We start from the raw sequence: 144,179 nt of genomic DNA on the forward strand, positions 1-144,179 counted from the left end.
GACAGAGAGAGACACAGACAGGGAGACACAGAGAGAGGAGAGAGACAGAGACACATACAGACACAGACACACACACACACACACGGAGGAGAGACAGACACACAGACAGAGAGAGACAGAGAGAGGGAGGACTGGGGACTGGGCATCCCCAGTGACATACCTCCTCCAACAAGATCATGCCTTCTCCAACAAGGCTACATCTCCTAATCCTTCCAATACTATTCTAACTGGAAATCAAACATTTAAATATATGAAGTTATAGGGACTATCATCATCCAAATCACCATACAGATTCCATGCAATTCCAACCAAAATCCTAATGATATCCTTCATATAAACAGGGGGAAATATTCTAAAATTCATATGGAACTACAATAGTCAAAGAAATTCTGAACAAGAAGAGCAATGTTGGAGGGATTGCCTTATCATATTTTTAAGATATATATATATATATATATATATATATATATATATATATATATATACAGAGCTATAGTATTAAAACCAGCATGGTACTAGTACAAAAATAGACATGTAGATTAATGGAAAAAAATAGAAACCCCAAACATGAATGCACATAATTATAGCCACCTGATATTTGACAAAAGGTGCCAAAAACACACACTGGGAAAACTGGATAGCCACATACAGAAGACTGAAATTAGACACATCATAGCACCCTGCACAAATGGATACCAAGTGGACCCAAGACCTAATTGTGAGACCAGCAATGCTGAATCTGCTCAAAGAAATCATAGACAGTATCTATAAGAGATAGGTGTAGGAAAGGATTTTCTGAATAGGACCCCATTCACTCTGGAACTAAAGCCAACAACCAACAAATGAAACACGTAGAACTAAAACGCCTCTGTGTAGCAAAGGAAATGGCTTCTTTAGAAAAAATCATGTGGCCAAGCACTGTTTCCCTTCAAGAATACGAAAGTTACCAGAGTAACCGGGTTGAGAGCAACTGACAGGGAAGGAGAGAAGGTGGCTTGCAGCCAGTTTCAGGAACTTGGCAAAGGGCTGAACTGAGGCTGCATGGAGGCTGTCTGCAAAAGTCAATCTGTTCTTGCCAGCAAAGGACAGATCCAGTGGAATTGTCAGTTAGCGCATCATGACTTAGCTCTTAGTTTGCTTATGCTCGGATTGCAACAAGAATGTTGTTTCCTCCCTTCCAAATGCAGGGTAGAGGACAGGGCAGGTAACGTGCCAAACGAAACCAGATTGTAGAGGCCAGTCTAACATAGCAGCTAAGGAACCATAAAGGGGCTCAAACTTCATAAGTCATAAATGTGCATAAACTCAAATGCATATCATGGTAGCTGAAGCCCAGCTTAAATGGGATCATTTTTGTTTCAATAGCATTTGATTATTCTTGTGATGTTATTATGATGATCATAACTACTGCAATTTGCTATTGTGCAGAAATGGTTTGTCCAAAGAGAGGCTGTTCAAAATCAAGAATAACAGAGATGATTTGCTGTGAGCATCCATGTGGAAGGTCAGGAAGCTTAGTGTGTTTGGGAAGGCCTGGCCTCTTCCCACCAGGAGGAGTCATATTGTAGGAGAATTATCCTTTAGCCCTCACTTTGCTGTTAAAGAGCAGTAGAACCTTGGGCAGGGTGTTCCCACTGGCCTCTTGTATGGAGCTCTGCAGACACGCTCTTCCACCAGCCAACACTGGCAGACTTTCAGCGTGTGTTCTCTGTGGAGAACGCTCTGCTCCCTCCCCCCAGAGTCTGTGTGGTCAGTTGTCTTCCTCCAAGTTCCTCGGACAGATCCACTTTGGTGGTTATCTCTCTGGGGTCTGCAGGTAGAGAGAATGGTGCAAGTTACTCCAGAAGAAATAAGAGCAGTGTGAAAGCAGAATAATACTACACAGAAAATAGGACGGTCATTGCAGGTGACACATGGTGTCGATGCTGCCTGATACCAGGCTTCACATGTTACTGGTGGAAGGGTCCCAGGTTCTTTTGTTCCTGGACAAAGAATAGCTCGGAGGCAGTTTATTAAGGGAGTATATTTCAACAGATGGGGAAGTAGGTTGAGCAAAGAGAATGTTTATGAACTCAATAGTCCCCTGTACAGAGTTGGGGCTTCTATGTGACATAACACAAGCTTTTACAGTCATTTGAATAATGTTGGTTTTTTTTGGCACATTTGCATAGAACAGGCCTTTCTGAGCATGCTCTGTTACATGCAGTTTTGTGTATAATTTCATGCATCACTTGACGCTAATGTCATTAGCATTTTGAGTCGCTAGCCGGGGGGTGCAACACCTTCATGTTATAATGAGCCATAAGTCACTCTCAGCTGTTCTGGAGTGTCGGCGAGCTGTGCGAGCAGCACCGGCCTGTTTAAGTCCACCTCAGCTGCCTTAACTGATTTTGTAAGTCTTCGGGTGAGCCTTTCACGTCTCATTCCACCTTCTATTCCTGCCTCAGGGTTAGGGTTACTTGCTTAATTGCTGCCCCCCCCCCCCCGCCCCCATAAGGCCTTGAATGGTTTAAGCACAGGTGGTTCAGGTTCCTAGGCTGGTTAGGGTTACTTGCTTAATTGCTGCCCCCCCCCCCGCCCCCATAAGGCCTTGAATGGTTTAAGCACAGGTGGTTCAGCTTTCTAGGCTCAGCGTAACGATGGCACTTGGAATAGTAAATACTGGCTGGCTGGCTTTTCCTAGTCTCAGAAGTAACACCATGGAGCTGTTGCAGAAAGAGGAGATGAAATGACAAATTGTGGAATACATGGTGGTGAGCTTACACATATAAAATTCATAATTCTGACCTAACAATTCATAATTCATAAAGATGACAGAGACAATGAGGGTAAGGAATCGCAAAAGACGCTTTTCACACACGAAGCTTGTATCTTTCCAACCATGTCTCTGAGGTTCTAAATCTCCTGTCTGCTTCTGGGGAAAAACCCATCTTATCTGAGTGAAAAAGGAGCAGTTGTTGCCATTTAAAAGACAGACCACGGAAACGGGCTCCAAAAAAAGCCAGTTCGTGCCATCGGGATGAGTAGTGGTTCCACTGCCAGTGGCCCTATGAACCGCCCAAGCCCCCCAGCTGCCTCCCACATTTAGGGCTCCTGGTCCAGTCTTATGCGGGGAAGCAAGAAGGTGGGGGAAGTGGGAGGGGCTTGAGGGAGAGACAGACACAGAAGACAGAGCGAGGCTTTGAAATCAAATCTGCCTTTCAAATCTTTTCCCTTTCATGTGTAAGCATTGGTCATTTTACACTCATATTTTAGACCACAGATGAGCACGGAGAAGTGTTAGAGGTCCTTTGTAGAAGGCCCAGGACCTTCTTCTACGTGGTGCTACGTGGAAGCCCCAGGAAGACCAGGGGACAGACGTCTGTTCATGAGGGTGTCCAGGAGAGGACACTGCCTAGCAAAAACACGCTGTGCAGTCTTGGCCCCTGCTGGTCACCATGATTATTCAGCAGGCAGGGACTTAGCCTCCATCCTGCCCTTCACCCTGACAGAGTAGGGAGGCAAGATTGTGAACAGCTCTGAAGAAACAGGGTCTTGGGACACACAGACATGAGCAGCTCATCCCTTCGGTGTAGGGAATCTCAGAGCTAGATGTTCTGACTCAGAGGGCATGCTTTTTAAATAAAGTTGAAACTGGTTCTTCCCACTTCCCCACCTGACTTGTCATATAGGCTTAACCCCCTTTCTTTGTCCTGAAGTGGCTTGACGAGAACCGAAGTTCTATGGGATTCTTTAGAAATAAAGTGTCTTTCCTTGTTACACCCTGCTTCTCAACATCTCTGATAAATTTAAGTGTAAAATATCCAGGGAAAAATCGGTCCTTTCCAGTGTGGTATAACCTCTTGATAAGAAGTTAGCAGAAAAAGAAAAAAAAAAAAACCTGCAGGGAGAATATTTATTCTATATTTCCTTTTTGATCATAGTAATTGGTTTTATAATTGCTAGACCTGTGTTGACACCCATGAACAACTACCTGCCATTGAGAAGCAAGCCTGGGTTTTAGCAGTTTAATGAATGTTGACAAGTGCTAGGCTTCTGTGGCAACAATGCGACATAGCACCTCCGGTGATGCAGTGTGCAATTTCCTAGCTTTCCCTATACAATCCTAACAAATTCAATGAAGGCTGCCTCCTCAAAAGGTGCCAAGAAGCACGCCTCACTGGTTGCAGCCATTGGGAAAAGATACCCGTTCTGCTGGTGAGGAAATTATTCAGGCCTTCAAGTCAGAATACTGTCTTGGTCCCATGTGAGTGAAGGGGAGGACTTCCCATCCTCCCTAACTTCACAGCCACAAGTACCTGAGGCCTGTTTGAAGGGCCTTCACGGTCACAAGGATCTTTCACAAATTGCTTGCGGCACTTGCATGTTCCTAACTGCAAATTGCAGGCCGAACACGGGTTTACCAATACATTGTCTTTGAAAGAAATTTTTCTTTTATTTCTTTATGAGTTATAAGTATAGATTATAATATAGTTACAACATTTCTACCTTCCTTTTCTTCCCCTCAAACCTTTCCATTCACCCCCTCCTTCTCCTCTGTCCGTATAAAGCTACTTGCGTTTGGTGTTGGATAACCAGTTGGCGTGGTCCTTCCTGAAGAAGGGCATTCCCCTCACTTCCAGCATTCCTTAGTTGTGTGTAGTTCTTTGTGTGGGACTGAGGTCTTGCGGGCTTCCCCATTCACTTTGGCGGCGTGTCTATTGGTGTCTTCCTTGTTCAGCTCATGTTTAGGCAATCATGTTGGTGAGACTTTACGGGTGTAACACACTGTCTTTGGGAGGACAACTACCACACAAGACACGGGAATTAATCTGAAGGTCAGGATGGTTATGGGGATGCATGCCTGTTATTCCAGCACTAAGAAGTCTGAGGCAGGAGGATTGTGACAAGTTGGATGCTAGCCTGGCCTACACTATAAGAACTTGTGTCTAAAAAGAAAATAAATGGAAAATCAGAGGGTGAAAAGAGATGATTGCCCTGGAAGCTGACCCTTCATTTATGTGTTTTCTTTTGGAATAAATTCAACTCATATATTTGTTATGAAATGCAGCCATCTTGAAAGTACAGCTTGTAGTTTCATAAACATAGGCACCCTTGCAGCTTCCAGCATGAGAAGGCTGTAGATTGCTTTGAACATCCTCCGGAAGGCTTACAAGGGGCTCTGACCTGCATTCCCTCACCCCCAGCTCCAAGCACTGCTTTGTGTCTCTGTGGGTTAGCTTTCACAGTTCAGGAATTATAAGTGGATGAATAATGTAGTATAACAGTTACTTTCTCACCGCAGTGGCTAACTACCCAACAAGAGCAACTCATGAAGGAAGGTTTGTTCTGGCTCATCATTTGAGGGAGGGTACAGTGCGTCATGGTTGGAAGGCAGGACAGCAGGTGCATGGGTGGCTGGCGCGTCACACAGCACTAGGAAGCAGAGAGAGATGGGTGGTGGTGCTCAGCTTCTTATTTCCTATTCAGCCCAGAATCCAGCCTGTAGGATGGTGCTCCCCACATTCAGGTGGGTCTTCCCTCCTTAGTTAATCCTTGTCTGGACAGACACAGACACATGTGATTTGTACTCTTTTGTTCTGGCTTTGTGTACTTAGCACATGTGTTTTAATTAAGTTTTTGTTTTGTCTTGCTGAAAGCCTGACTTCCAACAGGAGGACAAGAGCCCCAAGAGAAGGCACAAGAATCAGAGACCTACTCATTCACATACTCCATGTCCATCGAGTTGTGTGCCTGTTGTCTCAGCAATGGGTCTTGCTGTCAGTTTGTCTAGAGCAACCACCTACTGTCTTGGCAACAGCCTGGGTTGTTTGGTGATTTCATGGGACCCCTTTGGCTCACTGAAAGTGACTCAGTTCTGGTACTGAAAGCTTCATTTGATGACAAGAGATGGCCAGTTGGTACTCTGTCTTCCCCATGATTAGGAGACTTCATTAGGATTGCCTTTCTGTCTTTAAAGAAGTTTCTACTGCACTAGGTTTCCACACCACCCCTCAAATGCTCCCTAATTCCAGCTGTCTCTCTCCACCATCACCCCTCAATCTCTTTATTCTACTTTCTATCCCACTAACAATTCGCTCGGGCTCCATGTTGATCCACAGCCTCATTAACACACGATATTTTGTCTTTTAAAATCTTATTTATTTTGATGTATGAAGTGATATCTCAGTTTGATTTTACTTTGCATCTTCCTAGTCACTAATATTCTTGACACATCTTTTCATGTGATTTTTGATTATGTTCAGTTTATCCCCAAATACTTGATGGGAATAATTTAAGGGAAGAAAGAGTTATTTTTACTCATTGTTTCAAAGGACTCAGTCGATGGACTTTTGTCCACATGTGCTTCAACAGGACTTCATTCCATAGGAATGTTGGTAGCAGAGAGTGCTTAAATGATGGACCGGAAGGAGGGAGAGAGATGTGAGGGGATATTGGGGACTAGGTATACTCTTTAACGTCACGCCCCATTGACCTACCTCCATCTAGGCTCTACCTTTAACAGCCTTTCCTGAACTAGCAGCACCAACAAGTGACAGAGCAACCCGCTCCTCTGGAGGTCATTTCCTATCAACAGTAGCACTGGGCATCCACCACATCTGTGAAATGCCTTCACAAAGATGCAATCACTTTGAACAGTCTGTCTTATCATTTCTGTTCTTTCTCTAAGTGTTAGGTACATGTTCTTTGTCAGATGTGTGCAGTGTATAGATTTCTTCTACAATATCTCCAGGGTCTGAAGTGTGTCAAGCATTTGAGTTTTCTGTTGTTGATAACCTTAGCTCTAGGTGTTTTAAATTTGAGTTAACTCTGATTTCCCCTTTTTACTTCATGACTCATACGTTTGTGTCTTTGATAAGGGCTCACTGTCTCATACAGCCACAATCCATTTCACTGGTTTTCTTTCTGTGAAAAGTCTTAACCTTACCATGGAAGTCTCTGATCTATTTCATGTTAATTTTTATATTTTACTTTTAATTAAAAGTTCATTTTCAACATGAGACATACTCTCTTAACAGATATCAAGTGCATAGTTGAATGTTGTTGACTATAAATCCAATGTTGTACAGTCAATCTCTAAAATGTATTTACCTTGCTTAGTGAAATTTCAACCCCCTTGATTAGTAACTCCATTTTGCCTTTCCAACATCTCTAGGCAATTGTAATTCTGTGCCTTGGTTAAAAAAATTGAGTCTTTTAGGCACTTCATATAAATGCAATCATGCAAAATTTATCTTCTGTGGTTGGATTATCTCACTTAGCACAGTGTTTTCTGGGTTTATCTCTGCTGTTGTACACCGTAGAAATTGTTTTTAATTTGGAATAATCATATTTGCAAATATGTATACATTTTTCTTAATTTTATTTATTATGGGGGAAGGGAACTTACTTATTTTTTTTAATATATTCTTAACTGGAAACTTAGAAATTTGAGTTTTGTACCTTTATTATTTTTTAAGTGAATGTGTGACTTTAAAGTTATAATATTTCCTACAGATACAAGAAAGTTCATGCATGTTACGAGATTTCTCATTCAGTTCCGCAGCCCCTTTACCCCAAATGAACACACAAAGACTTATATTAATTATGAAACTGTTGGCTGATGACTAGGGCTTCTTATTGGCTAGCTTTGTCTTAATTATTAACCCATTTCTATTAATTTAAGTATTTCCATATGGTCTCATCTTACAGGAGAATGCTGGCGGCCTACCCTCCAGGTCTCACATGTCTGTTTCTGCCTACCTTTCCCAGAATTTTTCTCATCTCCTGGTCCCGCCTCTCTTTCTGCCTCATTGGCCGAACATGTTTTATTCATTAACCAATAAGAGACACACATACACAGAAGGACAACTTCCATCATGTGTGTGCATTCTTGTATGTGTGTGTAGTTATCTGGGACTGAATCTAGGATCCCACATATGCTGGGCAATCATTTTACCACTGAACTACATCTCTAGTACAGCAGTGTACACATTTTGATAAAGCTGTATTTTTATCTTCATCCAGCTTAACATATTCTTAATAAAATTAAGTGATAAACTCTAAATAACCTATTATTTGTCAAAAATAGGTTATTTAGAGTTTATCACTTCATTTTAAGTTATTTGGAGAGTTTCAAAACATCTGTTATTAATTTCCAGCTTAATTCCATTGTGGCTAGAGAATATACTTGCTTTGATTTCAAGTTTTCAAAATATACTGATGCCTGTTTTATGCCTAATATCCAGACTGCCGTGGTGAATGGTATGTGCAAAACTGAATTATTGTGCATTCTGAAGTTTTGGAAGAAATGTTCTAGCAAGACCTATTAGGCCACGTTGGTTATAGAATAAGATAGGTAGTATCAGCTGTGGCCATTCCACGGTGCCGGAAGTAAAATGGCCTTCATGCATGTGCCAGTGCACGCTGTAGTCAAATGAGACTGAAACAGGTCCCAGTGCCAGCTTGAGTCAAGTTTCACTGATCTGTGTTAGAGATTGCTCCTCACTCAATGCTTTCAGTTGCTTTTCTTGATGAAAAGAATGGCTTCTGTAGAGCAACCTTTCCTTTCCTTTCCTTCTTTCCTTTCCTTTCCTTTCCTTTCCTTTCCTTTCCTTTCCTTTCCTTTCCTTTCCTTTCCTTTCCTTTCTTTCTGGTCAGTAAAAGAAAGTAGAAGAAACATGTAAATTACTTATCTCTTGCCTGATCTCACTTAGAACGGATACATTTGAAATGACCAGAGAAAAGTTTACAACTTCTACATATGTAACGAGTACGGTTTTTCCGCCTGCCGCCGCTGGTCTTGTCCTGCTGCTGCGCCAGCCCCAAATAATACACAGAGACTCTGTATTTGATATTATACTGTTGGCCAGGTACTAGTTTCTTATTGGCTAGCTTTGTCTTAAATATTAACCCATTTCTGCTGATCTATGTATTTTCACATGGCCTTCTCTTACCGGGAAGGCGGCTGCCGTCCAGATCTCTCCAGACTCTCCATCTTGACTCCTCCTCCCTACTTCCTCTTTCCTCCTTGTCTCCTAGTCCCTCCTATCTTCCTTTCCTATTGGCCAACAGTGCTTTATTATTAACCAGTATGAGAAACATATATACATAATGGCATCTCCCATCATACATAGTGTTATTTTTGCTGACAGAAAACTTAATTGTACTCATGGCTAAAATCTGTGGCTGCTTTCTTTGAGCCTGCCCACATGGAATTTGGAAACAGAGGGGGACTTCCCCAGTGTCAGTGGTTCTCAGCAGTTACAGGCCTACAGTGGTAAGGACTCGAGAGCTAGACAGACAGAAAAACAGACCCAAGGCTTAGCCCCTGAGTCCTGAAAACTAGAAACTTACAGTTCCAAGCTCTGAAGATTGGAGATGTACAACTCTGCATGCACAGGTGCAGCTCTGGATGTGCAGGTGCAGCTCTGGATGCCAGGTGAGGAGGGGGAGAGAAGACGAAGACCAGACAGGGAATAGGGGGAGGGGAGAGACCTAATATAGTAGAGGCTTCCTACAACATGTAGATATATGAAGGCAATCTAAATGAAATTGCCAAGTAATGGGGAGGCAGAGCCCCATGTACGTATCTCTTGCCTCCTAATGAAGCTTCCAGTACTGAGATCAGGTTACATCTAATTGAATTGTTGGCCAAAGAGGTCCCATGGGAATACCCAAACAACCCACATGTTTGCCAGGACTCTAGGTTGCTCTCCACAAACTGACAAAATGGCAGGATGCGTGTAAGGAGTATGGTTTTTCCTCCCGCTGCCAGTCTTGTCCCACCGCCGCGCCAGCCCCAAATAACGCACACTGAGACTCTGTATTTGATATAATCTGTTGGCCCATTACTAGTTTCTTATCAGCTAGCTCTGTGTTAATTATTAACCCATTTCTATGTATTTCCACGTGGTCTTACCGAGAGCGGAGGAATGGCAGTTCTGTTCTCTCCAGGCTCTCCATCTTGACTCCTCCTTACTACTTCCTATTTCCTCCTTGTCTCCTAGTCCCTCCTATCTTCCTTTCCTATTGGCCAACAGTGCTTTATTTATTAACCAGTATGAGAAACATATACAGGATGACATCTCCCCTCAGATGCGATTGCTGAAGATAACACCTACACACCTCATTGAACGTGGAAGGCGAGCTGGTGCTTACACAGAGCTTTCACACCCATTTGCTAGCCTCTGCAGTACAGGAAGACACTCTGGATGCTGCCAAAAGACACACATAAACCAACCCAGCCCCAAACCCTTTGATGGTCCATAGTATCCCGCCTGCTAAATACTCTGGTGCAAGGTGACACAAAGTTGGGGTGAGAGTAACCAATCAATGTGTGATCTGACTTAAGGCCTACTCCACAACGTGGAACTCATGGTTGGCACTGCTTGGATGACAAAGAATCTGACACTAGATAGCCCAGGGACCTGTGGTTAAAGACAAATACTGTTCCATAGAAAAGAAGCAATAGCATGGTGAATAGCAGCCACACTAGACTAACAATCGAAGCCAGACAGAGCCTGTGCTGGCCTTCACAGACTGGGTGTACGACAGTACAGTTACACGTGACCTGCTAATCATACTACTGATCAGTGAGGAAATGGCTAGACAGATAAGGCCAGGCACAAGACACTGCCCAAATCACGACTTGCCTACGTATTCCAGAACAGTAGGTGATGGATGAGTAAGTCCCAGTTTCAATCCCAGTGTCTCTACACACTGAGGTAGGCTTACAACCTCTTGCTCTCTGGTTCTAGAGCTGTCGGTACTGGAGTTTGGGAGACAGTGTTCTCAGATGATAGGAAATTGTAAGAGTGGGTTGGAGCAGGAAGGGAGGAAGGAAAAAGGAGACCGTGTCTAGTGCTGGCTCACCCCCATAAGAAGTGAAATCACTTACGCATTAGGCTGTAAATGTGCTTGCCTGTAATGTGTTCCGAAAACAGCTTTATAAGATCATCCTTTAAGTCTCTGTTAAGCTTTGTTTCTATGTAAAACTTATTCTGAAAAAAAAAAAGTTTTATATATCAACAAGGGAAAGTAATCACTGCAATGAGTAGGAGACTAATTACAGTTTCAGGGAATAATGTATAAGTGTATTAAAAAACAATAATAAAAAACCCCAGCAAACAGCAAAACATGGTTTTGGGGGCCTGGGCAGTCAATGGGGCCTCTGCCAGTGGAACCGGTATTTATTCCTAGTGCTCGAATGGGCTTTGGATGCCCATTCCCATGGAGGGATGCTCTCTCAGCCTAGATACTCTGGGGGAGGGCCTAGGTCCTGCCCCAAATGATGTGACAGACTTTGATGATCCCCCATGGGAGGCCTCCCCCTCCCTGAGGAGTGAATGAGGGATGGGATGGGGGGATTGGTGGGGGAAATGGGAGGAGGGAGGGAGAGGGAACTGGGATTGGTATGTAAAATAAGATTGTTTTTAATTTAAATGAAAACGAATTAAAAAATGTAGCCATAAAATGACTCCAAGTGACATCCTGCTGTGCTCACACATCAATCACTTGCTGAGCCACCATCAGAGAAACTTCCTCCTGCAGCAGATGAGAACATACATAGAGACCTCAGCCAGACATTACGCAGAGTGAGGGACCTTGAGACATTCAGGTCTAAATGGGTGTCTCCATCAAATCCCTCCCACCAGGGCTCATGGAACTCTGCAGAAAAGGAGGCAGAGAGAATGTAAGAACCAGGGAATGGTGGACCCTTAAGTCAGCAGGTTTGATAGACATGTGAACTCACAGACCATGGCAGCATGCACAGGGCCTGCATGTGTCTGTTCCAGGTGGGGTCCTAGGGCTGGAAGCAGAGGGAACACATGCCCTAACCCCTTCCTCAGAAACTATCTCCAATTGATAACTATTTGCAAATGAAAATTTAGTTTTTTTCCTAGGAAGTCTTTACTGGAACTACTCTTAAGGATTAGCTACATGCCTAGCACTAGATGTCCAACAGAAAATGACCTCAATGTCATCAGTGCAGAGCCTCATCTCCTATGTTCCTGCTGCCTGGGGGTCCAGCCCCCAGCAGTGCAGGGCTCAAAGAGACTCCAGAGTTGGCAGTGTGTACTAAGACATTTTTATCTCTCTTGATAACTTCCCTCTTTACTCTTCTGTATTCTCCATTTTCTATTATTATCGCTATCCAGAAATGTTCCTTTTGTCTCTTTTGATGTTTTCCTTCTAACTCTCTCACTCCTGATGTTTTCCGTCTACTTTTAACTCTCTCTACTTCTATCTCTATTCTGCTCTATTCTGTCCCTTACAGCTTATATTCCCCTGAAAAAATCTTTCAGGCAATATAAAAATTACAATGTGGTTACATTCTGTTTTTCAGGTGAATGAGTACAAGTAAAAAAAAAAAAAAAAAAAAAAAACACAGCATGTTTTCCATAACCCTTTACACGATTGAGCATTTTAAGTATTGCAGGTGAAAAACAAATTATCTCAAGAACCCACATACATTCATACTCAAGCAACTTGTTATAGATTATTAGCTGTGATGCAAGCAAGACAGTCTTCTCAGTCAGGTCTGACAGGCTGGGTTTTGCAAGGAAAGGGGCAATTACTTTATTATTTATCTTGAAAGGTAATCTTATAAGGAATCTTAAAGGAATCACAAACTCAAACTTTTATATATTAAAACAAAAACAAAACAAAACAGCTCTACCTTAAACCTTTAGGGCACATACTCACTCATCAATAGTTTTTATATCAAAAGATTAAGAGCAGAAATGGGTATAAAGAATTAATCATCACCTTTGGTTATCAACAAGTCCTAGTAAGGAAAGTGCATTACCTAGTAGCGATTGGGTTGTTTTGTTCTTGTTCTCTGACATTACAGAGTTCCTCACTCAGCTGTGAGCCTTTCTAAAACTTTAGATTGTCTTCTTGGGTTCTTTACTTCAAAGCTATTTGACAAAAACATCTTAGTCTAACCATAAGTTATTTTATGTTTTTTTCCTTTATTTTCCTTTTTCTTATTTTACATATTGATTCCAGTTCCCTCTCCCATCCTCCCCCACCTCCAGTCCCATCCTCTCCCCAGGGAGGGTGAGGCCTTCCAGGAGGGACCATCAAAATCTGTCAAGTCATTTGGAGTGGGGACTAGGCCCTCCCTCATGTTTCTAGGCTAAGGGAGCATTCCTCCATGGGAACGTGCTCCCAAAGTCCTTTCGTGCACCAGGGATACATCCTGGTTCCACTGTCAGAAGTCCCATAGACTGCCCAGGCCTTCTAACTGAGACCGGTGTTCAGGGGGTCTGGGTCAGTCCAATTCTGCTTTCCCAGCTATCAGTCTGGGGGTCCATGAGCTCCCCTTGTTCAGATCAGCTGTCTCTGTGGGTTTCTCGAGCCTGGTCTTGACCCCTTTGCTCATCACTTCTCCCTCTCTGCAACTGGATTCCTGGAGTTTGGCTCAGTGTTTAGCTGTGGGTGTCTGCTTCTGTTTCCATCAGCTACTGGATGAAGGCTCTAGGATGGCACATAAGGTAGTTATCAATCTCATTATCAGGGAAGTGCATTTAAGGTAACCTCTCCTTATTACTCAGATTGTTAGTTGGGGTCATCCTTGTAGGTCTCTGGACATTTTTCTAGAGTCAGTTTTCTCTTAAAACGTATAATGGCTCCCTTTATTATGGTGTCTCTTTTCTTGCTCTCCTCTGTTCCTCCCCTGGCTCAATCTTCCTGCTCCCTCATGTTCTCCTCTCCCCTCCTCTTCTCCACTTTCTCTTAACTCCCTCTGCACTCACTGCCTCCCCCCTCCCAATATGCTCAGGAGATCTCGGCCCTTTCCCCTTCTGTGGGGGACCTTGTATGAATCTCTTAGGTTCCTCCTTGTATCCTAGCTCCTCTGGCAGTGTGAATTATATGCTGGTGATCCTCTACTCTATGTCTAAAATTCATACATGAGTGAGAACATACCATGTTCCTGTTTTTGTGACTGGGTTACCTCACTCAGAATGGTTTCTTCTAGTTCCATCCATCTGCCTGCAAATTTCAAGAATCTATTGTTTTTTTTTTTTCCCGATGAGTAGTACTCCATTGTGTAAATGTACCACATTTTCTTTATCCATTCTTCAGTTGAGGGGCATCTAGGTTGCTTCCAGGTTCTTGCTATTACAAATAATGCTGCTATGAACATAGTTGAACAGATGTCTTTGTTGCATGGATGTGGATCATTTGGGTATATGCCTAAGAGGGGGATTTCCATGTCCTGTGGTAGACTGATTCCCATTTTCCTAAGGAACTGCCATACTGATCTCCAAAATGGCTGTGCAAGTTTGCACTCCCACCAGCAGTGGAGGAGTGTTCCCCTTTCTCCACATCCTCTCCAGCAAAAACTGTCATTGGTATTTCTAATTTTAGCCATTCTGACAGGAGTAAGATGGTATCTCAGAGTTAACCATAAGTTATTTTAAAGGCTTTGTTTCAGCTACGATGCACTGTGAAACCTGTGAACACATCTCCCAACATTGAGGTTAAAGACTTTATACTAGCTGGGCTACTGGGGACTCAATTGTCTGTCTTCCTTCCTTCCTTCTCTTTTTCTTTCTTTACTTTTCCTCTCTCTCTCTCTCTCTCTTTCTTCCTTTCTTCTTTCTTTTTTTTTTTTGAGTGAAGTTTATTTAGGAGGCAAGTGAGGGGGAAGGGAAAAGAAAAGAGACAGAGACACTGGGAACAGAAGAGAAGAGAGAGGAAAGCAAAGAGAGAGAGGAGCCAGAAAGAGCAAGGATCAAAGGGCAAAAGAGCCAGTTGTTTTTCTTAATCATGATCTTGAGCCACGGTCTATACGGCTCCTCAATGGAAACCCATGTGTTCCAGCTGTGAGTGCTTTATTTGTTATCATAAAAACTCTATTTACACTAACATTATTCTTATCAGCTTAAGGAGAAATCATCTTCACAGTAATCCACAGGTAGAGATGCCCAGTAGAATGGGGTGTTTGCATGAGATAAACACACTGCATTACTCCCCACACCCATTCCCACCGTGCCAGATGCCAGGGAAAGATGGCAGCAGCAAACATCTAAAGGAACAACAGGAGCAAAGGACACTCTGAGGTCTGTGGTCTTGCGATTTTTCCTCCTAGTGGGCTGACGCCGACACCTTCAACTTCAGGTGTCACCTGCTGCTCTTCTGACACGGCCACCGGCCATGGACTGTGTGGGAACTTTTCTCCCCCCCCACCCTTGACTTTAATTTTATCTCATTTTTGCTTTTATTATTATTTTTTTTACTTATGTCTCTGTGTTTTAATATGTATATATCCCCACTCTCTCCTACAGGTCCTTTGCACATTCACCCTGGCTTCCAATTGAGGGTTTTTATGGGATTCTGTTTGCTTTCTAATGAGAGACACAAAGGGGGTCGATGTGAATGGGAAGGGGTGGAGGCGGAACTTGGTGGAGCAGAGGGAAAAGAAATACACCAGGATTTATCATGCAAAACAAAAAGCTGTTTTCAAAAAAGAAAAACATTATGAACGAGTTAGGTTCTCAAGAGAAATAGTACCAACAGCACATTCTCACACACATATTCACACACAGGCACCTGAATTGATGCCTGTGGTGACAGATGTTGCATCCATTGATCTGCCATCTGCAAGCTAGAAAATCAGGGAAGCTGGCTGCGTAGTCTGTGTAAATTTGGAGGTATGACAATATATGGTGTTGCTCATGTTAAGTCCTGGAATCCAAAAACCTGAAAAACAGTAGATCTGATCTTCAAGAGTAGAGGATGGTTGCTCTGGATGCACAGGTGCAGCTCTGGATGCATAGGTGCAGCTCTGCATGTGCATGTGCATGTGCAGCTCTGGACACACAGGTACAGCTCTGGATGTGCAGATGCAGCTTTGGATGCACAGGTGCAGCTCTGGATGCACAGGTCAGGGGCTTTACTGCCCTGGGTTTGACTATCACCAGCCCAGCACTTAGCAACCAGTGGTTCACAGCTTGTGCAGCAGCTGGAACTAGTAGCAGTTCTAACTGCCAGTGTTCTGAAATCTCAAGCACTCAGTGTTCAGACCACTGGTTCCGATGGAGCCCAGTGTTCCTGTCTCTGCGTCAGGCACTTCAGCTTCTTAGAACTTAGGTCACCAACACCTGGCAACCACCTCTGTCACAGCTTGGGTCACCTCTCCTTTATGTTACCAGCCCAGTCTGCTTTTCCAGTGCTTCAGGAGGCAAGAAAAGATTGTTGGGATGGACAGCACGATACCAGAAGCATCATGGGAGGGCATGTCCCTGTTGATTTGACAACGAGCTGAGTCTATGGCCATACCACTCCTGAATGGACACATTCTCACCTGAAAATGAGCTGCATGCCCTGTGTAGCATGCATGTGGAATGCAAAAAAGGATTTCATTTTCAATGATAATGTCAAACTCCTAATTCCACTGAACATAGAGGAATTAGTGCATGAAGGACAATCACACATGGTTTCTTGGAGAGTTAATGGGGAGTTGAACCCTCTCATTCTAGTGAGAATAATATATGTTCCATATACATTGTATATGTGCATATATATGTAACAAATTTATTTAGGTGAAACAAAAATGAAAGTGAATTCTATACAAATTTTAAAAATTGCTTTGAGACAGGGTTTCTCTGTGTGGCTTTGGAGCCTGTCCTGGAACTAGCTCTTCTAGACCAGGCTGGTTTCAAACTCACAGAGATCCACCTGCCTCTGCCTCCAGAGTGCTGGGATTAAAGGCGTGCACCACCACTTTCTGGCTTAGAATTTTTTAAATTGTAAGGTTAAAAGTTGATGTTACAAGAGATGTCTCTGTGTCTTGGTATGTGTATATATGTGTATATTGAATATATATGTTTCATACTCTCTGTGAAAGAGTAGGACATACTTCAAAATACTAATCCTTAATACTACTTGAAACTGATTTTTAAAATTTCCTTTCTCCCAGGGGGTTATTAACACCAAAACAACAACAAAAGATGATGTTTCTTTGAGAGGGCTATGGAGTGGGAGGTGATAGAGGGAGTTTGGGCAGGTATTGGTGAAGTGATATGATCAATATACATTTTATAAATCTATAAAACTTTCAAAGAATATAAAATATGAAGAAATGAAAATTGTCTTTCTTTTATGTGTAATTCTAATTTTCTCTAATATCTATTCTTTTAGTAGTCAAACAATAAAACACAGATTCATAAGATAATGGATGATAAATTAACAGAGACATAAATTGTTGGCACTTGAAAATACTTGATGACTCACTGGGCCATACTGTGACACACTGCAGATTTCCTCTTAGAGACCGAAGTCAGTAAACAAGAGACATCTGCTGGGCCATGTAAATAAAAATTTACAGATCAATCCAAGAAGAGTCTGCCAAAGAAATTGGACCATCAGTCCTAGGATCTTCCCATCTAATTATTACAAAAACGAGACTCTGTTATTACTCATCACAGAGCAGCATATGGAGAAAGAGGAGATGCAGCAGATAAATCAAAACGGGTTCTATTCCAAGTGGTAGAACTTTTACTTTCTGAACATCACTGTCATGTAGTTGCTTTGTTTAAGAAATGATAGCCAGAAATTTATTTGGCTTAATTCCTTGAGGCATCTTTTTTTTTATTAAGTTAAATTATTTATGAGATAACAGAATGTGACAGAAGATAATTCCTGTTTGTTTCCAAACATACCAGAATTAAAACAAAAACAAAACAACCCCCCCAAAAAAAACCCTGAGAAAAAAATGCAAGAAACACACACACACACACACACACACACACACACACACACACACACACACACATACCCGCACTCAGGTGCACACACATGTACACACACATGCAATTACGTATACACAGGCACCCAGAAAAACACAAGATCAAAAGACACAAGATGAGAAAACAAAGCAATATGAGATAAAAAGTCTAAAACAACACTGTTGAGTTAATGTTGTGCTGGCCATCTACTGCTGGGACCTAAGTGTAGTTAATATTCCCAATGAGACAACATTGGAGAAGACTAAGTTTTCCTTTGCCAACTGCAGATAGCTTCTTGGTTAGGGGTGGGAGCCCACGTCCACTTCCCCCTCTCAGTGCTGGGACCCCATCTGGCTTGAATATGTGTGTGCCCTGTGTGTGCTGCCACGGTCTCTGTGGGTTCAAATGTGTGTCAGTCTCATTGTGTCTGGAACACTGTTTTCTTGGTGACTTACAATCTTTCTGTCCTCTTGTCCCCATAGCTCCTGAGCCCCGAGAGCAGGGCTTTGGTGAAGACATCTCATTTAGAACTAAAATCTCTCACTCTCTGCACATTATCCAGGTATGGGTCTCTGTCTCATTTCCTGTCTACTGCAGGAGGAAACTTCTCTGATAGTGTCTGAGCAAGACACGCACCTATGTGCACAGCCGAGCGCTGTTAGGAGTCATTTTATTGCTATGTTTCTTTAGCAGAACAACGGTATTTGGTTTTCTCCTAGGCACGTGATCTATTCAGTCTTAAGTTCCTGGACACCTGAGCAGTGCCAGACACGGGTTGTATTTTGTGGAGTGGGCCTTAAATCCAATCATATAATGGTCGATTATTTCCATAACATTTGTGTCACTATTGCATCAACACAGCTTGTGGGCAGGATTAGTAGCTGGGTTGATGGTTATCTCTGTCTGGGAACATGCTGAGTAACTTCAACTACAATACTTCTTTAAAATCTATTCTGATAATTCTCATCTGATTTTAAAAAAAAAGATAGTGTCACCAGGTCTTTGAAGGATTTTTTTTTTATTGTCAAGTGTATTTGGGCAACACTGAATTAACAGAGTTTGAACATGTTTCTTTCTTGTTGTGTTTCTAGAACCATGAATGAGTGATAGTATTCTAACTGACAGAGGATTTACTGTGACACATTTCCTAAAGCATGTGGCTTTGGAGAGACTGCCCCCACCCCACGTGTGTGCACACATGTGTCTAAAATATGTTAGTATATTCATATCTTCTGAATTGTGAGAAAAGAAAGAAATACATATTTACACATAAAGTGTCCTAAGTTTGAGGTTTTGAAAGTTAATTAGGATTTTAAAACAAAACATTGCTTTTGGGCCACATAAACCATGCTTGCAAATAGATTTAGCCCACAGGCTGATGATGGCAAATCCCGAGTCCAAAGTTGAATCTTTAGCATTCTGGACGTCTATTGACCATGCAGTGCACTGTCTTATCCATTGTATTCGAAAACACCAAGCATAAACTTATATCATCATGTATATAATGATAACTATTAATTCACAGAGTAACAATCATCAGAATAGTAGTAAATGCTAAGGGACTTAACAGAAGCTTTTCCACATGGAAACATGCATTAACAAAACTTTATGGTGAAGAAAATGAGGATGCCAAGATCGTTTTTGGATGCTCACACTCAGACTTGTTGAGTCAGTCAAGTGCGTGTAGGTAGGAGAGGCAGATGGAAATCTGACTTGACTGCAAGACTATGGTTTGCTGCGAATCCAAGGCTCTTCTTTTCTGTCTTCAATTGGGATGGGAAATGTACAATAGATATCCAACAGATGCTTTTGCACCTGTGCTACTGCATGCAAGCTCTTGGAGAATGGGAACAACACCTTCTACTTACTCCTATCTTATAATTTCTTCCACATGTAAAGGCCATAGAAATAGAGCATAGTAAATAAATAGTTGAACGTCTGACATTTATTGACAGATTTATCGACAAAGAAGAGTTCGTAACTCTGAGCCCATGGTTGTTTCTCAAAAATCACTAACAGATTATTAATACATTACTGAAGAAGAATGGAGTGGTGCAAATGTTACTCAGACTTCAAGTTAAGAAATATGACCTTGCTATACATCTTTCAACCTTTTCCAATCCATTGTAGATGCTAAGCTATCCAGTCCATGAACTGTGTATATTGGAGTAGGAATTCAATGAACTCTTCCCTAGTATTTAAAAATCCGTAACTCTGATTGATTTGTGTTGCTGTGGAAATCAAGCTAGTTGAAACTAGACTTATGATCTGATTTTGCCTCTGGCAGTGTATTAGTTATTAAAATTACTGTTGCAAGTAATAGAAAAACTATTGTTTCAGTTATCCCAAGCCAAAAGGAATATAGTGGCTTTTAGAAGTCAAAGCAACTGTTAGAGTTAGCACCACAGGTATCTAAGAGCATCGTCAGAGTTTATCATCCTCCCTTCTTTAAAAGTCCTAGGTGACTGTACTGGGAAGCCAGAAGGCAAACCTACTGTTAAAACACATGAATAGAAGCTGTATGATTGCTTCAGAGGACAGGATTTCAGCACAGTCTGGGCTATCTAAGGAAGGTAGTTAAACAAGTCAGGGACACAAGCCCTCTATGGCCTCTCCTTCAGTTCCTGCCTCCAGGTCCCTGCCTTGAGTTCCTGCCTTGGCGTCCTTCAATGATGGGTTGTAAGTTATAAGATGAAATAAGCCTTTTCCTCCCCAAGGTGCTTTTGGTGGTGTTTATCACAGCGATAGACAGTAACCCAAACATTCTCTGTTTGGCACACCAGAAATTATAACTTTGGAAACTTGTCTGAAACACGGTCTATTAAAACTTTCATCTCACTTCAGGACCCAAAGATGAACTTGATGGCTCCTTACATGGTCACGTTTAGTGGAAATGGCTCCCATTTCCTCATTTCCACTAAAACTCTGGATAGACAGATAGGCAGATGCCCAAGTGAAAAGTGAAAAAAAGTGAGGAGATTATCTTAAAAATGAATCCTATGCTGACTTTTGGTCTCCTGACTCCATGAGTATTGGTCATTGTTTATGCAGGAATGGGGAAGAGAGACCCTGCCAAAGAGGACTGTGGGAAAATACCTTTTAATCACAAACGAGGCTGGTGTGGTCTGTTATGGGATATGCTAGTCATTCTCGTCTCAGGAACAGCGGTTTCAGACCCTAAGGTTTGCCTTTCTCAAGATTAAAGAATGGGCTGGAGGGATAGCTCAGCCGTTAAAGGCTAGGCTCACAACGGAGGTTAAAGAACACGTAAGTGCCATGGAGTATAGTGGCCTGAGGACACTTCTGGCTCACTTAGAAATTTGGGTCTGCATATTAAGTAAGAACAGAAACCAGTGTGTGCCCAAATCTAACATAATTAGGTGCTGACACCTACTTGGAAATTATCTGGCAATATGTATGTGATAAAGGTTCTTGTCATGAAGATAGTAAAATTGGCACAGTCATAATGGCTAAATGAGAGTACTTCAAGTTAATGAAAATTGATAAAATAATATGCCTAAATGAAAGTATAGTACTTACCAGCATTGACTGAAAACTCAGGGTCCGCTCTGCCTGTCTTGGATGCATCCCAAGGTGAATGCCTTGACTGAGGCCTTTCTACACCCTTTTCTCTCATGGATAAAGGCCTTTATAACTCGCTTCTAGTCAAAAGAACCTGGCAAAAATTAAAGGGCTTCTTTTGAAACAGGGTCTTGCTACAGAGCCAGGCCGGCCTCAAGTTGCTATTCCTTCTTCCTCAGCCTCCTGAGTGCTGGGAGTATACCACTGTGCCTATCTTAGGATGATGGAATTTTTGAACATGTAACTAACATGCCAAATATAAATGATTTTGAGCTAATCAAAAGGGATCTTGAGGCTATGTTGGTAGAGTGCTTGTCTAGCATCCATGGAACCCTGGTTTTAGTCCCCAGGACTACAAAATGGGGTCAGTGGCACATGCCTATAATTTAACACTCAGGAGGTGGGGTAGGAGGATCAGAGATCGAAGACTCATAGATTCCATACGGAGTTAGAGGAAACAATAGACTAGAGTTTTGTGGGTGGGCAGGGAGCAGGTGGGATGGGAACAGGAGGGATCGGGTGGGAGAGGGAGGGAAGGCAAGAGATGACTGGAATTGGGAGGCATTTGATGTGTGATGTGGAAACCTAGTGTAGTACAAACTTCCTGGAACCTATGAGGGTGGACCCTAGCGAGGACTCCGAGTAATGGAGGATACAGAGCCTGAAGCAGTCACCTTCTGTAACCAGGACAGGCTTCTAGTAGTGGGACTGGAATACCAACTGAAGCACAAAATCGTCAGCCTACAATCTGTCCTGTCTACAAGATGTGCTAGGACAATGGTGGCTTAGCGTTTGCTGGAATGGCGGACCAGTGGCTGGTCTAACTTAAGGCCCACATCACAAGAGGGAGCCCATGAAGGCTGAATGGCCCAGAGACCTAGGGTAGAACCAAGTCCAACTGGTCAAATATATATTCTGCTATGCACATATTGGTGCCTAGCACAACTGTCATCAGAGAGTTCCAAGCTTTCAGAGTCAATGGTTATTTCTTCAGCAGCTGATAGGAACAGAAACAGAGACCCATAGCCAGACACCCGGTGGAACCAAGGAACCCCACAAGGATTTTAGGAGTCAGAGGTGTTGGTGAAACCATGAGAGCATGGATAACAGAATCAACGAAACAGGACACACAGAGGCTCACAGAGACTGAAGCAGCAGTCATAGATCCTGTATGGATCTGAGCGAGGCCCTCTAATCCGTTCTGTAGTTGTTTAGTCTGGTGTTTTTGTGGGACTCCTAACAGTGGGAGCGGGAATGTTTCTGTCTCTTTTGCCTGCTCTTAGGACCCTTTTCCTCCCTGTCCAGCCTTGATATGAACATTTTGCTACATAGCCCTGGCTGTCCTGGGACTAGCTCCGTAGACCAGGCTGGCCTCAAACTCACAGAGCCTCAGCCTCCTGAGTGCTGGGGTTAAAGGTGTGTAACCCCATTGTCTGGCAATTTTCTATTATATTGACAGGAATCTCTTTTTTTCTGTGGTCATAGAACCAAGGACCAAGGACCAAATCTTTATGGTTCTTTGTTAGACATTGCTTTCAGTTGCCAGAAACTTTCTAGGTCCCAAAGGCCACTCAGTTCTCAGGTGTTACCTTTGGATTCTTGCCATGTGGATTTTTAACAACATGGCGGCTTTTTACTTCACTGAGACCAGGTGAGTTTTATAAGATGGACTTGTCTAGGATGTAACCTAATCCTGGGAAGGATGTCGTATCTGTCACTTGTGATGAATTCTATTGGTTGGAAGCAAATACCAGGTACTTCCAAACCTCAAGGTGTCACCAACAGCTGGCTGAGGTTTTTCATGTGGGTAGAGATCACTGGTAGGAAAAGGGGTGGGGTCCTTGGTGTTGTGTTCTAGAGGCTCAAGGGCTGGGCTCCCAAGCCCACGGATTTTAGCTCTGAGTCCTGAGGACTAGAGGGTTATGGTTCCAAGCTTTCAGAGTCAATGGTTATTTCTGCAGATATCTAAGAGTAGAATTATTGCCCTGAGTGGAGAGAGCAGGCCTCCAGCTCCTGCATGTGAGGAACCCTGTGCTTTCAACCCCTGGCTGCTCTCTGAAGTTCTTATGGTGACAAGTGCTCCAAGCGCTGCAGTCCCAGCTACCGCCTTTGCTCTCAATTGGGTTCCTAGCTCTCTGCACTTCCCGCCCTTAGTGTTCAGTTGCCATGTCACTGTCACAGCTCCGTGTCTCAGCTCTTGGTGACTTTCTGCACCTTCTCACTTGCCCTCTTGCTGCCACTGTTGAGCCTCCAAGACCCAGGATCTTGGGTGATTTTGTATGACGAGTAAACTCTTTCCACCCTAAGACCATAAGTTGGCCACAAGTGGGTGTGGCATGTTTTGGTGGCCCTTCCACCAATCACAGCCTTGTATATTCTCGATTTTCAGTTCTTCTGTTCACGTGCTCTGTATAAAGGTCAACACTAGCCTTGCACGGGGCAGTCTACTTTGTGTCAATTATAAACTTTGTGCTGAGTCATAGGGGAGGTGTTGAGATCTGTTATTATAGCAGATGAGCTCTCCCTCCCTCCCTGTCTCCCTCCCTCCCTCCCCCACTGTGTGTGTGTGTGTGTGTGTGTGTGTGTGTGTGAGAGAGAGAGAGAGAGAGAGAGAGAGAGAGAGAGAGAGAGAGAGAGAGAGAGAGAGATGGGTGGATGTTTTGTCTTGGACCAGCTTCAGAAAGGGTCATTGGAAAGTCATGGCTGAAGTAAAGCTTTCTGACACTGATATAGACTGGAATATGGTTGACTGGAGGCAGGATTCATGAAGTAGAAATTAATGATATCTGTAGCAGTCTTGATTGTAATCTATCAGTGGTTGGAGTATAGTTTCCTCTAGGTGTTTGTGAAATGTTCAGGTGGGATACCATGATGACATTCAGACTAGTTGAACACATGGGTTCTTAGTTGAGAGAAAACTCTTAAGTACATGGGCACAAGGTAAGGGTCTGGTAGCTGTCAATTAAAGGGCCAAGCCAGGTTTCCCATATAGTTTAGTTTATTCAAAGAAAAGTAAACACTAAAGGATGTTCGTAATAATATTACCATCCTTAACATTATTTAGCAGTGCTCAACTCCCAATAGCGTTAGGGAAGGTTGGGTCCTTCTACTTATCTCAAATGAGTGGTGGTAGGTCTTGTTATGCCTTTTTATTGAGGCCTTCTGTATGAAGTTATTGGTTCTATGATATTCCCAGTTGAATTTTATACTCCTCATCACACCTAAGGTCATTTTCCTTTAGTTTTTGATGGTCCTTGGGACTGGCCATGAGAACTTGTCATCTGCAGGATGCAGAGGGCTCCCATTCAAGCTGCTTCTAGAATCTGATGTGTCCTCTTTGTGTCAGATAAAAGAAAAAGTGAGATAATGATGCTCCAAGGCATTGCCTTCTGCAAGTCCAGGGAAGTGCTGTAGGTCTTTGAGGCAGGCATGGAGGCCAGAGGAAGAGTGAGCTGCAGAAAGATCAGGAAGAACGGACCAAGGTTTTGGGTGATCAGGCAAGTGGTTAATTCCTTCAACCCGGGGACATAAAGTCCAAATTAATTTTCTTGATTGCTTCCCTGTGAATGAAAAATACTTGGAAGTAGACATGAAGCTCTTTTATCTGGGCTGATTAAAGTACTGTTTTTATTATTCCACTGTCTCGTCTTGAGTGTGTGGTATTTTTTCCCTGACATTTTACAGATTCATTCAGCATACAAAACTTAGAAGCCCCAAGGAGGAAAGGCTGTTAGAAATGAGGAATCCAGTGGTTTGGATACAGATCTTGGGTTGTATCCTAGCCTGCTACCTGACCAACAGTGTGCCACTGAGAACATTCTCCTCCTGTCTTAGGGCTTTGGAATCTCTGTAAAATGCACTTAACCATGCCCCAAGTGAAAAGCAAAAACTGGATAATTGTGAAAGAGCTTACAAATTCAAGTGCTCCATGAATGATGTGCAACTGGTGGGGTTTCCATTGACATTTAGAGTAAAGTCAAGCATATGTCCCATTGACAGTGCCAATACAGACCACCACAGCATATTCCATAGTCCCTGCAGCACTTGGTGGTAAAGACAGGGTTTGCTCCATGTGACAGTGCTTATACATTATGAATTTTGACTCTGATGAGATTTCTACAACACTCTGCAAGGCTGTCCATAAAACTATGTAATACATAGAGTAAGAAAAATTGACAATAAATTTATAATATGGAACCAGGTGGTGTTTGGGGGCTAAACCTTTAGTTGCTGTTGGATTAAATTATATGTGATAATTGTGGGAATATATGTATAAAACTGAATTATTTTAATCATCGAATGTTGATAAAGTTTTGCTCCTTGTTTCCAGAGAATCTCCCTTTGATTCTTGGATGAAGAACATGCCTAGAGTAGAAGGTGAAAGATGGACACTAATGTTTTCATCAGACCAGGCTACTTTCTAAAATTTCTTTTTGAGAGAGGGTCTCACTATGTAGCCCTTGCTGGTCGGAGACTTGCTATGTCAATCAGGCTGACCTCGAACTCAGCCTGACATTAAAGTGTGACATTAAAGAGTGCTGACATTAAAGGCATGTGCTATCATGCCTGGCCCAGGATATTTCTTGGCAGCTGAAGGAGATATGCTTTACTATCCCTTTCCCTTGGATCTACTTTTTGATGGATTTGGACACAAAAAAGCAATGACTTTCTGAGTGATTTCATCACAAGTTAAAGAATTCAGTTTGAGAGAAGACTGAGATGAGGAGATGGATAAAAAGATCATAGAATCAAAAAAAGTAACCAAGGATCATTTTCCTCATTCTAACATGTCTGAGTTTGGGGCTTTCCAGCCAGTACATCCTTGGTGACTTGTCCAGCTGATTTTTAAATAACTTGAAAGATTGTCCTACCTTATTTCTCTTGAGAATTCATTCTTCCGTGTAATGGAGTTGCCTTGTAGGATGTTCTCCTTGAGATAATAATATTATAGTGTATAATTTCTTCATACATTTTCATTTTATTCAATTTTCCTTCCATAAAGGAATCAATAAAAAAATGAAAGAAAATAGAGAAGGGAAAAATAGGTGATGGACAACGGAGAAGCAATTTCTGGCTGGTGGGAGGAGGTGGCAGGGACAGGCAGCCCCAGGGTATGCGTCTTGGTTACTTTTCAACTGTTGTGAGGAGACGCCATGACCGAGAAGAGTTATTAAGAAAAAGTATTTAATTTGGATGTTCATGGTTTCAGAGGGTATAGAGTTCATGACCATCACGGCAGTGAGCCTGGCAGTACACAGACAGGCGTGACACTGGAGTATAGGGAAAGTTTACATCTGACCCGCAAGCAGGAGGCACACACCTGCGAGGGTGTACCGGTCATGCCCACACCTTTCCCCATGCCCCGATGGGAGTGGTCAGTGCAACAGGTGCAGGCAGGGTGGACATCTCACTACACCCCAAGGCCAATTGTTTAATACTCCTGCTCTGATTTGCTATCAATTCTGCAATGAAGTTAGAATTGTCCATATGAGCCACAAGACTGTTCCTTGCTTGACTGTATCCAAGTCTGGTCAGTCTTGCTTGCAGTATGGTCACAGTAACCACGAGTGTGTCCTTACATGTGTTATCCTTCCTATGCCATGGGACCTCTATAGCCCACAGGCTACCAGCCTGTCATTCTTTTCCATCTCTAAGCATCTGTCACCTCTGACACCATTGTTTAATTACTTAATTTTCAGAAGAAGCCTCTATGGTGACTTCAGCCTACAGTTTAGGTCAAGACCTTGCCAGAAGCTTCACAGGGCTTTGTTTCCAGGGCAAACCTAGTGATTCTCATAATCACACTGTAACGGTTTCCAGTCCATTGACTGTAAATCCCACCAAGAAAGCAAAGTCTACTGTGCTCAATCATGTATCCTATGGCCTTGTGGTGTTGCCGTGTGTTCAATGGAGACTCAGCCTTTCTTGCAGAAAAAGTACCTGTGTAGTTGCATGCTGTGGAACAGGCCAGTTCATAGGAGGGGTGATCCTTCCGTGATCAGCCCTGCGATGCTGTTCCAATCACTTAGAACGACTAACAGCTACTGTTTACAGCGAGCACAGGAAGCCTCTCCTCCTAGACAACTGGTTTCTTTTAACCTAAAGTCATCAAAACAACATGTTAAAGGGCTCACAAGTGTCTTCTGGTGGCTTCTGGGTTGTTTGTAGACACATGATCAGAGGCACAAGTCTCTCTGTGCCAGTTAAAGCATGCTTATAAAGTAATTGCCAATCTCCTGGGTTTTTAAAGTGCTTTCCCTAATTTCTTAAGGAAATGTACAAGAGTGTTTTCCATCTTATTTAAGTTGTCAGGTAAACTTATCTTTTTTCCTTTTAGTTTCTTCATAGCAGCCAGTACACTGTTAAATAGTGCTTACAATAATACTTAAGGATAACAACCGTAGGATGTCTTGGGAAAATTCAGGTGCTCTTCGAGAACCCTTTAATTTTCCTTAGATAGTGACAGACTTACTGGGATAGTTAAGTGTTAAGTTAAACATGGGTAGGAAGAATGAAGAGCTTCATTGTGATTCTCTAGATAAAACACAAACCAATTATCCAGATGCGGAATCACACAAAGCCACCAGTAAAAAGAAATGGTGAGTGGAAACTCACTGTTTACAGTCTCCAAGGCAGACGCACACACTAGTCTTTCTGGCAGAAAGTGGACGGTTCCAGTGCTTTGTTGGGGAAAGAGATCTTGAAGATGTGGAGCAAGGAGTGTGAATGGTGTAGAAGGCCTCGAGAACAAGGTAGGGACTTGGGGAGTGATGGGAGATGTCATTCTGTATATGTTTCTCATACGGGTTAATGAATAAAGCACTGTTGGCCAATAGGAAAGGAAGATAGGTGGGACTAGGAGATGAGGAGGAAATAGGAAGGAGGGGTCAACATGGAGAGTCTGGAGAGAACAGAATCACCAGCCACCTCTCGCTGGTAAGACCACGTGGAAATACATAGAAATGGGTTAATAATTAACACAGAGCTAGCCGATAAGAAACTAGTAACGGGCCAACAGAATTATATCATATACAGAGTCTCTGTGTGTTATTTGGGGCTGGCGCGGTGGCGGGACAAAACTCGGTGGTGGGCAGAAAAAACCTTATTCCTTACAGGGGAGTCTCTGCGCAGGACTGTGATGCTATCCACCATTGTTGTGTCCTGCAGCTGTGCTGGCACTGGGAATGCAAGGATGTCACACAGGAACCTTAGCTCATTTCTAACATTTTAAATAATCTCTGATGGGAAGATCAAGAAACACAATGTGACTAGTAATGGCTAGGGGTATGCCGGCCCAAACCGAACTGACAAGATTAAGATAAGATAGTGGGGAGCTCATGGACCCCAGTCTGACAGCTGGGAAACCAGCATAGGACTGACCCAAACACCCTGAACGTGGGTGTCAGTTAGGAGGACTGGGCAGTCTACAGGGCCTCTAGTAATGGATCAGTATTTATCCCTAGTGTACGAACGAGCTTTGGGAGCCCATTCCACATAGAGAGATACTCTGTCAGCCTAGACACATGGGGGAGGGCCTGGGCCCTGCCCCAAATGATATGACAGACTTTGAAGACTCCCCATGGAAGACCTCACCCTCCCTGGGGAGCAGAAAGGGGATAGGATGGGGTTTGGGGTGCAGGGGAGGACAGGAGGGCATGGGAACTGGGATTGACATGTAAAACAAGCTTGTTTCAAATTTAAATAAAAATATTATCAGAGAGAGAGGAGGGCAGTATAAGACAACCAGGCGAAATAGGAGAGCGGGTACCTTGTGTTTGTCCCATTTCCTGCCACCCAGAGAGCTGGACTCGACTCTCTGCTGTCTCTGCTGGTTCGTGTACCCAGTGTTGAGCTTTGATGTTTCTGCAGGCCAGTATCATGATATGATGATGGCTTTGCTGTCAGATGAAGGAGTTCGTCGCCCATCTCCTGCCACTACGTTGACCACCTCTATGCATGGTACAGTGATGGCTGATGACAAGTCTTACTTCTGACAGTGATCATGCCATGCCTTTAGGTCATGTGTGCAGATTGGGATTACCCTACATAGTTCCTCAGGTTAACATTTCATCCCAGTATCGACTTCCCAAAACGAACAACACTGTATCTTGGTTATTGTTACAACCCTTAGGAACTATAATCTTCCTCTTTTGGAATCAAACTATAATTGTGGAATTGTCTTTACTTTTCATGCTTCCCTTCATGTTAAAAAACGATATACTTCCTTGAACACACACATTCCACTGGTGCAGAAGGTCAAGTGTCTTAGTCTGTCGTGTGTTTTTGTAACCACTGGATATCTATTTCTTGCAGTTCTGTGGGTTGAAAATTCCAGCACAAAGGAGCCATTGCCTGGCGAAGGCCTTTCCATTGTGTCATTCCATTCCTGAAAGGGGAGACTGTGGCAGGGACTGGTGGAGAGGGGGACGGAGACGAACACACTTTTAAACAAATCCTCTACTGTGACAGCAGCAGCAATCCTTTCACAAGAACTCTGCTTTCCTGACATATTCACCTCTTAAAGGGAGGTAAACATCCTGGATTTATCCGGCTGTGTTGAGGATTATGTTTCTAGCACATGGTGTTGTGAGGTAAGAGACACACATTCAAACCATAGCATAATGAGACTGATGACTACCTTAACTACCATCGTAGGCCTTCATCCAGTAGCGGATGGAAGCAGCAGCAGGGATCCAGGAGCCGAACTCGTGGAATCCAGTTGTAGAGAGGGAGGAGTGATGAGCAAAGGGGTCAAGACCATGCTGGGGAAACCCACAGAGACAGCTGGGGGAGCTCATAGACTCCAGATTGACAGCTGGGGAACCTGCATAAGACTGAACCAGGCCCCCTGAACATAGGTGTTAGATGGGCTTAGGAAATCTATGGAGCCTCTGGCAGTGGAACCAGTATGTATCCCTAGTGCACAAATGGATTTTGGGAGCCCATTCCCCATGGAGGGATACTCTCTCAGCCTAGACACATGGGGGAGGGCCTAGGTCCTGCCATAAATGATGTGACTGACTTTGATGATCCCCCATGGGAGGCCTCACCCTCCCTGAGGAGTGGATGGGGGGTGGGATGTGGAGATGGTGGGGGGAATGGGGAGGATGGGAGGGAGAGGGAACTGGGATTGGTATGTAAAAATAAGATTGCTTTTAATTTAAGTAAAAAATTAATAAAAATTAAATGAAAAAACATAGCATCCATTTTCATTTCCTGTTGTGTGCACTAATTAGCTTCCAACTGGGTCTTCCAGTAGGCAGTGTCTCATGGGTGGTCAAGGATGGGACCAGACTCTAGGGAAATTACTTTTAAAACTTTAGTTAAAATGTTAATTACATCATTTCCCCACTCATCTCCTCCTCCTACCCTCCCTACCCCGTTTGCCCCTCCTACATTTGGTTCCTCTGCTTTAGCTATGGTCACAATTACATATAAACGAATTAATATATAAACACAACCTGTCTGGCCAGTGTTTCCTGTAAGTATATTTCTAATGCTGGACTGGACAACCAAGGATTACTGATTTTTTTTAAAAGGTTTTTCTTCATTCTATTTTTTATTAATTTATTTTTTACATTCCAAATCCCAGTTCCCTCTCCTTCCTCTCCTCTTACTTCCCCCACTCCCTTCCTCCTCCATCTGCTCCACGGAGAGGAGGCCCCCACCCCTGGGAAGTCTACATCCGTCCCATCATCTTGTTGAGGCAGGACCAAGGCACCTCTCCACCCCACCCTTGTGTCTAGCCTGGGCAAGGTATCTCTCCATATAGAGTGGGCTCCACTAAGTCAGTCTGTGCATTAGTGTCAGATCTTGGACCCACTGCCAGTGACCTCATATATTGTCCCAGTCACACCACTGTCACCTCTATTAATGGAGTCTAGTTCGGTCTTATGCAGGTTCCCCATTTGAGATTACTGATTTTTAAAGACCTAATGCTCCATGGAATTTCTTTGTTTTTCTGGATGATTAAAACAAAACCACAGTCGTACCTGATCCAAAATACTCTGACATAAAAACCTAGGTGTACAATGCAGAGCCAAGATATAGTGGGAACAAAATCAGACTCTTCATCTTTCAGTTGAACATTTGGGAGGGAAAAACAAAGGTACCGTTGTAGCATCTTCATTTCTAGGCATTGGGTAGGATGACAGAGTGAGAAATGCAAAGAGATTTTGATCTCTGCTTTGCTTCCTTGCCAAACGACTGTGAGCTAGTCTCTCAGCTTCTGCAGGCATTGTTTTTTCATCTGTAAAATGAAAGAATTATATTAAATAGACCTAGTCTAAGGTCTTCCTGGCACTAATGTTCTAGGAAAACAGTACACAAGCCTCAAGGGCTTGGAATGGCCCTCATCCCATTAGGGGATTTGGGCCCAACTAAAACAGAAATTTGAGTAATTACAAAGCTATGTTCTTCTACTTCCCCTGAGGTAGAAAGCCTCTGGGTTCCTATGTGCAAAGATATTCTATTATACAAGGCCAGGAACAGAGGAAACAGCAGGAGAGGCAAAGGAGTGCTCACCTTAGAGATGACAAAGCACTTTGTATAAACTATCCCTTTCCGGCTCCATAATACACATGCTGCTCTCTCCTCCTAAAGATGAGAAGCAGAGGCCTAGGACAATTAATTAAGGTTAACTAAATTGTTTAAGATTACAAATTCAAGTCCATCTCTTTCTGCTTCCAAAGTTACTACTCTAAAACTTTTAAAAAACAAAACAAAATACTACAAAGCAATGACAGGCTTGTGAGTCCACAAGGAGAGACTGGCAAGAGATGAGAAATGTTGCCTTGATTTTACCATAAGAGAAATTTGAAATTCCTGGAGAGAATGCTATTTTAAGAGTGTTTACCATGGCAATGTGGTACATCTGTGTCATTACTGCTTTTATGGTACTGTCTCATCGTCATGGCTACTATCATGGGGATTACTATCATTTGTTCTCCTTGGATTGGAATAGTCTCCAAAGTGTTGGTGTTGGGAGGTAGTATGAAATGTTCTGGAGGTATGGCCTTCTGGAAGGTCCTTAGGTCATTGGTCGATGCCTTTGGAAGGGGTTGTAGGAGTCTAGCCAGCTCTCTACCTCCTTTTTTTAGGAGATGTGATCTCTTATGCACACTATTGCTGCTATGAAGCCATCGTTAGGTTCCCACCAGAGGCCAAACCAGTTAGGACCTATCAAGTCTTGACTTTGAATGTCTAGAACTGTGAGCTAAAAACCTTTTCATAAAGTTATCTTGTTCAAAGTATTTTATTATAGCAATGAGAAATATGCTAGTTGGTCTTTCTCATCCTCTCGGATTAAATGGGATATGTAAAGGTAACTTTCTGAGCCCTATAGCATGAAATGGAAAATGCCTGCGAGAGGAGTCGTGGTGAATGACACAATGGTTTACCGAATAAGGAAGAGTTTGGAAAAAATATGGGCTCTATGGGCTCTGTTGTAACTGTGTGGAGAGCAGAGTCCCTGTCCAGCTCCCTGGAAAGTGTTCTCCACCTGAAGGGGACTTTTGACTTCTGCAGGGTCTGCCTTGACTAGAGAACCCATGCTGTGGTCTCTGCAGGATGTACAGGAGAAGCAGCACATCCCAAGAGACACACCTTTGGGGACAACTTTGTGCATGAGGTGTAGCATAATGCAGAATTTCCAAGCTTTCAGGGAGCTTCAGAATCCTCACAGGGCTCATTAAAAAGATTGTTGTGCCTATTCCCAACATTCCTCATTCCACAGGTCTGAGGTGGAACTTTGTATCCCCTCAATTCTCAGGTAATATTGAGGCCCACAGGCATGTTCACTAGTGGCCTCCTTGGCTCACCTGATGTGAAGGGGATTAAGGAAATTTCATGTATGTAACGAGTATGGGTTTTTCCTCCGGCCGCCAGCTCTTGTTCCGCCGCCATGCCAGCCCCAAATAATACACAGAGACTCTGTATTTGATACAATACTGTTGGCCCGGTTACTTGTTTCTTATCGGGTAGCTCTGCCTTTAATTATTAACCCATTTCTGCGGAACTATGTATCTTCACATGGCCTTCTCTTACAGGGGAGGCGGCTGGCGTCCAGCTCTCTCCTGACCCTCCATCTTGGCTCCTCCTTCCTACCTTCTATTTCCTCCTTGTCTCCTAGTCCTTCCTATCTTCCTTTCCTATTGGCCAACAGTGTTTTATTATTAACCAGTATGAGAAACATATATACATAATGGCATCTCCCATCATCTCCTCTTTTCTGTCTAAATAAAAAGGGTTTTAACCTTAACATAGCAAAATATATTATACAACAGTTATCAAGTAAGAATCACAGTTAACAATATTTAGTCCATTAACATATAGCAAGATTTGAAGAAAATATTTCATCATCTATTCTATCTTTGTGTGTCTAAAGTCTAAGTAACTTATCTTTAATCCTAACTAATGAAAACTATAACCATAACTACCTGTCTTCAACTCCTTCAAAGACCACAGAAGGATAATATATAAGCTCTAGAAATGACAGAGACAACTCACTGCCTGGTCACCCGAAGTTCTTTTGTAATCTTGGCTCCACCCCCCAATGGGCGTGGTCAGTGCCACAGAAGGACTATCTCACTACACATGTATGTCTTGTGAAGAGAACTGGAAGTATCTTCCTCCATCCGTAGACTATCTCTGACTGAGCAGGAGACAATCACAGATCCAATCATATGGTGGCATCCCTTTGAGGGTACGTCCCTTCTGGGTTTGCTGAATTCCTCAGAATTGCCCCAAGTTTCTTATGTCCGTCCACTCTTCAAAAAATAAGTTATTATTTTTTAAACTTTTGTGTGTGTGTGTGTGTGTGTGTGTGTGTGTGTGTGTGTGTGTGTGTGTATGCATATGTGTACAGAAGCCAGAAGAAAGTGTCAGAGCTCCTGGAGCTGGAATTACAGGCAGATGTGAGCTGCCTGATGTGGATCCTGGAAACCAAACCTGGGTCCTCTGTCTGGGCAACAAGAGTCCTTAAACATCGAGCCATTCCTCCAGCCCCCTTACTTGTATTTTTAACTCACTTTCTGTTTCCCTACTGGAGGAAGTTAAAAATGAATAAACATGGTTGACTGGTGTGTCTCCTATGTAGAATTTGACAATTTTCACCCACCACCGTTAAGAACTTTCCTCACTGTTTACACACAGAGCTTTGATTTCTTAAAAACATACACAAACATAAAAGTGCAGTTTTCTCTTTCTTGCTCAGTGTCTAAGCATAGGAAATGCTATTTACAAGCTCACTTCAATCTATAAAGTAAATTCTCTCTCTCTTACCCACATAGATGCATATATCTACAACTCTAAACCAACGTGCTCATTTTTGACCCAAAGAAAAACATGAAATGAATCAGTGCCCAATTAACCACTCAAAGTAGAGCCTGTTGTCTGTCTCGCAGGTGCTTGAATCAGATTCACAGAGGTAGTGTTTATTCCTCACCTCATGGAAGGATTCTCATTGGTCCATCTTGGATCATGGACTATTAATTATCTGATTGGTCTTACAAGCCTTGCTACCACGTCTAAGAATTTTACATCTATAATATTTGCGTGGTCTCTTGGTGGACAAAGGACAGGATGTTGAGAGAATAGAAACTCATTTTATTTGAGGGTCAAAGTTTTGTAGAGTGTTGCCTGTGGAATCTGCAACCAGTGTCTTTAACGACTTTGAGTAGTGGGGTGGTCATGTGTGCACAACTATCATCAGCTGCGTTTGACAGAACAGTTTAAGGCAGAGGTCAGCTTCAGGAAAGAAGGGTTGCAAACAGTTTCAGGTGGACATAGAGGTCTCATCAATTCCGAGACCTTCAAGGTTGCAAAGTGAAATTGCTTCTGGTTTTCCAAAGGCATGGTCATTAACCATAGCCTTGGTTGAGACCAAATTTGGAGCACTACCGTGAAGACATTCCCAGAGAAAATGGCCCTCACAGAAAGCCAACCAGACAAGGGAGTACCAAGTAGACATCAGTCTCGGAACACAAGCATTGCTAGGAATGCCAGGGACGTGATTCCACCTAAGCCCCGTGGAGTGGGCACCACAAGTGGCCTACCCTTTCCCTTGACCAGCAGCTGCAGATGCTGACTGCTAATAGTTCAGCCTACACCTTTCCCAAATGCTTCTTCTTAGTTGGTTAGACCTGTCCTGAACTGTCCACCCATGTTTCATCATCGGTGGCTTTTCCACAAACAATCCCCAGAGGTTTTAAAGGGGATGAAGGAGGAAGCATTTTGTGTGGTAAGCTAAGAGCAGCCTTTAACATTAAGTGGCCAGTGAAGTGGGCAATGTGGTTGTGCTTTGTGTGTTTGTAGAATACACACGACACCAGTAAGACAGCACCACAGAATTTAAGAAAACACCCTCCTGGAGTGTATATAAAAAGGACACAGCTTGCAGGCATGGTCCTTTCTCCTGTTTTTCCTGATACTTTTGCTGGTTTGAATGGGAATAGGAAAAGGACCGAGCATTCCATTATACAGGAGACTTGCTGTAAAGCTGTTTTACAAAGCCTTAGTGACTTTAACAAAAGGGAACTGATAAGAAAAGCATGAGAGGGGAGTCATTACTGCCCAGAATATCTTGGCAGGTGAATGTGGCTGACCTTCTGAGGCAGAATTCTGAAAATTGTAAGAGTGGATGCAGCATCACTGTGTGGGCCCATGCAGCCAAAAGCCATGGATCTCTTAGCAATTGGTATGGAGAAATGCAGTTGTTGCAAGAGATGCTTGAACAACACCTGCCAGGGTCTTCCCATTGTGGCCTTGGCTGATGCAGTGCTCCAGTCTTCTGTCTCAAGAAATGCCCTATTCCCCTGAGGATAATCTCCATGCCTGTATCGTCTTGCCTCCTTACAGGCCAACAATGTGCGTACCATGACATGCACATCTTCTCTGTGGTCAAATGTTTTTCAGTCACAAGACTCCTGCCCTCCTGATTCGGCCCATCAAGGGAACAAAAGTGATCTGAGTCATCTTGGAATAAGTTTTTGAAAGTGGACTTTGCATCACATAAAAGATAAAGTCTAAGACCTTTTCCATGTTGTGAAGTGTTATGAATAACCTGCTTTGATTTCCTTTCCAGGTTCCACTCATGTTTCCTTCCGTGCATCACAAGTCTTCAGCCTCAGTGGCTTCCTTCTGTTCTCTCTATGCATGGAAACCTAAGAGCCTCTACCCACATTAGCAGCTCAGAGTAAGTTTGTTCTTAATCTCTCCGCTAACTTTCTACTCACTTCCCCAAGGGCTTGAACATCTTTCAGTGCAGTCTTGTAGAGCTGTTGGTAGTATGTGCTTCATAGGCAATGAGCCTGGGTGTGTATCTGATTGCTGCTTACAGTGTTTGACCCTGGGGAATTCGGCACTCTCTTGGTGTTAGTTTCTTCATCTATGTAATGGGGATATCTCAGAGGGTTGTTAAAGGCTTGGATACGGAACCCAGGGGGACCTGGGGAAATGGCTAAGCTGGTATAAATTTTAATTTTCCTAAGCATTTAGATAAAATTAAGTAGAGTCCCTAAGATAGACTAAAACCCCAAACCTGCCGGCTCACACTCTATAGCGAACATTTATAATAAGATTAGTGGACGAGTTAGTTTCATGAACTCTAAATGTAAAAATGTGAGGGAAAAGAGAGGAGTGTTATTAGAATGCATTATAAACATATATTAAATTTCCAAGAATAAATTTAATAACAGTAATATGAATAATAACAATAGATCTACAACGATGGTGAAAACTCAAATGGAAATGATCCAAGCCAATTGTATTTGAAGTTAACTCCATAGTTAGATAAAAAAAAAAAAAAAGACTTAAAAATGACTAGGAAACAAGGTAAGGGAGAATCAGCTGCATATTATGCTCTTAATTGTAGCAACACCAGTGCTGAATGGAGAACACGCAGGAAAGCAACCCGGGTCCAGTGAACAGCTCAGCCGCTAGAGAAGGGAGCAGGTGTTTCCTGCAGACTCCTGCAGAACGGTGTTCACCTCTTGGCAGACTCCACTAGCTGTGAGTGGCCGGATCTGAAAGGGCCTGGGAGTTTGGACCCCACGGATGTTCAGTGCTCACCAGACAGAACTGAGACAAAGCCCCACAGTAGCAGAACTGCTGGGAATAAGATCCAAAGAGAGTGGCAGGAGGTCAGTAGAGACAAAGAAGAAAGAAAAGCCCATGAAAGCAGGGGAGGAGACCCAAAGGGGAGACAGGTGCGCCAGACAAGGTTCTGCGAACATTCTGCAGAGACGGCAGAAGAGGGCGCTCCTGAGCTATGGAAACCACCGAATCTCATATAAAAAATCCACAATGTAAGATTAAGATCTGATCCCATAAAAAGATGTTAGAAATAAAAGGGAGGGAATAAGGAACATAATAGCATTTCTGCAAACAATTAAAGCACGCCGGAAATAACATGTTTACAAAGTTGACGGAAAATCCTCTCAAGAGCTGAGTGGAGCAGGCTGAGGAATTCTTCAGTGCGTCTGTGAAAGGGATCCTGAAGGAAACCGTGGCTTTTTAAAGATTTCCCTCTCCTAGGAAAAGCCATCTGAGGTGTCAGGAGGACAAGACGTTTAGTTTTAAGGAGCTGACTGGAGCCTTAATGACCACCCAGGGCAGAAGGCAGGATCTTGCATGCATAATGGAGCCGGGAATGTAAAGGATGCCAGAGTACAAACGCCAAGAGGAGGAAGACAACCAGGCCAGAACTCAAGCAGAAAACAGCATGGAGAGAGAAAGCTCTGGGAAGGTGTTTGTACATTCTGTGGGGGCTCTTTCAATCCCTCTTAATAGTTAACGCACAGACATTAAAATGGCTTGAAGTGACCGAGTATGTGACAATACTCATGGGTGGATTGGTGTCTAGAAGGGGAGTAGGTTTTGGAAGGGGGTTCCGTCAAGGGTTTGTCAGGGGCTGGGGTGCTAGGCTGTGCATGCTAGCTTTACTAGACAGGCCTGCGGTGAGTGTTGTGGACCCTTAAATCCACCCTGGTCTGTGTGACTCCGCCTCCCCTGGGCCCCTTGATACCTTACACGTGAGCAACTGCACACTCTCACTGGGATGCTCAATCCTCCATCCCACTGCTTTCTCCATATTCTCAGCACTCGTGGGTCCTTCTCACTAGGTTAGGCTCCACGGGGGTGTTCTCGCAATGCAAGGGTCACTGGTATCAGTGCCTCCCTTCGCTGGACTCGTGAGGCGACACAGACTCTGAAACCTATCTACAGGTCAGTACTTGCCCAATATGTTTTCCTAGTGTGACCTTTCTTAGCAGTTCCTCCTGCTTTCTTGACATTTCTAGTTGGGCGTCTAAAAGACACTTTACACGTAACTTACCGACCTCCCTCAGGCCTTCTTCCATTTTTTTTTTCTCCTGCATGTACTAGTGATAACCCCAAAGCTAGTTTTCCTCCCTTCAGATACCACGCTTAACCCGACAGTACACTGTGGTGTCGTCTCTCTGAACTGACGCCGAGTCCATTGATGCGTCTGCATTTCTGCTAAGGGATCTTGGCACTGCTAAACATCCTTGCACGGCAGCTGCCTGGACTTTCCTATACCTCAGTGTGTGTCTTCACTAGCTGGCATAACCATTTATAACAGGGCAACACAGATCGCGTCTTTCTTAAGACCGTGAATGTTTTCTGTATACTTGCAAGAGAAGAACTTTCATGAGGGTGAGTGACATTTTGCCTGCTCCTCTCTATCCCTCATCACCCTGGCCCTCATCTGGAAGCTGTAAAGGGTCTTTAGGATAAAAACGGATGATGCTGTGGGAGACGTGGTGCTTGGTGCTGGGTCACCTGTACAGAGAAGCCCCATCTTGTCTAGAGAAACAGAGGTCAAGCCGAGCTGTTGAGTAGGTGGACGTCTACAGAGGAGAGTTAATTCTAAGCAGGAAAGCTTGTGCAAAGTCCCAGTGCCAGATGCGATGGTGGTGTGCTTGAGGAGCCGGATGAGTGTCATAAGCAGTAGGATTCAAGGCAGAGGAATGAACAGAGGCCACCTCCCTCAGGGGCTTGAATGACATATTAAGGGTGATTTTACTGGACTTACTCATTAGACTGGCTATCAGCTCTAATACTTCTTAATTTGTTTGTTTAGATTTAGGGCTTGATCAAAATGAGGAAGCAGAGAAGGGAGGGAATCCTTCTGCTACTTTGGTGTAATTGTCTCTGAGAACGGGTGCATGGGGATGGGGTGGGGATGGGAACGGGGATGCTTTCTCTTAGGAGGTGCTTGGTGAAAGAAAGAAAACATCAGGGACTTCTATCTTGGGCCCATTAGGCCAATGCTTCCACAGGAGCATGGGAGCCAAGTATCTCCTAGCAGACCCTATTACTCAAAGCCTTCCTCCTGTCTGGAGGGTCAGAAACTCCCAGGTTTAGGACGCAAGTACCACAAAGCCGCCTGTGTTGGAAGAGTCAGGGGGGAGCTCAGAGTGGTGTAGCATGGGAGATATGAAATTTTTTTTATCTCCATCTGTTGTGGTTTAAATGAGAATGTTCCCCCCAAAAGTCAATTACACAGAGAGGCTTTCTCAGGGGTCCTTTGCCTAGAGCCTCCAGTTTAGGAGGATGGGATGACAGGAGCCACAGATCCAGTTTGGGAGACAGGATGTCTTTTCAGTGATTGATCATTCATCACTCATAAATGATGGGCATGTGTTTCTGCCGAGACCAGTGGGTTGTGTGGAAACCATTAACCAGCAAAGCTCCCTGCTCCCTAGTCTCTGCATGGTGCTGATGCTGTCAAGTCCCAGGGAAATACAGGGATGCTCTTTGCAGTGATGATGCATTCCTTGGAAGCAGATATTCACCTGTTGAAGTCTCATCATGGGAGCCTTTGAGGAAGACCAGCCATATGTCAGTCTGGACATCCTTGATTTCCTTTGCTCTCATGTAGCATGGATGCTGGGCTGGGGTTGACAGCAACTTGTATAGAATCCATTCCTGCCCGCTCCGTCCCTTGGTCAGATTTGGTCACTGAGGGGAGAGATAGGGGAGGCAGTGAGGCAGCCGCTGTGATGGGGCTCTGTAGGGATGCACGCTCAAAGCTTTCTACTTGGGGCCCACAAGAGCAGAAGCTGGGCTGACTGAGAATTTATCATTTCTCATATTTCTGTCGGGAGCCTCTTAGCAGCTCCGCCACTGGAACCTTAAGGCATAGCATCTCAGGTATAGACCTTGGGATTTTCATAAACACAGGAGATGGAAAGAGAAAGATCAGGAAAAATGTCCTACAGCTTAGGATGTATTTGCTGTCATTTTCTGATAACCAAAGAACATGGACTTGAGCAGCAGTAGGCAACTGTTGAAAACCTACAGGCCAAGAGATGGAGGTCTGATCTGTTAAAACCTCATTGTGGACTTGGGAAACTCCTCTTTTCTGTGTCTCTAATTTCTCATCTCTGAAATGAGGGATCTGGGCCTAAGAGATCTGCTTGATCCCCCCTAGACCTAATATTTCATGTCATTCTTGTTTGCCACAGGTTATTACTTAGAATTCTAAGATCATGCTTTTAGATTAGATCAGCCCCTAGCCTCAGACTTCTGGTCTGATTCCCACTACACACTCACATGCTGCGCCCCTAAGCTCTGCAACCCTCGCAGTCTCACCATTGCCCAGCCTCTCACCTCCCAGTCATCGAGTCACGAAATCTCTATGCTTCATTTCCCTTTGTATTCATTCTCACCTCAAGGCCCTTGCTCACATCAGTCCCTTAAGATAGAAGAAAGCTTGCAACATCTTCACAAAGATGGATTTTACTGTACAGCCACAGCTTTGAGGCTCCTTTCCCAGGTATGTCCTCCCATGCCAGAGTGTGTTCAACACCATCCCTACCTGAACACCCTGCTCCCCCCCCCTCTGCCCTCCTCATGTGTGTGTTTGCAAAAGATCAATATTTATTTTGTATGGGGCAAGCTCCAGGACGGCAGGACGCCTGCTTGTTTTACTTACCCCTGCTGTCAGTCTTATGTCAGAATCATGCAACCCTTTATCGATGGAAAAATAACACAAATGCTTCTTCAGCAACAGAATCTGCACAGCCCAGTCTTCGAATAGACATGGCAAGGGAGAGTCTTTGGAATAAGCTGTAGGGACTTTGCTGTTTTGAAAGTCTGAATTCTGAGGCAAGAAAGAGGTTTTCTCCATGTCAGTTCCAGCTACAGATGAGTAAGAAACAATATAATGCCCCAGTGAAATCAGGAGAAGGACATGCCAGGCACCAAGTACTTGTAGGCGCTGTGGCATGCAAAATCTTTTACTTCATATAGCTTTATGGAAGGCACAATAAGCCTTAGTTTTGAAATGAAGGAACTGGATTGCAATGCAATTCAGCTACCCATCTGTGGTCACACTTCTAGAACATGTTGGGTTGAAATGTAAATCCATGTCATGTTAATTGTCTCTACCTCATTGTGTGTGTAATGGGTGTCTCCGAGGCAACCATCAAGATTTGATTCCTTTTTTGAACGATGGAGAAAAGCTGGTTAGGTTTTATTACAGCAAAGAAAGCATAGATCTGAGTCTAGGAATGATGAGGCAAAACACTTACTGTTTTTTTTTTTTTTTTTTTTTTTTTTTGAGACAGAGTTTCTCTATGTAGCTTTAGAGCCTGCCTGAAACATTCCTTTTTCTTTTACCAGTGTGTCAAATGAATGTCTCTTCATTCTCTCTGACTGATGCAGTGTTTTGCATATTTTACAACAGGTGTTAAAATTTCTTTAGCCAGAGATGCTAATGAGGGGAGGCTTTTTACTGGAACAACAAGCTTTGCACCACTCCATCTCCAGCCAGAAACAGACAGAGCGTTAGGATAAAGATGCCCGGAGACTGGAGAAGTCCATACATGGGGTAGACCATATCAGGGTACTGGTCAGCCTGGGGATCCAAGACTCAGTGGGAAAGGGATTGATGAGCTACGGTGTGAAGTCAGAAGGCTGTAGAAGAGGAAGCTGAGGTTGGCCTTGTCCTTTCCCATTATTTTTTCCATGTCACCCAAGAGCCAGGTAAAAATCACACTTGAAAGAACACTTGTTTCTTGAAGGAAGAATCGCACCTCTAGTTGTCACAATTATATTTATTTGTCTTTGTAACAACCAAAGGTTGGCTTTTACCATGAATGGAAGCTAAGTGCAATGGCCTTAGCAGGAATGGCACATCCCAACACTGCGTCTGGTCATTAATCATTGCCCAGCCATTGTTAACATAGTGGTTCCTTTTGGTGGCAGATATCCAGGTGTACTGTATTATTCCATAGTCTACCACCATTTTCGATAGTAGAAGCTTAGTACAAAGTTTAAGATGAAATATGACACCAAGCCTACTTGTATGAATTTAAATGGATGTAAACTAAAGTCCAAATTATATACTTTGTAAAATTTTACTGAGCCAGAAAAAAATCAATTGTCTTAATAATAAGAAGTTTGGTTTGTTGTTTTGAATGGGGGACTGAGCTTCATTTTTTTTCAGGGGGATGCTCAGGTATTTGAATGGGTAACCTGTTTTGAAATTATAGATGCAGGGAAGACAAGCAGGCTCTTCTATATGAGCATAAAATCAGGATACATTTTCCAAACACATTAAAATGATTATTTACTTGGGTCAGTGAGGTGGCTCGGTGGTAAAGACATTTGCCACCAAGCTTGAGGACCTGAGAATGGGCTAATACAGTGCAAAACATTCAGACTGTGGTGGTTAAAAAACCATGTATTTGAAAGGATCATTTTGTATTTCCTGCCCAAGTATTCTGAGATGACAAAGAAGCCCCTCCACTTCAACTCTTCCCTCTTCATCCCTGTTCTCACAGAACTGATGCACGGCCCAAGCAGAAAGGAAATAGTCTCTAGGGTCTGTTTCTAAAGACGCTTTATTGTCTACTCCATAGACATAGGAGAACCACTTCAAGTGCTATCAAAATTCAGTAACTGTGGAGACATATCTAGAGGACATTGCTACACAAGGGCGGGTCCTCTCACAATTGTCTTATTGGTTACTCTCCTGTTCTGTGTTTGTCTTGTAAATGATGCTGGCTGGCAAATAGTTGAAATGTGTATATTTATTTAAAAACTGGTATATTGTGGCTGCATCCAGTTTATCCATGCAAGAAAATACTTTTCTTTTACATCAGAAAAGAAAGAAAAAGGAGAATGGTCAAGAAGAATTTTAAAGCCTCCATCAAATTCTGAGAGATCGTTATTTTAAGAGTATTGAGTTAGATGCTAGAGATGTAAAACATGATCCCATGTTTCTACACTGGCTGCACTGTAGCTAGCAAAATAGGGTCCAGTAGGAGAAAGAAATGATGGAAGGTGCAGAAGGTCAGAGCGGTCACCAGTGTGATGTTCTGAGTCAGACAACCTGAACGCTGCATGCTTGACATCTTCCCACATGCTAGTCACCCATCATCCATGCTTTCTCACCTTCTCCTCCTCCTTCTCCATCTGGCCAAATTCTCCACATCTTTCAAAGTTCACCCCCGCCCCTCAGCCGAAGCCTTCTTCATATTCCCCCCCCCCCCACAATGCTAGTATCCACTCCTAGCTAGCACCTGCACTCCACATAAGTGCCCTACATTTACAATGAGCTCCCTGATGATCAGGTATGTATAATAACTTTCCTTGTTCTTTTCAGACATTCTCCAGTTTAAGCACAGAGTAAGGATACAGTTGGTGCTGACTGATCAAAGGTGCAGAGCACAGAATACTCACCAGGGCTACTAGTGTTAAGACTTAGCTCAGAAGGAGAAGGGCCGTTGAAGGGAATGACCACAATGGTCTTTATACCATCTATGGATTATTTCTTCCTTAAATATTTGTATGGTTAACTATTTGTATGCTGAATGGGGACTGAGCTTCATTTTTCTTTCAGGGGGATTTTGAAGTTTCAAATGGCAAACCATTTAGTGATTTAATACACCCAGCCATCCAGAAGGGTGCTCAGGTATTTACCTTACCATGTCAGCCTCTCTCCTTTGTGCCATTTTGGGTTTCCGATAGAAGATATTGACAGAGCTAGACCTAGTAGTTGTGCTGAGACCTCCCAGGAATGGCTGGTGGGATTTCACATGTAGCCTATGCTTTTCCAGGCCACTCTCCTTGTGGGACATCAGCTTGGTTCCACATTCCTGTTCCCATCTTCCACCAAAGCCACCATCTCTGTGTTTCAATATTGACCTTTCCCTATGTCCCCTTCATGACTTAGGCCTCATCTTCATTCAGCTGCACAAACTTCATAAGTAGATGCAATTCTGTGTGCTCTATTTTCTCCACCTAATTTTTCCACATTAATCCACTTGCATCTACTTTTCCTCTTCTTTACATTGATACATTTTAAACAAAAGGGCTTAGGCAGATCTACTCCAAATAAGGAAACAGAACTGAAAAAGAAGTGATTTATCACTGCAGGCTTCATATGCATTTGAAGTCTTTGCTAGGGTTAGGGTTAGGGTTAGGGCTAGGGTTAGGGCTAGGGTTAGGGTTTAGAATCTTGTAGAAGATGTTCCCAGAATTTATAATAAAATAAATATTTCTCCCCAGCCTCAAGATTTGCAGTGATGCTGTGGTGCACACCACAGCCCAGCCACGCCCCCTCTCTTTTGTGTCTGAGACATTCATTCTGTCAGTTACTCAGGTTGTTGGGAGGCAGCTGGTCTCAACTGCCTCATTCTTTAGAAATTTCCAGCAGATGAAGAGAGCTGCCCAATTCAAATTCCTCTTCCTATAACAATCAGCAGAAAACATAATTCTTTTAGACATGAGTTTTTAAACATTTAAAACAATCTTTTCTCATTTTACATACCAATCTCAGTTCTCACTCCCTCTCCTCCTCCCCCTCTCCCCACCTCCCCTCCACCCCACCATCTACCCCTCAGAGAGGGTAAGGCTCCTCATGGAGGGTCAACGAAGTCTGGCACATCTCTTTAAGGTAGGACCTAGGACCTCTCCCCCATATCTAGGCTGAGCAAGGTATCCCTCCAAAGTCAATGGGCTCCAAAAAGCCAGTTCAAGCACTAGGGATAAATCCTGGTCCCACTGCCAGTGTGCTCAAACCACACAACTGTCACCCACATTTAGAGGGCCAGTTCGGTCCCATGCAGTTTCTCCGGCTGTCAGTCTGGAGTCAGTGAGCTCACACTAGCTCAGGTCAGCTATTTCTGTGGGTATCCACAAATGATCTCGGCCCCTTTGCTTATATTGTTGCTCTTCCCTCTCTTTGACTGGACTCTGGGAGCTTAGCTGCGGATCTCTGCATCTGCTTCCAGCAGGTACTGGATGATGGTTCTATGATGATTATTTAGGTAGTCATCAATCTGATTACAGGGGAAGGCCAGTTCAGGTACCCTCTTTGCTAATACTTAGGGTCCCAGCTGGGGCCATCTGTCTGGATTCTTGAGAATTTTGTTAGTGCCAAGTTTCTCACTAGCCCCATAATGTCTCCCTCTATTAAGATATCCCTTTCATTGCTTCCTCCATCTCCACCATTCAGTTCCCTCATATTCTCCTCCCCTTCCTCTTCTCCCCTATCTTCTCCTCCCCCACTATGCTCTCAATTTTCTCAGGAGATCTTGTCTGTTTCCCTTTCCCAGGGGTATCTGTGTATGTCTCTCTTAGAGTTCTCCTTGTTACCTAGCTTCTCTGGGGTTGTAGGTTGGTTATCCTTGCTTTATGTCTATTATCCATTTATGAGTGAGCACATGCCATGATTGTCTTTCTGGGTATTTGGTATTTTGATGATTAGTTTCTTTGTATAGTTTGGAGATCATCCCTCTGTCAGATGTAGGATTGGTGAAGATCTTTTCCCAGTCTGTGAGCTGCCATTTGGTTTTGTCAACTGTGTCCTTAGCTTTACAGAAGCCTCTCAGTTTGAGGAGGTCCTATTTATTAATTGTCTATCTCAGTGTCTGTGCTACTGGAGTTATGTTCACGAAGCAGTCTCCTGTACCAATTTGTTCAAGGGTACCTCCTACTTTCTCTTCTAAGAGCTTCAGTATGGCTGGATTTATGTTGAGGTCTTTGATCCATTTGGACTTGAGTTTTGTGCATGGCAATAGACATGGATCCATCTGTAGTCTTCTACACACCAGCATCCAGTTGTGCAGGCACCATTTGTTGAAGATGCTTTCCTCCCCCCATTGTATACTTTTAGCTGTTTTGTCAAAAATCAGGTGCTCATAGGTGTGTGGGTTAATATCAGGATGATTGATTCAATTCCATTGGTCTATTTTTGTGCCAATACCAAGCTGTTTTCAGGACAATAGTTCTATAGTAGAGCTTGAAGTTAGGGATGATGCCTCCTGAAGTTCCTTTATTGTACAGGGTTGTTTTTGCTATCCTGGGTCTTTGTTTTTCCATATACAGTTGATTATTATCCTTTCAAGTTCAATGAAGAATTGTGCTAGGATTTTAATAGGAATTGTATTGAATCTGTAGATTGCTTTTGGTAAGATTGCCATTTTTACAATGTTGATCCTACCTATCCAAAAGCATCTTTCCATTTTCTGATATCTTCTTTAATTTCTTTCTTTAAAGACACAAAGTTCTTGCTATGTAGGTCTTTCACTAGTTTGGTAAGCGTTAACCCAAGATACTTTATGTTGTTTGTGGCTACTGTAAAGGGTAATGTTTCTCTGATTTCTTTCTCAGCCCCTTTGTCATCTGTATATAGTAGGGCTATGGATTTTTGTTTTTGAGTTTATCTTGTATCCTGCTAATTTGCTGAAGGTGTTTGTCAGCTGTAGGAGTTCCCTGGTAGAGTTTTTTTGGGTTGCTTATGTAAACTATCATATCATCTGCAAATAGTGAAAGTTTGACTTCTTCCTTTCCCATTTGTATTCCCTTGATCTCCTTTTGTTGTCTTATTGCTTTAGCTAGAACTTCAAGTACAATATTGAAGAGACATGGAGAGAGAGGGAAGCCTTGTCTTGTTCCTGATTTTAGAGGAATCACTTTAAGCTTCTCTCCATTCAGTTTGATGTTGGCTGATGGTTTACTGTATGCTTTTATTATGTTCAGGTATGTTCCTGTTATCCCTGATCTCTCCAAGACCTTCATCATGAAAGGGTGTTGAATTTTGTCAAAGGCTTTTTCAGCATTTAGGGAGATGATCATGTGGTTTTTCTTTTTCAGTTTGATTATATGGTGGATCACATTGATAGATTTTCCTATGTTGAACCATCCCCAGGGATGAAGCCTACTTGGTCATGGTGGATGATTTCTCTGATGTGTTCTTGGATTTGGTTTGCCAGTATTTTATTGTATATTTTTGCATCAGTGTTCCTGAGGGATATTGGTCTGTAGTTTTCTTTCTTAGTTGTTTCATTGTGTGGCTTGGGTACCAAGGTAATTGTGGCTTCATAAAAAGAGTTTGGTATTGAACCTTCTGCTTCTATTGTGTGGAACAATTAGCTCTTCCTTGAATTTCTGGTAGAATTCTGCACTGCTGACATCTGTCCCTGGGCTTTTTTTTTTTTGGGTTGGCAGGCTTTTGACTGCTTCTATTTCATTAGTGGTTATAGGTCTATTTAAGTTAGTTATCTGTTCTTGATTTAATTTTGATAAGTGATAGTTATCTAGAAATTTGTTCATTTCCTTTGAACTTTCAAATTTTATGGAGTACAGGTTTTCAAAGTATGACCTGAGAATTGTCTGGATTTTCTCAGTGTCCATTGTTATGTCCCCCTTTTTATTTCTTATTTTGTTAATTTGCATGTTCTCTCTGCTTTTTGGTTAGTTTGGATAAAGGTTTGTCTAGATAGATTTTCTTGAAAAACTAATTCTTTGTTGCATTGATTTTTTGGTATTGTTTTCCTGGTTTCTATTTCATTGATTTTAGCCCTCAAATTGATTATTTCCTGGTGTCTTCTCCTCTGGGAGAGTTTGCTTCTTTTTATTCTGAGTCTTCCAGTCTTGCTGTTAATTCTCTAATGTGACTATCCTCCATTTTCTTCATATGGTCACTTAGTGCAATGAACTTCCCTCGTAGCACTACTTTCAAGGTATCCCATACGTTCCGGTATGTTGTGTCCTCATTCTCGTTTAATTTTGGGAAGTCCTTAATTTCTTTCTTTATTTCTTCTATGACCCAGGTATGGTGCAATTATGCATTGTTCAGTTTCAATGAGTTTGTAGGGTTTTTTTTCCATTTGTGTTGTTGTTGAATTCCAACTTTAAAGCATGGTGGTCTGTTAAGATACAGGGGACTATTTCATTTTTTTTTTTTTATCTGTTGAGGTTTGTAGTGTTGCCTAGTATGTGGTTGATTTTGGAGAAGGTTCCATGTGGAGCAGAGAAGAAGTTTTATTCTTTTGTGTTTGGATGGAATGTTCTATAGATGTCTGTTAAACCCAATTGAGAAATAACTTCTGTTAGTTCTTTTGTGTTTTTGTTAAGTTTCTGTCTGGTCGGACTGTCTATTGGTGAGAGTGGGGTGTTGAAGTCTCCCACTATGAGTGTGTGAGGTTTTATGTGAGCTTTGAGTTTTAGTAGCATTTCTTTTATGAATATGGGTGCCTTTGCATTTGGGGGCATAGATATTCAGAATTGAGACCTTGTGCTGATGGAGTTCTCCTGCGATGAATATGAAATGGCCATCTTCATCTCTTTTGATTGCTTTTGGTTTGAAGTCTAACTTGTTAGATATTAGGATATCCATACCTGCTTGCTTCTTGGGTCCATTTGATTGGAAGATCTTTTCCCAACCCTTAACTCTGAGGTAATGTCTGCCTTTGAAGCTTAGATGTGTTTCTTGTATGTAGCAGAAGGATGGATTATGTCCTCGTATCAATTCTGTTAGCCTGTGTCTTTTTATAGGTGAGTTAAGACCATTAATGTTGAGGGAAAGTAAGGGCCATTGATTGTTAATGCTTGTTTGTTTTAGATTTGTTGTTGTTGGTGTTATTGTGAATATATTTGCCCTGCTTTACTCTTGGGTTCTGGTGAAGTGGGAATGTCTATTACCTATGTCTTTGTGAGCAAAGTTAATTTCCTTGGGTTGGAGTTTTCCTTCCAGAACTTTTTGTATGGCTGGATTTGTAGATAGGTATTGTGAAAATCTTGCTTTGTCATTAAACATCTTGTTTTCTCTGTCTACAGTGATTGAGAGTTTTGCTGGGTATAGTAGCCTGGGCTGGCATCGGTGGACTCTTAGTGTTTGTAGAACATCCATCCAGGACCTTCTGGCCTTGAGAGTTTTCATGGAGAATCACGTGGAATTTTGATATGTCTGCCTTTATATGTTACCTGTCCTTTTTCCTTCACTGCTCTTAATATTCTTTCTTTATTTTGTATGTTAGATGTTTTGATTACAATGTGTTGAGGGGTCTTTTTCCTTTGGTCCAGTCTGTTTGGTGTTTTGTATACTTCTTGTACTTTCATGGGCATGCCCTTCTTCAGATTGGGAAAGTTTTCCTCAATGATTTTATTGAATATGTTTTCTGTACCTTTGAGCTAGTTGAGGCATGTTCATTGTATACAGCAGAAGGAAGAATTCTGTCTTCATATCTATTCCATTATCTTTTGTCTTTTTATAGGTGAGTTAAAACCACTGATAACCAAGGATATTAATGACAATTGATTGTTAATTCTTGTTTGCTTTAGGTTTGTTGTTGGTATTGTGTGTGGGTTCCCCCCTTTTTTCTTTTGCCTTTTCCTGTAGTGGGATTATCTATTTCCTATGTTTTTGTGAGTGTAGTTAACTTCATTGGGTTGGAGTTTTCCTTCCAGAACTTTATGTAGGGCTGGATTAGTTATATGTAATACTTAAATCTTGTTTTGTCATGGAAAATCTTGTTTTCTCCATCTATAGTGATTGAAAGCTTTGCTGGGTATAGTTGTCTGGGTTGGCATCCCTGAGCTCTTAACATTTGTTAAGAGATCTACCCAGGACCTTCTGGCTTTCAGGGTTTGTATTGAGAAATTGAGTGTAATTTTGTTAGGTCTGCCATTATACATTACTTGGCCATTTTCCTTTATTCTTTATTCTACAAGTTTGTTGTTTGATTATTATGTGGCGAGGGGATTTATTTATTTATTTATTTATTTATTTATTTATTTATTTTGCAATCCAGTCTATTTGATGTTCTGTAAGCTTTTTGTTCTTTCATAGGCATGCCCATCTTTAGGTTGGGAAAGTTTTCTTCTATGATTTTGTTGAATATGTCTTCTGTACCCTTGAGCTTTATTTCTCTGCCTTCTTCTATACCTATTACTATTAGGTTTGGCCTTTTCATGAGGTTAAGGATTTGTTGGACTGGTGAGAAAATATGCTTAGTCTTTTCTGGCAAGAGTATGGCTCATTTTATTTTTCATCCCAGTGCTTTTTTTTCCACATTTAATTTCAGTGAATTCTGCTGAAATATGAATTATCTTGTTAATCATAATTAACTACTAAAATATATTAAAATAAAAGGCTGTTCTCGGCCAGTTTTCCTTGTGTATGTTTCCCCATCTTAGTTGCTTAAAGGTAGCCAGTAACGTATAATGACTTTTTGTTCTGTTTAAACTTTAAAAATAAAATCTACTCTGATTTTATTCTCTAGAGAACTTAATTATAGCTGTTATGCTATGTGTATAATGTACATATGCCATATATATATCATATATATGTTACACATGTATGTATACACATATACTCTTTTTTTGCTTGAAAGAGAAATATTTTCCTGTCCTCTGCTGCAGAATCACTATATCTCTTTTAAAGGCAAACGAAAAGAGGGTGGTGTAATTCTTCACATCTATATACCAAATACAAAGACACCCAAGTTCATAAAAGAAATACCACCACAGCTTAAATCACACATTGACTCTCACACACTAATATCAGGACACTTTAATACCTCACGCTTGCCACAGACAGGTCACTTGGACAAAACTAAACAGAGAAATGGTGGAGCTAATGGATGTTATAAACCAAATGGACCAAACAGATATTTACAGAACTTTTCACCCGAATACAGAAGATTATACTTGCTCAGCACCCCATGGAACTTTTTCCAAAATTGACTACATACTTGGACACAAAGCAAGACTCAACAGATACAAGAAAATTGAAATAACATCCTGCTTCCTATTGGATCACTGTGGATAAAGTTGGATATCAACAACAAAAGCAACAACAGAAAGCTTTCAAAGTCATTGAAACTTAACAACCTCTACTAAATGAAAAATAGGTCGACATAAACTTAAGACTTTAAAGACTTTTTAGAACTGAATGAAAATGAATATATAATATACCCAAGCCAAGTTTCTTATTTTTATTATCTTTTAAAAATTTTGTCTCATATATTACATCTGATCACAGCTTCCCCTCTCTGCTATCTTTTAGCCCCTGTCCACCTCCCCTCTCTCCAAGATCTGCTTCTCCTTTCTCTTCGGAACGAGCAGGCTTCTCAGAGATATCAACCAAACATGGCATATCAAGTTATAATAAAATTAGGCACAGCCCCTCATATTAAGGATGGACAGAACAATACAGTAGGAGAGAAAGGGCCCCTAAAATATGCAAAAGAGTCAGAGATAATCCCCATATTCTCTGTTAGTAGTACCATTGGAACCCTAAGCTACCCAACCATAACTTATATACATCTATTTTCTAGCCTCCTCTGTATAGGAAGGTACTCTGGATGCTGCCAAAAGAGAAATGTAAACCAACCCAGGTACAAACCATTTGATCTTCCATGGAGTTCTGACGACAAAATACTCTGGTGCAAGGTGGCACAGGCTTGAGAGAGTAACCAGTCAATATCTGATCTGACTTAAGACCTACTCCACGAGATGGAACTCATGCTTGCTACTGCCTGGATGACAAAGAATCAAGGCAACTAGATAACCCAGGGACCTGTTGTTAAAATCAAACACTAATGTTTATAAAAAAAAGCAGCAACAAAATGCCCCTTAATGACATCCTGCTGTACTCACAGATCAATGACTTGCTGAGCCACCATCAGAGAAATTTCCTCCTGCAACAGATGAGAACATACATAGAGACCACAGCCAGACATTACACAGAGTGAGGGACCTTGAGACACTCAGGTCTAAATGGATGTCTCCATCAAATCCCTCCCACTAGGGCTCATGGAACCCTGCAGAAAAGGAGGCAGAGAGAATGTAAGAACCAGGGAATGGTGGACACCAAGAAAACCAGGTCCCTTAAGTCAACAGGTTTCACAGACATATGAACTCACAGAGACCGTGGCAGCATGCACAGGGCCTGCATGTGTCTGTTCCAGGTGGGGTCCTAGGGCTGGAAGGAGATCTGTATACATGCCCCTATCCAGAGCAGAAGGAAAGGAAATATTAATCAGAATTTATCATGTGAAACAAAAAGCTACTTTCAATTAAAGGAAAAAAGTTATATATGAGTTAGGCTCTCAAGAGAAATCATACTGACAGTGCTCTCTCCCTCTCTCTCTCTCTCTCTCTCTCTCTCTCTCTCTCTCTCTCTCTCACACACACACACACACACACACACACACACACGCACCTAAATTGATGCCTATGATGACAATAGATGTTACATCCATTGATCTGCCATTTGCAAGCTAGAAAACCAGGGAAGCTGGCTGTGCAGTCTGTAAATTTGGAGGTATGATAATATATAGTGTTGCTCATATTAAGTCCTGGAATCCAAAAACCTGAAAAACAGTAGACCTGATATCTAAGGGTCTCAAAAGAGAGGGACTAGGAGAGAGAGAGAGAGAGAGAGAGAGGGAAAGAGAGAGAGAGAGAGAGAGAGAGAGAGAGAGAGAGAGAGAGAGAGAGGGAAGCGAAGCGATGGAGAGGAGGGAGAGGGAGGAAAGAACTAGGGGGAGAAACATGGCAATATTTTTTTTTTCTCTGCTTTTTTCTTTTTTGGTTTTTGTGCTCCTCAATTGATTGGATGATGCCCAACTACATTGGTGAGGGTGACCTTTGCCCAGTCTACAGGTTCAACTGATAGCCTTTTCTGGAAATAACATCTTTCATGTACAAAATTAATGCTTTATCAGCTATTTGTGTGTGCCTTAGCTCAGTCGAATTTACACATACAGTTAACTTTCGCATTACCTGGGAATGTATCATTGCATACATAAAGAAGCCTGAATGGCTGTCTTAATTACTGTTCTATTGCTGTGAAGAGAGACCATGGCTAATGCAACTCTTATAAAGGCAATCATTTAATTAGCGGCTTGATTACAGTTTAAGAAGCTTAGTCCATAATCACCATGGTGAGAAGCAGACCTGCATGGCAATGGAGGAGGAGCTCAGAACTTTACATTCTGATCTGTGCAGCAGGCAGAGAGGCCTGGCCTGGTGAGGGCTTTTGAAACCTCAAAACATTCTCAGTGGCACACCTCCTCCAACAAGGCCACACCCCCAATCCTTTTTAAACAGCTCACTAACTGGAGACTAAGTATGCACATGTATGAGCTTCTGGAGGCCATTTTCATTCAACCCACAGTGGACAGAGACATTTAGGACAGTGGTTCTCAACCTTCTTAATGCTGTGACCCTTCAATACAGTTCCTCAGGTGTGGTGACCCCCAACCATAAAATTATTTTTGTTGTTACTTCAGAACTGTAATTTTGCTACCGTTATGAATCATAATGTAAATGGCTGTGTTTTCTGATGGTCTTTGGAGACCCTTGTGAATGGGTTGTTCGACTCCCAAAAGTGTCATGACCCACAGGTTGAGAATCACCGACTTAGGAAGAGGCATGCCAGACAATAATAATGAAAAATATAGAAGAGAATTGCTTCATATGAGGAATGGTTAAATATCTAATGCCAATAGGATGCCAAGTAAGATACATCCCATTTTTGACAAGGCAACGAGGCAAGTAATAGTCTTCCATAGTCTGTTTAAATTATTTAAACAGTCCTCACTCTTAGTGTAGCATAGTTACAGAGCCAGAGACATAGTTCAGCAGTTTAGAGCATTAGCTGGTGTTGCAGAGGACCTGAGTTTAGATCCAGGCACCCACAAGGTGGCCCACAGCTATTTGTAACTCCAGTTTCATGGGTCCAGTGGACTCTTCTGACTTCCAGAGCACTAAGATTCCATGCCATCTCTCAAATGCCCTTCAATTCTGTCTTTCCCCAGATTCTCTCCCTAACTCCATGTCCCCTCTCCCTCCATACCTAATCCTCTGATCTGTGTTCTACCCTATCCCAGTGCACTCGTAAAATTTATTCTATTCCCCCTCCCAGGGCGATATATGTGTTCTTCTCCCCCTCTGCCCCTTCCTCTATACCTAACCTCTCTGGGTCTATGGATTGTAGGTTGGTATCATTTATTTAATGACTAATATCCACATATCTCTCTGTATCACTCCATTGTATAAATATACCACATTTTCTTTGCCCATGATTTTGTTGAGGGACAACATTGTTATTTCTAATTTCTGACTATTATGAATAAAGCAGCAACAAACATGCTTGAACAGTTGTCTTGTGGTAGGATGGAATGTCCTTTGGGTATATGCCCAAGTCATAGCTGGACCTTCAGGTTGATCAATTCCCATTTTTCTACTACTGATTATTGTATGTTAATCTTGTATTTAGCTACTTTGCTGAATGTGTATATCAGTTGTAGGAATTTCCTGGTGGGATTTTTACACACACACACACACACACACACACACACACACACACACACTATCATATTATCTGTAAATTGGGATACTTTAACTTCTTCCTTTCCAGTTTGTATCCTCTTGTTCTCCTTCAGTTGTCTTATTGCTTTATACTGAATTGGTATAGAAAGAGTGAGCAGCCTTGTCTTGTTCCTGATTTTAGTGGAATTGCTTTGAGTGTCTCTCCATTTGATTTGATGTTGGCTATAGGTTTTCTGTAAGCTGCCTTTATTATGCTTATGTATGCTCCTTGTATCCCTATTCTCTCCAAGACTTATACCGTGAAGGAGTGTTGGATTTTGTCAAAGACCTTTTCTTCTTATGATGGGATGGTCATATGGTTTTTTCTTTCAGTTTGTTTATATGGTGGGTTGCATTTACTGATAAATTAGGCTTTTGAAAATACTTGTTATCCTTTATTTGTACACTTTAGAAATTTATCTTTAACATGAAGCACTAATTGGAAAAATCTAACAATGCAGTAACTCTTTATGTGCTTCATCTAAGCTAGGCACTTCTAGGTATGTTTAATCCACGGCCCATGGACCACACATGGCCGAGGAAAGCTTTTAATTCAGCCTGCTACAAACTCCACCTTAAGCATTGTGAGTTCTTTCTGATGTAGTTTGGTAATTAGACTGTGTGATTCTCAGCCTGAGCTTTGTAGGTGACTATTTTGGTGTTGAGGGTTGTTCACACCTTCTGGGGCACCCTGCTGGGCACTCATTACCTCATTAGCTCTCAGGATTCCTTTTTAAAATACATTTTTATTTAAATTAAAAACAATCTATTTTACATACCAATCCCAGTTCCCAAAGGATGCACATTCATATCATAAGGACATCTGTTCAACTATGTTCATAGCAGCATTATTTGTAATCGCCAGAACCTGGAAGCAACCTAGATGCCCCTCAATCAAAGAATGGATGAAGAAAATGTGGTACCAGAAACAGCTGACCTGAGTACGTAGGAGCTCCTGGACCCTAGCCAGACAGCTGGGGAACCAGCATAGGACTGAATCAGGCCCCCTGAACATGGGTGTCAGTTGGGGGGCCTGGGCAGTCTATGGAACCTCTTGCAGTGGAACCAGTATTTATCTATAGTGCATGAATGGGCTTTCCTCTATGGAGGGATCCTCTCTCAGCTTAGATACACAGGGGAGGGCCTGGGCCCTGCCCCAAATGATGTGATAAACTTTGATGATCCCCCATGGAAGGCCTCACCCTCCCTGGGGAGTGGATGGGAAGTGGGGTGGGGTTGGGGGGTATGGGAGGATGGGAGGGAGAGGGAATTGGGACTGATAGGTAAAATAAGATTGTTTCTAATTGAAATAAAAATATAAAAAAAGACAAAAGGAGAGATTTATAGAATACTTAAAAAAAAAAAAGAAAATGTGATACATTTTCACAATGGAGTACTACTCAGCAGTAAAAACCAATGACATCTTTAAATTGCTGACAAATGGATGGAACTAGAGCAGCGAAGGAGAACCAGAAAAGAGATACCTGAATAGAGGGAGAGGTTAGGTGCTTAACAAGAAACCTGGCACTAGGGAAATCTCCACAAGGATGACCCCAACTAACAATCTGAGCAGTAGTGGAGAGGCTACCTTTAATGCCTTTCTCCTATAATGAGATGGATGACTACCTTATATGCCATCTAGAGCCTTCATCCAGTAGCTGATGGAAGCAGAAGCAGATACCCACAGCTAAACACTGAGCCAAACTCCTGGAATCCAGTTGCAGAGAGGGAGGCATGATGAGCAAACGGGTCAAGACCATGCTGGGGAAACCCACAGAAACAGCTGACCTGAGCAAGTGGGAGCTCACGGACCACAGACTGACAGTTCGGGAACCAACATAGGACTGAACCAGCTCTCATGAATCTATTAGATGGTTTATGTTTTTATACATTTAGATTATACATGAAGGAGTTGAGACTAGTCGAATGATTTCCTCGAAAGTACAGGTTGTTAACCTGACAGATATAGGACAGAAAACCCAGTTCCCTTTGTCACATGGAGATCATGGAAAGCCACGGAACAGATGTCATGGTTCCCTTAGAACCAATGTAATTGAGTTCCTCTCTGAAACTGTCAATGTGTGCAAGCCATAAACATCCAACTCTGACTGGTTTGCCCCACCTGCCCTTGATTTCCTATCTTTGCTTAGTTTGTGGAGGTAGCTCTGACTACATTCCATTCCTGAGACAGAATTTCCTGATGCTCGGTGGCAAGAAATACGATGATAACAAAAGTTAAGCTTCTGAAGGCTTGGGCTACAGCTGCAAAGCATGCCCAAAGCTCTGGCTCCAATCCCCAGTCCTGAAAAGAGGAGGACTAAAAAGAAAGTAAGAGAGATAACACTTCTGAAAACACTTTTTCCCTGACCTTTCTATATGGTAAGGTCACTAAAGTCATGGCTAGGATTGAAAAAAAGACAGTAGCTCTATCAAATTGTGCAAAAAAGTGGTATATCTGCCTCTCACTTTGTGGCCAAGGAAGCTGTCAGAAGCTAAATGCTGACTACCCCCAAGTTGGCCTTCAAATCTAGAATGAAGTCTGAGGTGCTTATTGTCCAATGCAAAATGGATAAGAATAAGTAAATAATGAAACTTTGGAATCTCTCTCTCTCTTCTCCCTCTCTCTTTTCTGCACAGTTTCAATGGAGGCATAATTTATCAACATAATAACCTTGCATTGTTTTCTTGTTTTCATAGAAGGCTTCTGTGGCCCTAGAAATAACTTTACATTTTCTGGACCTCTTTCTATATGTGAATTCCCATGTACTTGCTATGAGCAGTGCCAAGTAGGGCACTCAGATGTTAATCCTGAGGACAGCTGGTGTGTTAAGGTCCTGTTTGCGGCACCATATTTCTCTGACATAAATCTTGCCATCCCAGGGAGGGAATCAGTTATACACCCTTTTCAAAGATGTTTTCCCAGCTAATGATCCTGTGTGGCTTAAAATTATACTGACAGAAAAACAACTGCAGTGTCTTTCAAACTAATGATAAAATCCCATGGATAATTACCTCTAAATAGCTTGGAGATGTGAATGAATGAATCACATATCATTTCAGGAAGCAATTCTCTGAATGGATTCTACCTGATGGAATCTCAATGCATAGAAGATTAAGTACAAGATTTCAAATTGAAATAAGACTCCGAAGTTTCTCTGGAGCGAAACCCATACCCAGAGGGAGGTTGGCTACGCATATAGAACTTCACACCGTCCAGAAATCCTGTGATCTGAATGGCTCTCTTCTGTGACTGTGAATGGAAATATATTTTGTAAAGAAATAATGGCATGGGTGTCTTTCAACTATCCTTCCTGAGTTTCCTTTCCCCAACCCCACCTTTATGAAGCAGGAGCTCATTCCAGGCCTGGATGACCTAGAACTCATTCTATTGCCCAAGCTGGCCTCAAACTCACAATAGTCCACCTACTTCAGCCTCCCATTTGCTGGATGTTCAAGCGTGAACCACCACACTGGCTCATTCTCCTTTATCTACATTGGCTTCATCTAAGGAGCTGGTACTGTGCCATATTTTAACCATAGTTTGACAGAGGTTTCTTTCTTTCTCACAGACATGATATATATAATGAATTTCAGTTATTTTACTCTCCTATTCTCCTCTCCTCCTATTGACTTCATCCTCCTTCCAAATTCCCCCCATTTCATGCCATCTTTTCTCATGTGATGCACTGAGTTTAACTAGGGTATTTTGTCTGAGCACGGATGTCGTTTACTGGAGCAAGGACAACTTGTTAGTGGCTATACCATTGACAAAATGGCACTCTTTCCCCAACAACCATTAACTGCCAGTATATGAGGAAGGAATGAAGCCTCCTGGAGCTCTCCTTGATCCATGATGAAATCTTGTATGGACAACAGCTGTAGTGAGTCATTGAGTGAAAAGGATATAGCATGTCAGAAGATATGTGTTTTGCAGAGCTACTTCCTCTGGTTCTTGCATTCTGTGATGCTCCTTGAGCGTTTGAGTGGATGATACAAGTCTCCTATCTGGGGATGAGCATCCGACAGTGATACAGCTATCTTAGCTGGGGATAAGCATTCCACATTTATACAGTATCTTGTCTGGGGTTGAGCATCCCATGGCTACTTATTCTAAGTAATTTGACTAGTTAAAAGTTTGTGCATAAAATACCATCTGCTTCAGTAAGAAGCTTCCCTGATAAAGGCAGTGCACAACATCAATCTTAAATGGTGACGTGGACTAGGACCCAGAGGTTTCCTCTCCTGAAGGCCTTTTATATGCCACACCAAGCAACACCTGGGGTATGGTTATCACTGAATGGGACTATTATTCCCATTTTAGAAATGATGAGATTAGGACTCAAAGAAGTTGAGTGACTATGCCCAGTCCACCCTGGTAAGGAAGGACAGAATGAACATATCACATGAAGGCATAAAGCTATGATCAGGCCTGGCTTTCTTTATTTTCCTCTGTCCTGTGTTGGTTTTACATTTTCTGGGACCAGGAATCATCTCCACATTAAGCTGGTTCTTCAAAAGATTGATGAAGTGTGATGGTGTGGTAATCACCTAAGGGCAAGATCAGATTCTCCAGTTAGTTTTTTGGGAGTTGTATTTCTTGTGATAGGACTAATCTATGGTAAAACTGTTGTGATGGGTAATGTTAATTGTCAGCTTGTCAAGATCAAGAATCACCAAGAAGATGGATCTCTGGGTATGCCTGTGAGAGATTATCTTTATTAAACTAAATTTAATCAAGGTAAAAAATCAAGATGTGGGAAGACCCAAATTAACTGTGGGGAACGCCATTCCCCGGACAAGGACCTTGGGCTGTATAACGTTTAGAAGGAAAGGTGAGCACAGGCATTCATTCCTCCATCTTCCTACCCTAGATACAAAGAGGCCAATTACTGCAAGCTCCTGCTGCCTTGAATTCTCTGCTATGAAGGACTGAACCTTGAACTCTGTGCTAGAATAAACCTTTCCTTCCTTAGTCCCTTCCACCCCCCCAAGGACATTTTATTACAGCAGTGGGAAAGGAATCAAAGAAAGAAATTATTAAATGCACAATAAACACCACATCTAGTGTAATCCCAAGAGAGCATAATTTACAGTCAGTATAAGGTCCAGGAAACCCAGATCAACAAAGGGAAATGGCACATGCCCAAATCTGAGGATTAGTGTACTTGGGAAAATGACAATTCCCATCAAAAAGATGTACCCAGGAATAACCCAAAGCATCTTGAGTGGCAGATGAACCAGTGCTGTGAAATCTGTCTACTCCACAGGAGACTGACTCTGCTAGAGTCAGTCAGAGTGTGTAGGTGACTCTGATCTCTGACTGGGACTAGGTGGGGACTGCCAGTGCCCTCACATGGAGAAGAACAAGTGACAGACATGTGTTTGTTTGAGAGGGGGCTCTCCTGGGCTCCAGAGAACCTACCGCTTAGAGCAGTTTATGTCTAACACGAAGCAAATGAGAATGTCCTGTGTCTAAAATGAATGATGGGGATGCAGGAGCATTTGTGGTCACTCAAGGTCTGCCTATAAACGTGTGGTCCAGACCTGGAGAAGCACAAGCTTACTTCCCCGCCCCATAGTTAAAAACCAACCAGTTAATCACCCAACCAGACAACAAAGCAACTCTGAGCTTCTTTGTCTCATTTTATTGTATATTTCAAGAGAAGTTAAATTTTTGTCCTTTTGTTCTTCACTTAATGTGCTTTATTTTTCTTATGGTTAATGCCACGAATCTTTACAAAATTGACACCACTCAAACATGAGAGGGGTGTCTCCTGCTCACAGTAGGCTGCTGTTTTACTTACCTCATTCTACCCAGGGGAAAAGCAACCATTCTGACATCTTTAGGTTTCAGTAAACAGAGAACCGGCCACCTGTGAATGAAAGACAAACATTTCAGAATCATCCCTAAAAGCCGCAAAGCCTAGTGAGAGTCTGGGTGGATCCCACAGCTACCCCGAGTTACCGCCACAGATCAGTGTGGCTGCCTATGCTCATGGGAAATTTGCACCATGGGGCCGAGGGATAAAGAGAGTTCAGGTGCCAGTTCACCTACACAGTTTTTATTGTTTAAACCAGGATTCAGTCTACGAATCCGCACAATGTGAGGGGTAGACTTAGATTGTGGAGCCATATCATATAAATTAATTTGTGTGTGTGAACATAAAGAAGGTATTTTAAATTGTGGATGTGGGTAATATTAGATGACTATTTTGTTTTTTGTTCTAAATGGGCAAAATAGGTAGCTAATGTAGGGATAGTATTAATTCTACTACAAGCCACTCTGGTTTTTTTTTTTTTAATTTTTTGTGCTATTTCATGATGATGGACAACTTTAGAATTATGACTCAAATAAATATGAATGCCATTTTCTATTTAGTTTAGTGGCTGGTGCGTCTAGTATCATAGCAAGTGTAAAAATGAAGGCTATTCTTTTCCCTTGGGTAACAGAATTGAGGAACCTGAACCTGCCCTACCCCCTCTATCTTACACCCATTTTGATGTCAAGTAATGACTAGTGGTATGTCCTGTCCTGCCCTGCACAAATTATTGTTAGTAAGATGAATCGAAAGCTCCCAGAATGCTCTTTGCTTCAGTAGTATGGGAGAGCACAGGCTGTCTGTCTGGAGCAATATCCTCTTTCATTAAGTACTCTGGGGGAAAGACCTGCAAAGTGCTCTTCAAAAGCAAGGCATTAGAATGACTGATGGGTATAGCCTCGTCACCGTTACATCTCCACGAGAAGAACTGTGACATTTATACTGAAAGAGAAGAACAACACAGCACAAAATCACCCTTTGTGCAGATTTCAGCCATTGTAAAAAGTGTTTGAAATAGCCCAGACCCAACCGGAAGCACTTGCCGAGTAAATGGATTGATTGCACCACACACTAGAAAGAAGAGCCAAGAAAGAAGCCATTGTGGGATTTACGACTTCTGCCTGTGGAGTTGGGCTTGCTTCATTCTCATAATCTCCTCCATTCTTAGCGCCATGCCTGGGAGACAGTCTGCCTGTGCTTTTGACTGGGTGGGGGTGGGGGTGGGGGTGGGGGGGCAGGGCTCTTCCTTTCCCACACAAATGCCTTCACTGTTACACACTGTTGCTGCAGTACCCCTCTGTGCCTTGCCATTCCGAATAGTTTATAAACCTCTGAGGTCACTGACTGTTTTAGTTTTCTTCTTTCCCTCTTTCCATTTATTATTATTATTATTATTATTATTATTATTATTATTATTATTAATTTTGTTTTGAGACAAGGCCTCAAGTAGACCAGGCTGGTTTCAAACTTACTATGTAGCCAAGAGTGGACTTGAACATCTGCTCCACCTGCCTCTACTTTCCAAGTGCTAAGATGACATGTGTGTGCCACCATGGCCAGTTTCTATAGTTCTGGGCGTCTTTGTGTACACCAGGCAAGCATTTTAGCTATGGGATTGCATCCCCTGTGTTCCTTTCTTCCTAACTTCCAAAAAGGGTACACAGCATAATGTAGATGGTCATAACTATTGAATAAACGATCTTGTGGATAGACGAGTTAACAGTGGAATTACTCTTTTTTGGGTTAAAGAGTTTTAAATTTCTATGAAATATCTGATACTTATATATGGTGCATGAAGCACCATCTATGGAGGTCCAGGTTTGTAACCCCAGCAGTTGGGGAGGCCAGAGGACTGATTGTTAAGGACAGCCCGTGTTCTACTACATTGAGACTCTGTCTCGACATCAAGCCAGCTAATTGATAAAGACAAACAGAATTGAAAGACCCCCCAAGAGTTTGGAGCCTGCCAGGGGAAGGCCCTTGCCCCAAGAGACGAGACCAGACTACTGGATGCAAGTGCAAGAGGTTGTTTAAAGGTACCTGTGGACGCTTCAGTCTTTTGGGAGACTGAGAGAGCATGTGTGGTTAAAGTATATGCAGTTTATATAGGAGGGTTGGGGTGGCAAGAAGCAGGCTTACAGAAGCAGAAGCATGGTTACAGGGATTTCATTGTTTCATCTAAATGTAGCAGTTGTAGTTAACCAAGGACAGTTGGTTATTCGGGTTGGGCACAAAGAATACAAGGAATTTAGTTATGACTATCTCAGCATCCTGGATACCGTCCTGCTGACCTTGCTTTGGTCCAAGCTGCAGACCACAGATATCTGGTTGGCGTTGGATGAGAGCAGCACCTGGTTCCCTCCTGTACTTTTCTCATAACTCAACCTTGGCAAATTGGCAAGAGCAGCTCAAACAGGCAATATGCATAGGGGGGGTCTTTCAGAATGACTGAATGACAAACTTGCCTCACATTACAAATGCCTTATGCCTGTATCTTCAAACAGTTCTTAGTTTTTCTTGTGGGATTCACTATATTGAACTTGGTGTTCATCATTTCTGTCTTTAGTTTTCATATTTTCACTACATATGGATATCTCATAAAATCCTACAGCGTGTGGACAATACTGATTACTTTTTTTTTAAGAAGTGTGAAAAAAGGTGGTTAATGTAGGAGTAACATTATTTCTACCATAAGCCATTTCTGGGTTTTCTCTGTGTTAATTAGTGATGATAGACAATTTCAGAACTATGACTCAAATAGGTATGGATGCCATCTCCTATTTAGTTTATTGGTTGTTGTCCTTTAGTATCATAGAGAATGTAAAAATGCAAGACATTCCTCTTTTTTGGGAACAAAATTGAGAATCAACCCTGTACCCTGGTTTACACCTGATTTGATAGCATGCAATGACTAGTGGTAGTCACTATCCTTCCCTGATTGTCAGCGAGATGGATTGAAACATCTTAGAATGCCTCTTGATTCTCTTGCCTGGGAAAGCACAGGCTCTCCATCAGAAGCCTTGCATTGTTCTGAAAGGTATACTCACAGTCAAGAGCATTTTTGTGAGATAAACACAAGCTACTATACTGCATTGGAGCTTGGAGTCCTCTGCATGGATGCATCACAGCATATCTACTCTCAAAACAGTCCCAGGAATGTTCTTATTCACATCTCTTCTAGCACTGTCAGTCAGAACCCTTCAAGGTACATCCCGAAGAAATGAATTGCTGAACTATGCGGGCACACAGGTTCCAAAGGATGGCTGGATAGTGATCTGATGCTGTTGTGTCAGTGTGTATGGCAAAGTACTGCATTTATAAAACTTTGTCTTTGTAGCATCAGTACTGACCTACTTAAATGATGAGTCCTTTAAGAGATTGCCTGTCGCTTGCCCAGGGGCCTCTGTAATATGCCAGTGACTGTCCAGGGGTTGGGGTTCCAGCGCACAGTGCCTGCCATTTCAGTAGCTGAAGCCACCATGCTTCTGCAGCATCTGGGGTACTAAACGTCTTCCTGCTGATCCTCTGTTATTTGTAGTCTATCTATTCATCTCAGTGTGGTCTATGCTAGTGGAACTGAGCCTGTTTCTTTTTGTATGTCCCCAGTCTCCTTGTGGTTGGACACCCTTCAGTTTTATGATATTCTTCCGTGAGATCATAGCACCATAGGGTAATAGTATTACTTCCAAGATCCTGTGGTTTTGGGAGCAGTAGTCTTCAGCTTAATGCCTTTCGACTGTAATTTATTAAAGTGTATAATGCTTAAATAGAGGGTATTAAAATTAATCTGGTCACGCACTATTATGGCCATATTTCAAAAGAAAAATCCACATTCTATAATCATGGAAGCAAATATTTTTTGCCCAAAGTGTCATGATTTACAATAAAATACTTTTATACTAATTGATTTCTCACTTCAAATGGAATGAGAGTTCATATTCATAAATATCATTAGAGATATTTAAAAGTACTTTCCCACATGTTTTTTTTTTTACTAGCTAAGATTTGACCCTTTTTATAATTGGGATTTGAAGTGATTAATCCCTCTTTCTTGGTCACTTGTTTCTGATGTAAACTGGTATCTTCAAATGTGAGAGACCACAAATATATCACACCAGGAAGCGGCATGGAGACTGAGCTCTCACAATAGTAGTCAGAGCAAGGAGCAGTATTCCAGATTCCCATGTGTGTGTCCTTGCAGGAGTTATACACATCCACCCAGAGCATCTATTGCCTGATTATTCTAAGTTCTTTAAACTAACTTCTCTTTTTTATATATTAGTTCAGTGGGAGATTTAAATGATTCCCTCTGGATCTCACAGAAACATAGGCTTGAGACCTGGACACTTTGATGCCCCATGCAATACCAGGTATGTCATGGTTTTTTACAACTGTTGTAATCCAGGCTGACATGGTCCTGCCCCTTGAATCTGGTACTGATGGGAGATGCCATTATGTATTTATGTTTCTCATACTGGTTAATGAATAAAAAAAACACTGTTGGCCAATAGGAAAGGAGATAGGAGGGACTAGGAGACAAGGAGGAAAGAGGAAGTAGTAAGGAGGAGGTCAAGATGGAGAATCTGGAGAGAATAGAACCACCAGCTGCCTCTCGCTGGTAAGACCACATGGAAATACATAGAAATGGGTTAATACTTAAGACAGAGCTAGCCGATAAGAAACAAGTAACGGGCCAACAGAATTATATCAAATACAGAGTCTCATTGTGTTAATTGGGGCTGGCGCGGTGGCGGGACAAGACCCGTGACGGGCTGAAAAACCTAATTCTAAGCACCCTGGCTCTGTACACAGGCACAGAGGTCTCTTTAAGAGAAACACTCCGCCCACTTCTCTTCCTCTTCTTCTGTTGTCTCTCTGAGGAGGCATCTCTTTTCTGTCTCTGTCTCTCTGTCTCTGTCTTTCATTATCTCTTCTCTCGTTCCTTGCCTTCATTCTTACCTCTGCACAACAATCTTTCAATATAAGTCATGTCTACAGGTTTCTGTTTCCCATCTGCCCAGTCCCTCATCTGCCCTGGTCCCAGCTTTTTGTCATGGGACCCGCCAAGGTTCCCATGCACTGTATTCCTGCGCAGCTGCATCATAACAACTGCTCTTACATTCTCCTTCATCGACATGTGGCAAGAGATTCAGTGACCTCTGGAATGACATGCCCTTATACAAGAAATAAACTGAGGGCTGAAATCAATGAAATAAAAAGATAATATGAAGCGTTAATGAAACAGAGTCCTTTGAGAAAATCAATAATATTGACAAACCCTTATCTAAATTAACTAAAAGGTGGAGAGAGAAGATCCAGCTTAATGAAATTAGAGACAAAAGGGGGATGTAACATCAAACACCAAGGAAAGAGAATCATGAGGATACACTTTAAAACCAAATAGGAAAATCTAAATGAAATAGATAATTTGTTGATATATAATGCCTAACAAAGTTAAACCAAGATCACATAAGCAATTCAAACAGATGTGTAACTCCTAGTGAATTAGAAGCAGTAATTAGAAGCCTCTCAACAAGAAAAAGGCCAGAGCTAGAAGTTTTTAACACAGATTTTCAAAGAAGGGTGGATGCCATTACTCCTCAAATTATTCCAGGAAATAGAAACAGAAGAAACATTGTCAATTCTTTTTATGAGGTCACAGTTACCCTGATACTGAAATCACATAAAGACCCAACAAGGAAAGACAATTGCAGAAAAATTTATCTTATGAATGCAGATATAAAATTCTTTATAAAATACTTGCAAATGGAATCCATGAACACATCAAAAAGATCATTGACCAAGGTCAAGTAGGATTTATCCCAAAGTTCAATATATTAAAACCAATAAATGTTATCCACCATATAAACAGACTGAAAAAAAAAAAGAAACTCCCAAGATCATCTCATTACATGCAGAAAGGGACCTTGACAAAATCCAACATCCCTTTAGAATGATAGTTCTGAAAAGACTAGGGCTACAAGAGACATGACTAAACATAATAAAGGAATTGAAGATGCAATGGAAGAAATACATATATCACTCAAAAATGATAAATTCAAACAGAAGTTATGTCCCAGACATCTATAAAACGTTCCATCCAAACACAAAGAATATACCTTCTTCTCAGTGCCACATCGAAACTTCTCTAAAATCGACCACATACTCCACAACATAACAAACATCAACAGATACAAAAAATTGGAATAGTCCTCTGTATCTTATCAGACCACCATGCTTTTAAGTTGGAATTCAACAAGAACACAAATTGCAGAAAACCTACAAACTTATGAAACTGAATAATGAGCAATTGCACCATTCCTGGGTCAAGGAAGAAATAAAGAACAGAATTAAAAACTTCCTAGCATTCAATGAGAATGAAGTCACAACATACCCAAACTTATGGGACACTTTGAAAGCAGTGCTAAGAGGAAAGTTCATTGCACTAAGTGCCCATATGAAGAAAATGGAGGATAATCACATTAGAGAATTAACATCACAACTGAAAGCTCTAAAACAAAAAGAACCAAACTCACCCGGAGGAGTAGACACCAGGAAATAAGCAATTTGAGGGCTGAAATCAATAAAGTAGAAACTAGGAAAACAATAAAAAGAATCAATGTAACAAAGAGTTGCTTCTTCAAGAAAATCAACAAGACAGACAAACCTTTATCCAAACTAACAAAAAGCAGAGAGAGAGAGAGAGAGAGAGAGAGAGAGAGAGAGAGAGAGAGAGAGAGAGAGAGCGAGAGAGCAGGCAAATCAGAAAAATCAGAAATGAAAAGGGGGATGTAACAGTGGACACTGAGAAAACCCGGAGACTCTTCAGGTTATGCTTTGAAAACCTGTACTCCACAAAATTTACAAATTTAACAGAAATGGACACATTTCTCAATAGTTATCACTTACCAAAATTAAATAAAAAACAGATAGGCAATTTAAATAGACCTATAACCCCTAATGAAATAGAAGCAGTTATCAAAAGCCTCAAAAAAAAAAAAATTCCAGGGTCTAATGGTTTCACTGTAGAACTCTACCAGAAATTCAAGGAAAAGCTAATACCAATACCCTTCAAAGTGTTCCACACAATACAAGCAGAAGATTCATAGCCAAACTCTTTTTATGATGCTACAATTACCTTGGTACCTAAGCCACATGATGACACAACTAAGAAAGAAAGGTATAGACCAATATCTCTCATGAACATTGATGCAAAAATACTCAATAAAATACTGGCAAATAAAATCCAAGAACACATCAGAGAACTCATCCACTATGACCAAGTTGTCTTCATTCCACGAATGGTTCAACATATGAAAATACATCAATGTAATCCACCACATAAAGAAAATGAAAAAGAAAAATCATATGATCACCTCACTAGATGCTGAGAAAGCCTTTGACAAAATCCAACACACCTTCATGATAAAGGTCTTGGAGAGGTAAGGGATAACAGGAACACACCTAAACATAATAGTAGCAATATACAGTAAATCAACAGCCAACATCAAACTAAATGGAGAGAAATTTAATGTGATTCCTCTAAAATCAGGAACAAGACAATGCTTCCCACTCTCTCCATATCTCTTCAATATTGTACTTGAAGTTTTATTTAGAGCAATAAGAAAAAAAGGAGATCAAGGGGATATGAATTGGAAAGGAAGAAGTCAAACTCTCACTATTTGTAGATAATATGATAGTTTACATCAGTGACCCGAAAAACTCTACCAGGGAACTCCTAAAGCTGATAAACACCTTCAAGAAAGTGGCAGGATACATGATTAACTAAAAAAACAAAACAAAACAAAAACAAACAAACAAACAAACAAACAAAAAAAAACAGTAGCCCTACTATTTACAAATGATGAAGGGGTTGAGAAAAAAATCAGAGAAACATCACTCTTTACAATAGCCACAAACAACATAAAGTATCTTGGGGTAACACTAACCCAACAAATAAAAAACCTATATAACAAGAACTTTGAGTCTTTAAAGAAAGAAATTAAAGATGACACTAGAAAATGAAAAGATCTCCCATGCTCTTGGATAGGTAGGATCAACCTATTTTGCCAAAAGCAATCTACAGATTCAATGCAATTCCCATCAAAATCCCAGCATAATTCTTCACTGACCTTCAAAGGATACTACTCAACTTTATATGGAAAAACAAAAGACCCAGGATAGCCAAAACAATCCTGTACAATAAAGGAAATTCAGAAGGCAGCACCATCCCTGACTTTAAGCTCTACTATAGAGCTATAGTCCTGAAAACAGTTTGGTATTGGCCCAAAATCATACAGGTAGACCAATGGAATTGACTAAAAAATCCTGATATTAACACACACACCTATGAACACCTGATTTTTTTTTAGCAAATCAGCTAAAATTATACAATGGAAGAAGGAAAGTGTCTTCAACAAATGGTGCCTGCCCAACTGGATGATGGTGTGTAGAAGACTGTAGATAGATCCATGTCTGTCGCCATGCACAAAACTTAAATCCAAATAGATCAAAGACCTCAACATAAATCCAGCCACACTGAACCTCTTAGAAGAGAAAGTGGAAGGTACCCTTGAATGAATTGGTCCATGAGACTGCTTCCTGAACATAACACCAGTAGCACAGATAATGAGATTGACAACTAATAAATGGGACCTCCTGAAACCGAGTAGCTCCTGAAGGCAAAGAACACAGTCAACAAAACAAAACAGCAGTTCACAGAATAGCAAAAGATCTTCACCAACCCCATATCTGACAGAGGGCTGATCTCCAAAATATACAAAGAACTCAAGAAGCTAATCACCAAAATACCAAATAATTTAATTAAAATGTGTGGTACAGACTGAATAGAGAATTCTCAATAGAAAAATTCAAAATGGCTGAAAGACACTGAAAGTGTTCAACATCCTTAGCTATCATGAAAATACAAATCAAGACAACTCTGAGATACCAGCTTATTCAAGTCAGAATGGCTAAAATCAGAAACATCAATGGCAGTTTATGCTGGAGAGGATATGGAGAAAGGGGAACATTCCTCCACTGCTGGTGGGACTGCAAACTTGTTCAGGCATTTTGGAGATAGTATGGTGGTTCTTCAAGAAAATGGGAATCCGTCTACCACTGGACCAGGCAATTCCACTCTTAGGCATATACCCAAAAGATCCACATCCATGCAACAAAGACATCTGTTCAACTATGTTTATAGCAGCACTATTTGTAATAGCAATACCTGGAAACAACCTAGATGCCCCACAACTGAAGAGTGGATAAAGAAGATGTGGCACAATGGAATACACTCAGTGGGAAAAAAACAATGGAACCTTGAAATTCGCAGGCAGATGGATGGAACCTGAAACCATGCTGAGTGAGGTAACCCTGCCACAAAAAGAGGAACATGGTATGTACTCACTCATATGTGGATTTTAGACATAGAGCATAGGATTACTAGACTACAATTCACACTGCCAGAGAAACTAGTACACAAAGAGGATCCCAAGAGGGTCATACAAGGTCCCCAACAGAAGGGGAAAGGGACAAGATCTCCTGAGTGGGAGTGGGGGGCAGTGAGTGGAGAGGGAGTCAAAAATAGAAGGGGAGAAGAGGAGGCAAGAGGAGAACACGAAGGACCAGGAATATTGATTCGGGGAATGAATACATGAGAGCAAGAAAAGAGATCCCATAATAGAGGGAGCCATTATAGGGTTGAGGAGAAAACTGACTCTATAGAAATGTCCCATGACAGTGCCCCTTACCAGCAGGAAGTAGTTTGGAAAGAACGACGCCCAAATTCCCAAATATTGTCTATAAATGTTTGTTTTCATTTAAATGGACTTGGTTATATAAAATAAATAAATAAAAACAGAAATGTCCAGAGACCTACAAGGTTGGTCCCATCTAACAATCAATAGTGGAGAGGCTGCCTTAAATGTCTTCCCTGATAATCTGATAATGAGATTGATAACTAACTTATGCCATCCTAGAACCCTCATCTAGTAGCTGATAGAAACAGAAGCATTCTCCAGCTGCCCCATGAGTCTCTAATGCCAGTGCAGCTGCTTCCCCTCCCCCATGCAGGTGAAGAATATATAAGCCTTTCTCCTTCCTAAAATTAACTAAGCGTGCTACACCCAGCTCATCTCCCAGGAGTCTGGGCCATTGACCCCACACCTGCTCGTCCCCTTCCCCAAGGGGAAGTTCAGTGGGGCAAAACAGAAGATCAAATGTTACCTGGGTAAACAGGAAGTGCAGAGCAAGCAACTTTCAAAACGAAGAAATGACAGAGACGGCTGGCTTCCTGGAAGTCACCCCAAGGTTCCTCTTTAATATCAGGGCAACTATCTCCAGCCTACAATATCTGACAGACTTTTCTGTGAAGCAGAAATTTTGAATGACTATGCTAACTTGTCTTGGCAAAGTTTGCCAGTTGCTTTCTTTTGTGTTCTGTTTGTCCAGTTTGGAATGCATACTGTTCCAGTCAAGGCAAGGGCAGTTTCTTGTGCAAATGGCTAGCTTTAGCCACAAAGAAAAAAAATTCCATGTGGAGGTTCTTTGATGCCCATCATCCTTTTTTGAAGGAAAGGATGCCATATTATGTAGGTCTCTATCAAAAATATATCTGTGTATGACCTTGGAAACACACCGAACATGACTATAAGTTTGATTCTTTTTTGTTTTTTAGAATAACAAAAAAGTAGTTTACTAAAACATAAGATTTACAGAAGTTTCCAAACAAGCCATAGAAAATGGTCACAAGCTTTTTCCTTTTTTCTTTTGGGGGGGGTAGGGCAGAGAATCTACACTTGACAGCAAAGTGCCTTTTCTTGGGCCCTTCCCATCTAGTTTCATCCTCTTTCTGTCTAACTTTAGACACTGTAGATGGACAAGCCTGATTGTCTAAACCAAAATGGGAACATTAAATAAACCTCACAGCCCTTCTTCTGTTGGTTTCCCTTGTTCAACTTTGCTGTGATGGTCTGTGTTTTATCTGAATGTTTTATGTTGTTACCTTAAAGTCTTTTCTTCAGGATATACTGTATAAGGAAAGTACTTGTTTCCAATAAAAGGGGAAGAAGAAACTAGATTCTTGTCTCATCTAATATATCCTGATTATGGTTTCCCCTCCCTCTACTCCTTCCAGAACATCCCCCTTCTCTTCCCATCTAGTTCCACCCTCTTTCTGTCTCTCATTAAAAAGATCATCTTTCTGTGAGATAATAATAAAATACAGCGTGGTCCATCAGAGAGAGCTTGAGATCTCACAGTCACATAAGCCAGGGTGGCTTCTACTTAGATTTGTGAATCTGGTACACAGGGGAGTTGGTGTCATTGTGGCGTTTGTTTTTATCTCCACTTTGCTCTTGTTGATCCCTCTCCCACTCTGCCTCTCCCACCTTCCTGTATCCTCCTCTTTCTCCCCAACCACCCCATCTCTCTTTTCATGTCACATATATTCTACTACCCCTTTTGCCCATTTAAAGGCCACATTCCCACCTCCCACTGTCTGTTTCCTAGTTTCCCAGCCTACCTTGCTTCCCCATATTTTCACAACTTTCCTGTGTTCTAGTACTGTGGCTTTGGTTAAGCCTTGTCAACCTATCTAAACCTTGGTTCTTACTTGTGATCCTGCAGTGGGGTAAATAATTCAGAGCAGTGTCTTGCTCCCGGAGTATTCTTGGCATAAAGTAACTGATTTCTTATTCTATTCTTATCTGGGTGCCAACCTTCGCCATTCTATTTAGTATCTGCCTCATTTTTGATAGTCTTATTTGGTATTATGTTGATAGTAACAGTCCTTCAGAAATATATATTAAAGGCTATTTCTCATATTCAGGAGAAGATTTAGCTCAACTTCATACCAAAAAGAGTGGTGTATATATGTTCTTACCCTTGGACACATTCTCATTCCTTCACCTGAAGGACTAGAAGAAAGCCTGTGGAAGGACTGGGCATTATCCAGAGAGATTAAGGGCTTTAATTCAATTTTCACTGACCTTATATGTCAGTATGGTCTTTATGCACATCTGTATAACTCAAATAAGAGGATAATTAAAATGTAAGAAAAGAACTATGAAGAAGACACCAACACAGGGTGAAGAAGCTTAGATGGCTGGCTATATTCATCCCTCAGGTACCCAGATCCTAGCATGCCTTCCACCAAAGTGCTCATTATCTCGGGCACATAAAAAGGTATTTATTTACTTATTTATTTGTGGGGATGTACGTGTGTGTGTGTGTGTGTGTGTGTGTGTGTGTGTGTGTGTGTGTGTGATATGCATGTAGGTAACTTTGGAGGCCGAAAGAGGGCATCAGTGCCAAGAACTGAACTTAGGTTCTCTGTAGGAGCAGTAAGTCCTTAACTGCTGAGCTGTCTTTCTGTCCCTTAGGCATATTTTTATTTTAATCTTGTAGATTTGCTAAAATTCCACTCAGTTCTAGTAGCCCAGAAAGTATTCCATAAGACTGACAAAGGGAGCTAGCTTCAAGGCATACACTTCAGGTGGAATGCTAGAACTACCTGGAGCTGTTGTTCATTTGGTGAAACCCTGGATTTGATCCATGGTACCATACGAAGTGGACATGGTGGCACCTGCTTCTGGAGTTGGAAGAAGGATGAAGAGGATCGAAGTCATCCTTGATCCTACCAAGCCAGTTTATGTTCAGCCTGGGCCATACGAATCCTATCTCAAAACAACCCCAAAAAAACAACTATGGAAAGGGGCCTTCCAGTGGGAAGGGTGGCATTTATTACCTACAACACAGATTTCAAATCCTGCCCACAGAGACTGTTAGGAGTAAGCGTTTCCCCGCCGGTCTGGTCCCACCACCACACCAGCCCCAATTAATACACAGAGACTCTGTATTAGATATAATGATGTTGGTCAGGTACTAGTTTCTTATCAGCTAGCTCTGTCTTAATTATTAACCCATTTCTATTCATCTAGGTATTTCCACGTGATCTCATCTTACTGGAGAGTGGGCCAGAACCTCTGTTTTCTCCAGTCTCTCCATGCTGACTCCTCCCTATTACTTTCTTGAATCCTCCTTGTCTCCTAGTCCCACCTATCTTGCTTTCCTATTGGCCAATAGTGCTTTATTCATTGACCAATACGAGAAACATATTTACAGAATGACATTTCCTGTCAGACCCCTAAACAACTTAGCTTCCATCAGGAAGTTTGGACTTAAAGGTATACACTAGAACTTTGTAGCCTGGATCATCTTCTCTCCAACTTCTAACTAATATGAAGAAAAATCATAAGACATATTAAATAAATAAATAATTTCGTAGGTAAATCTCAGACTTGAGGAATTTTTACATTGGCAATTTGTAATTTTAAGAAAGGTAACTATAGAATTATGGAAGTGTTTGCCCTACTCAGTAATAATGTTACTTAGAAATGTGTAAAACTGATTTTAAGAGAGGGAGACAGAACAGTGGCTCCTGAGAGTTTTACTGGACCAAAAGAAAGCTTCTAGTTTTATTGGAGAAACTTAAAGTTACACTTACAGGAATTGTTTTTGTGGGCTGCAATGTCCATTTAACCCAGGGGCAGGTAATGAACTTGTAGGGAATAGTTGATTTGGCTTGACTCTTATATTCAAGAGCAACTTTGGGTGGGGTAGCACTGGCTTTTAACTATAAACAGGGGCCTTGCATTCATAGATAAGCTTGAGAAGAGCTGGACTTAACAACTTTAAAAACTTATTCCAGGAGGGTTTTACATGCCCCCTCCACTGTCCAACATACTGAACAACAATGGGCAGAATGAGGCAATTATGTTCTGAGGCCTATTCTCTGTGAGGCAGTCTGCAATCAACACCCACCTTTTCTGAGCTTGTATTCATAGACCATTCAGAAAGAATGGAGTATGCTCAGTCATGCATGTACTTCTCATAGACAAACATGGTATGCATTCACTCATAAGTAGATAGTAGTGATGGGGGATGTTCTTTGGTATATACCTTTCTCCTATTGGTTGATGAATCAAACACTGATTGTCCAGTAGTCAGGCAAGAAGCATAGGCAAGTCTACCACATCAGGAGAATTCAGGGGGAGAGGAAGGCAGAGAGGCTGCCAAGAGACACCATGCTGCCCAAGGAGTAACATGCCAGATTATGGGTAAGCCACAGCCTCATTTCAATACAGATTAATAGAAATGAGTTAACAATTAAGACAGAGCTAGCCAATAAGAACCCTAAGCCATTGGGCAACAGTTTATAAATTAATATAAGCTAAAGGGCTGTGGGACCAGGTGGAACAGAAACCCCCATGTATGTGTTAGATGTAAAGTAAAGGATAACCCAGCTACCATCCACAACCCCAGAGAAGCTAGGTAAAGAGGTGGACCTAGAAAGGGGGAATAGATAAGATCTCCTGGGTAAAATGGGAAGGAGAATAGAAAGGAGGAGATGGAGCATAAGGGATCAAGAGTTGGGGGGTGGACAGAGGGCCAAAGTGATGAAGAACTATCTTTATAGAAGGAGCCATTATGGGGGTTATGGTGATAAAGAAATTCTGAGGAATCTGCAAGGATGACCCCAGATAAGATTCCTAGCAATAGTGGAGAGGGTGTCTGAATGTGCCTTCCTCTTTAATCAGATTAGTGACTGTCCTAATTGTCATCATGAAACCTACATTCAGTAACTGATGGAAGTAGATCCAGGAGCTCAAACCCACAGACAAGTACTGGGTTGAGCTCCTGGAGTTCAGTTGAAGAGAGGGAGAAGGCATCATATGACCAAGGTGGGGAGGGGGAGCTGGCCAAGAGCACGATGGGGAAAACCATAGAGGCAGTTGACCCCAGCTTGTGGGAGCTCATGGACTGCTGACTGACAGATGGGGAACCTGCATATGACTGAACTAGACCCTCCGAATGTGGGTGACAGACATGTGGCTGGATCTGTTGTAGGGGCCTCTGTCCATGGTACCAGGAGCTGTCCTAGGTGCTGGAACCCCATTCTCTATGGTGGAATGCCTTGCTCAGTCTTGATACCGGGGAGGTGGGAGTTGGTCCTGCCTCAACTTGGTAAAGCCAGTCTTTGTTGACTCCCCAAGGAAAGCCTGACCTGCCTCTGAGGAGTGGATTGGGGAGGGAAGGGGAGAGATAGAGGGTGGGAGAAGGGGAGGGTTGGGGAACTGGGATTGATATGCAGAATGAAAAATACTTTTTTAAAATAAACAAAAAAGTGGTTGTGGGGTGTGGATGTGACTACCTTGATGGGACTTCTCAGCTTCCAGAACTGTGAGCCAATAGATTTATATTCATTATCGATTATCAGCTTGTGGCATTGTTATAATAGCACAAAATCCACTAAGACAATAGGATATTAGGATGAATCCACTGGGAGGCACAAATCTCCCTCTCAAAAACGTTGATGTTAATTGTCTGCTAGCAACAGTGCTGTTGTAATGTGACAGGAAATCAATACGTGAAAGAAAAAGTTCTAAGCACAGAAAAGAGAGTTACTGTCAATCTCAGGTGAGTGCAATCTGCCCAGGATCCCATCCCCCAGCACACAAAGGAACCTACTTACATTTTATATCCCAATCTTATATTACTTATTTTTGGAGTATTTCAAGAACTCTTTCAAAGTTATAACCCTGCTTTAATAAGTATGTTTGTGCGAATGTCAAGGAAGTAATTTGGAGACCACACATTTAAGGGACGAGCAGTATGTGGGCTTAGTTGAAATTTCCCTTTGATGTTTTAACATCCCCACTGGTACTCCCAGTAACAAGGATCACAGTGACTATGTGGTGGGGATCCGTGCAGTTTAACCATGCCTTCGCCTGACCACTGGCCTGCACTTAGTTTTCATTACTGTCCGCATTGAGCATCCCTTCCTCACTTTCCCAGGCGGACCCTGAAGCCAGTGGGGTTAAGTGATCCAGCTGCACAAAGGATTTCCTTCTCCAAGTGCCACAAAGCCAGTGGGCCGATTTGGTGCAGTGCTGCTGTCGGGAGGTTCACACCCTTGAATGACTCTGCACCGTGTCCTCGCTGCAGCCTTCTTTCTGCTGTGACATCTTGATGAACTCACATCATCTGTTCCACTTAAGATTACTGCGGAGCAGGTAGTCTGCTGGAGGACTGCTATAACCCTGGGAACTCTGGGAAAAGAATCCACTCATGCAGAAAATGTCAGGGACATGATCCCCTTTTTCTCTATTCACCAGACAATAGGCCTTTAGAAAGCTATGAAGAATGGAAAAAAAAGATTAGATCCCATAGTGAAAACTCTCCAGTCAGCTTCTCATGAGTTCTTACTCATCTGTCCGTGAGAGAACTAGCTGCTGGTCAACAATTTGTCTTTGGTTGGAGTCTACCAAAAACAGAACTATTGACCTTACATACACTTGTCCTAAAGTTCAAGTGAAACACATGAGGCCAAGTGTATGTAAGGTTAATAGTCTCTGCAGATTTATCTCAGGAGGGTTAAACTAGACTCTCCTGCTTACCCGTATCCCCAGTCCCTAGCAGGGAGTCTGGGGCAGATGAGTACCCAGTGAATTATTGTTGAATCACTGAATAGATGGACAGATTTAAAAACAGTTGACCACAAGCATATCACTTCCTTGGCCCAGCCTGTCTTGGAGACTTTGATGTGAATGTCTATGAAGGCACATTACTGCTGTTAGAAGAGAATCATATTATCAGAGCCCCCTCCCTCCTCATTCTCATCTTCTAGACAACCAATGTCTGATGTAGTAGACTGGGCAAGATTTAAAGAAGCGTGGCCAAGTGGGTGGAAATCAAGCTCAGTTTGGGATAAATTTGGCTAGGACTCTGAAAAGCTGTGAAACTGGAAAACCATTCCCTCAAACAGCAGCCTAGTAATGCTTAGTGGGCTAGGTGTTTCAATCATATTTCAGTGTTATCCATTACCCAAACTTCCATGTTTCATACATTTCATTCTCAGCTGTTGGAGATGTTAAAATATGAAAGTATAGTTCTTATTGAATCATCTGCAGCTGATACGAATTTCCTGACTCATCTCTTTGGGAATTATTTGTCTTTAGCTTTCAGGGTTTTCAGGTTATTTCTTGACACAGGAATTTCATAAGAATGTTTTGATGATGCGTAAAGGAAATGATTCATTCCTCATGGCCTTTCATGCATATACATACATGTACACACAGATGCAGATATGCACATATGAGCACAAGTAGAAGATAACAGATCCCTCAGCCCTAACTCTCATCACGGTGATCAATTCTGTGTTATTTGTGTCAGGAAGACCAGGTTTCTTGATTCTTTCTGTCTGTCTCTCTCTTCCTCACACAGTTACCATACAGAAAGTAAAATGTGATGTTAAAAAAATATGAAACAAATAGATTGGTGAGATGGGTAAAGGCTTCTGATTGGAATTCCATCCCTGGGATCCTCTTGGAGAAAGGAGAGAGTCAACTTCTGCAAGTTGTCCTCTGACCTCTGCATACATTCTGTGGCATGGGTGACTACACACACACACACACACACACACACACACACACACACACACACGCACGCACGCACGCACGCACACACACACACATACACACACACACTAAAAGTTTTCTTTCTTTGACAGATTTCAAACCTTAACCATTTTAAAAGAGGCTTAAAGTATAATAAAATAATTACTTAATTAGGAATACTCAATTAAGGATAATACTTATATTTAGATAAAATAAAATAGCTTTTCAAAGAGGGAATTAAGGAGATGTTAAGGGTTTTATTGTACTGGATGAAAAGTTTAAGTTTTATTTGCTAGAAATAAAGCATCCTAATTAGAGTTGGTTTTATGGGCCTCTAACTCTATTCTAATGAGGGGCAGCAATGAATCAGAGGGAAAGGCTGCTCTTGTAGGACTGTAACTAACTGTGCTGGTGCAGTATTAGGTGGGGCTTGAACTAACACTAAGCCAGTGCTAGTTTTACCTTCCCTCTGCCTCCTCACAGCTCCAGCCCAAGACTGATGGCTTCCTTTTATCTTTAACCATGCCTATCCTAGTCATGGTTAGTTCTTCAGTGAGTTAGTCCCATATCCTCTTAGCTACTTTTCCCTTCTATTAGTGTTCCACCTCCCCACTCGCTACCCTTCAGTGACCTCTGAACCCTTTAGCATAACATTCTGAACCATACTTTGTAGGATACTAGAATTCATTTACCTATGTAAACAAAATCTACACCCCATGGCTAGTGACTGGCCCTTTCCCTTTGTCCAATAGCCATTCTATTCTGAGTCTATGAGCTTGACCATTTCACAACTTGCTGCATGGTTGATCCCTGATGGTTTCTAGCTGCTCACCTCATGCAGGTTGCTCTGGTCTCTTTACTGTCCACAAAGCACCTGCAGTGTCTCCCTAGAACATTTGCCTGTGTTCTCTCTGCTTTTGTCTTTTGCTCTCACTATCCTCACTGAATTGATTTTCAGGCTGGGTCAGTCATTGGTTGGTCACTTCCACAGTGTCTGTGCCCCTCTTACCCCAGCCGATCCCATAGGCAGGACTGACTGTAGATAGAAGGTTATGTGGCAGAGTTGGTGTCCCAATCCCTCCCCTGGAAGTCTACAGCAAGGTGATTTTTAATGTGTCTCCCATTAGCTGAAGGTGAAGCCAGACACTATTGTCTGTGAAATCTGATGCGCATAACAACAAAGAAAAGGAAAATGTCTAAAATACTCCTTTGCATTGAAGCGAGTCATCTCCCTTTGCTAAAGCACATGCTTGTGAACTACATGGCTAACAGTGACCACAGTGTGGTTACTCTTGTGTCTTCAGATGTGAGCCCTAGAGCAGAGTACCAGGTTTGATTCCCAGCACCCTCACTGTCTAGTCAGCGAGCTTGAAGAAGTTGGTGATTTCTCTTCCTCAGTTTGATTCTATTGATGAAGGTGTTAGTTTTTGTGTCAACACAATGTTGTTTTTGTCACTACAGCTCTGTAGTACAACTTGACATGGAGAATGGTGAGACCTTCAGCAGTTCTTTCATTATTCAGGGTTGGTTTAGATATCTTTTTTTCTTTTTACATATGATGTTGAGAATTGTCCTTTTGAGTCTATAAAGAATTGTGTTGGAATATTGATGGGGATTGCATTCAATTTGTAAATTTTTTTTGGTAGGATGGTCATTTCTACTATGTTAATTATGGCAATTTATGAGCATGGGAGATTTTTCAATCTTCCAATAACTTCTTTATTTCTTTATTCAGAGATTTGCAGTTTTTATCTTAATGTCTTCCTCTAGCTTGGTTAAAGTTACCTCAAGATATTTTAAATTATTTGAGGCTATTATGAAAGGTGTTGTTTCCCTGATTTTTTCTTTTTCTTTTTTTTTATTTTATTTAATTTAATTTTATATAACAAAGTCCAATTAAATGAAAACAAACATTTATACACAATATTTGGGAATTTGGGCTTCGTTCTTTCCAAACTACTTCCTGCTGGTAAGGGGCACTATCATGGGGGATTCGAAGAAGATTCAGATATCCTGGCTGTAGTCTGTGTTTCCCTGATTTTTTTTCTCAAATCATTTATCATTTGTATACAGGAGGGCTACTGTTTTTTTTTTTCTTTTTGTGAGTTAATATTCTATTCAGCTACTTTGCTAAGAGTGTAAATCAGCAGTAGGAATTCCCTAGTGGGATTTTCATAGTATCTTATGTAAACTATTATATTATCTGCAAATAATGAAACCTTGACTTCTTATTTTCCCGTTTGTATTCCCTTATCTCCTTCAGTTGTCTTATTGCCCTAGTTTAGACTTCAAGTACTATATTGAATTAATTGGTATGGCTATAGGCTTAATGTAAACTGCCTTTATTATGTTCAAGTACGTCCTTTGTATTCCTAATCTCTCCAAGATCTCTATCATGAAATGGTGTTGGATTTTGTTAAAGGCTTTTCAGCATCTAATGATATCATTATGTATTTCTTTTCTTTCACTTTTTTTTAATGATGAATTACATTTGTTGATTTTTGTATATTGAACCATCCCTGAAACTCTGGGATCAATCCTAATAGATTATGGTAAATGATATTTTCTAATATGTTCTTGGATTTGGTTTGCCAGTATTTCATTGACTATTTTTGTATCAATGTCCATAGAGTTCTTTATAATATAGTTATTATTTTTTCTTATTTTACATATTAATCCCAGTTCCCTTTCCCTCCCTCCCTCCTTTCCAAACTCCCCTCCCATTCCATTCTCCACCCACTCCATAGGAAGGGTGATGCCTTCCAGGAGGGATAATCAAAATCTGTCAGGTCATTTGGAGTAGGGTCTAGGCCCTCCCTCCTGTCTCTAGGATAAGGGAGTAGTATCCTTCCATGGGGATGTGCTACCAAAGTCCTTTTGTGCACCAGGGATACATCCTGGTTCCATTGTCAGATGTCCCTTAGACTGCCCAGGCCTTCTAACTGAGACCCGCATTCAGGGGGTCTCAGTCAGTCCAATGTTGGTTTCTCTCAGTCTGGAGTCCATGAGCTCCCCCTTGTTCAGGTCAGATATCTCTGTGGATTTCTGTAGCCTGGCCTTCACCCATTTTCTTATCCTCCCTCACTGCAACTTGATTCCAGGAGTTCAGCTCAGTGTTTAGATGTGGGTATCTGCTTCTGTTTCTATCAGCTACTAGAAGAGGGCTCTAGGATGGCATATACATTAGTTATCAATATCATTATCAGGAAGGGCATTTATTTATTTTTAAAAATTTATTTATTTATTTATTTTATATAACCAAGTCCATTTAAATGAAAACAAACATTTATAGACAATATTTGGGAATTTGGGTGTCATTCTTTCCAAACTACTTCCTGCTGGTAAGGGGCGCTGTCATGGGGGATTCTAAGAAGGTGCAGAAATCCTGGCTGTAGTCTATAAGGCTGCTTTGTCCAGCTGTTTTGAATGTAGGACCACCTGGTACTCTGTTTCAGGCAGTCTGGCTTGATCAAACCACATTAGTCTGGAAGGAATCCACATCTTTTCATTTTCTGTGGAAACAAAAATAGAAATCCTTTCCCCCAGTAACTTGTTTAGGAAGGGCATTTAAGGTAGCCTTTCCACTCATGCTCAGATTGTTAGTTGGGGTCATCCTTGTAGGTTTCTGGACATTTCTCTAGAGTCAGTTTTCTCTTGAAACCTATAATGGCTCCCTCTATTATGGTATCTCTTTGTTTTTACTCTTGCCTATTCGTCTCCTGACTCAATCTGCCTGGTCCCATATGTTCTTTTCTCCTCCCCTTCTCGTTCTCCTAACTTCCTCTCCACTCAATGCCCACCCCTGCCACTCCCAACATGCTCAGGAGATTTTGGTCCTTTCCTCTTCTGTGAGGGACCATGTAAGAATCTCTTGTATCCTAGTCTCTCATGCAGTGTGAATTATAGGCTGGTGATCCTTTGCTCTATGTCTAAAATCAATATATGAGTGAGTACATTCCAATTTACTCTTTTTGTGACTGGGTTACCTCATTCAGGATGTATTCTTCAAGTTCCATCCATTTGCCTGAAAATTTCAAGATTCCATGTTTTTTTTTTCCTCCTGAGTAGTATTCCATTGTGTAAATGTGCCACATCTTCTTTATCCATTCTTCAGTTGAGGGGCATCTGGTTTGCTTCCAGGTTCTTCCTATTATAAATAACGCTGCTATGAACATAGTTGAACACATGTCTTTGTTGCATGGATGTGGATCATTTGGGTATATGCCTAAGCATGGAATTGTTGGGTCCTGTGGTAGACTGATTCACATTTTCATGAAGAACTGCCATACTGTTCTCCAAAATGGCTGCACAAGTTTGCACTCCCACCAGCAGTGGAGGAGTGTTCCTCTTTCTCCACATCCTCTCCAGCATAAGCTGTCATTGGTGTTTCTAATTTTAGCCATTCTGACAGGAGTAAGATGGTATCTCAGAGTTGTTTTGATTTGCATTTCCCTTCTGCTCAGAACCCTTCTGGCTTTGCTTTCGTTGAATTTGATGATCCCTGAGATGCCGCGGATGCTGTCGGAGAGCTGGATGGAAGAACACTATGCATCTGCCGTGTGAGAGTAGAACTGTCGAATGGCGAAAAAAGAAGTCGCAATCGTGGCCCGCTGCCCTCTTGGGGCTGTCACCCTTGAGATGATTACCATTACTTTACCATTACCGAAGAAGGAGTCCTCTACCTCTGCGAAGATCTCCAAGAAGGAGAAGCTTTTCTCGAAGCAGGATAGGTCACTCTCTAGAGATAGGAGAAGAGAAAGGGCTCTGTCTCGGGAGAGAAACCACAAGCCATCTCGGTCCTTCTCTAGCCGATCCAGGTCAAATGAAAGGAAGTAGAAGGCCAGCTTGGTAAAGAAGTGGTTACAGGAAATAACTTCATTTAAGAGGAGTATGTACAGGAAATTCAAGTTTTGTTTGAGACTTCATAATCTTGGTTGGTGAATTTTAAAGACGTTTTGGCTGTTCAAATTTGCTTTGAACTTTAGTTTTTCATATATTGAAGTAAACCTAGATCCTGCCCAGTTAAAGTGTGATGTGCTAATGATACAGAAACCACTGGCGGAAATGGAATAAAGTTCTAGTTTGTCTAGTAGCTGGGATATGGTGTGGAGCTGTGGGTAAAATGATAGGCAGTCTTTAAAAGCTGTTAGTGAAAACAAGCTAACAGGTAAAGGGTGGGAACTGCACCCTGAAGGCTTTCAGAGGTTCCTTACTGATTGCTATATATGGACATACAACTATAACATTCTTTATTTGGAAACGGAAGACTTAAAGTTACATTGTCCTACCAGTGTAAGGGTACATTGTAGAGCTGAACCTTTGAGTTACTGTGCAAGATTTCTTTTTCATGCTGTCATTTGTAATATGTTTGTGAGAATCCTTGGGGGTTAAAATTTTGGTTACAAAAAAATAATACTAAAACCCTCATGGATGCAGAACTTGTTTATCATGAAGATATTGCTGAGGATGAGAATTCCATTGAGAGAGAGAGACAGAGAGAGAAAGAGAGAGAGAGAGAGAGAGAGAGAGAGAGAGAGAGAGAGAGAGAACTTTACAGGGTTATCCCTCTTAGGCTCAGAAAACAAAGGCTTACTGCCTATGTCTGACACATTCTGTGCTTTGTTCCTCCTATGTGGCGGGTAATTAGAGACAGTATGGTAAAACAGAAGGTGCTGTGGAACCTCCCCCCATATGGTCTCACCCAGCTTCTGTAGTTTCAGCTGACACCCAGAGTTTCTTCTTCTGAGAACATGGTGGCCATTTGCAAAGTTACATTTTTGGGAGTCTTGAGGCTAGAAGGCTTTCACCAAGATCAAAGTCCTTTTGTCTGTAAAATCTCTTACTTATTTAATGTAAATAATGTTTTTTTTTTTCTGCATGCATATCTGTGCACCATATGTGTGTGCCTGGTGCCCTTGGAGATCAGAAGATGGTGTCAGATTCCCTGGGACTGGAGTTACAGAGGGTTGTGAGCTGCCATATTGGTGATGTTCCCCTGGAAGAGCAGCCAGTGCTCTTAACTATTGGGTCATCTCTCAACCCATGTAAAGGCTCTTTCTTTGCTGACATGAGTTGGAATGAGGTGCCATTGGAAAAGGAAAGAACTACTAGGAAGTAATCAAAATTAATGGACTGAGACATAGTTAAGGCAGTGTTAAAGTCATGTGATGGGAGATATGGGTTTTTATCAACGAGTTATTATATTTATAGTTTTCAGTTGCCACACACATAAAAAGCAAAAAGTGATCTACTTCATTTCCTGGTTTGCGTCAACAGGTCATTAGACTCTTTTTGATGACTGTTTCCATACATTATACATGTTTATTCTATTTTTCCACACCATCCTTGCTTCCATCCAGCACATTTCATTTCCCTTTTCTTGAACCCTTCAGAACATAGAGTCTTACAACTCTTAAGACTCTGAATAAATTCTATTTATGGATTATGAATTTGAATTTATGATTGAATTATGATGAATGTATGGGTTACACGGTCGTGCTGTATGTGTGTATGTGCATGTGTGCATGCGTGTATGTTTTGTATGTGTGTATAACCACAGTACTGCTTTCCATGATGGCACTGTGATGTACTTGGATATCTTTTCTCTGCACTATATCTCTTATTATTTACTTTACTGATAACTGCCAGATGTAATGTTATAGCACATGGTGGTTTTAATTCGCCTGTCCAGTATTTTTAGCATATGACCACTGGCTATTTGCGTGTCTTCTTTAACATTGTCTATTTAGGTCGTATGCTCATTTTTTCCCTCACTATTGAGTTGTTTCTCATACTTTTGAATACCAACCATTCCCAGACTTCTTATCTGCAGATATTTCCCTCTGTTCAGTAGGTTGCCCGCTCACTGTGATATTTCCTTTGCTTTACAGAAGCTTTTAGAGTTTGTTGTAATTTATCACATTTGTCCTTTTGCTTTTTATTTTAGTGGATGCTTTTGGGATCCATTATAATTTCTATTCTTCAGATTTATAAACTGAAGTCTGGAGAGGTTGGACAATTTGACAATCTATGGGATTGCTGTAATGGTCAAATCGCATTATGTTGCAGAACCATTGGCACAGTGCAGAGGACCACAGCACACAGTGATTGATAAATGGGGGCTACTACCAATAATGGGATTACTATTTCTACTCCTATTTCAAACGTGGTCTCAACTGACACTGTAGTCTACTCTATATCCATCCCTAACCCGCTTTGAAGGTTCCGTTCGTGCATTTCCTTTTCTAGTGTACTCTGGAGCTTGCTTTTCCCACCCACAAGCAGCAATCTCCCCCTGTAAGTCTCTCCTTGTCCCCTACCCAGCTTTGTCTCCTGAACTTCTGTATTTCTGGAGAGGCTTGTGAAGTTTTCTCATTAGATGTTAAATTATTGCCACCCCAGCACGTCAAATGACAGCTTGTGATCTCTTACCACCATAAAGGTTCTTGCAATAAAACACAAAGGAGCAGTAGAAAAGTGAAGTTTGAGGGATATATGTCTGCTCCAGGCAGTTTAATCTAACTGGCAGGATGCACTGAGCTAACAATTAAGGAAGAAGACAGCTTGCGTTACCGAAATGACGTAGCCGGGAACACAGATCTGTCACATTCGCTTGTGTGAAATTGAGGGTTTGCTTCTTGTGGATGCAGGTACATTACTAGGAACACTAGCGCATAATGAAACACTACCTAGAGCAGTGATTTTGTTAATGGAGGCCTTCTGTCAGCTGTCAAATGTTTTCTTTCTCATCCTTGGAACCTTCCAAACAGCTTTCCAATTGTGGGTCGCTGCCTTCCTGGAGACATACTTTCTGAGAAGATTTGACAAAGATAGCGTTTCACAGGCACAGCGGCTACAGCTAGCAGAGCTCAGGGGTCCCCGTGAGAGCCCAGCACTTTTTGTGAAACTGAGGTTGTAGAGATAAACGCTCCCAGATATTGGGGTTGAAGAAGAGTCACCTCGTTTTCTCTCAGCACCCTTCCCTCTCTACAGCCTGGAGGGCTCCCAAGACTGTCCTGTGCAATCCTTGTAGTCAGTGGACTTGATCACAAGCAAGTCCTTGGACAAATGGAGTGTTTCTAGTCTTGAATCACCAGCAGAATTTCCCATGGTTTACTCAGTCCTGCTGGTTTTGGCTTTCATGGTACCACACACACAGTCATAGTTTTCCATTTATTGTCCCTGTTATGATCTTTTTTAGTTTTTTGAGGGGTGAGGGGGCCCCTTTTCAGTTTTGTTTTCCTGTAAGCTCAGTCTTTGTCCTTTAGGGTCATACCAAGCCTCAGACTTTGTTTCCCACTTTTTGCTTGCTCTGAGGACTCTCATCTAGAATTTCTCCCCATTTTCCTCATCAGCTGAGGACTTCCTTACCCTTGGAATCTCTCCGAATGTATCCAAGTATTGAAGTATTGAAGACTCCAAGCATTCAGGCCCACAGGTCAATATTTCCCCTAAACCCTCCTCTTATTTCTCTATTCACATAACAGTCGACGAGCTTGGCATTTGAAATTATTCCCAATAAATTCCTCTTCTTCCAGCCCACTTCTGATTCATCTGTTTTATATTTTTCTGTTCTTAAACTTCTCCATATCTGCGGTGCCAGGTCAGAACCTGGTGTACATAGGAACTCAGTACATATTTGGGGACTGGATGAATCTCCCATGGCACTCTACCTCATCACTACTGTAGGGTCTAGCCAGAGTCTTGCATGTATGTCTTTCTAATCTCCACTCCCTTTAGTAGAAACAGTTCTTTATATTATAACAAATGGGATCTATGTAAAATAGCCAATCTGACCCCGCTATCCTTCTTTCCCGAGTTGTGAGCACTTCAGTGGTTTCTTATTAGTCCTAAGGAATACAAAGTTAACAGACATGCCGCAGTCTCTGAATTTTCATCTCATAGGAGACTCTGTCTTTTCTTCTATTGGGCATGCCCTCGGTGCCACTCTGATCTGGACCCCTCCCTCTTGCTGTCCACCCTCCGGCTATGGTCCCTTCTGAGCTGATCTACTTTCCTTTCCTTTTCCCAATCGCTCCTGGCCTAAGAGTGTCCATCCTCAAGACTCTGGCTCCTATGTCTCACATGTCTTCAAAGTCATCTTAGCCACCTATGGCACCATAAGAACAATAATTTTGTTTTTCTTAATGTGTATAATTGATTAATGTTTATCTTTACCAAGATATATGCTTCTTGATGGCGAGAAGTACTGTTAGGTTCTCTGTTGCTTTGGAAATCAGTATCATTGGTGCCCAACACTATTTGCTAGACACACTGAATAACTGTAAAGTAGGAGGCCTAGGACCAGGTATTAGCTTTTCTGTGAGTGATAGCATGACTTCACGGACAAGAATTGTTTCTTGGATGAAATAAATTGCCTTCCACTTTTGAAATTTATATGTACCATGTAAAAATTTTGCCCACTGGGGTATTCAATACATTTGCTGATAAATTCGTTAAGTAAAAAAATCTCAATTTTTAGAAGCTTAGATCCTGGCAATTAAAACACTCAACTGTCTTAATTTAATTTCATAAATTCTTTCTATTAGCTGTGGTAAGTGTTCCAGGGTGTGGATTGTCTAGAACTGAACTTTCTGTGATGAACTGCCTAGATCAGTAGTTCTCAACCTGTGGGTCATGACCCCTTTGGGGTTGAAAGATCCTTTCACAGGTCATCTAAGATCATTGATAAACACAGATATTTAAATTACAATTCATAACAGTAGCAAATTACAGTTATGAAGTAGCAATGAAAATAGTTTCATGGTTGAGGTTGATCACTGCAACTGTATAAATGAGAAACTGTATAAAAGGTTACATTGGTAAGGTTGAGAAGTCTTGGCTTAGATGTGGAGATGCAGAAAGTGCCAATATGACCACAGTCTGCATGTTTAGAGTTCATGCTGTTGTTTTGCGCACTGAAACATCATCACAACCTGCTGGTGTCTCATTTGAATTCTTGTACAACACTTGCTTCCAGAATCATGGGCACATATCATAACTGACAGTCTCCACATGAATCGTAAGAATCAGAATACCAACATCAAATTAAATGGTGAGACACTCAAAACAATTCCACTAGAATCAGGAACAAGACAAGGCTGTCCACTCTTTCCATATCTAGTCAATATAGCACATGACATTTTAGCTAAAACAGTAAGACAGCTGAAGGAGATCAAGGGGATATGGATTGGAAAGGAAGAAGTCAAAATATCATTATTTGCAAATGATATCCATTATTTGCAAATGATATCCTAGTATAGATAAGTGACCCTAAAAATTTCACTAGGAAATTCTACAATTATAAACTATGGAAAGGCTACCATAAATGCTCTTCCTGGATAGTGAGATCAACTAACTTATCCACCATCATGGAGCCCTCATCGAGTACCTTTTGGAAACAGAAGCAAACACCCATAACTAAACACTGAGTCGAACTAGAATCCAGATACAGAGGGAGAGGACAAAACCAGGTTGCAGAAACACATAGAGATAGCTGACCTGTACAAGGAGGAGCTAACGGGCCCCCAGACTGATAGCTGAGAATCCAGCTTGGGACTGACTCAGGTTCCCCGAATATGGGTCTCAGCTAGAAGGACTGAGCAGTCTAAGGGACCTCAGACAGTGGAACCAGGATGTATCCCTGGTTCACAAAAGGACCTTGCAGACACATCCCCCATGAGGGATACTGCCTTAACCTAGAGATAGGAGAGAAGTCCTAGTTCCTACTTCAAATGACTTGACAGATTTACATGACCCTACCTGGATGGCATTGCTCTACATGTGGAATTGGGGTGGGGGAATGGGAGGGGAGAGTGTTCAGGGTTCATGTGAGGGGACAGAGAGGGTGAAAGGGAGGAAGGGAGGGAGGGAGGAGGAGGGAACTGGGATCGACATGTAAAATTAAAAAAAAAAAACTAACAACAAAGTGGTTGGATTCAAGAGTAACAAAAAAAAAAAAAAAAAAAAAAAAAAAAAAAAATCAATAGCTCCTCCATATACAAATGGCAAATGAACTGAGAAAGTAATCAGGGAAATAATACCCTCATAATAATCTCAAATAATATAAAATATTTTGTGGTAACTCTAACCAAGCAGTAAAAGACTTGCATAATAAAAACTTCAAGTTTTTGAAGAAATAAATTGAAGAAGGTATCAGAAGATGGAAAGCTCTCCCATGTTCATGGGTTAGTAGGATTAACATAATAAAAAATGGCCAGTCTACCAAAAACAATCTACAAATTGAATGCAATCACCTTCAAAATTCCCACAAAATTCTTTACAGAGTTTAAAAGGGCAATTGCCAACTTCGTATGTAAAAACAAAGAAATCCAGGATATCTGTATGCCTATGGATACCTGAGTTTTGATAAAGAAGACAGAAATAAACATTAGAAAAAAGAAAACATCTTCAATAAATGGTGCTTGTCAATCTTTATTTCTGAGTATAGAAACATGCAAATAGATCACTATCTATCAACCTGAACAAAACTCAAGCCCAAGTGAATTAAAGACCCCAAGATAAACCATACACATGGAACCTGATAGTTGACACAGGAGAAGACTTTCTCAACAGAACACTGATAGCTCAGTCACTAAGATCAACAATTAATAAATGGGTCCTCATGAAACTACAATGCTTCTGTAAGGTAAAGGTCACTGTCATTGAGAGAAAATGGTAGCCTACAGAATGGAAAAAGATTTTTACCAACTCCAAATCCAACAGAGGACTAATACCCAAATTACATAAAGACCTCAAGAAACTAGATAACATAAAATAACCTAATTAAAATGGGGTACATATCTAAACAGAATTCTCAATAGAAGATACTGAAACACTTAAATCAATGTTCAACATCCTTATCATCAAAGACATGCAATTCAGAAGTCCTATTTACATTTGTCAGAAAAGCAAAGATCAATAACATAAATAGCAGATCATGCTAGCAAAGATGTGGATCAAGGGGAACACTCACCCATTTCTGGTGGGACTGCAAACTTGTACAGCCACTATGGAAATCAACATGGCAGTTCCTCAGAAAACTAGGGATCTATCTACCTCAAGATCCATCTACACCACTCTTGAGCATATACCCAGAGGATGCTCCATCCTACCACTATGTTCATGGTGGATTTATTCATAATATCCAGCAACTGGGAACAACATAGATGTCCCTCAATTGAAGAATAGATAAAGAAACTATGGTACATTTACACATTGGAATATTACTCAATTGTTAAAAAATGAAATTTATAGGCAAATTTATGCAACTAAGTCATCCTGAGTGAGATGGTCTAAATCCAGAAGGACAAATATTTAATGTATTCACTGTAAGTGTATATTAGCTGTTAATTAAATTATAACGAAGCTACAACCTAGAAACCCATAGAGTTTAGGTAAAGAGGAAGATTCTGGGGTAGTGTGGGGGAATGCATGGATCTCTCTGAGAAGAGGAAATATAATAATGTTTTTTGGGTGGACTGGGGGTGGGTGGGAGTGGGAATGAGAGGGATCAGATGGTGGTGTGTGAGAGATGGAGACAGAGAGTGTGGAGAGAGACAGCTGAAAACAGAACATTGCAGGGATGGTGTTTAAACCTAGTTCAGTGGAAACTTCCTGGAATCTATGGACATGACCCTACTTAGGACTCCTAGTAATGGAGTTTGAACTGTCTGTTTTTTTGTTGCCAGGCAAGGCTTCCAGTGGTGGGAATGGGTTTCATTCTGTTGAGTTGTTGGCTGGGGATAGGGGTAGAAGAAGTACTGTGGAGACCCCTGTTATGAGTAGTTTTCCTGCCAACCTGGTCCCACAGCTGCATCAGCCCCAAATAACACACAGAGATGCTATATTAGATATAAAGCTATTGGCCTGTTACTAGCGTTTCTTATTGGCTAGCTCTGTCTAAAATCTTAACCCATTTCTATTAATCTGTTTCCACATGGTCTTGGCTTACCAGAGAGAGGGTCAGGACTTCTCTCAAGTCCCTACATTTTGACTCTTCTCTACTATATCTCCCAGAATCCTCCTTGTCTCCTGGTTCCACCTTTCTTGCTTTCCTATTGGCCAACAGGGCTTTATTCATTAACCACTTCAAGAAACATATTTACAGAATGGCATTTCCTATCAGACCCCTAAACAACCTAGCTAATGCTAGGATACAAAGTTTCTCTCCACCCACTCCACAGGAAGGATGAGGCCTTCCAGGAGGCATCATCAAAATCTGTCAAGTTGAGTGGGTAGGGAATGGGATGGGGGTGTGTTGAGGGTCATGGGAGGGAGGGTGGGAGAGGGAACTGAGATATGTAAGAATATTAAATATTAAAATATATTTAAGTAAAAAAATCAATTAAATAAGAAATGAGAAAAAAAAAGAAGTTGATCTCTGAAAATTGACAACGAGGACCCATTGCTGAGGACGCTATCTACACAGTTCAAGGTACATGGAGAGGTCAATCTGGCACTGCATCGAGCCTTCACCCCTACATTCCAGTCTCTTTTTTTGCAAGGTGTTTTGTTTAATCATCATCAGAAAGGCTTCCTTTGACAGTAGATGGGAGCAGGTGCAGAGACCCACAGCCACACATTATTCAGAAAGACAGTTTAAATTGGAGTCTCCATTGGGTTTCTGCCCTGGGAGAAGAGGGGGCAATTTGGAATGGGGGAAGGAAAGATGGTAGGAGTCAGAGGGGATGGAGAACAGGAAGGAGAACATAGCCCATCAAATCAGCTAAGCAGGGCTCACATGGGCCCACAGAGACTGAAGCAGCAAGCATAGGGCCTGCAAAGGTCTGAACCAGGTCCTCTACCCATTTGTTATGGCTGTTTAGCTTGGTGTTTTAGTGGGACTTCTGGGGGAAGGTATACCTTAGTTAGGGTTACTATGGCTGTGAAGAGGCACCATGACCACAGAAACTCTTATAAAGGAAACATATAATTTTGGTGGCTTGTTTACAGTTTTGAGGTTCACTCTACCATGGTGGATGGAGAGTATGGTTGTATGCAGGCAGACATAGTGTCTGTGCACAATGTAAGTGCAGTATCCAAAGAGGCCAGCAGAGAATGTCAGGTCTTCTTCAACCTGCCAGTCTGGGCAATGAACACTGGTGCTTTGGAAGATCAGTAAGTGGAGTGAACCATCTCACCAGCCCAGTCTTTGGAATGATAAGAAAATAAATGACTGTTATTGAAGCCACATACTCTGTGGTACTTATTATGATCTCTCAAGGAGCATGAACCATGTATTATGTTAGACAGATGTACAAGAGGATGGGAAGGGCATGGAGTTAGTGACAAGACAAGGGGACACAAAAAAAATCTATGTCAAAGGATATGCAGCAGACAGAATGCCTTAGTGGTTGTGGAACACTGAGTTGCTTTGCCACATGTGTTGGAGATGGTTTAATCATTGCAGATATGGTGACTGTGGGGGGGTGGTAGTCAGTTTTCTAGCACTAAATGAAATTCAAAATTATTTTGGCTCAATGTTTTGGAGGGTCCAGTTTATGGCTAGTTGTTTTTGTTGCCTTTGTGTCTATGGCAAGGCAGCACATGATGGTGAGGCCATGTAGCAGAGCAAACCCTCATCACAGCCAAGAAGCAAAAGAGAGAATGAGGGTTCCATGATGGGAGATGTCATTTTGTAAATATGTTTCTCTTATTGGTTCATGAATAAAGCCCTGTTGGCCAATAGGAAAGCAAGACAAGTGGGACTAAGAGACAAGGGGAATTCTGGGAGATGTAGTAGAGAGGAGTCAAAATGTAGGACCAAGAGGAGTAAAAGGTCCTGACCCTCTCTCCAGTAAGATAATGCCATGTGGAAACACTTAGATTGATAGAAATGAGTTAATAGTTAAGGCAGAGGTAGCCAATAAGAATCTCTACCCATTGGCTAACAGTTTCATAACTATACAGCATCTCTGTGTGTTATTTTGGGACTTATATGGCTCTGGGGCCATGTTGGCAGGCAACTGCTCATAACAGTTCCACATTCTCCTTCAAGAAATATCCCCAATGAACCCACAGCTTATTGCTACACTCTACTCCTAACACTACATCTTTAGCCATTTTCCTTAGTTTTTTTTAACCTAATATCTCTTTTCTGTCCATTATGAACACTGAGTTATGTTTGACCATTATGATTCCGTGGGTGCTTCCCTTGGCTAGTCAGGTTTTTAGACTCTCTATGATTTGAGGATTTGAAATACTCTTGACTACTGCAGCACCAACAACCAAGTTATTGGCTTCTCTAGTGAGACAGGACCAAGTAGCTCTTGGTTCCTCAGCATCTAAAGAGCAAGACAACTGCTGTTTCTGTTTTAGCACAAGATAATTTAATAAATTCTTTTTATTCCATCTGTCTGTCTTTCTGTCTGGTCATCTTATTGGTTCTGTTATAACAGAGGGAGTAAGAAGACAGCCTCAAATTCATGAGGTGGAACTTTTGTTCTTAGTGTTAAAATACAGGCAACCCTGCCATTTGACGGAAACCACATGAACTCCTGGAGAACTCAAGGGCTCCTCTTGTTCTGTTAGTCACAGGGCTCAAAAGTCGTCAATTAATAGATAAACCTGAGCTTCCCCCCCCCCTCAGACAGTTCTGCTTATTTTCACTCATGTAGCTTTTTACTTTAAATGGTGAGCTTTGCATTTTGAGGTCAGCACATTTTTTTTCCTTAAAAAATGTTGGCCCCTTTATGAAAGGGCTAAATACTGGTTGTGGAAAATATATTCCATAAGCATCCTGGGGAAATGGAGGATAAAGAAATCACTCAGAATCCATGGTGTCACTGCTGAGCAGATGAACAAAACCTTAATGTCACTGGGAATACAGTGCTTGCTGGGACACATGTCAGAGACAATGTGCTGAGTAGCAAACAATCCATGCACAATGGGGACAGTTTTGCCAGCCAGGTGGGTGTGTCCTTGACAATGCTTGTTTGTTTTGGAAGAATAAACTTGAGATAGTTAGACTTTTACTATAATGTCTGTTTTGGCTTCTTTTGTGCTTATGCCTAAAATATATTAGTAGATCACACTTCAAAGCAGGAAATTGGCTTAGTTTCCTTTCCTTCCCCACTTTTTAAACAAATTTGAGGTGTCACTGCTATGCAAACAGGATTTGTCCTGAAATGTGACTACATTTGTCTGCATCTCACTGTGAAGGAAATGAAGTGCCCATTAGAGACATAATTGAGCAAATCCCACAATCTTACATCTCTATATCTGACTTACCCAGCAGCCAAGACTTCCATTGCCATTGTTTTGAAGAATACATCAAGATGTTAGGTCCTTCATTTCTCAGCGTAGGCTGAGAGGAACATAAATACTGCCAATTGTGCCAAATGTCGTGTATAGGTCAGAAAGTTATTTGCTACAAAGATACAGCGAATTTCTCAGCCTGCACACACCCTGCATACAAGAGGAAGTGAGGTGAGGGCTGGGAGTCAGTAGGAGCAGCCTTGGTGACCTGTGCTCTTCCTTGGCAGGAGTGTCATTCCATCATCTGTGGTTTCTGGTCAGGACCCTTCGTTCTGCACGCTGGGGCAGTAGGTGGTCACTGAACCCATTCATTTGAAGTGCTCCTACCTTCAGACGGATGCTTTGCCTGACAGATTCCTAGCTTAGGAAGTCCACCTTTATGTGTTTTGATGTCTTCATCATACCACATAAGACAGTGTGAATACACATCTAATACAGCGAGCATTTGGCTGCTTCCCTGTCTTTTACTAGACTACAAACTCATAAGGTCAGGGACTATGCGTTCATTTTTGTGAGTCATTTCAGGGACTTTGGGACTGCAAACATGGGTGCTGAGGATAGTGAACAAAAGAGACTCTATATTTGGATTGCTCCCTCCTGTGTGTTCAAGGAAATGTGACCATTCCCAGTGCACCCATTTGCTAACCTAGGCTGTGTGCAGTTTAGCAGTTTAGCTATCAAAATCTAGCTTTTCCTAATTTTTTATTTATTTTTTGCCCTTTTTCTATTACTTTGACTTAAAGCCTTTCAAAGCAATCCCTTTTGCTTATTTCAGAGAACACATTTTACACATGGTAACTAACTCATGCAGTAACGTAGCTGATTATTTCTCACTTCCTAATTTTATTAACTTGCTGCATAAGGGAGAACAGAACTACTACTTACATAAATGTAATTTACCACCCACCAGGAGACGTTTGATGATCAAATAGTAAGGCATCCAAGTGAGAAATTCTGAAGGACACCACTTTTATTTATAAACAAATTGGATGATGTGGTGTATTTGGATTCCAATACACTATTTTCTTATAGATAATGAATAGTTTTAGAAAAAGCCAGCTACATTCTAATTTTAACAAATATTTACTATCCCACAGTTTGAAAAAAAAGCTGATGTCTTTTATATACATATTTCATTATATTGAATGAAAGCAAATTTCTCAGAATCAGAGAGAGAAATTATCCAAGGTAAATATGTGTGCTTAATTTCAAAATTAGTAATTGCCATAACAATCTAGGTGCATGTGCATACTGCTGCCAGGCATTCTCCCTTACACACAGAGTGATTCTAATACAGCCTTTTATTTCTTGGAGTTGAAGGTGTCACCTCATTGATTATCATTGAAACCCTAAATTTAATTGTGAGATGTGTTATAGATTCACACACTAGGCTTGTTTTCTCATTAAGTTCTGTTGCCATTAGTTGGCAAAGTGAACCTGAAGATTGCGATGGAGACATTTGTCTGGACAGGGTTTCAGTGGAGAATTTCTCTCTCTGGAGTCTTGCCTGCAGCCCTTCATGTCTGAGCAATTCAGCTTTCTATTACTTGAAGATCTTCCTTCTGTCAAGTTATTTCTGTTAAAAAACGAATGCTATTACAATATTTCCAACTTGACGCACAATGATCCATTATTCAGAGAAATTGGTCTTATTTTCTTGAAAATTATTTCTTGTATTGGAAAAGTTGGTTATAATGATTACATGTTACTCTGCATAAGCTTTGGGCTTTTTTCTACCTTACTTACCACCAGATTTTGCTCTTGAATTTTCAGTTCACAATTTTTAAAAGAAATTTCTGTTCAAAGTTCTTAAGTATGAAGGTAATATTCATAAGTTGTACAGCTATTTTTCAAGGGTAGTTGGTTGATGCTGTAATGGCAGTTTAGAGTTTCCTAAAATCTCATTTCCTCCATCCTTTAATTTATAGGAATAATAGCAACTATTGGCAAAATCAAGTATTTAACAATGAAGTTGGGCTTCACTATCTCTACATGCAAACATTTTTTTTAGTGTGTGTTTGCTACTGTTATTACAGCCATAAAAACCCAAACACAAATTAGCTTTAGCCTAGCAATTGTTGTTATGGGATAACAACAGAGATTCAGCCAACATGTTGCTATGGAACATCCCACAGGGCATCTGACTTCCTTTATTAAACTCTGTATTCTATGGACACAAAAATGTTGTATAAGCAGAATGGACAAACAAAATTGTCCCATCATATTTACAGGAAGTCTTTTTTTTCTCTAGTCTTCATCCTATTATATTTAATGGAGTGGAATCTATTTACCATGCTTTATACAAAAAGTACAAACACATCGGCATAAACAGTAATTGGTTCTTGTCCTGGTCATTTATGAACTTGGTGAAGATACATATGCCTCACTGGGCTCTGCTGATGGCATCTTAAGTACTTTTTTTCTGGTAAAAGACCTAGAAACAACAATGGTGTTTTTTTTTGTTTTTTGTTTTTTTTTTTTTGTTGTTGTTGTTAATGAAGAAAAAAAAAAAAAAAAAAAAAAAGAACCAAGGCTAGACTGACCTTTGCTTAGCTAGAGCCCATTTTTGTTTAGCAAAATTCAATCTGCTTGAAATGAAAAGAAAATTGACTTCCTCATTTCTTTTGTCCTATCCTAGGGGGAAAATAAACCAAAGAGGTGAATAGAGCAGCCTGATCATCACAAAGGGCTGCCTCTCCCTTTCTGCAACCAAGGAAATAACAGAAATTGAAATTTACGGCACCACGGGCACTGCTCCCCTTCCAAAGCAGGTCACCCTGAGTGCATTTACATTATTGGTTTGCTTTACATATTCATATTTCCATTCAGTCTGTTCCTCATAGCAGACTGTGGGTTCTGAGATCAGAGGCTCATGAAGCATGGGTGAAGAGCCCAGGACGTGGATCAGGCAAATCCCATTCTACTCGGAAATATGTTTTGAAGCTCTGTCTCACCTGCCCAGTTATCACCCCTGCCCTTTGAATTAATCATACTCCTGCCATAGAGGGCACCCCAGAACCCGTGATTAAGGCAAATGACTGCCAATTACAGTTTCTCTGCTTAAGACTCTGCAGGACAGGGCTCTCAAAGACACGGGACAGATAGTGTTGTCTTCCAGGGACACCGTGTTCCTGTCTCCTCAGAGCTGTTTGTCTAAGATGAGACATAACCTGGAAACACTTTATGAATAGTATGGTTAAGAGCTTTGGGACATAAAGCTCTGAAGTCCATGTTCTCCTGTCACTCACCACCAGAAGGTTTCTCAAACTCTCTTTCCTTATGTATGACTTTCTATGTGGCACACAGGGATGGGTAATTATGAAGTTACCTAAATGAAAGGATACTGCAGAGTCTCTGTGTGCAGTGATCCCCAAAATATCACTTGGGTTTCTTGCTAAAAATACAGATCATTGTGTGCTTATCTGTTGACCTGGTGAATCAGGATCTTTCTGTGTAACTTGTGTGAAATAAACTTTCCATGTAGTTTTGACTGGAGGTTGGATTTGGAAGCTCAAGGGACTTATAAGCAGCTGAGGGTTTTAGTCCCTTATTGTCATCTTTTGTGTGTATGTGTATGGGTTGTATGTATGATACTTGTACTTGTTAGTGTGGGTGTGTGCACTTGTGTGTGCTGATGTGCATGGTATTTTACATATATGTGTCTGTGAAGGTCAGAGGTTGGTGTTGGGTATGTTTCTGTTACTGCTTTCCACCTGTAAATTTTGAGATAGTGTGTCTCAGTGACTCTGAAGCTCACTGATTTGGCTAGACTGGCTTGGTCAGTGTCTTCATGAGTTCTTCTATCTGTGTCCACCCTCTTCCCAATCTGTGTGTACAGTCATACACTATTGTGTCTTGATTTTTACTTGGTGTCTGGGAACACAAACTTGGGTCTTCATGCTTGCTTGGCTGGCACTTTTCTGACAGTGACATCTCTCAGTCTCCAACTTGTAATACTCAAGTCCTTTCTTCAATGTCTTCACTAAATGTAGTTTAGGATCTGCTTAAATCTACCAGAGACAAACTTCTCAACATCCTTGGTGGCAGACCTGTCCACATTTTGCAACTTTCTGATAATTTCTAGTACTCAATAAAAAATATATCTAGCTTTTTTTTTCTCACCAATAATTATACCCCCGGGGACATTTAGAACAAATTCAATGCCCATTCATAAATACCCTACATTTCCCTGAAGGCACTTGAAAATACTTGCATGTTTCAAAGAGTAATTTAGTCACTAAATTTAAATATCTTGCATACTAGTGCTAGTTCCCAAATCCCAGCCATGTAAGACTCTAGCCAAATGCTTCCTCGTGGCTACAGACCCAGTGGCTGTATTTATCCTGTTCTTGAAGAACTGAGTGATCTGAATTGTCTTCTTTTATTGCCACTCTTCCCACTCTGGTAAGTGTGGACATAAGACACACTTTCCATAAGATACATCAAAGGAGGTATCACATATTCTCATCTCTTCAATTAGAACGCCAGTGGCACAAAACTGAGACCATAACTTTTAATATGAGAGTAGAGACATTAAATCGTAGGGCAGGGATGTAGATGAGTGAGTTGGCTCACATCTTCCTTTTACCAGACCCATTTTACAGAAGAGAAATGGAAGCACTGAGGGGTGGGGCTGTAACTGAATTCCCCAAATATGTATAAGTAATATCTACCCAATATTCAACTATGAGTAATTTTGATGGCAAACTATATAGGTGTATATTCACATGTCTTAAGTCCTGATCTTTCAGAGCAGTATAACTTAGACTTTTATGAAGAAAATATAGAGGCTACCTCTTACTCCAGTTTCAGGGGATCTGATGCCTTGTGGCTTCCACAGACCCCTGCATGGATATGGTGCACACATACACAGACACCTCTATGCACACATAAATAAAAATAAGTAGGTAAATATTAAAAAAGAAAACACGAGTTGTAACGTGAACAATAAAAACCCAGTTACAGATATTGGGGTTCAAGCTGAAGATCAGAGAAGTAACTCAGCTAGCCGGTAGCTCTTACCTCTACCTCAAACCAAAATGGGTGATCCTGTCTTCATGAATGCGCAGAGGACGATGCAGACTACACTGCTCTGCACCGAACCTCAGACTGCAGTTCCCCCAGGTCCTGTCTCCTCTTGCCTTATCTTCCTTTCTCCACACAGCCATATCACTCCTTTCTCTACCTTCCCAGTGCTGGCATTAAAGGCCTGTGATCTCAAGTGCTGAGATGACCTTTGTATGAGCTGTTTCTCTTTTAGATTGGCTCAATTGCGTGTAGCTCAGTGTGGACTTGAACTAACAGAGTTTGGGCTGCTTTTGTCTCCCAAGGTGTGTACCATCACTGATTGGCTCTATGGCTGTGGCTAGTATTGCATTATAATCTCCAGTGGATTTATTAAATCATAAATAATATATCACCACAACGAGGGGCCTAGGAGATGGCCTATGCTATACCAGCACTGGGGTTTGTGGGTCTGAGTTTGAATCTTAGTACTCACATAAGAATCTTGGCATGACAAGCTTCTATGTACCCTGGTATGACCATGCCTGTCTGTACCCTGGCGTGACCATGCCTGTCTGTAACCCTGGCATGACTATGCTTGTATGTCCCCTAGCACTAGGCATTCAAGACAGATGGGTCTTGAAAGTGTCCTGGCTTGCCAGTCTAGCAGAAACAGCAAATTTCAACTTCAGTGAGAGAGCCTGTCATAAGGCAAAAAGGCAGCAAATGCTAGATGAAGATGCTTGATCCTTCTCTGGGCTGCACATGTCCACACTGGGACACTCATGGACATGTACCCTGCCCCTGAACACATGAATTAATATTAAAATAAAAAGTCAAAACTATTCAAACAATGTCCTGTATCTATGGTTTCTCTCAAAATGTTGCAAATCTTGCCATTTCATATGCTGCATTAGTACCTAGAACATTAGACTCAGTCTCTGTGGAGCTTGCCATCTTCCAGTGGGCCATGGATCTTTCAGATTTACTGTAGTTCCTTTAGCCTAGGATTGTGTGCTTTTAAAACAGCTGTTTAGCATTACACATGAACTTTAGGGCAAGTCGGTGCAAAGGAGAGAGATGCTATAATCATACTTGGATATATAGTATATATTGTATCATATGATGCATGATATATTAGTAGATACAGGGTGAAGGAATGCTCAAGTCCCCTAATGTGTATTGGGAAGGGGAATAGTGCCAACTTTCTTAGTGCCAACTTTCTGGACCTCTGAAATAATTTTTTTCTAGGCACCAAATCTCAGATCTATCATTTAAAGTTATATAATGCAGGTAAGAAAGTAAAATTTCTGAGGCAATTTATTTATCTTTAATATAAGGAAGATGGAGCAGCCATTGTCTATCCCATAACATTGCTGAGGAAAGTTAGTGAAAAGGTATCAGAAGTAAGGAAAAATTTGAATGCAGGCTTGGTAACTGTCATCTTTCTAAGCTTGGGAAAATAAGGATCAAGGCCATCTGGTATTAAATAGAATGTTATTTCCACTTTCCTAATGTATCATACGTCTTCAACTCTTGTGCCTTCCTAGACCCCAGTTTCTGGAGCATTGCAAAGAGAAATTCTTATGGGGGCGATGGATGAAACTGTTTATGGGCTGCTGGTGTGTACTTGATGAACCACTGAACTGTCTCAACCTCCTGCCTAATCAGATGAACATAATCATGTTTCATGCTTTACTAGATAAATGGATGGCGTTGGGATCCCTAATGATGTCCTTTCTACTTCATGCTGAGAACCTTTCACAATTGATTGGCCATCCAAACCTGTGGCTTTATTTCTTTTGAGTCTTCAGATCGTGCCAATCAATCATCTCCAGATGCAGAAGCAGGGGAAAGTAGTAAATTTCATGTCCTTACAGGTATCCTTTTGTTTCCAGGTGTAGTCCTTTGATTGCTCTTGTAGATGTTTGTAGAGCTATGTGTGGCCGAGGAAAATTCAGACTACATATCAGAGATACTTCCACTGTTTGAGATGGTGTTTTCCAATGCACAAAGAACTTGGAGGACGCAACCGGGGAGCTTCTTTGGAAGCATGTCTCAGAATTTTGTCCTCAATTCACCTGCCTCAGAGTCCCTTGAGAATTGTTTACAAAGGCAGGTGCTACATCTGCCAACAATAAACGTCTTTTTACAAGTGGCTTTGCTGAGTCTGCTGGTACATTCCCGTAATCCCAGCACAGAGGAAGTGAAGGTGGGAGGTGGGAGGACTCAGAGAAGCCAGGTTCAGCTACAGCCTCAGCTATGTCCTGAGTTCAAGGTTACATATGGTTCCAGAATGGTTACATACGAGATTCTTCTCAAAAGATACGACGAAATCAAACCAGGTGCCCCTCCTTATTGACAGAAGTACACAGTCTGGAAACCGCTGTAGAGTTAGGGTTCTCATAGGAACAGGTACTATTATGAACCAGGCACCAGGGACTGTCAAATACAGTCTTTTAGAAGTATTATATAGATCCAAAACAAGGAAACATGTAGGATAGACACAACAAAACAAGGCATTAAGTATAGTTATGCAAGTTTGATTAAGCATTATTGGGGGTGGGTGATCCTGGTGATGAGTGTTATAGGACTTTTGGGACTGAGGTTACCAATGGAGAAGAGTATGACACCATGAGGGGATGGTAATTGAACAAGAAGTGATACAGGTAGGAGTTAAAATATTAGATGGGGGAAATAAGGTATTTCCAGACTGTGAGCAATACCAGCAACTGTGAAGAAATGGTAACAGATAGAGAATTTAGAGATGATGAAGAATGAAATGAGTGTGTCAGGGTAAATAATCTGTTCCTTTGCCTCTAAGATCGGTCAAGACAAGGTCTGAGATCCTTGGCCTTAAGGTTACAAAGACTCAAGTCTTCTTTATAAAACGGTTTTATTTTTAATTACATGTATAGGTATGTCTCTGTGTGAGTATGTGATTTGACTGCAGGTATCACTGGAGCCAGAGGCCTACCGCCTATGCTGCTTTCCTACCCTGGCTTTGCTACCCTACAGTTCTGGAAACCCAAATCCCATGTCTTCACCAATCCATGTATGCAACAAGGTTTGCCTGCAAAGATTAGCACTGTAAATTATTGTTTCCAAAATGGGAACTCAAGTCCTTATTGATTTTAATAAGACTGAAAGGGAATTGTATGGAATATTTCTTTACACTGAATCTGACTGGTCAATAGATGGACAGGATAAATTTAGGCGGGGGAACCAGACTAAGGTCACTGGCAAGAAGGAGGGTGGAGTCAGAGGAGTCATCAGCTAGACACGAAGAGGAAACAGGAGGTACAAGATGAAAAAGAGGTGATGCCAAATGCAGAATGTGGATTAATAGAAATGGGATAATATAAGTTGTAAGAGCTAGTTAACAATAAGCCTGAGCTAATGGCTGGCTGAGCTTTTATAATTAACATTTTATCTACTTATTTTGTGTGCATATGTGTTTGTACATGTGGGTGAGTGTGTGCCACAGCATGGCTGTGGAGGTTATCAGGTGACAACTTGTAGGACTTGGTTCTCTCCCTCTACTATGTGGGTTCCAGGCATCAAACTCAGGTCATTAGGAGTGGCAACAGGTGTGCTCACCATCTTGCTGGCCCCAAATTGAATTTTTTACCCAAAATATTCTTATGCTAAATCTTAGAGTGAAAAACCTTTCCAAGAGCAACTTTTTTTTCTTAGAGTTTTAAAAAAAACTCCTGGTATCCATGTTGTAACCAGATCAACAGATTGAGACATCGTACAGCTTGAGGATGAAGTCTAGACAGAACATCTTGGTAGGTTTGTGACTGTACATGCTGAGGTGGCCTCTAGGGATGATAGTTGCATGAAGATCGATTTAGCCTGTAAAGAATTTGCTTGTGATTATCATCAGCGGAAGGTGACTATAGTAGATTGAAGCATCGGCCTCTGAAGACCATATTGTAGCAAGGTCAAGCAAAGCATAGAAGCATACATTCCATGTGTTGATGTTAATGTGAGAATCCTTATTGAGACTAACTTCACACCAAGCCTGTAACCCAGCAAGTTCATGTATATATGGTGAAGAGTAAGTAGATTTTTTTTTAAAGTTACCCAACACTAAGTTTCATTTCTTCTGAATCCCCCCTTCTGCCTCCACCACCCTACCATAACAACGTTTCCTTCTGTAGAGTTGCTCTGTTCCCAGAGAGCATGACACAAAAGAAGCTGATTCCATTTCCTCCTCCAGAGCAGGGCATGTGGTTTTAGACCTGATACAATCAACACACTCCAGTCTCTTGTTTGAGAAGTAAATACGTGCAGGAATAGCATAGATCCAGACGGAGTCCATGAGAACTAGGTCTGCACTGGGGTGGCCTGGGAAGAGACCTGCAATTTCTTTTTACCTGGGTTTAATAAATGTCACTTGGAACCCTGGTAGCATCCTGACACATCAAGATGATAAAAATGTCAGCGGAGAGCATATGAGGGACTGAGAGGATGATATCACTTGACCTCTGAGTCAAGACACATGGGGAGATAAATACTCCCCTTAGGTGCTTTATTTCCACAAGAAAGTGAAGACTTATGATGCTTAAGCTATTTCTGGTTGGCTGAATACTGAGTTCTTAGAAGCCAAATCACTTTTTTTTTGATGTTAATCAACCACTTTGGAAATACCATCTCTTTATAGTCATATTGAATTTCAGTGGATCGATATAATCACTTTAGTTCTAAGCTCTTTTAAACACCTCCAATTTTAGTCTAGCTAATGTGCTATTGCTAAAACATTAAGAGACAGGAGGGAAGCCACCCACTTGAAAAAGCTCACAGGGAAATCCAGCAGGAGTTAGGGTGGCCCGAGTAAATGGTTAACCACACTGGGTGGATAGCTTTTCACCTGTCCAGGGAGCTGACATGTAGGAGCCCATTCATTTAGTCTCTGAGCTCTGGCTGGTTGCTCTCACAGCTGTCAGGCCCACTCCCTGAATGAAATATGGAGTACTACCTACTTATTGGGACATATAACAACAATTTGCCTAATCCTCAGCACTTCTTGAATTGTAACAGATCTATAAGATTGATTTTCATGTCAAGCCATGTCAAATAGGCCTTGTGTTTGTATACCTGGAGGCCATGGCCATGAGTCAGATTGTAAAATAGGAATAAATTCACAACAAAAACAACCGTTTGTCCCCTGGTGAAATGTAGCTGTTGAGAGTGAGTAGTGAGCGTTTGGGTTCTGTAGCCATTTTCTAGCTATGGTTATCTTCTGAAGTTCATGTTGTGAGTGTTAAACGGGAGGAGACGTGACTAGTCACAGTGAAACTGCAAAGTGTCCTCAGCATCTGGCAAATGGACTTCCTGAATGACCTTCCTGTAAGCAGGTTCACCAACATGGCCAAAGCTTGGCTGTTCTGCTAAGGAGGTAAAATTCTGTTCTTCGTCTTGTTTTCCTTTTCATTTAGTTTTGAAATTGTAATTCAATCCTGTTTCTCCTTTCCCTTTCCTCCCATATACCTTCCCTGCTCTCCTTCAAATTCATGACTTCTTTTTTTTGTCAATTAATATTGCATGCATGTATGTGCATGCACACACATTGTATATTGCTTCTGTATATTCTAATACTATAAAACACAATCTCACAGCAAAATTCCTGATCCTCTGCCTTTTACATCCCCCACCCCAATTCAGCAATGCTCTCTGAGCCTAAGGTGTGGGAGTTGTTTTGTTGGTGTGTCCATTGGTACTGGCTTCCACAATTCTGAAAGTTGATTGGTTGCAGTTTTCTGGAGTGATCTCTCTCTGTTTCAAAGAGAAGATTCCTTGATGAGTGGGTGAGAACTACACTTATCAGTGAGTAAAGGCAAGTAGCTGTACATAGTTGTTAGGGATTATGCTGGACATGGGACTCTGCAGGTAGGCTAGGCTGGTGACATCATACGCTCTAATTATCTTCACATGTCTACCTTCCCATGCTGATATTATAGGTGTGTGACACTACATTAGGCTCTTTTAAAAATATGAATTCTGGGGGATTGAACTCAAACCTTCATGCTTAGAAGGCAAACACTTTATCAATTGAGCTACTTATTACCCCATACCCATTTTCCATCTTTTCAATTCTGAGAAACTTCTCATCCATTTGATTTCTTTATTTTCTTAGAGTCAAACATTGTAGATAAGACACACAATTTTGGGAATGTTTAGGAACACGGAACAGGAAAGGGAGGCTGTAGTATATGCTTTGTGAAATTGAATCAGAAATATTAAATGAAATGAAATGCTTCTACTTTAGATCAGCCCCTTTCTAAAAGTGCACTTTTCTCCCCTAGCGAGTGTTTGCCTCACAGGACTCAAACACTTCTCATGAAGTGCACAGGGTATGCTTTCCCAGTGATTTCTCCACTTGCTAGGAATGCTATCATCTTTTTATTACGACCCAGTGTCCTGATTAACCAGCTTCTTCGGAGTGAGGCTCTTCAGGGATGCACTTTAAAGGAAACCAGAGATAATTGAACAGAAGTAGATGAGATGCACGTTGAATTATAAATATAAATGAGTGAGGTGGGATTTGATGATATTGGAACATAAACAAGTTCAGCTCGCTGCTGCGTCCGGGTTTTCTATAGCACACTATGCTTTCACATTTCCATTGCAAGTGCTCAGTATTGGGAATGGCTGGGAACATAGTTTCTTTCTAATAGTCGCCAGTGTGTTCTCCATTTCCCCATCTTCTAAATGCAGTAGAAGGAGTTAACTGATGTGGTTGCCATTTGGAAGTCTTATCTGTACTCTTCCCTGTTTTGACCACTCAAAGTCTCGAAGACATATGATTAGAAGAATCACAGTAAATCTATAGAAATATTTTGCAGCTTAAATAAATGAGAGTGTGCATGGAAAGTGCCTAGCAAGGCTGGAACCAGGTTAGCCATGAGGCTGGTATGGAGAGACATAGCGTGAGTGTCCTTACTCCAATGCTCTGTGTCCTTATCTCAGTTAGTATAGTTTCTATAGACTCTAGAACTCCAACATCACAGGGGCCGAGAGCCCTGGGATCAGAGTGCCTGGCCTACATTCTCTGTCATCAAGTTCTGAGTGATGATCACTTCTCTGTTTCCTCTCACTTGAAAGAGAGACATTAAGAGTACCTGCTGTATATCCAAAGCAATCAAAGTCAGCATGCAACATGCGCTATATTCATGCTTATTGCTGAACCATTCACAGTGATCAAGTCAAAGAAGACTGGATAAAGGAAACATGGTGTATATGCACAATGGGGTTTTATTCTTCCATGTGAAACAATGAAATTATGTTGTTTGTTATGTTGGAGATTATCATGTTAAGTGGGATAAGCCAGACTCAGAAAGACAAATACTGCACATTTTCTCTCAAACACAGAATCTAGATTTAGAAAGAAAAGTATGAAAATATAAGGGGTCTATTTGGAGGAGGAAGGATACAGAGGGAGGGGGCTGAAAATGGAATGAAACCCATTATTTTGTACAATTAATATACACTAATAGATAAATGGGAAAACAGCATCTCACAGGATGACTAAAAATTCAAGGTAAAAATGTAGCGATTAGATACTAGGCGTTGGTGGCACACACCTTGAATCCCAGTACTTGGGAGGCAGAGGCAGGTGGATCTTGTGAGTTCAAGGCCTGATCTACAGAGTGAGTTCTGGGACATCCACAGCAGTTACACAAAGAAGCCCTGTCTTGAAAAACTAAGAAAAGAAAAACAATGTAGCAATTAGAATTATTCCTGGATAATACTAAATAATAAATACTAAGGATTACTTTCATGACTCTGTCTCTGTTAATCTCTCTAGTTATGTCCTTCAAGAATGTCAAGGTTAAGCTGTATTCTACATAATTTATTGCTGGTAATCTAGAGCAAAAGCATGAGTTCAGACACTAAGTTCCATGACATTTGGTTTTATTATGGGTGATAGATTCTATTTCCCTATGATTTCATTCCATTTCTACTAGTTATTTTTTTTTGAGACAGGGTCTTACATAGCCTTAACTTTCTATGTAGTCAAGAGTAAACTTGAACTTCTGATTTTCCTGTCTCCACCTCTAGAGACCTGGGATGATGCACATGTACCACTATGCCCACTTTATGCAGTGTTAAGGATCAAATCCAGGGCCTTCCATATGCTAGGCAAACCCTCTACCAATTGATCTGTATCCCCAATTTGGTGATTTCTTTTGACTGGAACATGGGCCTTTTCTTTTTTGTAACAATTGCTGCCACCATCAATCAGCTGTCCCATCTGCAACTGAGCCCATAAAAGTTTCAGAGTTCTCAACAGTCAGGATAGCCTTGTGAGTTAGGGCTGGCTCAATGGAAACCGATTTGCTGTTTTTATTCTAGCAATTCAGTCAGCGGTATCACCATGGTGGAGTGGAGAAATGGAATGGAGGAGGGGGTAAATGTGGGAATAGGACTCCGAGTTGACCGATGCACTCACTACTGTCTCCTAAACCGTTCCCTGTCACAAGCATCCAGTCTTCACTATTCCAGTGCAGTGATTTGCAAGAGCATAACATGAGCTAATTTTGGAAATTTGCCAGTGTACAATCTCAGATAATAAAGTATCTAGATTTACACAAGCGCTGCTCTGGAAATGACAACAGAGGTTATCGTTGCTGCTGGCCAGGGTGGGTGCTGCTGAGTGTCAGATGGCAGCTTGTTTTAACGTGTGAAGTTTTACTATTGAATTTACGCTTTCAGCTATGGGGTATGTGGCTAAACTTGATATAGGGATTAGAGAAAAAAAGGTCTATTAAGTGCACAGCTTTCATAGTTTATTTTAGAGTGCTGTAGCCTGGATCATGGCATTTGTGCATGACCTTTGGTTAGGAGAATTGCTAATCAAATCAATATAGAATACTTTAAGACAGTGCTTCTCAACCCGTGGATTCAGACCCCTTTTGGGTTTGATGGCCCTTTCACAGGGTTGCATAAGACCACCGGCAAACACAGATATTTACATTAGGATTCGTAACAGTGGCAAAATTACAGTTATGAAGTTGCAACAGAAATAATTTTATGGTTATGGGGATTATATTAAAGGGTCGCAGCGATATTCTGTAGTGGAGGGCCTTTGCCTTCTGCCACTGTGAAGAGGAAGAAAGGAGGCAGGAGAGAGAAGAAAAGAGAGAGAACGAGGGAGGGAAATAGAGAGATGTTACATTTTTATTTGCCAGTTCCAGTTCCATTTTGAGGACTGATGGAATTCTGGGTCATCAGGTGCATGAGAACGAATGTGGCCGGGTTGAAATGCAGCCTTCTAAGGCCCCTTCATTTCTAATGTTTTTTAAAGGTCATTTATCTTTTTATGCTCACTCTGTGAATTTTAGCACAGCTCCCACCATTAAGTAAAATGGCACACTATTTCCTGTCTTCAGATCATAATTCCACTCCCCAGTAAAATACAATATGTTCAAACCAAGAGGGGCATGAAGTAGTCAAGCATATTCCCAAAATTCACTCCACTTCCAGATAATGCCTCTTTTCTGTGGATTGAGCATTATGAATAAGACAATAGCCTCAAATGACTGTGATTTTCGTCTAATAGATGAGACTATCAAGACTCATGGGAGATTCTGTAGTAGAATTATCCAAATAGTTGATCAGTGGCACAATTAGAATTCTAAACATATTGTTGTACTTCAGTCCCAGTGCCCAACAACCCTTGAGTCCCTTGCTCCCTTCTACTCTACAAAGCTGGTATGGTGTTCACTTTCACACTGGTAAACATTTGTTCTGTAGTTAAGTTCTGGTGACCATAGGTCTAGTACATCTTTTCTACCCTTGAATCGAATATAGTAATTTGGCATGAGTTGGTTGTCATGAGCTTCTATGGATAATGGGTGGATACGTTTGTTTAACCTGTAAAAGTAAAAAGAGAGGAAGAAAGTGTCTTGAGGCAGACAGATGCAAGATCCCTGTGGCCTGTAGATCATCTTCAAAAGTGCCCAGTAGATCTTCAGAAGTGCCCAAGCTCTAAGGAGGGCTATGAGAGGTAACACCCCTCAGCTTTACTCATGTCTACCTTCGGCCTGTGAGCTGATTCTCAGGAGTAACTCTCACTCTCTTCCTCCTTCTCCTCTTCCTCCCCTGTCTCATATCTGCTTCCCTGGCTATGCTCCCATGCTTTAGGCGAGGTGAGTGGTTCATGCTTGTGTTGGACAACTGAAGACAGCTGTGTAGCGCCTTCCTGCCTCGAACACTGCCTCTGCATCCATCCACTCTTGTTCTCACCATCTCCTTTATATTTATGGATTTTAGTCAGGAGAAAGAAATAATCTATTCCATTCTGTATCTTTTTCTAAAACACACGCTTCAAAGTTTTCTTTATCTGTGAAGAGAAGAGATCATGCGTGTTCAATGAAGGACATTTTATTCCAAGTGAGAACATTTTTGAGCAGTCTTTCATGCCCTATTCCAAAGCTTCACTTAGCTTGGCTTCCCTGCAGCTGGCTTAACTTCTTTATAGTGTGTAGTTCAGAATTCAGCAGATATGAAAGTTAAAGATATTTAGTTAGCATTCCATCAAAAGTGCCGCTCATACCTAGTAACCTCTGTTTCTTTGCTCCTTTTCCATCTTTTGAACTGGACAAGAGGGTGCTTAAAGTAGTTTGAATGAAAATGTTCACTATAGGCTAAAATGATAACATTTGGTCCAAAGATGGCTGTGCTCTTTGGGGAGGTTTAGGCGGTGTGCACTTGTCAGAGGAAAGGTGTTCCTGGAGGTGGCCTTTGAGGAATTAAAGACTCCACACAACTCCCAGGTGCTCTCTCTGCTTTGTTCTTGCAGTAATGGATGTGAGATCTCAGTGTTTAGCTTCCGCTGTCTTATTTCCCCACTTAGATGGACTCTTATATCTCTGGACCTGTAAGCCCAGACAAACCTTTTCTTCTTCAAGTTGCCTTGGTCATTGTGTTTTATCAAGGAACAGAAAAGTAACCCACACAGTCCTCATGTCCATGGTTCTACTCTAATGAAGCGTTCCATATTTCTGTGTGTGTTCAAGGGCAGTCCTGCTTAGACAAAAACTCTAGTACTGTTCTCTCAGTCCTCCTCATCTGTGTAATATCTATAAAGCCTTTACGAAGACCTAAGAGGCTATTCTGGGCTCGTCCCAGTGCCATTGCAATAAAGATCTTTTACTAAGAATCTTATTTATGTTTCTTTGGTTCTCAAGTTCCTCTTTAATTACTGCCTACACAGAGCTCAAGACCTGCCATGAACGATAAAGCCTCATTCTCATTGCTACCTTAAATTAACTTCGCTTCCACCCAGTGCAGTAATCTTTATTATTATAAGTTATGGCTGTATGGCTGTTAGAAGCGAGCTAAAGAATAGTTTGCTTCTATGTAAGATATGAAGGCAGGTGAGTCACTCTTTGCTGTATGCAGGTTGGGGAATGGAGTACGAGTCATTGGGTGGATCCATGGAAAATACATTATGTTCCTTTTAAAAGATAATTATATAGGAGACATTTGCTTAGTTCACTTAGAAGTTTCAGAGGTGAGAAATGTGGGGAAGGAAAAGAAAAAGATGCTTACAATTGGACTCATGCAGAGATGAAGGAGCAGAGTGGATGGCAGGAGTGAAGGCCAGGAGGGCACTGCATGTCTTGAATGCAGTGAATATCTCCTAGGAAGGAAGTCAAAGTCGTGGTAACGACAGTGCAAGGTTGGCATTTGGCTATGGAAACTTCCTTTCTTCCTAGATTCTACTGTGCTGTTGTTTCTACATGAGGAAATACATCTTCACCCCCAACAGAGAATCAGCAAGTGATTGTGGTTTGTAACTGGAATAATGTCATGGGCTTCTAGACAATAGGTTATGTTTTGAGACTTCATGTCCTATGACAGTTTTAAAAAAAGGTGGCTATGTTAGACATCATTAATGACTTGTCCTTTATCATCTCGTTACCATGCTGGTTATCTTAGTATCTTCATGGAATTGCCAGTCAACCCCTCCCCCCAAGCCCAGGTGAAACAAGGTTTCCTATTGGACACCACACATTAATCACCATTCACAGGTAAGGTGACTTCGATGCCAGCACAATGCCACATCTTCTCTACTGTACCTCTCATTCCTTTTCTCTTCCTTCTCTTGGATTCAGTAGTTCCCAAGGTCCCGTTTTTATCTTTTCTACTGGCTTATTATTATCACACCCTTCACGAAGTTTTAGTGGTTTTCCTAAATTTATGAATGAACTCTAACATAATGAACATACACTGAATTACTATTATATAGTTCCATGAATGGTGGGGCCTTAAAAGTGTCACCCATTTCTTACATTTTTTCCTGTCATTGTTTTACATTAAAATTTTTATTATTGTATTTTTAAAACAACTTCACATATACATGGCTTGTATATTGGCCATTTTCCACCAGCCCACCTCCCTATCCTTGTCAGCCCTTCCCCTTCTCTATAAATCTTGTTCATGTCTATTAATTTTGTATTGTGACCCACCAAGATTAATGAAGTGCCATTCGTGCGACTCTGGGTTTGTAACTACCCATTAGTGTCTTGTGGGCTCAGCAAAAGGTATAAAACAAAAGATATGACTCTCTCTCTCAGAATCTATCAGGTAAAGAGCTGGGCCCTGTAGGCCCCTCCAACTTACTTGACTGGTGGTTAATAGGGTGCACACAACTTCAGTAGATTTGACTTAATGATTACAGTGCTTGCACTGAATCTAGAAAATGCCATTTTGTGACTTCTTTTTTAGTGTTCCCCATATCTTAGAATGGGTGGTATAAGTTACATGTTTAGGATTGGATCCACAGCAGTTCCCCCCACCCCTGCACACCTTGGTTTGCTCTTGGTAAGCAACAAGTCTTTACATTCACAAGTGTTCTCTGTAAGCAGAGGCTTCTCTGATTGCAGCTGGGAGTTCCTTATGTCTACTGCTATAACATAGGTGTTCAGAAGGCAGATTGTTGTCACGCAAATTTAGTTAATCGCCAGAATGTTTCATGAATGGGCCTGCTACCCCTGTAGGTGTGGATTGAGAGCCAGTCTTACTGTCCCAGGCAGTGTTCCTGCCTTACACCTCTGGAATGGGTCTTGAGTCCGTTCAGAGAGCAGTTGGTTACTGTCCTGCACAGGTGGGTGTATCTTGCTTTCCAAATAGTTAAATTATACTCACTTAATCCCACTTAATCACACCCTACTCCAAGTCCTAATTCCTCTACCTTCTTACCCGACTTAACCTTTCCCCTGCAATGTTCCCGTCTTTACTTTCTGCTACTCCCTTAAGGAACCCCAATCCTTCCCTTATTTTCTGAATTGCATGGGTACTCCAAGTTAGACACACCATATAAAGAGTTGAATCTAGGATCCTCATGGGACAGAACATATAGCATTTGTCTTTTTATGCCTGGGTAACCTCACTAAGAGTATTGTCTCCATTTAGTATGGTATTGTCTAAAGGCATGACAATTATAGCTTTCATTTTTTGAACTATACTCCATCCTTCCATAGCTTTTCCATGACTTTTATCATTAAGGGATGTTGAGTTTTTGAAGGCTTTTTCCTCTTCCACTGAGGTAATTATGTGATTTCTCCTTGAGTTCATTTGTGTGATGTATTGCATTTATTGATTTATGTATATGGAACTATCCCTAAATCTCTGGAATGAAGCTAACTTATCATGAAGAATGTTTCTTTTTTATGTGTTTCTGAATTCACAGTCTTTCATTGAGAACTTTCTCATCTCCATTCATCAAAGAAATTGATTTGCAATTTTCTTTGTGTATGTGTCCTTATTTGGTTTTGGTATCAGGGTAATGTTTATATAATGCTTTATATATATATATATATATATATATATATATATATATTATATATAATGCTTTATAAAAAGAGTTTGGAAGCATCCCTTCACTTTGCAACTTGTAGAATATTTGAGTAATATTGATCTTAGTTGTTCTTTGAAAGTTTGTTAGAATTCTGGAGTAACTCAATCTGAACCTGGGCTGTTTAGTATTTTTTTTTTCCCTTACTGATTCAGCTTCTAGTTACAGGCCTGTTATTTATTTCATCTTATTCTAAAATTTGTAGGTTGTATGTATTTTAGAATCTTGTTAATTTCTTTTAGATTTTCCAAGTTCCTTGGAATCTTGGTTTTAAAATTATGTCTTTATGATTTATGAACTCATCAGCATCTGTTGTAATGTCTCTACCTTTCATCTCTAATTTTATTAATCAGATTTTCATTCCCATTCTTTTGGTTCATTTGTTTAGAGGTTTGCCATTCTTGTTTAGTTTTTCAAAGAATCAACTGTCTGTTAAACTTTTTATTTCTATTGCTTTTTCCCACTTCTGTTTCATTAGTTTCTGTTCTGATATTAACTATTTCTTATTATATGTCAAGTTTTGAATTCACTTTGTTTTTATGTTTACAGGGACATAGGGTGTACCATTTGTTTTTATTTAAGAGGTCTGAAATTTTTTGTGTCTTCATTTAGAGCTTTAAACTTTTCTATTAGGACTGCCTTCCTTGTTTTCAGTAGGTTTTGGTATGTTGCATTTTAGTTCATTTCTAGGATAATTTTAATTTCTATTCCAGTTTCTTCAGTGACCCACTCAATACTAAATGTGTGTTATTTAATTTCTATGGTATCTCTTGCTGTTGATATATAGTTTTATTCCATTGTGATCTGAGAGAATATAAACTTTTTTAAAATAAATATTCCTGTGCTTGCTGAGGCTTGTCTTATGTTCTAATGTGGTTGACTTAGGAGAAGGCTCTTAAGAATGTGCATTCTTTAGTGTCTGTGTGGACTTTGTAGATGTCTGTCACATCCATTTGATTTATGGTTTCATTTAACTCCAACATTTTTCTTTTGTTCTTGTTCAGATAAACTGTGTATTGATAACAACAAAGTATTGACATTTCCCAATATTATTATGCTGTGGTCAATATGTAACTTTACTCACAGTAGCATTTGTTTTGTAAAATTGGAAGCACCTGTGCTTAAAATGGTAATATCATTGTGATTGAGCATTAATTAATATTAACTTATGCTTCTTAAAATTTAAGTTGAAGGACAAGTTACTGGGGAAAAGGATTTCTATTTTTCTTTCCACAGAAAATGAAAAGATGTGGATTCCTTCCAGACTAATGTGGTTTGATCACGCCAGACCACCTGAAACAGAGTACAAGCTGATCCTACATTCAAAACAGCTGGACAAAACAGCCCTACAGACTACAGCTAGGATATCTGAATCTTCTTCGAATCCCCCAAGACAGCGCCCCTTACCAGCAGGAAGTATTTTGGAAAGAACGACGCCCAAATTCCCAAATATTGTGTATAAATGTTTGTTTTCATTTAATTGAACTTTGTTATACAAAATTAAATAAAAAAAGGAAAAAAACCCAATTGGGACATAAAAAAATATTCAATTTTTACATTTATTTTGAATACTGATATGATTACCTTTAAAGACAGTTTATTTTCAATTTTGAATATATATAAGATATGTGTGTATTTGTGCATATAATATAGGATTACTTTTAATGATTTACTTTACTTTTTGTGTGTGTGTGTGTGTGTGTATACATAATTGCAGTGGTCCCATGAGGCCAGCTAAGGATGTCAGATCCCTTTGGGGCTGAGCTGGAGTTACAGGTGCCTGTGGGAACTGGACTGGAAGCCTATGCAATGGCAGTATCTTCTCAACTCGGAGCCCTTTCCCTAGCCCCTGTCAGTGATTTCCTTTAACGGTTAGATTGCTGACTAATAACAAAAGGAGAGGAGCTCATTTTACTGTACTTGATGTGCTCACCGTTGAAGATTTTTTTCTTTCATTTTCTTTTTGGTGAATATATAATCTGGGTTGATTCCTTGCACCTTTAGGTTTAAAAGTATTACTCTACCAATTCAATTGTCTTCTTTCTTGATGTCTGACAAGACGCCTTCTCTAATTTTTAGTCTTGTTCTGCTATAGGCAATACATCTTTGTGCCTTTAAGATTTCCCGTTGTTTCTTAACCAGTTTGAATACACTATGCCCCCTCTTTCTTTCCCATTATTTATATTCCCATCACTTATATTTATTGATGTTCTCTGACCCTACATGGTATCAACATTTTCATTAGAGACCTTACTGTTTTAGTTACAATAGTTCTAAGCCCCTCTTCGATAGTTCTCATGTCTTTGTCATACTTGAGTTTGCTTTTGTGTTTTTCTCAGGGGTGGAAATAACGGATGGATGCAAGGTGAAGATATGTGTTGGAGACTAATTATTGGCTCAGGAAAAGGCAAAAACTTTGCAATATTAAGACAGAAAAATGTTGTTCCATGTTCAAATAAGCAAAGGTCCAGAATTCCGAAGGTTTTCCTTACATCAAGGAGTAATTGTTCTATAGTACTGTCATGCTGTTGTTAATGCAATTTTCAGGGTTAATGTGCAAGATGTCATCATAGGCTGTTAACTTCAGAATTAGATTTGAATCTTAAATATATACCAACACAGAGTCACTATGTAAACAAGTAATTACTTCCCATGAACCTTATCTTTATTAGCCTTCAGGGAACATTCCAGAATGAGACTTGATTGTGGTAAAAGTTCAGTTAACTGAAGATGTATTTCTAGGATGTGTTTACAGGAAATATGAGGTCATGCTCCTTTTTGGTTTAATTTTTAAAGATCTATTTTATTATTTTATGTGTGTGGTCCATATATGTGCAGGTGTCCATGGAGGTCAGGAGAATGTTCAATCCTCTGTGACTGGGGTTACAGGCACTTGTGAGCCTCCATGCAGGTATTAGGGTCCTCTGTAAGAGCAGCAAATGCTCCTAACCAATGAGCCATTTCTCTATTCCCATAAGGTCATACTTCTAGAGGAATTCTATAGCTGATTAACACATAAGAGAACATGTCAGCACACATGCCCTGTAAGTGATCTACTTCACAGAGTGCGCAAAATATTTTTATAACCTGGACCATCCTTGTTGCGGATAGTTTGGGTGACTGACCAGGCAATGAGTTGTTTCTGTCATTTCTAGAGTTTATATGTTATCCTTCGGTGGTCTTTGAAGGAGTTGAAGACAGATAGTTAGGTTATAGTTTTCCTTAGTTAGGATTAGAGATAAGTTACATATAAGACTTTAGACTCACAAAGATAGGATAGATGATAGAATATTTTCTTTAAATCTTACTAAATGTTAATGGACTAAATATTGCTAACTGTGATTCTTATTTGATAACTGTTGTGCAATATATTTTGCTATGCTAAGGTTAAAACCCTTCTTTTTATTTAGACAGAAAAGAGGAGCTGATGGGAGATGTCATTCTGTAAATATGTTTCTCATACTGGTTAATGAATGAAGCATTGTTGGCCAATGGAAAAGCAAGATAGGTGGGACTAACAGACAAGGAGGATTAGAGGAAGTAGTAGGGAGGAGTCAACCTGGAGAGACTGGAGAGAGTAGAACCACCGGCCCTCTCTCTCCGGTAAGATGAGACCACATGGAAGTACTTAGATTAATAGAAATGGGTTAATACTTAAGATAGAGCTAGCCGATAAAAAAACTAGTACCTGGCCAACAGCGTCACATCAAATACAGAGTCTCTGTGTGTTATTTGGGGCTGGTGCGGAGGTGGGATGGACCGCGGGAAAAACCTTACTCCTGCACATCCTTACACAGAGGCTGAAATAAAGGGGATTCTCAGGCACATGATCCCAGGCCACCGGCGAGAGGGCAGAGAGTATAGGTAATGAGGGAAAACCTACTGAAGGAACCACTGCGTCTCAAGGGACTGCAGTAGGAGGATTGCAAGTACACACCTGCCCAGTACTAGAAAGTGAATTCAAGGCCAGTGTGGGTAAGTTAGTATGACTCTATATCAAAATAAAACAAAAACTAAGGTAAAAAATAGAAGGTAGTTCTGAGCTGGCTACCGTGACTGGTGACCACGTTGTTCCAGGGTGTTTTGGGAGCCTTTTGTATGAGACAAAAGGGAGACATACTTATTGCTAAGCTTCTGGTCCCCCAGATTCTGTCTCTTCTGCATTTCTGGGTTGCACAGTATGGATGTTGAGTGCGTCTGGGGTGTCAGTTGCCACAGTTTTGCAGAAGCTGAGTAATGAAGCAAGAGCCGGTAGGTGGAGCAGGGCCTTCAACGAAACACTGTCAGACTGCGCCTGTGTGGAATAGATTATGTTTCTACAACAGTGACAGGAAGAAGCAGGGCCAGAAGGAAGACGTCGACCTTAAAAGACCAGTGCAGTTGTCACTCTCTACCTGGTCTCCCGAGTGCTGGTCTTCACAACTACCTAAGCTCAACGGCTGAGCTAAATTCCACAGAAACACTGATTCAACAGATAGTTCATTCAAGTTATGCCTTTCCCAGGAACCATATTTACTGGACTCAAGCCTTAATTTAGACTTACACTGGGGTGAATCATGCTCCCACAAGTGGCTACCATTGAGGCAATAATTTCTGTGGAAAACATTAGTATTCAGCATACTAGGACTTCTCAATATTCACTTGAGGAAGGTATGAGTCCTGTCCCATATTGATGATGTTTTTGTGTATGAAAATTAATCTTCACATAAGCTTTTGAGAAATACATTAGTAGTAGCTCTAAGCATAAAGTGATATGCGTGAAGAAAATCAAATGATCTATAACAGATGGAAATGTACTTTTTAGGTCATGGGTTTTTCTGAGCTGTTTTTCAAATTTGAGATACATCAGTTTTCTTTCTTTAGTTGGAGTGGAAACAGTTTTCACATGTGTCATTAGAGTGTTTTCAAACTGTACTGAATCAACACATCCTAAAGCATACTGATGTTCGTATTCAGGTCAGTGAGCACACACTTGCCCCGGAAAGGAAAACAGCTGTTTTCTGTTAATTACAAATTTAACTTAAACTCAGTAGATTCATGAGCTGTGATGATTTCAGAGATGATTCTTGGATGGGTTGTGATTTTTCAGTATCTTTTTCTGTAGTGGGCTGCAGAACTACAGTCATGCCATCCTGTGGAAGTATTCTTAAGGAAAACTTTAAGTGCTAAAATAATCTTGGGTAAACTGCTCACTGGTCATGTGGACCAGCATAAGTTTTTATACAGAGTATCCCTGAGCTTAAGGTTATGAAAACAGCCTGTTTAACTGATATCTTTTTGCTCCTGTAAACAATGCTTGCTTCCTTCCTGCAGATGTCCAAAGCTGCTTTCCTGTATATATCACACAGCTGCAGTTTTTGTTTTTAAAAGTTCAAGGAAATTGGAACAGTCAGGACTGTTCCCCCCTATGCTGTATGGGGCAGCTCCACTTGTAAAGAATAAAAGCTCCATTTAATTTTACTTATTCAGGCTTCTTGGGTGGTCTCTTTTTGGGTGTCCCATAATATTCCTTAAAATTATTGTTTCAAGCAGTAGAATACAGATGAGGATGTTGACAGCCTTGATGTCATGAAAGAAAAGAGACATTGATGGTAGAAACCAGTGGTACCACCTTCAGAACACACATGGTTGTCATCTTTCTGGACTCCTTGGGAAACTTCTGGAGCTATTGTTTCAAATCTTGCCCCTTCTCAATGATATACAGGCACTCTTCAAGTGGATGAGCCAGCTTAACAATGGCAGCTGTTTTTTTTTTTTTTTTGGACTGGTGTTGTATCCTCTAAGATTTATACATTTTCATCCTACTGACCACCATAATGGCATTTGGAGGCCGGGCTTTGGAGAGGCAATTAAGTCAAGAGGAATCATGGTTCATAGATGTTGGTTAAAATCTTTCTGAATGGAGTTGGTGACCTTGCAAAAGAGGTCCTGGAAAGCTTCCATGTTCACTTCATTTTGTAAAGACACAGCAAGAAGACAGCTGTGTTCACATCATGCTGCAATGAAAGACATTTACAAAGTTGTGGCATTGAATTTGTCAGACAGAACACCACCACCTGTAAGGAGTAGGGTTTTTCCTCCCGATGCTGGTCTGGTCCCGCCGCCGTGCCAGCTCCAAATAACACACAGAGACTCGGTATTTGATATAATGCTGTTGGCCAGGTACTTGTTTCTTATCTGCTAGCTCTGTCTTAAGGATTAACCAATTTCTATGTATTTCCACATGGTCTTACCGAAAGCGGAGGAATGACGGTTCTGTTCTTTCCAGACTCTCTGTCTTGACTCCTCCTTCCTCCTTCCTCTTTCCTCCTTGTCTCCTAGTCCCTCCTATCTTCCTTTCCTATTGGCTAACAGTGCTTTATTCATTAACCAGTATGAGAAACATATATACAGAATGGCATCTCCCATCAACCACCTACGATGGTGTTCTCAGTAAAATGAAGCATGGCAGATAGTATGGCAGGGAGGAATGTACACCGTGGATTTGCCTAACTGTCAAGAACTAAACATAGGGGACACGACCCAGAAAACTAGGAGACATATGATACTAAAAGAAAACCTGGACATTAAGTGTCAAAGCCGCCTAGGAACTTTGGCAATGGTAGCAACATGAGGCTTGGAACTGCCCCATGAAATAGAGGAAATCCTAATGCTTAGGATCAGAGATAGAACACTGTATTCAAAATCTCAAGGTTAAACAGCATCTAACAGGGAAGGAAACTAAAGTATTGGGTTTTACCCCTCACAGACAGCACTCATCTCTCATTCAGGATGAGTCCAACCTTCTTATCCTCCCATGACCTTATGTAGTATTGTTCTAAACACGCTGACTATGAGACATAGTAACCTTACAGAAGTTAGAACAGAGCGTTGTTCTACCATGAAGTCTCTTTCCCTCATAAATGCGAGAGACCCTCTATGGATCATTCTGACACAGTCTCCCTTGATATATATGTGTGTGTGTGTGTGTATATATATATATATATATATATATCAGCAGCAACAACAACAACAGTAATAACAATATCTTAGATGAATACTACTTACTAAATATCCTCAAATGCTAACTTTTGGCCACAGGGCAATTACAGGGTCAAATCATCCTCATCCTAAGATTAAGAGAAAAGGTGAGTGACTTAATCTCTCAGGTTCGGGGATAGGTGTGAGTCCAGGCATCCAAACTCCAGAAGTGAGCTTTGATTTTATGCACAGAGAGTCTGTCCACAATTAATCTTTTAAAAAGCAGTTGTGAAGTAGAAAGTTTGTGAACAACAGCGTTAAATTATATTTAAAGTGTCTTGGAGCTTACCCTGAGTGACTTTGAGGGTCAAGGAGAGAGGTGGACATGCCAGTTTTGCTGAGATCTTGAGTACGTCTTATTTGGAATCAAAGCTGCAATTTTGTCCCCAGAATTAGCAATATCTCAAAATTCCAGTACTGGAGGCAACCAGGAAATTACACAGTAATGCACCATGGGAGAGGAGATTGCTTTCTGATCCTCCAGGCATTTGTTTTATGTGCTGACACAAGAACATTTGATTACTCTCTTAGCTATCTTACAGGGAATAGGTGTAAATGCTAATATGCACCAGGCATTACCATAACCGTGGGAACACATTTCATGCCATGAAGACCTGCAGGTGTACATTCCACATCGCGGCAGCTAGTCTGCCGTTGGTAGACAGCCTATCAGGCTCCGGACTCAAGAAGGCCCTAGGGTTGGAATTCATGAGCTGTGACCTGTTACCAGAGTCATTTTATTCCTAAAATATACTGTTGGAGACAACATGAAATGTGTTTCTTAACAGGAGGAGAGGCATTCCAGAAGAAAAAATAAATCCTAAAGTTTAATGAGGGAGCAGCTGAGGGAAGTCACATGTGAGTTCTCCTATGATAAAGTGATCGGGGTCCTTCCAGCTTGTCACAATGGAGACAGCAGAAACAGTTTTGTGCTTATTCAGCTTTCCCGAGCTCAGTGCTTTGGAGCACCTGGTGCATGCCTGACATCAAATGTTCTGGAGCATCTGATGTGTGCTTGGCATGTGTCAGACACTTCGCACAAACCACTACCTGGCTTCTAATCATCACTTTGTGCCTCTGCTAGCTCTTTTCCTGGGTTAATGTTGCTTTGGAACACACACACACACACACACACACACACACACACACACACACACACACACACACACAAAATCTTACAGATTGTCATCTCTCCTAAATACAAATAAATTTAGAGATAGTATAGTAATTTTCAAAGAGACTTAGTTTAGTCTTGAGGAAGAGTCCATAGATGGAGATAAAAATGATGTTGATGGTGGGGGAGGGGCTCATGAGCTCCCTCCTCTAGCAGAAAATTATTAGGGGTTGATGGCTACCTTGGGGAGGAGAGTCAGATTTTCAGGGATGTGACCTCTTATAGGTTGCTCAGGTTCCAGTGGATGGCCCTACACCCATGCACGCACCTGGACCACCAACTGGACTCAGTGGGCAGGTAAGGAAAAAATAGTGGAGGTGAGGTTTGGGTGGGAGGAGTCAGATGGACAGGGAGGAGAGTCTGGGAGAAGTTACAGGGCAGGGAGTCGGGACAGATACGATTAAAATACACTGTCCACATGTACAAAATTCTCAAACACAGATAAGTAAGAATTTACAAATTATGTTGATCCCAGGAGAACAGTGGGTTGTGGAATATTTCCCTGGCTAACAGCTGTTAATGCTACAGAATAGCATAAAATTGCCCAATTCACAGTCACTGTAGACCCAGTGTCATCCTGATAGACAGTCAGAGGCTAAGACATTTTTGCTTGTCTTCCTTGTTTTGCAACTAGTAGTACACAAAGCGAGGAAAGATAGGAACCAATATTCAAAATTCAAATAAAGCAAAAAGAAATCCAGAAGTATTAAATGACATTTTTGATTGAAAATATCAATTTAACATGCAAATCCACTTGTGCTCGTGGCCCGAGAAAGTAACTGTCACCAGACCAGTCCCCTTGTCTAAAGAAAAACAAAGAGAACATCCCATGACAGTCACTTACCATCAGCACAACCAAATGTAGGTAATTGTGCCCAGGTGCTGCCAACAGGCAGAGAAAGCCATGACCCAGAAGATAGAGCTTGGATGATTGAGGCTGTTTCAGGCTCACAGCTGGATATGATAGGCCCTGCCTTTGAACAGGACAAGGCAGACATTATAACCAGATGTTTCGAGGGTAATAGCTTGGCATCTGTCAGCCCCACTGAGCTAGGCTTGGCCACCCATTGTGGCAGAGCAATTAAAGACACAAGTAAGGGGGGAAAGCAGAAGGTTTGTTCAGTGTGGTCTCCCTGGGAAGACAACTCGTACAGGAGTCTGGTCATCCTGGAGCTCACCACTGAGTATTTAAACCATCGTTTTCTGCCTTAATCCTGGGCTATATAGATAGACCTGGCTGGCTTTGAACCCATGGATTCCTCTGCTTCTCCTTTCTAAGTGCTGGGATTACAGGTGTGTGCCACCACACCCTGTTTTCATGTAGCTGCATTTAGAAGGATGTGACTGAATTAAGCAATTAATTAGTAAGTCAGTAATTTTATTTGAATACTTCCTAAGATCTAGTTTGCAAGGTTCTTTTAAATTATGGTTTATCAGCAGGAAGACTAGGAAATCACCTGCTACTCCACTGCCTATGCTATGCTCCCCTTTGGAACAAGTATCACAGCTGTTATATTTCAGATGGGTTTCTGTTAAGAGCAGTTTCCCACCATCCTGGTCCCAGAGCTGCATTAGTCCCAAACTAACACCCAGAGACTCTCTTAGTTATAGAGCTGTTGGCCGGTTACCAGCATTTCTTATTGGCTAGCTCTGTCTGAAATATTAACCCATTTCTATCAATCTAAGTGTTTCCACATGGTCTTTCTTCTTGGTCTCTACTACATCTCCAGCATCCTCCTTGTCTCTTAGTTCCATCTATCTTGCTTGTCTATTGGCCAATGAGTCTTTATTCATTAACCAGTAAGAGAAACATATTTACAGAATGACATTTCCCATCAAGTTTTTTTTCTGTTCCATCCACCTTTACTGCTTAGAAAGCCAGGCACATGACTGACACACTTACAGCACAGGCCATGCCATCCCCAGAGCCACCAAAGTTTAGAGACTTTGGAGTAGAAGAAGACATCACTCAAAAATAGTGAGGCTTCCAGCTCTGTTTTGCCCTTAGGAGCTTCTGCTTATATACCTCTGTTCTGTGTCCGTTAATGGTGCGCTTGGCTCAAGGTATTAATTTTATTTAATTCACTGAGTGTTTTCCCCCACTACCTACAGATATTCAATTAAATGAGGCATTTGGGATCTTAAACTCGTCCATTGGATTAATTTGTTCATCTGACTGCATTTAACATCATCTAGCTAAGCAGCATCAACAGCTATGAAGTGTGGGCGTCAGCAAGAGTGATGAAGCAAGGCAGAGATGAGAGAGACATGGCCTTGGTCATAAAGGCCTTGCACCATGAAGGGAAAGGGAGATTAAACAGATTAAACACGCTACCTATGAACTATATGGTCTATAGTGGAGTTTGACCAAGCATTAAAAGTCAGTTTTCTCAAAAACTTCACATTGCACCTACTATCATAAATACTTTTGAAAAATGGAAAATGTGGTTTCCAAATGGCTACCCAGTGAGTCTGTGGAGTTAGGGCTGAGCAATCTGCTTTAAGAGAATACTCCAGGTTGTTCCTAAGTACACTGAACACCTGAGAGAAGAGTTGATACAGATCCATGGACTGAAGCTTGGTCCCTCTCCAGTCTGCACACTCACTGAAATCCACAGCAGGCTAGAGCAGACAACACAGGTCTGTTACATAGCTAATCCTGACTCAAATGTAAATCACTCAACCTTCTGATAAAGGTATTATTATAAATTCCTCACAACTGAATGTTTGGTTGATCAATAAATAAGAGATTTTGTGTTCTCTGACTTTGGGGCAGAGCTCTGGGTCTGGCCAGCTGTGACTCTTTGAGTACATTGCGTCTTCATTTCCTCATTTGTGAAACAGGGTAATAAAAGCACTACCATTTAGGACTCCTGTGAGAACAAATACATTCCCACGTGGTGTGTAGTCTGAGAACCCTGGAAACGCTATGGTATGCTCCATGAGCTCTTAGTTTCCATCTCCTTTCTAACACTGGGGCCATTCCCCAAGCAGTGTAGATCAAGGCCACTGCTTTATACAGTGCAGAGAGCAAAACAAATGGGTCCCTATGCCATCCATTGCAGTGTTTGAATGTAACTGGTCTCCATAATCTCATAGGGAGTGGCACTATTAGGAGGTATGGCTTGTTGGTGTGTGTATGGCCTTGTTGGAGGAAGTATGTCACTTAGGGCTTTGAAGTTTCTTATGCTAAGTGTCTTGGTCAACTTCCTGTTGCCTGCAAGATGTGGGACCCTCAGCTATTTCTCCAGTCCCACCTCTGCCTGCAAACTACCATGCTCCATGTCATTTAGGTAATGGACTGAACCTCTGAAAGTATAAGTAAGCCACTCCAATGAAATGCTTTCTTTATAAGAGTTGCTGTGATCACGTTGTCTCTTCACAGCAATAAAAGCCCCAAGACATCCATGCTTGAATAACCTGTGACTATGCTACCTGACACTGGCAGAGAGTCTGCAGATAGGACACGGGAAGGGAGAGGGTAAGTGGAAGATCCAGTTATGCCCAGCCCGAGAGAGAGTTTACACAGGTGCAGTGAGTCATTGATACAGCCTGATATAGCCTTGTTCATACTGTAGATGGAGGAAGGGGCTGTGAGCCAAAGGATGTAGGAATGGGTATGGAAGAAGGAAATAAAGTCCTATTAGTACATGAGGGTTAGATGGATGGATCCATGTCATAATGGTAAGTAGTTTAACTTCAAGGATATTGTAGAGGCACTGAGTTTATGGTATTTTGTTTGAGCAGAAGTGGAAGGTTGCACACATGGTTGTAGAGATAAGTGTTCCATCTTTTAATAATATACACATTAACATTCATTTGTAGGTTTTGTACTGAGAATATATCCTCCCTCCTCCCCCTCATTTCAATGGTAAGTAAGGATTTGCCTTGACTATAAAGATTTGAAAGCTGTTTTTTTTTTTGTTTTGTTTTTAAATTTCAACAACCATTCTGTCTTCCAGGGTGCTGGGTAAAAAGCAATTCAATTCTTCCTGTTCTTTTTAGTACCTCATCTCTAACATCCTCATATTTAATCATACCCCCTGCTTCCCGCTTCCCTTAACCTTTAGAGGTTCATTTCTACAGGATTTCCATGAGAAAGTACCTTAAAGATTTCTATTCATGTTAAGTTTCCTATTATTTCACAGATTCTCCATGGTATGCCTGGAAACAGGGTTTGGATAATTGGCAATCACATTATCTGCCTCACCACTCTAAAATGCCATAAAATTATCTTGCAACCAAATTAGCCTAAAAGAAATAATGCAACCAGAATATTTAAAGCCCTGATGAAGAGAGTTTTTTTTTTTTTTTTTTTTTGCATTATTCTGAACTTTGGTTACTAAGTGAACATAATTTTTAAAGCTGTGATTAAAGATACACTTAAATTAGGATGTAGTTAAAAGGTGAGACAGAACTTGTGAAATCTCATCTGATTAAATGTACCCAGTGGGAGAAAATGTTGTCTGCACTCCCAGACGAGGTTCATGGTGTCACTATTGTTCAGGGAGAACAACAGCAAAGCTTGCAGCTTAGAACCACTGAAATTGATGCATTTCTTTTCATTGGATTATACATTTATGACAGGCACCACCACCAACAATAACAACAACAACAAAAAGATGATTTAATTTTCTAATTTGTTCACGCATTCACAGAGCTGTTTGCTTTTGTTTTAAGGAAGGCTCCAGGAGTTTGAGTTGGTTGTAGAACATTTTTCCTTGGGAAAGCCCAAAGTACCTGGAATTGTTAATCCAGGAGGCAAAAGAGCCCTGGGTCACTCTAGGTGTAAGGCAATCAGCTTCCAGAGGCATCTTCAATGAGATGCCAGCACTTAATGTTGATGGGAGTTTTCTGTGTGTATGGTGCTGTGAACCCAGAATTTTGTCAATGTTGGGCATGAGCTCTTGTGGTGATATCTTGCTTGTAAAAATTAAGTCTGTCTGAGAATTCAGAGAAAAAAAGCAAACCACCAACACACCTTACCTTCTTAGCGTCTTAGCAGACAAGAGAACAATATCCTGTTTATCCCTGCTTGTATCCTGTTTCTGCTCAGCTACCTCATTTCCTGTCTGTCTGTACAGACCTCCAGACCTCTGTAGTCAGCTAGCTAGTAAAGACAGGCTTTGCTTGTGCAAGCAAGATATCACCACAAGCTTCCCCAACAAGCTGTACCCTCAACCTTTGATGGGATCTTAGATTAATTCTCTATCCTCTGGGGCTACTCTGAACACAAATGGGATATTGGTTTCAGGCCACTCTTGATGAGGGCTGATATTCATCCAAATGCACCCAAAGATTTGGGTGGTGTGTCTTGGGGACATTTTTTTTTAAACACAGAAAAGGAAGAATTGGTGGAACACAACAGCTGAATTCAAGCATCTGAAGGGAGGGCACATGGAGAAAGAGGTCGAGCTGCCTCTTCACTCCCAGAAGGGACAAAGTGTCCTGTGGTAGGAGTTACACGGCGGTTGATCTGGTCGCAGAACAGCTTGAAGATGGAGATGATGAACTGTCTTAGAGCTCTGTAGGCATCTCCAAGAACTCGGAGGTTGCTGTTCAGCACTTTATTCCATTTCTTTTGATGCTGCCATGTGTTGCTTGGTCAAGTATTAAATCCCCAGCATTACCCCTTCCCCAACACCTGCATCCTGTGTGCTAGACGGGATCAGGTGCTGAGAATGATCTCTCCCATTGCCTGATCCAAAAGCACAAGGGACAGTTATGTGGCTGCTGTAAGTGGATCTCCATTTGTTAAACATTGATACTCTAAATTATGAAAGCTACAACCTTAGAGACTTTTATTTATTTTGGTATAAAAAGAGGGTGTGTCCTCAATGCAACAAAGCCATCTGTTCAACTATGTTCATAGCAGCACTATTTGTAATAGCAAGAACCTGGAAGCAACCTAGATGCCCCTCAATTGAAGAATGGTTAATGAAGATGTGGCACTTCTACACAATGGAATATTACTCTGCAGAAAAAAATAACGGTATCTTGAAATTCGCAGGCAAGTGGATGGCACTTGAAGAAACCATCCTGAATGAGGTAACCCAGTCACAAAAAGAGAAACACAGTATGTACTCACTCATATATGGATTTTAGAACTAGATCACATGATCACTAGCCTATAATTCACATCACCAGAGGAACTAGGATACAAGTTGTATTCTAAGAGATTCATATAAAGTCCCTCACAGAACTGGGAAGGGACAAGTCCCCCAGACCTCAGGTAAAGTGGGGGAGGACAGCTAATGGAGAGAGAAGTAGGAGAAAATGAGGGGGAGGAGAGGAATGCATGTGCGACCAGGAGGATTGAGCCTGGTTAGGAATGGAAAATAGGAGAGAGAGAGAGAGAGAGAGAGAGAGAGAGAGAGAGAGAGAGAGACAGAGACAGAGAGAGAGAGAACATAAAAGAGGGAGCCAATATTGGTTTGAAGATAAAGTTGAACACAAAGAAAGGTCGAGGGAACTACAAGACTGCTCCCAACTAACAATCTCAGCTCCCGTGGAAAGGCTATCATAAATGCCCTTCCCGGAGAGGAGATCAACAACTAACTTCTCCATGGAGTCCTCAACTAATGCCTGTTGAAAACAGGAGCAAACACCCATACATAAACACTGAGTCGAACTAGAACCCAGAAGCAGATGGAGAGGACAAGACCATGCGGTAGAAGTACATAGAGACAGCTTACCTGAACAAGGAGGAGCTAAGGGCCACTAGACTGATAGCTGGGAAGCCAACAGGGGACTGACTCGGACCCCCCTGAATATGGGTCTCAGCCAGAAGGTCTGAGCAGTCTAAGAGACCTCAGACAGTGGAGCCAGGATGTATCCCTGGTGCACAAAAGGACTTTGCAAACATATCCCCCATGGAGGGATAACTGCCTTATTCTAGAGATAGGAGAGAAGCCCTAGTCCCTACTTCATAGGACCTATCAGATCTACATGACCCCAACTGGATGGCATTCCCCTACATATGGTATTGTGGTGGGGGGTTGGGAGGGGAGGGTGTTTAGAGTGCATGGGAGAGAGCAGAGAGGGCAAAAGGGAGGGAAGGAGGGAGGGAGGGCTGGAGGGGAGGGAGGGAGGGAGGGAGGGAGAGGGAACTGGGATCGACATGTAAAATAATAAATTAAAAAAAAAAAAAAAAACGCTTTGACTCCAAAATTTAAGTTGAATAACAAGTTACTGGGGAAAAGTATTTCTATTTTTGTTTCCACAGAAAATGAAAAGATGTGGATTTCTTCCAGACTAATGTGGTTTGATCATGCCAGACCGCCTGAAACAGAGTACAAGCTGATCCTACATTCCAAACAGCTGGACAAAACAGCCCTGCAGACTACAGCTAGGATATCTGAATCTTCTTCGAATCCCCCAAGACAGCACCCCTTACCAGCAGGAAGTAGTTTGGAAAGAACGACGCCCAAATTCCCAAATATTGTGTATAAATGTTTGTTTTCATTTAATTGGACTTTGTTATATAAAATTAAATAAAAATAAATAAATAAAAAAAGAGGGTGTGTTTTAGCCAGTGAGCTGATGGGCTACTTCCATACATTTATTTCTGACTTCCTGCTGGGAGGCAGAGATGAAGTCAGTGACATTGCAGTCTGCTGAATCCTGAAGCAATAACACATAGGACAAAGACCCATAGACTAGTGGTAGAAGGAGGAATGATAAAAAACATCTTGGATCATGGAGCCATGATGATATCACTGGTGAGTCAGTCCTGGATGGTTGAAAACTGAGTCTCTTTCAAAACTTCTCAATTCCACTCTTATGCATATACCCAAAGGATGCACATTCACACAACAAGGGTATCTGTTCTACTATGTTCATAGCAGCATTATTTGTAAAAGCCAGAACCTGGAAGCAGCCTCAATGCACTTCAACTGAAGAATGGATAAAGAAAATGTGGTACATTTACACAGTGGGGTACTATTTAGAGGATAAAAACAATGAAATCTTGAAATTTGCAGGCAAATGGATGGAACTAGAAGAAACCATTCGGAGTGAGGTAACCCAGTCACAAAAAAGATAAATATGAGCCCTCATCCAGTAGCTGATGGAAACAGAAGCAGATACCCACAGCTAAACACTGAGCAGAACTCCTGGAATCCAGTTGCGGAGATGGAAAGTGAGGAGCAAAGGAGACAAGATCAGGCTGCAGAAACCCACAGAGACAGCTGACCCGAACAAAGGGGAGCTCATGGACCCCAGACTGATAGCTGGGAAACCATCATAGGACCAACCCAGATCCCCCTGAACATGAGTCTCATTTTGGAGGCCTGAGAAATCTATGATACCTCTGACAATGGAACCAGGATGTGTCCCTAGTGGGATTTCAGGAGCCCATTCCTTATAGAGGGTTACTCTCTTAGCCTAGAGACATGGGTGAGGGCCTAGACCCTACCCCAAATGATTTGACAGACTTGGATGATCTGTCATGGAAGGCCTCACCCTCCCTGGGGAGTGGGTGGGGGGGTCTGTGGGGAGCATGGGAGAATGGGAGGGAGAGGGAACAGGGATTGATACGTAAAATAAGAAAAAAAAATGTTAAAGAAGACTTCTCTACTTTTATTTTATGTTTTTGAGTGTTTGCATGTTTGTACGTGTGCTGTGTGCATCGCTGGCTCTGGTGGAGGTCAGAGAGGCCACATCTCTGTGGCAATAGCACAGTTTCAGCTGCCTGTTTTCTCTGTTTTCCCGTGTGCTGTCAGTGTGGTGCTGGCTGTCCACCAAGACTGAAAAGTGTCAAGTTTCTTGGCAAGCCTCATGGATTCAGGCCCTGGACCAACAATCAATAAGGAAGAAAAACTCCCACGCAGTGCAGTGGGATGAGGAGATTCCTCAAGTTAAGAGCTGTCTCAGTGTTTATAAATCAGGTTTCTGTCTCCATCATGTCATCCTGGTCTATGCAGATCCAGTCAGTCACTTCTTATCCCTTGTAAGCATCAAGATCTGATTGAATGAGGACCATAGATGGGATTTCTTCTTACATATGTGATTACAGCTACTCACTCCAATGAGAGAAGCAGTTGCAAGCACTAAGAGTTCTAAGTGCAGCCAAAAATTCTTAAAAGAGTTTATTGCTTTGTTCTTAACCTGGGTAAGACATCTGTATGAATACACATTCACACACACACACACATGCATGCACACACAGACATAAATACCAGTGATGGGAGATGTCATTCTGTATGTTTCTCATACTGGTTAATAATAAAGCACTGTTGGCCAATAGGAAAGGAAGATAGGAGGGACTAGGAGACAAGGAGGAAATAGGAAGTAGTAAGGAGGAGCCAAGATGGAGAGTCTGGAGAAAGCAGTATGCCGCCGGCTCCCCGGTAAGAGAAAAACATAGGTCAGCAGAAATGGGTTAATAATTAAGACAGAGCTAGCCGATAAGAAACTAGCACCTGGCCAACAGCATTATATCAAATACAGAGTCTCTGTGTGTTATTTTGGGGCTGGCTTGGTGGCGGGACAAGAGCAGGTGGCAGGCAGAAAAACCATACTCTTACATATGTATGCTCAATTTTTTCATTTGTTTGAGGTGCAATTCCTCATTCTAGTGTGGTGGTTCTCAATTAGACATAATTTTGTCCCGTCTTCCCTTTGGGGACAGTTGGCAATGTCTGGACCCATTTCTGGTTGTCACAATTGTGGGCAGTTCATAGATAAGAATTAGGGACTCTGCACGGCCTGGGTTGCATAGGGCAGCCTCCCATTTCAGCAAAGAACTCTTTGCTGTCTCACACCCCCAAATGTCAGTAGTGTTGATGTCAGAAAGACGCCCTCAGATAGATGCTTGTTTCATTTCTATTTTTATGTCATTGAGTCACAGAACACACTCCCCCCCCCCCCCCGAGTTTGTGAGCTCAACTTGCGTGTCCATTCCCTGCAGCAACTTTTCCTCGGAAATATCTAGATGTTTGTGGACGCCCAAGTTACAATGAGGTCTGAGGGTCGCGAAAGCACACAGAAAATGCATTGACCAGTACAGGAACTTCTCATAGATCTCATGGAGCAGTCAGTCTTCCGCTCTGGCTTGACCCCAGAGCACCTGACAGTGTAGTGTTTCTTTTGAAGCACATTTCATTTCCCTCGGTCAGGCTAGAAGCTCTTTAGGCCCAGTGTTCCATTTACTGTCTCTTCATATCCTAGCCTACTGGTCGCCTTGGGTTTGTAGGTCTCAGTGCAACGCTGTTGCAAAGCATCAGGAAGATGGAGAAAACGGAGCTTCTGGATTGAATTCTGACTCGTCTGGCAGGAACTCTGGTGACTTGAGCATTGTAGGTCAGGGGAAAGAGTATGATTTATGTCACAGCATTTTCACACTTTGCTAAAGTGGCCACAAGATGAACACTAAATTGCTTAGTTTGAATTATAGACCACCTATTGTAAGAAAATGTATCTTGAGCTGGGATCTTTTTTTTTTTTTTTTTTTTTTTTTTAATTTGGTCGGGTGTTGATTTCTTCCTTTTCTTTTATAAATTTTATCAAACTTGAAGAACATCATCAGCTATGAGCTGAATGTTTTCTTGTTATTTCCCATGTTCTGTGCCAGCACTGTCTTGCCTCAGGATTAATTTCAACTTTTTTTGTGTGTACTTTGGGTGCTGGTTTTATTTATGGACACTACCTGTAATATATTATTTCTGGTATTACGAACACTCAGGATTAATGAAGAGGGTGGAGCTCAATGGCAGTGCACTTGTCTAGCATGCATGAGGCCATTGGTCAATCCCCAGTACTGAAAAACAATCAGCATTAATAAAGTAAAACATCTTGTCAATTCAGTTTAAAAGCATGAACCACAGGGAATATTTTAGGTTTTTAAATCTAGGATTAGGGAGAGGATCTTTTCCTATAATTATTTTTTTAAAAGAAGCATATAAAAACTAGCTAAAGAAGAAAGTATTCCTTTTGACATATATGTTTTGCTTAATGAATATATAATGTTGGCTTTTCTAGAAGGAATTTATAGAGAGTATTGTTTTGAAATTCACTCAGATAAAAATGGAATAAACTTACAGGAATAATTGTAATAATTTTTTTTGTGTGCTTTATAGAGACATCTTCAATTTTTTTGTTTTAAAATAAAAATTCAAGATAGTGAGATAGTGAAAATTTGCTTCTGCCAGGTGAACCTCAGAGCCTTCAGGGCAGTCTACATATGATAACACACCAATAGGTAGCTCATTTGATCTGTCACTCAGTCACTTCTAATCAAGATTTATTTACCGTGTAGCAGGTAGTATTCCACGTGTGTTTATTGCTAAAGTCAGATCTGCTTTTATAATTTTTCTATTCATGGTGAGTACATGTGGAATTGAATCAGTTGGAATCTGTGTTAGAAACTTTTTGGCATCCTTCATCTCAAAATCAATCTCAGTCTGCGCTGGTGAGTGTAGGAAGCACATATTGTCTGAGGACTGTTGTTTCCTGGAGTGCACTCAAGTCTAGAGTCCTACACAGATGTTTCATCTCGGGGGACGCTATTTCAACATTCAAATAATTTCTGTGCAATTCCAGCTTCATTTCCACAATTCATTAATGAGACAGTGAGAACATTGAAAATGTTAGCTCTATAAAAATCCCAACTAGCAGAGCTGTAAAAATCACAATGTGTCTTGATTTAAAAAATCATACCAAATTATAAGCATTCATTCTATGCCTTTAAAATAGTACCATTCTCAAAGCTTTTAGAAGAAGAATCTTGTTTTGACTCATAACTGAAAAAGATTAGTCTCTTTCATTTACTAAGAGGAAGGTGTCTTGTAGTGAGTTGCTTTCTGAACTTCAGGTTGACATGGTTTTGTTGCCTGTTTGGCACGGCAGGGTTGGGACTCAGCACCCTGGTCTGGTGGCACTGATGTGTCTCTGCAGAACAACACAAACACTCTTCTGCTTTGCCTTCCATTTGCTTGGGTTCTCAGAAAAGATCTTTTTAAAATAATATCATTTTACTGAAGGACATCTTTTTTTCTGGAAAGCGTCAGTCTAAGAATCCTGACTGAGTTCTTAACAATGCTGATGACATCTGGGGGGCTCATCGAAAAGTGCCAGATGGGTAATGGGTGCAGACAAGTGATACAAATCAGAAAACGAGAAAAGCACATGTCCCCACACACAGAACATCTGCTCATGGTGACATATAAAACAGACTGGATGTGTCATTTTCAAGGAAAGATTTCTCTTCCAGCAACCAGGGTCATGGTGTTGTCTTTGAATTGATTTTGTAGAAGATAACATTATTATGCTTTTCAAATTGTGACACTATATCAATGCATTTTTATGAAATATGGTATGACAGTTCAGGACATGTATAAAGCATATAGTGATCAAATCAAATTAAGAAACACTTCCATTTCCTCCAACAACCACTTCTATGTGTTGGGACCTTTCATATGCTTCTTGTTGTGAGATATATCACAGATTGTTGCAGAAAACAGTTGCCTTACTGCTGTAGAAAACCAGAACTCATTTCTTCTGTTTTTCTCCACTTTGGTACTTTGGTTATGAACCTGTTCTCTCTTCCATCCCTGCTTTGTTCCAGTCTCTAATGACTGTTCTTTAACTATGATTCTCTGTAAGATCAATGTTTTGCTTTCTTGTAGATTGAGAACATGTGATACTTTTTTTCTGGTTTCTGGTCTTCTCTCACTTTACACAACATCTTTAAGTTTATTGTATCAGGCCATCTACTGTCTATTGAGGATTGCACTGCACAAAAGTGAAGGCATCTGTCAAGCATATTGATATTATTTGTTTTGGATTGCCTGGTTATGAGGCAGTTCCATTGTATTCTATTTACCACGATGGTCATACTAACTTGCATTCCTAAAAACAGAGTATAAGAGGGTCTCCTCCTCACCATCCTTGACAGTGTTTTCCTTTTCCTTTGGTCTTCTTGGTAGTAGAAATTCTACCTGTATTAAGGTTCTATATCATTATATCTTATAGTGATTATGAGTGTATTTGTCTGATGATCAGTGATGTGGAATATTTATGTGTGTACTCATTGGCCATGTGTATGTCTTCTTTTGAGAAATGTATTTTAGTTTGTTTGCCTACTCTTTATATTTTAAAAATGTGTGGGTTGCCTGAATTATATAGTAATTCTATGCAAGCTCAATAGTTTGGAAGTATTTTCACCATCTTGACTTACTCTTTTAACTGTGAAGAAGCTTCCGAAATTAGTTTAATTTTGCACCCCTTCATGATAAAGGTTCAGGAGAGGTCCGGGTAACAGGAACATACCTAAACACAATAAAAGCAATATACAGCAAACCAACAATCAACATCAAACCAAATGGAGAAAATCTCAACATGATCCTCTAAAATCTGGAACAAAAAATAATGTTGTCCACTCTCTCCATATCTCTTCAATATTGTACTAGAAGTTATAGCTAGAACAATAAGACAACAAAAGGAGTTCAAGGGGATACAAACTGGAAAGGAAGAAGTCAAACCCTCACTATTTGCAGATGATATGATAGTTTGCATAAGTGACCCAAAAAAACTCCACCAGGGAATTCCTACAGCTGATAAACATTTTCAGCAAAGTGGCAGGATACAAGATTAACTAAAAAAAAATCAGTAGCCCTGATTTTATATATATATATATTATATGTGGATGGAAAAGGGGCTGAGAAAGAAATCAGAGAAATATCACACTTGACAATAGCCACAAACAACATAAAATATCTTGGAGTAATGCTAACCAAACAAATGAAAGACCTGTATAGCAAGAAGTTTGAGTCTTTAAAGAAAAAAATTAAAGAAGATACCAGAAAATGGAAAGATCTCCCATGCTCTTAGATAGGTAGGGTCAACATAGTAAAAATGGAAATCTTGCCAAAAGCAATCTACAGATTCAATGCAATCTCCATCAAAATACTGGCACATTTTTTCACAGATTTTAAAGGACAATACTCAACTTTAAACTAAAAAGCAAAAGAAACAGGGTAGCCAAAACTACCCTGTACAACAAAGGAACTTCTGGGTGTATCAACATCACTGACTTCAAGCTCGATTATTGAGCTATAGTTCTGAAAACAGCTTGGTATTGGCAAAAAAATAGGTAGACCAATGGAATCCAATTGAAAACCCTGATAACCCACACACCTACAAACACCTGTTTTTTGACAAAGAAGGTAAAATTATACAATGGAAGAAGGAAAGCATCTTCAACAAATGGTGCTGGCACAACTGGATACTGGTGTGTAGAAGACTGCAGATAGATTCATGTCTATTGCCATGCATAAAACTTAAGTCCAAATGAATCAAAGACTTCAACATAAATCCAACCACACTGAATCTCTTAGAAGGGAAAGTGCAAGGTACCCGTGAACGAATTGGTACAGGAGACTGCTTTCTGAACATAACACTAGTATCACAGACACTGTGATCAACAATTAATAGATGGGACCTCCTCAAACAGAGAAGCTTCAGTAAGGCAAAGGACACAGTCAACATGACAAAATGACAGCCCACAGACTAGGAAAAGATATCCACCAACCCCACATCTGACAGAGGGCTGATTTCCAAAATCTACAAAGAACTCAAGAAGCTAGTCACCAAAACACCAAATAATCCCATTTAAAAATTGGGTACAGAACTAAATAGAGAATTTTCAACAGAGGAATCTAAAATTGCTGAAAGACAGTTAAGAAAGTGCTCAATATCCTTAGTCATCAGGGAAATGAAAATCAAGGCAGGTATAATTCTGATAAGTTCCCCTTTGTATGTTACTTGGCCTGTTTCCTTTGCTGCTCTTAATATTATTTCTTTATTCTGTATATTTGGTGTTTGATTATCTTTTGGGGAGGGGATTTTTTTTGGGTCCAGTTTGTTTGGTGTTCAGTAAGCTTCTTAAACTTTCATAGTCATGTCTTTCTTTAGGTTGGAGAAGTTTTCTTCTATGATTTTGTTGAATATATTTTCTGCATCTTTAAGCTAGGCTTCTTTGCCTTCTTTTATTTCTATTATTCTTAGGTTTGGTCTTTTTCAGTGTCTCACATTCCTGGGTATTTTGTGTTAAGGATTTGTTGGATTTAAATTTTTCTTTGGTTTATGAATCTATTTCCTCTAGTTTCTCTTCATTGCCTGAGATTATCTGTTCCATCTCTTGTTTTCTGTTGGTTATGCTTGCATCTGTAGTTCCCAATCATTTACCCAGCTTTTCTATTTCAAGCATTCCCTCATTTTGTGTTCTCTTTATTGTCTCTATTTCAGTTTTCAGGTCTTGAACTGTTTGAATTTGTTTCCTTCACCTGTTTGATTTTTTTTTTTTTTTTTGCTTTCTTTAAGAGATTTGTTCATTTCTTGCAATTTTTTTTGTTTGTTTTTTCTCCCATTTCTTTAAGGGATTTTCTTATATCCTCTTTGAGGGCCTCTATCATTTTCATGAAGGTGCTTTTGTCTGCATTGTATTGTTCAGGTCTTGCTGGCGTAGAATCCCTAGATTCTGGTGGTGTCATATAAGTCTTTCTGTTGTGGAGTGGGGTTGGGGAAAGAATAGGATGGGAGCGGCACGGGAGGGAGGGAGGAAACTGGGATTGATATGTAAAATAATAATTCTCTTAGAACTCAGTCATGATTTTAAATACTCTGATAAAATCTAAATCCTTTGCCACACTACTGTCACCCACATCCAGAGGGCCTAGTTTGGACTTATGCATGTTCCCCAGCTGTCAGTCCAGAGTCAGTGAGCTCCCGCTATCTCAGATCAACTGTTTTTGTGTGCCCAAATGGTCTTGCCCCCTTTTGTAATTTTATCGCTGCTGCCTCTCTTCGACTGGGCTCTGGGAGCTTGGCCCAGTGCTTAGCTGTGGATCTCTACATCTGCTTCCATCAGCTGCTGGATGAAGGTTCTATGAATCTGATTATAGGGGAAGGCCAGTTCAGGCACCCTCTCCACTAATGCTTAGGGTCCTAGTTTGGGCAGTCTGTGGGGCCACTGGAAGTGGGACCAGGATTTATTCCTAGTGCTTGAATTGGCTTTTTGGAGCTCATTCTCTTGGATGGGGGGGGGGCGGATACCATGCTCATCCTAGATATAGGGGGGATGGCCGTGGTCCTGCCTCAAAGTGATGTGACAGAGTTCCTTGACTCCCCGTGGGAAGCCTTATCCTCTCTGAAGAGTGAATGGGGGGTGGGATGGAGAGAAAGAGGGGGAGGGGATGTAAAATGAGAAAAGATTGTTTTAATATAAAATAAAGACTAAAAAATATCCAAGGCCTTTGATTCAGAAAATCCAGGTTTAGGGGCATATAAAAAGGTTCAAGGGTCATTTCAGAAGAGGGGTGTGAAAGACTGTAAGAGCCAGAGGTGGGGGATGACTACACAGAAACTCTTCCCAGATAATAGGGCAGCTGCACACATAATCACAGCATGTACAAAACCTGTGCGAGCTCAAGCCAGGCTAAATCCCAGCAGGGAGGTGGGAGGTGTTCATGAATTTCCACCCCTATCTTAAGATCCATAGCTACTGGGAGAGGGAGAGTTAGGTTTCTTTAATAGTGTTGTCCCATTAGATAAAACATGCTCTAGTGGAAGGCCAAACATAGGAGTAGAAGGGCAGCACAAATTGGATTTGATGATTAAAAGAAAGAAAGAAAGGAAGACAGACAGACAGAAAGAAAGTCATAAGAAGATACAAAGTTTGACAGTATGTACTCACTCATATATGGATTTTAGAACTAGATCACATGATCACCAGCCTATAATTCACATCACCAGAGGAACTAGGATACAAGTTGTATTCTAAGAGATTCATATAAAGTCCCTCACAGAACTGGGAAGGGACAAGTCCCCCAGAGCTCAGGTAAAGTGGGGGAGGACAGCTAATGGAGAGAGAAGTAGGAGAAAATGAGGGGGAGGAGAGGAATGCATGTGCGACCAGGAGGATTGAGCCTGGTTAGGAATGGAAAATAGGAAAGAGAGAGAGAGAGAGAGCGAGAGAGAGAGAGAGAGAGACAGAGACAGAGAGAGAGAACATAAAAGAGGGAGCCAATATTGGTTTGAAGATAAAGTTGAACACAAAGAAAGGTCGAGGGAACTACAAGACTGCTCCCAACTAACAATCTCAGCTCCCGTGGAAAGGCTATCATAAATGCCCTTCCCGGAGAGTGAGATCAACAACTAACTTCTCCATGGAGTCCTCAACTAATGCCTGTTGAAAACAGGAGCAAACACCCATACATAAACACTGAGTCGAACTAGAACCCAGAAGCAGATGGAGAGGACAAGACCATGCGGTAGAAGTACATAGAGACAGCTTACCTGAACAAGGAGGAGCTAAGGGCCACTAGACTGATAGCTGGGAAGCCAACAGGGGACTGACTCGGACCCCCCTGAATATGGGTCTCAGCCAGAAGGTCTGAGCAGTCTAAGAGACCTCAGACAGTGGAGCCAGGATGTATCCCTGGTGCACAAAAGGACTTTGCAAACATATCCCCCATGGAGGGATAACTGCCTTATTCTAGAGATAGGAGAGAAGCCCTAGTCCCTACTTCATAGGACCTGTCAGATCTACATGACCCCAACTGGATGGCATTCCCCTACATATTGTATTGTGGTGGGGGGATGGGAGGGGAGGGTGTTTAGAGTGCATGGGAGAGAGCAGAGAGGGCAAAAGGGAGGGAAGAAGGGAGGGAGGGCTGGAGGGGAGGGAGGGAGGGAGGGAGGGAGAGGGAACTGGGATCGACATGTAAAATAATAAATTAAAAAAAAAAACGCTTTGACTCCAAAATTTAAGTTGAATAACAAGTTACTGGGGAAAAGTATTTCTATTTTTGTTTCCACAGAAAATGAAAAGATGTGGATTCCTTCCAGACTAATGTGGTTTGATCATGCCAGACCGCCTGAAACAGAGTACAAGCTGATCCTACATTCCAAACAGCTGGACAAAACAGCCCTGCAGACTACAGCTAGGATATCTGATTCTTCTTCGAATCCCCCAAGACAGCGCCCCTTACCAGCAGGAAGTATTTTGGAAAGAACGACGCCCAAATTCCCAAATATTGTGTATAAATGTTTGTTTTCATTTAATTGGACTTTGTTATATAAAATTAAATAAAAAAAAAGAAGATACAAAGTTTGGTGGGTAGGGAAGGTAAGGTCAATCTGGGGAGAACTTGGGGAAGAGGGTGAATATGATGAAAATGCACTGAACAAAATTCTCAAAATATTAATAAAAGAATACAAAAGAGAAGCAATTAAACTAGTGTAAGAAGAACCTGTAAGCACATAAATCCTAATGGCATCGCTACTCATGGTCACAAATTCAATCTGTATCAATCTCTGTGTAGATAAACCAGAAATCAAAAGACCATATGCGAGATGCTGGGCTTTCTGTGTTAGCACAGGTAATCCTCGAAATAGTGTTACACGTGAGGCATTGTTGTTCTGTCAATATTATCAACCCACAGATGATACATGAAGGCTGAGCATGATGACTCACTTAAAGACAGACAGCTTAGAAGTTGGGAAACCATGCTTTGGATGCTCATAAGCCAGGCACAGATCTGATAACTTACCCGGGTTCCTGAGGCAAGAACCCTTACCCAGTTCTAAATGCTGCTCACTGCCCAAGAAAGACCTGGTTCCCGTGCAGAGGCACTGATGAAAGTTATTTCGAAAGCAACATCATTTATAAGAACTATAGAGTAATGGAGAGTAAGGAAGAGATAAGTGAGAAATAAGATACTAGAGTGGAATCTGGCAGACGCCGTTCTGGCTACATTTATTTTTTGTCAACTTGATATAATCTAGAGTCATCTGAGAGGAAGGAATCTTTAAATCAACTGAGTAAAGCTTGTACGAAGTCACAGATACTGAAGCAGCAAGTACAGGGCCTACATGGCTGTACCAGGTTGTTTATATGTGTATTATAGCTTTTAGTTTATTACTTTTATGGGAGTCCTGAATATGTTAATGAGTGGGTCTCTGATTCTTGAAACTTCTCTTGGGTTTTTTTTTTCTTTGTATTGGGTTGCCATGTACAACTTTAATGCAATGTTTTCTTTTTGTTTTAGCTTATTATATTTTATTTTTTTTAATGTTTTTTTAGTTAAGGAAAAGAACAGAAGAAATTAAAACCTTAGCAAGAAGAAAGCAAGAAAGGAAGGAAAAGAAGATGTCTCCATAAGATTGGGCTGTAGGCAAGCCTGTGATGCATTTTCTTAATTGGTGATTGATGGCAGAGGCCTCAGTGCATCGTGGGTGGTGCCACACTTGAGCTGGTAGTCCTGGCCGCTGTAAGAAAGCAGGCTGAGTAAGTTCTGAATAGCAAGCCAGTAAGAAGCATTCCTCCATGGCCTCTGTTTCAGGTCCTGTCTTCAGGTTCCTGCTCTGCTTGAGTTCTTACCCTTTATTCCCTCAGCATTGGGCTGTTACCTTGAAGTATAACAGAAAATAACCCTATCTTCTCCACAGTTGTTTTGGTCATAGTATTTCAACCTAGCAGTAGAAACACTAGTTAAGACCTACAGAATATGGCATTTAAAATGTTTTAGGGTTTTTCTTGACAGTGAGGCACAGTTGCTCTTGGTAATACCACCTGCACCAGAAAGGAAGATGAACACTGAAGAAATGCGTTATGGAGTTTGCTTTCAATATGGCAAGACTGGCCATTTGGACAAGATACTGCTCTTGTCTGGACTGTTTAACTTTAATCTGTATAAACTGGACATGCAGGACCCACAGAAAAGTGACTGCTGATTCAAGATAGACATTGCTACAGAGATCCTGCTTCATGGAAGAGTCTGCGAGACAGTATGCAGAACACACACACACACAAAAAATGACTGTCAAACTGCCAATACAAAAAGACAGTTTAAAGTTTCCTGTTTGCTAAAGAGTCTGCCAGACACACTATGGCTTATGGGCTAAAGATGGAAGATTACAGAAGAACTTCAGGTGCCTGACAAGGCAAGATGTCTCTATCATTTCTAGAGTTTATAAACTATCTTTCTATGGTCTTTGAAGGAGTTGAAGACAGATAGTTATGGTTATAGTTTTCCTTAGTATTAAAGATAAGTTACATAGACTTTAGACACACAAAGATAAAATAGATGATGGAATATTTTCTTCAAATCTTGCTAAATGTTAATGGACTAAATAATGTTAACTGTGATTCTTATTTGATAACTGTTATATGATATATTTTGTTATGTTAAGGTTAAAACCCTTGTTTTTGTTTAGACAGAAAAGAGGAGATGATGGGAGATGTCATTCTGTATATGTTTCTCATACTGGTTAATAATAAAGCACTGTTGGCTAATAGGAAAGGAAGATAGGAGGGACTAGGAGACAAGGAGAAAATAGGAAGAGGAAGGAGGAGTCAAGATGGAGAGTCTGGAGAAAGCAGTATGCCGCCGGCTCCCCGGTAAGAGAAATACATAGATCAGCAGAAATGGGTTAATAATTAAGGCAGAGCTAGCCGATAAGAAACAAGTAACAGGGCCAACAGCATTGTATCAAATACAGAGTCTCTGTGTATTATTTGGGGCTGGCGCGGCTGCGGGACAAGACCGGGCAGCGGCAGGCGGAAAAACAGTACGCGTTACAACTTTCTACCACACAAAGTACCATCTCTGATGAGATCTGAGAGTAGCACTAATCTATGGGAAGAGAGATACAATCATACAAGACGACTGATACCATATCTATTTAGCAGAATGATAGTTGTAGGTTCACCCCTGGTGTCTGTATAGTCTTCAAACATGGGTTCTTGGCCAGATTTATTGTATCTGACAAGTGTTTCCTTCTGTGGGGCAGCTCTTAAACCCAATTGGAAAGGAGATGGCTACCCTCACAGCATTTATGCCACTCCTTTATTCACAGGCTCATCTTGCTGCACTGATCATTACTGCAGCTCACAGGTTCACAGTAGGGTAAGACTGTTGATAACTCACCTTGTTCCACCAGCTTCACGTACAAGTGGTACCTCTTAGTGTAATGAAAGCTACCCAGCAGGGAGGCATTTCCTGGTCAGCACCAACGTGATTCCTGTGTATCCTGGGACTAATGTATATGGTGTCTCCAGGTTTTCCCACTGAGTTCTATCTAGCATCCAGGAAGCAATGGTACTAACCTGTACTGTTTTGGAGGAGAAGGGTCTTTGGGACTTCTCTGATTAACATCTTGAGACTAGGCTAGCTATTCCACACCTGGTGCTAAACTTTCTATCTTGCAGCCTTTGTCTTCTGGGAGGAATATGATTCCCTATGGAGAAAAACTCCAATTAAATTATTTTATATAGGCATGTGTGTGTATGCATGTGAGTACCTACGTGTGTGTGTGTGTGTGTGTGTGTGTGTATGTGTGTGTGAATTAAGCTTACCAAATAGCAAATTTCCATATGGCTTTATCACATATTCTCATTATTGGTTATCCCTCAACAAGGGGTAGTGGTGGAGGGTATTATTAATGTCTTAGGTCAGAACAAATTAAATGCATGACGATGGCATCTATTGCCCCTAAAGGAAAATGTCCCCAGTGTATAACAGTTGAATCTTACTTAGAAAGAGCATTTTAAAGTCCTTCCAGTAGACAGGTAGAGGCAAGCCCTTTGTTCTCAGGAATACTCTAAAGGTTTATAAAATGTAATGTCTTCTCGCAAAGAAGTCTAGAAGGAAAACTGTATAGATTCAGGTATCGGGGTTTCCATTTGGTCCTTTCTAAAGGGAGCCTACTGAACTCTTTAGTGAGTTAGCACATGTAAACTTCTTTGCTGATTTTCCAGTCTCTGCCCTGTGACAGTAAGTGTGAATCAATTCAGTGACATTTTTATACAGAGCCCGAAAAATTGGATATTTCAGAAGCCAACCCTCGCAAACCCCACAGGCTTTTCTTCCTTAAGAATGATATTAAAGTGAACAAGGACATTTGAAATGAAGCAGATTGAATGTTCTTTCATGTGGGAACATGGGAAGATTTATTAAACACACATCTGAGCTTCTCCATGGATGTCTCAAGACTTAATCGGCTTCATATTTTGCTTTTCTAAAAAAACTTTTTAAAGCTTTGCATTTTAGTTAGTGAAGAGAATACATTTACTGACAGCACATTACAGGAATGGAGCCCAGTGGGATGAGGCTTTGGAACCTTCTAGCATTACGCAGACAGTAACGGTTTTGTGTGATTTTAACTTGTATGTTCATGTGTGTGCACAGGTGCATGTGCATATGTTTACATGTGGAGATCAGCTGTGTGTGTGTGTGTGTGTGTGTGTGTGTGTGTGTGTGTGTGTGTGTAACTCTTCGGGACTTGTCTACCTAGTTGTTTTGAGGCCAAGTCTGTCATTGTCCCTGGGACCTGGGGATTGCTCATTACGCTAAACTGGCTGTCCAGGGGCCCCAGGGATCCTCTTGTCTCTGCCATCCCAGTGGTGGGATTGCAGATATACCCTACCACACCTCTCTTTCCAGGAAGACCACATGGAAACACTTAGATCGACAGAAATGAGTTAATATTTAAGACAGAGCTAGTCAATAAGAAGCTCTAGCCATTGGCCAACAGCTTTATAGCTAGTGGAGTCTCTGTGTGTTATTTTGGGGCTGACGTCCTGTGGGACCAGGCTGATGGAAAAGTGCTTGTAACACTCAAGCCCTCATGCCGTATAGC

The sequence above is a fragment of the Phodopus roborovskii genome, unplaced genomic scaffold (assembly GCF_943737965.1).
Source record: "Phodopus roborovskii unplaced genomic scaffold, PHOROB, whole genome shotgun sequence".
NCBI classification, from domain to species: Eukaryota; Metazoa; Chordata; class Mammalia; order Rodentia; family Cricetidae; genus Phodopus; species Phodopus roborovskii.